The sequence below is a fragment of the Amphibalanus amphitrite genome, unplaced genomic scaffold, assembly GCF_019059575.1.
Source record: "Amphibalanus amphitrite isolate SeventyFive unplaced genomic scaffold, NRLGWU_Aamphi_draft 001293F_arrow, whole genome shotgun sequence".
NCBI classification, from domain to species: Eukaryota; Metazoa; Arthropoda; class Thecostraca; order Balanomorpha; family Balanidae; genus Amphibalanus; species Amphibalanus amphitrite.
The window spans coordinates 1-102,510 of record NW_024882786.1 but is presented as its reverse complement, the minus strand read 5'-3'; the positions used below and the strand labels follow the sequence as shown (position 1 = coordinate 102,510).

At 50.9% G+C, this 102,510-nt stretch overlaps 3 protein-coding genes across 17 annotated transcripts; 2 read left to right on the top strand and 1 right to left on the bottom strand.

Annotated features, from left to right (window-relative positions):
* The first annotated feature begins 12,289 nt into the window (after positions 1–12,289).
* LOC122371923 (protein kinase C-binding protein NELL1-like) lies at positions 12,290–76,267 on the top strand. 4 transcript variants are annotated; one of them, XM_043348707.1, is made up of 19 exons: positions 12,307–12,529; positions 25,636–25,773; positions 29,551–29,701; positions 33,754–33,900; positions 36,317–36,476; positions 51,403–51,558; positions 55,198–55,326; positions 59,790–59,883; positions 64,463–64,654; positions 65,125–65,247; positions 67,488–67,592; positions 68,301–68,456; positions 68,791–69,027; positions 70,129–70,236; positions 71,646–71,802; positions 72,266–72,365; positions 73,358–73,582; positions 74,238–74,287; positions 74,672–76,266. In XM_043348707.1, exons 1-19 carry the CDS (start codon positions 12,442–12,444, stop codon positions 75,237–75,239), a joined length of 3,084 nt encoding a protein of 1,027 aa, XP_043204642.1. In that variant the 5' UTR covers positions 12,307–12,441; the 3' UTR covers positions 75,240–76,266. The 4 variants fall into 4 exon arrangements, with proteins under 4 accessions (XP_043204643.1, XP_043204642.1, XP_043204640.1 ...); XM_043348705.1 differs by lacking the exon at positions 12,307–12,529 and adding an exon at positions 24,525–24,903 and having other exon boundaries at positions 74,672–76,267; XM_043348708.1 differs by lacking the exon at positions 74,238–74,287 and having other exon boundaries at positions 12,290–12,529.
* Positions 76,268–76,380: 113 nt separating this feature from the next.
* Positions 76,381–88,366, bottom strand: LOC122371924 (minichromosome maintenance domain-containing protein 2-like). 5 transcript variants are annotated; one of them, XM_043348709.1, is made up of 14 exons: positions 88,333–88,366; positions 86,744–87,021; positions 82,786–82,907; positions 82,498–82,619; positions 82,107–82,229; positions 81,525–81,649; positions 81,081–81,244; positions 80,816–80,971; positions 79,915–80,179; positions 79,229–79,439; positions 78,778–78,919; positions 78,216–78,352; positions 77,516–77,699; positions 76,381–77,187 (listed from the first exon to the last, which is right to left on the bottom strand). In XM_043348709.1, the coding sequence occupies exons 2-14, from the start codon at positions 86,910–86,912 to the stop codon at positions 77,119–77,121; spliced, it is 1,989 nt and encodes a 662-aa protein (XP_043204644.1). In that variant the 5' UTR covers positions 86,913–87,021; positions 88,333–88,366; the 3' UTR covers positions 76,381–77,118. The 5 variants fall into 5 exon arrangements, with proteins under 5 accessions (XP_043204644.1, XP_043204648.1, XP_043204646.1 ...); XM_043348713.1 differs by having other exon boundaries at positions 86,744–86,886; XM_043348711.1 differs by having other exon boundaries at positions 88,285–88,355.
* A 930-nt stretch (positions 88,367–89,296) lies between these two features.
* On the top strand, positions 89,297–95,879 carry LOC122371922. Of its 8 annotated transcripts, XM_043348702.1 has the most exons (3): positions 90,069–90,097; positions 92,274–92,410; positions 92,553–95,879. In XM_043348702.1, the coding sequence occupies exon 3, from the start codon at positions 92,668–92,670 to the stop codon at positions 95,329–95,331; it is 2,664 nt and encodes an 887-aa protein (XP_043204637.1). In that variant the 5' UTR covers positions 90,069–90,097; positions 92,274–92,410; positions 92,553–92,667; the 3' UTR covers positions 95,332–95,879. The 8 variants fall into 8 exon arrangements, with proteins under 8 accessions (XP_043204632.1, XP_043204636.1, XP_043204639.1 ...); XM_043348697.1 differs by lacking the exons at positions 90,069–90,097; positions 92,274–92,410 and adding an exon at positions 89,297–89,553; XM_043348701.1 differs by lacking the exons at positions 90,069–90,097; positions 92,274–92,410 and adding an exon at positions 89,698–89,741.
* Positions 95,880–102,510: the final 6,631 nt, after the last annotated feature.

The window sequence follows — 102,510 nt, the reverse complement described above, 5'->3', positions numbered from 1 at the left end:
ATTAATTTTTGCCATCGCTCTGATATTTTTACGGCACTAACTAGTAACTGTAGGACTAACAGTAAGATTATAACTGCACTCTTTTGGGAAAGTGCTCAACTCCCTGACTTCTTGTTCTGCGAATATTTAAACCGGCGACACGTAGGTTAGGTATTGTCTGGAATATTTTTTTTATCAGCTGCTGCCTGAATAGTTTTCACATGAGTTCTGATTTCTGAAGCTTTCAGATGCTGACTGTGCTAGTCAGAACATATAATATGCACGGTGACTATATAATATGCTCATTATCGAAATTGTCTCAGAATGAAATTGTTCACTAGTTTGATGCTAGCTGATTATTTGACGAGCTTGCGACAGATATGATATGCCCATTCGATACAAGTCGCCATTCCCATCCAGCGTGCTAAGTGTCATGGCTCCTACATTCACAACCTTCATATCTCTCCGCGTAACTGATGAAACCTTCCCTTGAAATGGAACATGACAATGACATGACAACTCTAGTCAGATCATCTCTGCACTAATCTAGCACACGCGCCAATTTCCAGTTTGCATTGTTTTCTGCAACATTTTGTAGCCACATCCACCTTATCACCCCCGTTTGACACGCCGAACACGAGTAACGTTACGTTACGGGTCAACTCGCGTCACGCCCCGCGTACTCAGGTCGCTACCATTGAATCAGACGCTACTTTCTTACCGTGACGCCGTCACCGTCACGTTGTTCGAACAATCAGAGTTCGGAATGCGGCACGACCGAAGCTATCGAGCCAGCCCTGGGTCGCCGATGACGTAAAGAGGAAACGACTCGCGTTGCATGCATGGATGTATGATGCATAGCGGTATGCTGCCCTCAGATTTCTGATACCGTGGTTATACGCCGTGCTGAGCGCTGAGGCGGTGAGTGGGCGAGGTTTCGATGTGTTTCTTTCCTGATCGGTGACCTGCATCCGGTGTTAGTACATACATGAGGTGGTGTAAAAACATAGAGAACATGTGTCAGTGTAGTAAATGAATGGGTTGATTATTTTTACTTCACGGTGCTGAGGAGGAAACCCTGAGAAATGCGTAACGATCGTTTGTGTAGTTTCCGGTATGCGACGCTATCTTTATACGGTATACACACTTTCCCACGGTACCGTTGTGTCTCAGCATATTCTGCCGACACGTAGCCTGCCATTTTCCTTTACTTGGCAACAATTTTGCCGATATTATAACTGTTTTTGTTTAAGACCTACATTATTACTGTTGACCCCATTGACATTAAGTATTCAAGCGCTGTCAAAAATTTACATGAGCATTCCAAGCGCGGGTGTAGGGGCATTTTCGCCAGCGCGGACTCCGAAATGGGCGGCATTTATGGGACGTACTGCGCTGCCGTGCGATAGAAATCCATGGTTGGTATGTGTGTTCAGCACAAGCACCATAGCCGGCAACGCTCGTGTATAGGACTCTATCGCTGTCTTTGAAGGTCTGTTACGGTACATTTGGGCATCGTAGTGCCTTAGTTCGTCCTGTTTGGGCTTTAGTAACAGCGCTAAACTGGGTATAGGGTGAGAAGGATGGATTTATTCTAAAGATGGTCGGTTCGAGCCGTTTACTGATGCCTCGAAACATACCGCTCTAGGTTTCTCAGAAATTGAAGCTTGTATGCGCCCTCTGCACGTAACTATGGGCTGAATATATGACCCTTTTGCTGTTACAGCGCCATATTTTTAGCCATCACGCTTAGAACTATTCCATGGAGCTGGTACCGTTTCAAAGGGAATGCTTTTTTGATATGTGCCGACGACAACGTGAATCAAAATAATGTTGAATCTGCAAGCATCGAACTCTATCTTCTGCGATGTTTGTGAATTCCTTCGATTGATTCGGAAGCGCATCGCATCGTGCAACAGTCCTGCATGCCAACAAAACGCGAGAATCTAGCAACTCGGCATTTAATTTGGACCCGCAATTTCGTCCGCGGATCGTCGGGCTGAATGACTAATGATATACCTTCCTACTGCGCCTATAAATCTACAAATATAATGTAATCTCCATTCATGAACGTCGTCTTTGATGTAACGTTAAATGTTAAAATATTCCTCCTATTTATGGCTCCCCTTGGAACCATAAACCAGCCCTGTGTGGGTCGCATGCGTGACTCCCGACACCTGGTAACTGGTACAGTCCTCTGTCACTGCAAAGACGGGACGGAAGTCTGCCATACATAACTTATGTACGACTTATGTGCGTGCATTACATTCGTGTACGACACGCGCTCTCGACTCGTGCACGCACTGTGCGTGCGAGCTGAGCCGGTCACCCGTGAAAATCGATCAAGAGGTCGCGCCATTCGAGCTCAGAGGTGCCGGATGTTACTAATTCACAGCCTGAATGCACCGTCAGTGAGCCCTTTTCTTTCGTAATCGGTCGCCGCTCAACACAGCTGTTGCTTTTCGTGAATTAATTATGGAGTTGGCATTCAGCTGCAACCGACTCGATGCACTATGGCTTGCCAGTGGTGATCGTTCGTGCCCTTCTAGCCCCGTGCCTTAGGCCCACCCCAATGATACAGCCCAGCACGACTACCGGCAATAAGGGCACGCGCCAATGTGCTGTGAATTCGCACCTGCCCCCACCCCTGTCTCTCTCACCTGTCCCGCCCCCGCCCCTCTCTCCGGGGGGGGGGGGGGGTAAACGCCGACCCTGTCCAGCTGTGTGTATCCCTTCTGGCACCCTCCCCCGCTCCCTCGTGCACAGTCACGTGGTGTTCAAATACACCGCCGCCGCCGGCGCCGCAAAAACGCGCCAGCACAAACGCCATTGATCATTCGTTGTGCGTCGACTTATTAAACCGCGCACAAATAATCGTTACTGGATTGGAATTGGCGCAAAAAGTCGATACGGGTGCCGTGGCGGAACGCCGAGGGGGCAGAGCAGGGTGGTGTGATCGCGCGACGGAGAGAGGACGCCGACGGAACGGGGCCAGAGGGTCACCGGATGGAGAGAGGAGAGAGAGAGAGAGAGAGAGAGAGAGAGAGAGAGAGAGAGAGAGAGAGAGAGAGAGAGAGAGAGAGAGAGAGAGAGAGAAAACTGGAGAAGGACGAGGAGAGGTTAGAGGGTACGCCGCTCTCCATCCTGAATTTATTTGGAATCTAACACGGTCACACATAAGTGAAATAGGTGTTTTTTCGCATAATGGCTGCACCGGAAACATCAAATTTCTAAAATATGCATACCTACCACTGCCTGTACAACTCGCACGTAGTACGAACTACGCAATCGCCGCAATAAGTAAACACTAGCATTATTCTTGAAGCTATCATGCGAAGAACTAATTCTGTCCCGAAGCAACGTTTTTTCCGTCATTGTGCTGCTCGTCGCTCGTCGTTACATTGTCATACTGTTGGTATGCGTAATGCGTATGAGGTATGTCTACGTATGCCGTGTATGGAGACGGGCAGAGAGGGGGCAGTGATCCGTCTGCGGTCAGCTTTTGGGGTGGGGTGGGGTGGGGAGGCTGTGGGATGATGGGGAGGGGGGGTGGCGGGTCAGAGGAGGGGAGGGTGGCCGGTCAGAGGAGGGGAGGGTGGCCGGTCAGAGGAGGGGAGGGTGGCCGGTCAGAGGAGGGAGGGTGGCCGGTCAGAGGAGGGGAGGGTGGCCGGTCAGAGGAGGGGAGGGTGCAGCAGGTCAGAGGAGGGGAGGAGATCGCGTGCAGCAGAGACCGGACGGGACGCTGATGGTCCATCTGGCTTAGCGGGGCTCCAACCGGCACAGACAGCGTGTGGAGAGACGGTGTGGCTCAGACAATTGACTCACAGACAGGGTCAGAGACATACCGTCTATACCGACAGACAGACGGACAACAAACTCACAGACGGACAGCAGACTCACAGACGGACAACAGACTCACAGAAACCGGGTAGAGGGACAGACAGACGAACACACAGACACACAGATGGCTGTTACAGATGCTGAATACCCAGATTGCACCAGCACATACCACGCTGCTTCAAACCGTATAGCTGTGGCGCTCTCACACCTGATTTGTACAGCTGAGCGACAAAAAAGTATCAGCCATAACGACCACTATACGGTCAGTCAGGTCTATCCATTCAGTAGATCGAAATATTGACCACCCCCGGCTTTTGCGAATGACATTTCGTCCTGCTGTGTTATGGCTATGCTGAACTTCGGCAATTATGCCTTCGTGTTTAGGATTTAGGGTTGGGATTTAGCAGGCATTTCCAGCATCCGCTTACAATATTATTTCAAAAAAGACCTCCACTATCGGATCGATTCAGCGCGATGGCACGTGAGTCGATCCCACACATTGACTCGGCACTTGAGTCGATCCCACACATTGACTTGGTACTTGAGTCGAACTCGATCCTACACATTGAATGAACGTGAGTCGATCCTACACATTGACTCTGTACATACGTGAGGCGCTCCCACACCCTTTGAAGCCGCTGTGGCCAAGGCCGTATATAGGGCTGTGGCTCCGGCGATGCCGCCCATACCGCGGGCCATTGCCACTGTGTGGCACCGGCCCGCGTTGCCATGGTGAGATCGAAAAGCTGCTCGACCGTGTCGACGGTCAGGTGCTCATCAAATAGTGAACACCCACGCCGGTGGTGGTGGCGGCGCCGGTGGGACGGTGACGGTGGGACGGTGACGGTGATGATGGGACTGTGGCGGTGGGACGGTGGAGCTGTGGTGGTGGACGGGGGCGGTGGGACGGTGACGGTGGGACTGTAGGACGGTGGGACGGTGACGGTGGGACGGTGCTGGTGGCACGGTGGCGACGCGGTGGGACGTTAGGACGATGACTGGGGGTGGGACGATGATTATGGGACGAGTGACGATGACAGTGGGGACGATGCATTGACAGTGGGGTGGGGACGATGCAGTGACGGTGGGACGATGACGGTGGGACAGTGCCGACAGTGGTGACGGCGGGACTGTGACGGTGGGAGGTAACGGGACACCAACGTTGTGATGGTGGTGGAGGTGGTAGTGCCCCTTTTCACGAATGACTGCATGTTCCTGTTCAGTCTTAAAAATGAATAAATAAAAACCAGAATTTCTGTGAAACTGTGATAAATGCATAGCTTGACAATGCGAGAGATAATTTAAATGACTTTTTTAAATAGAATGATCGATAGCCTTCACGTTATGGGTCATTTTGACGGAGGATTCTGCCGTTTGATTTGTTTGACCTAAATTGAGTTGTGATTGTGAAGCCGGTATCATATGGCTCCAGCCATCAGTCGCGAATTGATCGTAGGCCACGTGAGGCCATCCATTTAACAGTCAAAGAACGACGACTTGTTAAGGCCGCGAAATGGGCCAACTGCGCCATTTGTGTGGTTTACACGCCCAGGCTCCAAATGGCGCATCGTTCAATGCGCTTCAGTGCACAGACAATAGGCGACAATTAAGTAGGCTGCGCTCTGTAACGTCAAAGACAGCAATATTTCAGTGTGCATGGTTCACGGCTGCATTATGTTCAGTAGTGAGGGGATATTAGCATCCCAGACAGAAAAAAATTCTTGGATGAAGTGAAAGCAAATGAATAGTGCCTATATCTCTTGATGGATCAAGCTTCCCTAGACAACTGTACACTTACCTTTCTCTCACTTTGATGTTCAGTTTGTGCTCGAGTCATGGGTGTCGTTTAGTATAGGCTTGGTAGGGCCCGAGCCCCAATATTACCCCGAGCCCTACCAATGATTGCATAAGTTTAACATTAGCCGTATGGCGCTGCATGGTAAACATTACTCTGGCATCCTAAAATTAACCATTAGAGCCATGGCAATAAGTTTGGGAAAGTGACGCCCGTAGCCCGAGTCAAATGCCCCTTCCTTACATTTGTCTTGGTCTTTCTTGTTAGAAGGAAACAAACGCTGGCCTCAGTCCAAAGATGTCATGGAAAAGGATGTCTGAAATTCACTAATGCGTGGAAGCTTTTTGAAGTTTTTGACAATTCCCATATTTTAGTGGCCAATTGAATGACATCATTCGTTCTGAGCGTTCTCGCTGAGTTGGCATCTAATAAAAATAAAACTCAACTAGCGCCCATTATCAACCGCTATCGGATGACATATCATCGAGCTCGAGTGCTCATTGTGTAGGCTCTTCCTCTACGTAACCGGAGATTCCGACACTCCGCACATGATGCCAATGATATCCACACTTCCGGAATATGGTCGTCTCTCGTATCATCCCACACCCCCACACCCATACCGCCACCCTGAATATCCCGCGGGACACTCAGCCGGATCTTGCGCCTTGGAAGCTCCTTGACAATCCATGACTGGTCGCCTGCGCCGGCTGTCGCTTCCTGTGACGTTTCTGCGTCAGGTGGCTATGTTCAGTGCGCCGCTGACGTGAGCTGCGATAAGGGCTGCCTGTGATGACTCTGCGTGCGTTGACAGCTCACACTTCTCCGTTGTGCGAGAGAACGCGGCGTGGGAACGGCCCCAGCCGCAGACAGGACGGCGCCGGTGGGTCCAGCGGGGCGATGGTGACGCTGAGATCGTGAGGCTCTGAATGCTCCCTGGAGCTCATGAGCTCTTATGGCTCGTCTGAGGGCCTTGCGTCTGAGAGGCATTCTTGGGGCGATAGTTGCAGTTTAGCGTGTTTATACGGTTATACCTTACTTAGCGGCAGAAAACAAGTGTGCCGTCCTTGTTCCAAGTAGCGTGATATACCCTTTGCTTGTCAATAGTGAGCCACGCCACCTCATAACTACAACCAACATTGTAAACTACCTCATGGCTGTAATGACAGGTTTCCTCGGAACTTAAACTATACGAACGGCTAGATAGATGGAATGTGCTTAACAAAACAGTAGTGTTTCATGATGTGCGATCTATGACATCAGTCACTTCCAAAAATGCCGATTAGTGTATCTTATTTATTGTTTCTCACATTTTGCGGGCTGTTGCAGGAGAAAATTCGTTGAATATGCATGGAGCCTGCATTACTGGCATTTGTGTCTCCTGTAAATACCGTTGCGATACAACAACAATGATATTGTTATGATGCAATATTCAGCAACGATCCTTAGGCCTTTTTCGCTCGTGTACTACACTACTTAATGTTGTTGTTTGTTTTATGTTGCCTTGTAACCTTTTTAACTCTGTGCCTGAATATATTTCCCTTACCTGAAGCTTCCAAGATACCAACCTGTCCCCATTCGCATCAATTTTCGTATTCAACTGAGTTCAGTGCACTCCCCCTCAATCGCTGCTCCAAATTGCGCTACCTTGCTCAGTAACTATAGGGTACAGCAGCAGCACCGGAGGTGAACATTGCGCCTTGCACCCCCATACCAAGACCCCAGCAGGAAGTGACGAGCGTCCCAGGACAGCAGACGACAACCGGAAGCACCACAGCCTTGCTACGCTGCAACATGACACATGGGAATGTACTCATCGTCCCGTAAGCGCCCATACGCAGACCTTTAGTGTCTCGGTCGATAATGACGGGGTATTTGTGGACGTTATAGGTGAGCTATCATTCCGACTGTGCACTCTTTGATGTTGGTTACCGTGGTGTAAGCTCTTTAGTAGGCTATTCGGTGTGAAAAAGTGTATAGTTGTGTGCATAGGCGTAGGAACAGGGGGGGCCAGGTGGGCAAGTGCCCACCCACTTTTCGAGGTGGGGGGGCCAACCATGTGTTTTGGCCCACCCACTTTTTACTCGAGGCCCCTCGTCTCGATTTGAGAGGACGTCGTCACCTTTCAGAATAAACAAACTCGGTAAAAATAAGTTCCACGAATCCCCACGCACGGACTCCAAGGGGCCGCGATGGATCCAAGGAGGCCCTCTGTTCATACTTGTCAGTCGAAGCCCCTGAGACTGATGGCCTGAGAGGCCCTAATGGATCTGAGGAGGCCCCAATATCCACACTGGTCTTGGGAGGCCCCTGACACTGGCGGTCTGGGAGGCCCTCTATCCACACTAGTCAGAGGTCTGAGACTGGTGGTCTGGGAGGCCCCTCCATCCTCACTAGTCAGAATAGGCCCCTGACACTGGCGGTGTAGCCGAGGCCCCCTACCCTCACTAGTCAGAGGAGGCCCCTGAGACTGATGGTCTGGGATGCCTATCCATCTACACTGTAGTCAGAGGAGGCCCCTGAGACTGATACCTGAGAGGCCCTTATAATCACACCAGGCAGAAGAGGCCCATGAGATTGATGGACTGAGAGGCCCTTCTATTCATACGGGCCACAGGAGACCCCGAAAACTTTCGGTCTGGGAGGTCCCTCAATCCGGCACCAGTCAGAAGAGTCCCCTGAGACTGATGGCCTGGGAAGCCCTTATATTCACACTAGGCAGAGGAGGCCCCTGAGACTGATGGTATGAGAGGCCCTCATATTCACACCAGTCAGAAGAGGCCCCGAGGCTGATGGCTGTGAGGCCCTTCTGTTCACATAACTGGCCACTGGAGGCCCCTGAAACCGGTGGTCTGGGAGGGCCCTCTATCCACACTAGTCAGAAGAGGCCCCTGAGACCGATGGTCTGAGAGACTCTTATATTCACACTAGCCACAAGAGGCCCCTGAGACTGATAGTCAGAGAGGTCCACTCCTAATGAATCTGAGGGGGCCCTCTATCCACATTTACACTTTTCTAGGGAGGCCCCCGAGACTGACGGTCTGAGAGGCCCTTTTATTTATACTGTCCACAGGAGCCCCCTGAGATTAATGGTCTGAGAGGCTCTTCTATTTATACTAACCAGAGGAGGCCCCTAGGATTGATGGTCTAACAGGCCCTTCTATTTATACTAGCCAGAGGAGGCCCATGAGACTGATTGTCTGAGAGGCCCTTCTATTCAAACTAGGCAGATGAGGCCCCTGAGAATGATAGTCCGAAGAGCCATGCGGTGGCAACTGGCCGTGGCCATATTTCGGCTCGGCAGGGCCCCAAAGAGCTAATGAGAGCACCTCAAGGGCTCCTAAGTAGACACGCTTATCCCCATAAGGGTGCCACACCGGCTTCTGAAGGCTTCTTGTAGATATCTAAAGGCCCTTTCCGGCCTCTAACGGCTCCACACCAGTGTTTATGAGCGCCACACAGCGGCGCCTTTGAGGGTCATACTAGTGTCTCTTAGGGCCCTATATCGGTGGCTCTGGGGGCCCCACACCGGCGCCTCTGTGGGCCACCACACCTGTGCATCTCAAGGCTCTATAGGTACATCTGAAGGACCCACACCGACACCTCTGAGGGCCCCACACCAGTATCTCGGAGCTCTGAAGGCCCCACACCAGTGACTCTGAGGACTCACCGGCTCATGAGAGCACCATGTTAATGTCTAACGGCTCCACAAGGCCACTGAAGGCACCACACAAGCTCTCACTGAGCTCTAATGTCCATGTACCGGCCTCTGAGGGATTTAAGCCAGCGCATTCATAGCTCCACACCAGCAATTGTAAGGGCTTCACACTGAAGTATCTGAGGGTTCCACACCGGTGTCTCTAAGGGCCACATACCGGCATCTCTGAGGGCCCCATACCGGCGTCTCCGAGGGTCCACATCTGGCGGGCACCCATCAGCGACTGAAGGTCCCACACTGTCGACTTCGAGAGCCCCATCTGCGTCTGGGAGCACCATGCCGTCTATAAGAACCACAGCGGCTCCTCCGTACGAAAGATGGGCGTCTGCATGCCAAAGGGTAGCGGTTCTGAGACGGTATAGGGCACCAGGGCACCTACGTGCGATAGAGGGGCGCATATGAAGCCCATAGGGGCGCCTCAATGCGAAAGAGGGGCGCCTCTGAGGCCTACATATATGGGCGTCCACATGCAATAGAGGTCTGCTTGCAATTGATCAATGCCATGGGGGACGGGGGTGCATTCATAAGAAACAGGGGCGCCGGCATGGCAAAGAGAGGCGCCTTCAAGTGTCCATAAAAGAGAGACGCCTATGATAAGCGCACATTGTATGCGACAACGGGGCGACTGTGGGACATACAGGGTTGGGCAGATAAATTGGGACAAATTTCAACTTCCTCTAAGACGACTATTTTTTGAGTGATAAAGATAATTTTTGAACATAAATATAGGCTAATGAATACGTTTCCATGTTATGCAGGTTGCATTGTAATTTTGAGTCGGCTGGTCACAGAACGTGGGCTTAAGCAACTCAAGCCACTATCAACTTAGTCCGCGCGCACATGCATGCCAATACTCTAATTATGCTCCATAAAATGGCTGAAAGTAGTGTGTATCGAACAGACGTAAACGTTGGAGGAAGAGATGACATTGACTCATCCTTACATACCTATTGCATTGACACCGGCCGCTCCCCCGGTTTTCCAGGGGGGCTAAAAGGCAAAATTCAGTTAAATCAGAGGATCCTCGCGAAAACAGTGGCGCGAGCTTACAACGAAGGTAGCCGCGCCATGAAAAAGCGATATACCAGCACCTCAAACATGTACTCTTATGCATTGATGCATATCAACCTGTCAACATAGATGTTGAAGCAGCTGTGACGTTAAAAAGATTGTTTCCTCTTGAAGGGCTTGGAGAAGCGAGCAAGCACGTGCAGGTCTTTTTCGACGATGGTATCCCCATAACCGAACATATGAACAACCGCAAACACCATGTAACATCGCAACCAGCCCAGAAGACGTGATCTTAGTTCCAAAAAGCATGCAGCAGACATCGGTGATGGCATTCCACTCGGTGACTTCTGACGGTCACGTGGGGCCCCCTTATTTTACGGAATCGGGAGGGGGTTCGCCATTACAGGGTACCTAACCACTATTCCGGCAGTTCGAATCAACAAGATGGAAGAAGGCAACATCCTGGATGGAGTGGTGCTCTTCAGCTCCCCGGCATACAGTAAATTAAATACAAAATCTCCTGAAACGGAGGATCCCGCAAACCGTTCCCAAGGGAAAATGCCCCCTTCCTCATTAAACCTCAGCTCACACAAGTTTTGGTTGCTGGGGCGTTTTTGCGGGTGAGTCTAGCGAACGTCCCCATGTGACTGTGGTGAGCCTCAGCAGTGCCAGTTGGCTACAATTACGAGCCATTTCAGACGGGAGATCTCGCCGCGCGTGCGGCCAGTCGAGGCACCGATAAGGACTGATGCAGATGGACCACGGTGACCATATTTGGTGATAAATGTGTAAAATTGGTGTGACAATATGTGATCCAAATTTGAAATGCCTATGTTTACAAATTTCTAAGCTACGGCGTTCTAAATGCAAATATGTATTTTGTCCCAATTTATCTGCCCAACCCTGTATATAGGGATGTCTCTGATGACTATACCATTACCTACATAGGGCGCTTATATGCCAAAGAGGGCGCATATGAAGCTAACGGGGGCATCTGGGAAACGAGGAAGGCATTTGTGTAAGGGTTTTCAGGGGTCATTCGCCGTTTGCGGCAAATAGATTCTAAAAAAAAAATCGGAGGGGGAATAAGTTTTAAAAATGGTGCGGTCTTTCCGCACTGTTCGTTTAAGCGGTTACGCCCCTGGGTACATCTGCCCGATCTCAGAAGCTAGATTTGGAGGTCATACTTGAAAGCAGCCAGCAGGACGAGGCAAAAGTTGGAGGCCCCTGAAAATAGGAGGCCCCCTGGAAAAGGAGGCCCCTTGACAGGGTGGCCCACCCACTTTTCATGACGTTCCTACGCCCGTGGTTGTGTGGGCACGGAACTCTTTCGAGTCAATCTGTTCGTGCAACAGGGATGCAAGAAGTGTTATTTTTCTGTTTGTCTGTGAGTGTGACATTGAAATTTTCTCTGAGGTGTAGTTTGATAATGCATCATTTACAGATTTTCATTTACTGTCTCTTTTTGTGCCAGATTGCTACGAAAGTCCATTTGCTTCGGGCTGTTTTTTTCGACGCTTTAACATTTTTGGCCATTCTAACAGTTGCATGAACACTACGTTTATGCAGAAGTGACCGAGATCATACATTTGTGACTATCAGTAGTGGCATTTAAAAGCTTTTAAGCTTGCTGTTTGACCGATATGTGCTTATCCTTACGGCTTATAACCAAAATATTCTGCCCGTCAGCCGTCATTCCTCAGTGATATAGCTCATTGCTCCACAGCTACTTGGCCCGCCACTGACACACGACTTTTTAACCGGTCACCGTATCGTCCCGGTGTCTTTTCCACCCATCGTCCAGCTCTCAGTGATCGCTCGGTGACCCTCCGGGTGACCTTCCGGTGACCTCAGTCAGGTCAGCGGCGCGACGGCCGTCGGTGACCATCGATCCCCCACCGCCGCCGCGCGGCTGGCCGGCCGGGCGGGCGACGGGCGGCGGCGGCGGCAGTCGCTCTCCGCTCGTCGGCCGGTCGGCGTCGCGCGCCGCTGCTCCGTCGTAGCGCCGTTCCCGCCATGTAACTGACGATCTGCCGTGTGCGTTAGCCAGTGAGACGAGAGTCGAGACAGTGCCATTCTAGTCAGCGCAGTGGAGACCGGGATGCCATGCCGGGCGCCCGAAACCAGTCCTACATTCCTAGTCATGATGCCTATTTATTTCATCGTGTTTATGATCTCACATACTGCAGGTGAGTCCCGAAAGGGAAATTTTCTTCATATGACTTTATTTTATAAAGCTAGAAGTGTCTTCCAGTGGTGGTAATTATTTCTATTAAATGTTAACCAAGCCTACCGCAAATAACAGCATGAATGAATAGCATGAGCCCGTTTCGATCCATCCATTTCATATTATCATCCGTATTCAGACCCATCCGTCGCTGCCCCGCTGACTTGTTCCCCGTCGGCCCGAGTCTGAATTTAAGTGGATTACATCAGGTTGGCCAGGCCACCGCCCGAGCCTGCCAGCCAATTAGGAAACACTTCAGTGTCGGACGATGTTGGCTCCAAGCTGACCATCCAACCTGAGGGTGTGGCCAGCAGCGTGGCGAATGATTCGTTAGGGTACGCTTCCTGCACGTGGAGGAAATTGGAAGTTATTTTGTGTTTGATAAATCGTAGCATGATTCGTGATGTGCTCCTGTTATTATTTAGCCGCATAGATGATTCTTTCTATTTGCATTCAGCCTATTCAATAGCGTAGCGTTGAATGACATTACTGAGCTTGAAAAAGATGTCAGCCGCTGCTCCGTATTCAAAGTTTCATTTTCATTTTCGCTGCAAAAGGCGGTATTGTGGTCAATTTTGATTAAAAATTAACGGAAATGTTTGCAGAGAAATTGTTCTGCAAACTATACTTACTTCGAAGAAGTTGCATAATGCAGTTACTGCAACTAACATTGAGGTTCGAAGTGATTCTGGTGGATATAGCCCGCGGGCTACACGGGAAATTAAACGGCTACAACCTTTAAATTTGCATCCCTGCATGGAACGAATTTTTGCAACCTATTGCTGGCACCAACCCCACATGCCATCCACCACAGATAACACCTTGCTGTGTGGCAAATGTGACAATCCGGTGAGAGCTCGGCCCAGCACGTGTTCCGTGCGGCCCGGGCTGGTAGCGCGGCAGGTGATGGGGTGCCCCGTCAACCCCCGGTACCGGTCTGTCACCCTGGACACGGGCCGCGGTCCCCAGATCCCCAGTCGGCGCGTGCCGTCCCGTACTGCCGGTAGCGCGGCGTCTACCGCACAGCTGGGTGGAGGGACAGCTGGCTCGGCGCCCCACCCACGGTCTGACACTTGTCCAGGGTTCATAGAAGCCGGTTTATCTGTAGGATTATCCACTGTGTACCGCCCTACAGCCAGTAATGCGGCTTGGTGCGGCAGCTAGGGTTGGTGGCTCGCACTGCTCACTGCCGTAAGCGAGACAGCGCCCGCCCGCAGTTCAGAGGCATCGCAGGGATCATAGGTTAGCGGCGAAGGAGCGCAGCGCCACGCAGCGCAGACAGCCCTGTCACAGCACAGACAGCACACACACAATTAATCAAACAAAAGCGGGACGTCACAGACAGCGCGGACAGCCCAGACAACAGCGTCAAGCAGCGCGTTCGTGCCACGTGGCCGAACTGGTGCCAAAGTGGGCGGTGGGCGCATCTGTGGGCTGTCACGTGACAGCGCGCGAGCCACGCGGTCGGCTCCTGGTCAGGCGACTCGGCCGCTATCGATCCGGAAACTTTCCCGGCCGTGTTTCTGGTGAACATAGCCGACCACCGGGCTAAATCCGTTCATCAATAACCATTCCGTGCATCGCAGACGTATCCAGGCGATCGTAATGTCCGCTGCTGCTGGAAGCTTGTCACATAAGCTATATGTGAGAGCGCCGCCAACCGCAAGCAGGGAAAGGGTGAAGTCGCAATGTCTGCCTGTGGTTACCGCACATACCGTGTTATGACGCCAGAGTCTGGGAGGGTAGAGGTTGAGGGGAGGGCAGAGGGGAGGTGCAGTTTCAGCCGGCGGCGTACGTATCGATCTGGCGGTGCTAATTACACGGGGACATAGTGACCCGCCGGCGACTGGCGGCCCCAGGTGTGTGCCGGTGTGCGCGGACTCGGGGACCGCACCGGTTACCGGGACGAGCGTGCCGTGTCGGTACCGTGGTGCTCACACTGGTACCGTCGTATAGCATCGATATATGTAGAGTCGCACAGCCGTACTAGTAGGTACCGATAAAGCCGCATCAGGTACGATAGAGTGGACGTCGATGAGTTTGAAAGCCAACCTTTCCTACTTTACGCTAATTGAATTTTGTGTTGCGGATTGTTTTAAGATTTCGTGCAGTGCTCTATAAAATTGATGCTACAACATTTTTTTTTTTCTGCAAATAGTTTGATGAAATACGATTACTTTTATTTTGCTGGGTTATTGAAAGGGTAATGTCAACCTGGTAATGTCAACATCCGTAGGTCAATTATTCCATACCATCTTGGAGGGGTTGTGTCGTGCTGCGTCGGTTGATCAAAAGAATAACATCGTTTTTATTTCTGCTGACATGTCACGCATAACACGATCGTCACACATTTGATCACGCAACAGCTAAATATTGCGATACGCGAGCCCAAAACCAAGCCTAAAACAAAGGTTTTCCTTATTATGAGCATTGTTCTACGGAACTAGTTATCTAGGCACTGATCGATCATGTCAATTTGTGCAGGCGCCTGAATTGATTGAGTGTAATGTCACCTAGCAATAGTGCTTTTTATAATTTCCATTGTTCTATGCTTCTCGATTAGGTGCCGAATGGCCATCAAGCTGTTCTGCAAAGGAGCTCAGATATCTACTGAAAGCGCTCAAAAATATGTTTTATTTCCCGGATGATAACCGCTAAAATCATATCGGTCTCCAGTTCTATCTTCTCCCTCTGCTAGAGCTTGAAGCTGCTGACGTGCGCTGATGCGTCCAGTCGAACCTTCTGGGCGCTCGGGGTGGCCGGGTGGGGTTTGCTGGAGCTGTAGGTTGAAGGGTGAGGTGGTCTAGGCCGGTGTGCGTGCGGCTCCATTCCAGTGGTCGATGCACTCTGTCCTGAAAGAGGAGCCGCCCACTCGGCAGGGCTATTTGGACGGTGCCCTGTCCAATTAACCCGCCGCTGCCGACCGGTCGTGGGACGACATGTGACGTCACTGAGTCCAGAGCGATTTGGTGACGTCATGAGGCGTTGATTCACCGGCTGGCTGTGCTTAGAACTTCGAAAAAGTGCAGAAACTTCGCTCTTTTTTAAAATATTTTATTAGATGATGTGTATGATATTTTTTGTATATGCCACAACTTTTAATCGACACTGGATGATGACTTAACAATTCTTAACAATTTGCGACAGTACTTAGCCCGAACGGTTTACCGTACCTAATTGCTAATGTTCCAAAAATAAGCACTTGTTCAACACTAGTCTATAACCAGTACGTCGGAGCGCACCAATAACCACCCCACACGAAGAGGTGTTACCTATTGCGGCAATACCATAATGGCCAAACATCACTTGTTGCTCAGTCAACACTCCTGACTAATCGGTGTGCCTTATTTGTCACGTGGGTCGCATGCTACGACCATAGCCGCTGCCTCCGTACCGCAGCGGTTCGTTCATGAACGCCTCGTTGTTTTGAAAAGTCCCCGGCCGCGGGTGCGGCGGGGGAGGGGCTTGACAGACATGACAGCAGACGGGACAGCAGCCACTTTAGCAGACGGGTACAGACGAGCTCCCAATGTCTGTCGGCGCTGCGCTGACCCGTCTCGGCCGGGGTCACCGTGCTGAGGTCAGCACCCAGCAGCGCCCCGACCTGTCCGGCTGCTGAGCTGGGCGTCCGTCGGCCGGTCTTGGCGCCAGAGAGCTCCGGTTACAACCGAGTAAACGCGCCTGGTGGCGAGCTGTGTGCTCTGCGCAGACAGCCGCACTCTCAGATGGAGATGAGAGGTCAAGGCCGGGCGCGAGACGGGTAAAGAGAGGCTCCTGAAGGGCGAGTGGAGAGAACCTGCGGGAGAGGGAAGAGGAATGGGAGATGGTGGTTCCCAGCGGGAAGGAGAAGAGTGATGCTGACAATGCGGAAGTTTTGTCGGCACCAGCTCAGCAATAGTGGCATTGTCTGACCGATAAACAGCTTAGGAGGCAGTTTCGATGCCGATGTTAAAAGGTAACCACTATAGCTGTTTATCAATGCTGCTCACCGCTCCGTTATTTTATTTTCTCGATTGCAATGAAGCATAGCACATTGAAGTTTTGGGAGTAAGCTATTTCATAGCATGGCAGGAATTGCCGGAATGGCAGAAAATATGCAGATTGCAGCCTAAACCCTTTACAGAATTATTTTACGACCACTCACATATTGCAACATCCCATGGGAGAAACCCTCCTAACGTCTCCGTCGGCCCGCTCAATACCTCCCGGCTCAGGCCACCTCTCGCTGCGGCGGCCCATCGCTCTCTCCCGTCTCTCTCCGGTGGTGTTCTCACTCCATTAGCGCGTGTTTCCCGCGGCTCCGACACGCGTCGGCTGGTGAATCACCCACTGACGAGCTCCGCAGACCGCTCTTTAAACCGCAGGTTCCTGGCCAGACGCCTCCGACGCGTGCGGTCCTTTCCTCCGAGGGGAGGGGAGGGGGGGGGGAAGGGCGAGACAGCGCCTAGACCCCGCTCCCCCGTCCCGGGTCCCCCACCTGTCAGTTGCCAACCGTGACGTAGGAGACATTCCAAAGTGTCGCCTGTCGTGGCTAGTCGACTGCGACTGTTGTCCTAGTCGCGTTCGCCTTTTCTGCGCCGCCGCCGCCACGCTGCAGCCGCAGCCGCAGCCGCGTCTGTCACGGAAGCTGTTTGGTGTAAAATGCTCCAATTGAGACGCGGCACAGCACGACGGTCCGTGACATGTTCTGGTCACCGTGTCGATCCGTGACTATCCGCAGAGACTCGGACAACCCGTGACGGTTCACGGCACTCCGTGACGAGCTGCGGGACTCCGTGACCGAACCGTGACTGAATGGCATCGGCAGCGTGACGATACCGTAACGGTCCGTGACTTAACCGAGACGTCTCCGTTAGAGAATCCCACGCGTCGGTAGCAGGTCTATCTCAGCTCCCTGAACCCGCGAAGATCGCTATCCTCACGTTCCAGTGACCGTTCCGTCTCTCTCACGGGCGCTAGGTGGCGCTGCCCTCGCTCGGCCGCTCGGCCGCTCGGCTGCGCGCTCGGTCTCCCACCTGCCCCGCACTGCCGGCGGCGGGCGCGTGCCACAAGCGTCACGCCTGGCTGACCCGCTGCGTGGGGGACGGGTGGGCGCGGGGGAGGGGGTGGGTCGAACGCAGCCGCCGGCCGCAGAAGGAAGTGGCCTCTGGACGCCCACCTGGTGCCGGCAGGTGATCGGGCCTTGCAGCGGCGGAGCCGACTGGCCGCTGCCGCGCCGGCCACCGGACGTCAACACATGGGGCGAATAACCCATTGTTTCCCAGGGACATTCACCTCCCGGTGGGTTGGAAATAGCAGTCTGATCGACTGTGATCACTGAGGCTCGTCGGCCACTTCGCAGTTGGATTCACATGGACAGGAAATGCGGGAATGTGGATTGCTGTGATTGTCGAGCCAACCGGGCTGTTAATTTGGGTTGTTTGCTTCATTTGACCTTAGCCTGTCTCAATATTTCGTCGCATAGGTCTAGGCTGCAATAAAAGCACCAGGTGCTTATCTACGGGTGACTGGAGTTATGCAGTGATGTAGTTTTCCTCCGCTTGACGGCGAAATTTGACGCTAATTGGATTTAATTTTCGTGTTTATTTAACGGCTGCTTTGTTAGACTGATGGGCCTGACGGGCATTGTTTTCGGGCCCAGCTCATTTCATGCTTCATCTGCGTCAAAATGCGGTCACCATGAAAGGCTAGGATGAAAGGAAAATGCTTCAAATAATTTTATCATAGGCAAAGCTCTATAAATAAGCACAAAGATTGCTCCCTATACAAATTCATTGTACGTGAAGTATTTAATAACCCTACCAATAAACGCTCACAAAATGACGCACACAGTTGAAAACAAAGTCGCAGTCTAAACCAAACTGACTTGGCTCATTGATTATACCTTGCAATGACAATTCCGAATCGGTTTCTCTTCTCCACCCTGCAGCATTGACCAAACTGTGCGTTTGTCGTCGCGGTCTCTCCCAGCCTGTGTGGTCGCGTCCCCCAGTTACGAGTATAGTCGGAGGGCCATGCGTGCCGCCGGCGCGTTCTAACGGCCCCCGGTCCCACCAGGCGTGCCTCCAAAACTGCGCCACCTCACGTGCCTGAGCCGTACAATGGAGCCGGGAGGCGTTTTTGTCCCCAGCAGCAGGGGTGGAAAGGGGAGCGCTGTCTAATCGACATCACAGGTTGACCTTACCGAACGTCAGGGTTAAGTTAACCCCAGTATAGTGACCGTGCACAATGCAACATCCATTCTTGATGCTCAGACGGTTGAAACTGAGACGAGATGAGAAATGGTACGACTGTGCAGATTCTTCGAAGCATTGTGTCGAATCTTAACTCCATCGACGTCTTTCGGGCCACCTCTTTGAAAGCTCTTTAGCTGAGTTCGGAGACCAGGAAAGCCATCGGATCCATCACTTGCGTGCCAGAATCTACTGGACTTGGAGAAGAATAGCAGTCGATCAGCCGATGGCCATGACCTAAGAACTGCTACCACATGTAGTCTCTGACGTCATCGAGCGTCTGCCAAAGTTTGTGCTCCGATCGAGTTTACTGATGGCGAGGCCAGCAATGAAGCTGAGAACACTTAAAAGTTCTCAACTTTACAATTTAGCTTGTTTTCGCCAAAGTGTATACGTCATCAACACAATATCAGTAGTCTGAAACGTTGGAATAATGCTGTTGTAGGAAAATCCTGAGACCATGTACAGCCCTCAGCAGACTGCGTGGTAGGTATTCTTTTTTCGACAAAACCGATAATAGCTCAAAGGCTATGTTATCAGTCGGTCGGAACTCACTGCAAATAGATGCGCCATGCTCCACTCCTTCGAATGGGTCCATCACTAAACAAAGTATGGGCCTTGTGTGGCAGCAAAATGCAAAAGTTTGTTTTGGGGGCAAATATAAACTTTTGGGTTTTGCTGCCAAACTTGAAGGAAAATGAACACGATGATAGTGCCAATCTAAGGTGCGGAGTCTCGCGCGTCTTGCTGTTACGATTTTTGAGTGACCGATAGCATAGTATTCGCGTTATTCTCGGATTTGTCGAAAAAAGAATACCTACCACGCAGTTTGCAGAGGGCTGTACATTTGAACCGTATTCTGAAGACGGTGCCGGCAATTTGAGCAGCCCAGCTGCGCCAAATAATCGCTCTCCTGTCTACACAGTAGTTACACGGTCTGTATCCGATCACCTGGCGACTTCTTACCGCATCCGCCGTTCCGAATTTATCGTAATTGCTCTCAGTAGTTCCCTGACAGCTCGGCACACCATTTATCCCATCAGCACGGGTGGTGTCTGCGCGCGTGCCCGCACCGTCTCGCTCTCCCGTCCTCGCACCTGACCGTTTACTGGTCGTGCCGCCGGCTGGCCAGTCGGCAGGCGCCTGTCTTCTATTTTCCATGTCCCCGAGATCATGTTACCCAGCGATTATTAGCGGCGCCAGGAGGGTTTCCAGGGGCAAAGCGGCCGTGAAATTGGGAGTGTGGGGTTTCAGTGATCCTCGCCGGGGCGCCAGCTGAAATTATCCGTCCTGATGGACATGGCTGACGCGGTAACAAGGGGACGAAGGGGGAGAGAGGGTGATGATGTGCTCTGTTGTGACGGACACAAATGGTTGGTCGGTTTATCGGTACGGGGATGCAGTGTGATGTAAAGGTGGATGAACTTGCGCGGATGGCTGTGTGTAATGTTTTGATGAGACAAGTGTCAAGTATTGCTGATGAAGTCCTGTGGCCTTCAATGACGATACATACCAGATGTTCTACAATGCTGGGGTTTTGGATGTATGCTTTTTATATACGAATACGTGAAATATGATTCATTGGTGTGCCACGTAATCGCCTATTTCTAGCTTTAATTGTGAATAGTCGTGGAACTCCATAAAAAAATTGTTATTTTATGCGATAAGTGATCCATGATGACGAATATTCACTAAAGATGGACTAGCCCAAAAATATCTTGCTATCGCTTGAAAACTACAGGGTGTCTCAAAAGTTCGTTTACACATTTCCCATGTCAATAAAGCATATAAGAACCGGCCAAAAATCTAAGTTTTTTGTGTCCGTGTGTACACTAGACAAATATGCATGCTTTGACAACTGATTCGGAAGGTTGGAAACCAAACCCTTTGCTGTATCTCCAAAAATATTTGCCCATACCGATTTTCGTCACTCCGTCAGCTACCGGAGGCTGATAAAATTTTACCAGCTTTCAAGCTCTTGTAGGGGAATCCCCTGCAGTTTCTGCGTCGGATTTAGGTTTGACGAAATCCCCGGCAACATCCGCTTCTCCCTGAAAGCCGACAGCTTGCATCGACACCATCCGTGAGCATTTTGTAGGTCTTCTCTGGCGCTAACTCCTTCATGAATGACTGGCGCCCACTTCCCAAGCACCATTTTCCTTTTCAAAACAACCCCATTCCTGAACAAATGGGAAGTGCCAGGGGCAAATTTTTCGCAGCATATCGTAGCAGAATGTGTCGGCCATCTGTTTCTTAGACACATTTTGCAAATTTTGCAAATCCCGAACGCTCGTCATTCCCAATGCCAAGACCTTCGCTGGGTTCCGGAGTGTTTTCCTCAGGAGAGGTTCTGCTTTGTAAACGGCCAAAACCTGTCCATCGTGCGGTTTTGTCCGGATTTTGTGTGTAAAAGAAAGCTATTTGCTCCAGATCTGCCTCTTGAAACTTCGTTAGATAAAACTTTACATTAATTGACACTTTTGGAGGGTCATTTGTCCTCGGCATTGACGATTTTCGCATTATTTTCCCTCAAAATTTAGCGTTATAGATATTATAAACAATTTTAAATGATATTTTGTCTTTATTTTATGATGACCTGCAATTTTTGAAACTGGGTAACCTCTGTCTGTGAGCTTCTAGTCAGTTTTCAATAGTTAGGACTGCATTTTCAGCTGCTTTCCGGAGCACGAGTCTGCTGCGGTACAAGGGTCGTTCAAAGCGCTGTTAGTCTCGCATGGTTTTGTCCTTCAAAAATTTTAGCCACCGTTTTTATTAGATGACCATCATGTTGTACTCATCCTCGCCGACACTTTGCCATGTGTCATTTCCGACCTAACCATTCCCATCACTCGTGAAGCAGAGAGTTTCTCAGCCGACCCGAGTATGCGACCTCCATTTTCATGCCTGATCCATGGTCAGAGGTGAACCCTTTTTGTGAGCTCATGAAGGGTCGAATGCGCTTGAAAACAATGAAGCTGCTTGAGGAAGGTTGTTACCAATGCCCATGCAAAATTTCGACTGTTAATTTCTTGTTGATTCAGAATTATTGACAAAAAAGCATGGCTGGTACCTGTAAGCGAACTTTTGAGACACCCTGTAGGTACCACACTTTCACCGTGCCCTCGTGCCAATGTTAACGCATACCAAACAGTACGCCCACGTCTCTTAATACTTCCACAAATGGCAAGGCGCACATACTAACTGCCCAGTCGCCGTACCATTTTGTGGTGCATCGATTAGGGAAACAGCGCTCGCTCTAAAACGTCTGGCCACCCACGTCATCCTTATTGACCCTGACCGAGTCAAGGTCATCGCTGACGGGGCAACTGCACTTCAATAACTTACCCCTATGACGTAAAGTGCCTGCCGAACTACCGTCCGGGGTCGATTTTCGCGTAGGAGGTGTCAGTGACCCATGACTACTGACTGTCATTGCCCGTGACCCCATCCATCTAGCTGAATGTTTAAACAGAGTGGGAGGTGTTCGTAGTTCAAGGTCTTGAGACACATTAGAGGTTCGACCGCTCTTTCCCTGAATGAAGCGCCCAGTGGACACTTTGGTAATCACATTGCTTTGCGAATGGCCGAGGACCATTGCAATGACGTTAGTGAGCACGGTATGACGTAACGAATGTGTTTGCTCGATGCTCAATGAAGTGGCCTACGTCACAGACTCTACATATGACGTTATAGGTATAGTCGGGCTCTTGGAGTGGAAGGTGCGACGAACACGGTAAAAGACATCGACCGTTGTCTATACATGCTTATAATGGGGAGGTTCATTCACCATCGACGTCGTCACCCACTCAAAGACAACAGTAGAGGTTAATGTTGACTACGTGGGCGCTGGACATGACGTCATTCTAAACAAGCATCCCAAATATGGGATTAAAAAAGATCATGTCTAACGTGGACCTTTAAATTCGTATTTTAAAGGCACCACTAAAAGCAAAGTATTTGGACGCACGTTTAGATAGTCCACCGCAAAATGATGAGTAAAATATGCAATGAGTCGCTTTACTGCTGAATCAACACTTCTCAACAATTACAGACCAGTTTCTATCCATTCCGCAGACGCATTATATCATATTAAATCATGGCTATTGTTGCGAATATTTGTTTTGCATCATTCCGCAACTGCATCATATACTCAGAGTCGAGTCGTATTCGTATGCATACCTATCCTCATCAATTTGCTATTGGAGCATTTGAATACAGGGAAATTGTCGCAGTTGCCTCCTTGTAAGCACATTGCCATCTTTGTTTGCTGAGTTTGACCGAATGACAGTTGTTCTCCGGGTTTCACCATATCCGCCCAAAGTTTGTATTTCACGAGAACTTACAAGTTACATGTAACTGTATAAGACATGTATATTGTATAACCGTACCTTGTGAATGAGGTTGCTGTCACCAGAAACGTCAATGTAGCTCGAAGGTAATGAAGGAAAATGTCTAGTAAAACACAGCATAGTTTGATATTGCCCCTGATCGATGACTACCTGACTCGAAATGACATGATGATATCATGGATGAGATAAGATATTAAGTACATGATTTACAGGAGTTTATTTGTGTTCCAAATTTATGTGCCCCTCGTTATTTATCTACCTTTAAATTTGTGAACGTCTCCGTTTTACACTTAAATGTCTGCGTGTTCTTTTTATTGTTTTGCTTCGTTGAAGCTCATAACTTACTAGAGGATGCTCTCGGCAAACCATCGATAAACCATCTTCCTCTTCCGCATATCTTTTTAAACGACTTCCCGCCGTTCGACTTTCATCTCGCCGCCAATCCGTTCTGGCACACGACAGGCGTATGAGGGTGTCCGCTTCTCTGTTTGTTTTCCATTAGAGGGGATTCCGGAACGATTTCTGCCGCATTGCTGACTGACGCCGCACCAACGCAGGCTCATAGAAGAGCCATGGGTGCTGTTTGTCTTCCGGATGTCAGTGACACTGAGAAGTGTCACCGCTGTCGCCTGTGTCACTGAGCTGACTCTGAGTCGTGTGTCAATAGCCGTCAATCTGCACCGTTGTCGAGAAGTTGAGTCATAAGCAGTGAGTGTTCGGACTGGGAGAGTGCCAGGTGACAATGAGACCGACCGTGACTACCAGCATGACCAATGTGTCTCGCTAAGTGTCAACAAACATTGATGACATGTCAACGTCGGCATCCGACGGAGGCATGAGTCAAAACAGCCGTCTCAAATCATCAGAGCGCTTATCAATGTCGGCGGCTCGCCTGGCATTATCGGAAGGCAAATACCAGCATTTTGCAACTGTGCAGTGAGCCTGCCATCTCTCCTGCGAACCTCTCATCAAACACTGTGCAGCGAGCACCTCGGAAGTACAGGTGGAGTTCCCGACATCACACGCGCCGCGCTGTTGACACTGAGCACACTGTCCTCTCAGAGAACCCCGGGCTGCCCACACTCGCACATCGGCACACACCTGCTGGTCTAATCTCTCAAGCGCGCGCGCCTTCCCTTCGTCCGTCGATCTCTTCCCCATTAGCAGCTCGTGCCCGGCCACCCCGCCACCCCCGAACAAACAGCGCCGCTAGCAACTGGAGCGGAAACGCGCCACAATCGCCTCCCGCTCGCGCCACAATCGCCGCCGCTCGCGCCGGCCCCGCAATCGGCGCGCTGGCCACCTGATAGTCGACAAAGTAAACCGGCCGCGCCTGATCTGAGTAACTGCGAATCGGCAGCGATAGCGGCGGGCTGTTGAGCGGAGCTGCGCGGCCGTCACCGCGCCAGTCGCTCCGTGACGGTCCGTGACACCGTGACGCCGCGTCGGTGACGCTTCGGTGACGCTTCGTGCGTGAGAAAGGCAACCCGCGAGCGTACTCGGCGCCTTTTCGTGAGCTCGGTGTCCGGCACCGAGCCGCGCGAGTGCGATGCGCGCCGCGGAGGCTGCGCGCCAGCAGCGCTCGCGGCGCTGCGCGGGCCTGCTGGTGCTGGTAGTGGTGCTGGTGACGGTGGCGGTGGTTCTGGCAGTGGTGCTGACCCTCGGGAGCGGAGGGCAGTGTGAGCGGTCGGCGGCGGTCAGCTCTGGAGATACACTGGACGCCGACCTCGCCACCTGTCCTCCGAGACAATCCGGTACAGCGCCGAACACTTCGGAATAAATCGACCTGCCCTTAGTCAAACACAAATATGGTCCACCCATAAGAGCGACATATGCATACATGCATAAATTTTCTACGCCTTGTCATAGTAATTTTGGTCAACGATTTATAGTGTGAACAATTATATCGGCCACATTTACGCCTCATTATCTAAATACATTCATTATGCCAGTATCTGCGTGTCGTATTTTCCGGCTTGTCACAGTCCCTCGCCATTTTCGTACAATCATTTGCGACTGGATCGATCCTCCAACATACCCAATAACGGTACAGTTGGCCTGCGCCGGTTCTCGGAAAGGTCACAATAAATGTGCTTTGGTGCAATGCAAAGATGCTGAACGGTGATGGGCTTAATTTTGGTAAATATTTGCTTCAACTTTTTTACTTTTTATTATCTAAATGTAAACTTATTTGATGACCTATGTGAATCCATGCATTTCAAAGACAATGCGACATTGTCTCGTAAACTGATCGCAACGCTCTGTTTACCTACCTCATCGGCGACGTTTGGCAGAGATTCACGAACTTGATGCGATGCATCAGGACTGTTCCTCGGAGCTTGACCCCGCCCGAGCCGTGGTTATGGTCGCACTGTGCCTCATTGTTGCACCCTCTCTGCTTTACCCATCCACTTGTCGCTCATACAAACTGCTCTGTTGAGAAGCCCGGGTGAACTGAAGTCACGTTTGTTCTCTCTCTGTTGCAGTGGTAGGCGGTGGCATCAGCACCGAGACACGAATCCAGGTGGACCTCATCGAGGGTCTGCAGCTGTTCAACACCACCTACCCGGGGGTGAACATCATCCCCGGGCCGCACAGCTTCACACCGGCGCTCAGCCTGTCAGGTGGGTCAGACTAGTCTGAGACAGACTGGCCAGAGGAGTCTGTGTCGTTAGTCCCGGGCGCTCAGCCTGTCAGGTAGGTTAGACTAGTCGGGGACAGACTGGTCAGAGGAGTCTGTGTCGTTAGTCCCGGGCGTTCAGCCTGTCAGGTGGGTCAGACTAGTCTGGGACAGACTCAGACTGTCTGTCTGTCCCAAGCGCTCAGCCTGTCAGGTGGGTTAGCCAAGTCGCCAGTAGTCGGGACAGACTGGTCAGAGGAGTCTATGTCGTTAGTCCCGGGCACTCAGTCTGTCAGGTGGGTGAGCCAAGTCTGGTTCAAACTGGTCATGAACCTGCACGATCATTACAGGTGGCTCATATCTCCATCGATCCGGATACCAGGAAGCCTCCCCTCCACTGTCCTCTAATCCAATCTCCTGGAGTCATCGGAGATGAATCGTGTTGCCGTCCCGTCGTCGTACCTACTTTCTTTCAGAGACGGTGATGTGATTGACTTCACCATTCCCTGGGGCAGACGTCGCGCGGGTCAACAAGCTAGGGTAGACTCTCCACTCTTGACCTTGCCCTGTCCGTAACTTGCAGAACTTTGCCAATATCGTAAAGTTTGGCCCAAACAGGCTGCCGCTTTCATTGTGGAAATTTGTCTCATCTCGGGGGACATGTTCCCACTTGTTTCACGGCACAACACATACATTTCCTGCGAAGCGGTGACCGCCGCCAATCAACTCCCTCCCCTATGGCACTCTGACGGGATAACAGCCACCCATCTGTCCCACAGACCCAATCTGGCTGTCAGGGCCCGCCGATGACGTCATTGGCCCAAAAATCGATCCAGCAACCACGCTGTTCGTCATTTCCGGCACAGCCGGAAGCAGCCCTTGTTCATGATTCATTGCCGTATCAGACAAATTTGCGAGAGACGCGATATAGCGCAGGGCGTCTATCAGTGCCGAGAGACAAGGAGACACTTGGTGATATCAGGGTCTCCTCTTGACCTCTGGCTGGTCTGAGAGGGACCGGTGATTCATCCCGCGCTGAGCGGGAGGGAGCGTAGTAGGGGCACGGGTAATTTGTTTGGAACTTGCTGTGGTGTCGAGAAGACTGATGGTTGCGATGTGCGATCTCTGCGCGAAGGCAGCCGAACGTTTGACATAATGATGATGAATATGCGTGACTAGGGATGCCTGTAAATTCATTACACTTCCCCGTTTTACCCTAACATACTATGAATCCCATCTAAATTGATCAAAGTATTAGCATAATCATCATTTAGCATTCATTTTGTGCAGATAACTTCTCATGACTAATTAATCTTCTCTGTTTTTGCTATTTCATTACACTGAAACATAACCCTATCTTGAATCAATGATAAGATTTTTTATTAAACTTGTAAATCCTATTTTATGTATTGATATATTGATGAATTATGGCCCAAGTGTAATTCCTAGGCCCTAGCCTGAGCCTCCCCAAAGTTGGATATAGTATTCCACTCCACCAGTCAGATCAGCTGACGTCATTCAGCATGGGACGGCTCCTCCCCCCAGCCACTGCATTGTACTGCTAAGCGTCGCCGTAATAGCCTGGCTACATTGATTTCCGCAGAGGGTCGCCACCGCGATATCCATGGGTAGTGTGGCACGCACAGTCACGTGATATGAGGAACGATATGGACAGGATGACGTCAACGTCTAACTTCCACGTCATCGTGCTGCTTCTGCAGCTGGTCGCTTCATTCCGCATTTTTATCGTGCCCTCTCCTATCCCGACTGCCTTTATTTATGTACCGTTTGTTCAAGGAAAATAATGGTCTCATCTTTCTCTTAGTCCCACAGCCAAGGACTCAGGCAAGACAACGAGTCTAATACGGCCCAGTCCGAACTTCAAAATGGCCAGGAAGACGTGAAGGGATCGAATAAAAAAATCGCACCTCATAAGTGACTGCAAATTTCATTCCCCGTGCGTGGATGCCGAGTGCCGACCTGGGGACATATCTTGGGACATATCCTTGTCCCAGTTAGTACGTTTAGCTGTCGCGGTGAGATCCGGTGTTTTGTGGGCCCCACTTATTGACATTCCTTCACCGATAGTAGCCTCGCCACGGTGCATACCATGTTGGCCCCCTCCCACGGGCTCTGGGTGCCGAGCTGCACCTACTAGCTGTAGCCGTAGGCATCAGGACGATCCGTGCAACCCTGGCTCTTAGTCCAGATATCTTGTACTGTTGGCAATTTAAGTAATTGGCTGAAAAACTTCAATAAAATTGTTTCGCCAAGCAACATATCGCGCGTCGTCACGGCATGCCTTGCCTCATTTCATCGCGTCTCCGCGTATTCAATTCATACTGCGGCTCATCCATAAATGCCACCTACACCACCTGAGACCGCGCTCTCGAAGCTGGGAGGCGACCCTCCCCCCCTCAGCCCCCCCCCCGGCCTGACCCGACCGTGACCTCAGGCGCTGCTCAGGAACCCTTCCCGGGCGCCCGGGCTGGCGACAGAGCAGGTTTTTACCATGCTAATTAATCAGGGGCGGGCGCGGTGCCATTGATCCCGTGATGAGACTGCCTGAGGCAATTAGCTACCGCGAGCGACGGCGGCGGCGCGGCGGGCGGCGGCGGTGGCGGGGGCGGGGCGTGTGGGGAGGGGGAGGGGGTGGACAGTGACGCTGAGGGACTAGACTTGGCCGCCGGCTGACAGCAGCAGGGGCGTGGCGGTCCGAAGCCTACCCGATGACCTGGAAAGCGGTCCAGATATCGGCGGCCAGTGCCAGGCCGGTCACAGCTCACCTCAGCTGGGGAGCACGGAAAGAAAATGATGACCTGGGACGGGAAAACACTGTAAATCGGCAATGATGAGGTGCGAATTATCCACCTCTGGGAGTCTAAAATGAGATGATCGCCAAACGAAAAGCATCGAGTGAAGATGTTGTTCTTTTTTTAAGAGCACTCTTAAAGAATTACAAACATTCAAAACAACTCATCACATTTCTGCAACTCTTGTAGTGGAACTGATTCGTATTTCACGCCACAGTGGCTGTCATTCTGTTAATGTTGCAATCCGGCGAATAGCCATCAGGCTGGCCCGTCCAAACTAATTTCATTTAGCCAGACGTCTGGGTGGCTGTCAGTTCCAACTTTACTGTGATAGCGGGGCGAGGTCACTTGGTTCAGGCGTGTTGTTCCCTGTATCGTTGGGTCCAGCACTTCATCTTCTATAAGGTGGCACATCTACTCACTAGCTCTGTTGACCCTGGGTGTTACCAGTGGCCTCAGTTGACCTCTGTGACCTCTACTAAAGCTCCATGACCCCTGGTGGTCTGTTGGGACCTTACGGTAGGGTATCTCTTCAATCACACGCGGATCACAGGTGACAACCGGTGAAGTTCGTCACTTCCTGACCTTAGCTAATCAAGTCTGGATCAGGTCACCTCCACCTTTACTGTCACAGCAGTGATGCAGTCCTGAGGGACACCATGCGTGGATATTTTAGTAATGTTATTTGTTAGTCGACTTAGACCAAACTGACCGCGGTTCCAGACTGAAGCCTTTCTGTGGGTTCTGAAAATCGTCCGTGGCGTGGCGCTTCTTCTTCGGCTTTCTGTCATGCATTTTATATAATTCACGTCCCTGAGCTTATTCTTGACGCTTCAAATGTATCGTCATGTTCCTTGGGCTACCTTACTGCTGACCTTCGATTGGTGACCCATGACCTCTGGCCTCAGGTGACACGCGGCAAGTGCGGCTGTGTGTTTTGTCTCATGACCTTTGACCTCTGACCCCAGGTGACACGCGGCAAGTGCGGCTGCCTGACGCCGTGTTGGAGAGGGCCGTCTCTCTGCTGACCACGTCAGCCGAGTTTACCATTTTGGCCAGCGTCCGGCAGCAGCCGCAGAACGCCGGCACCATCGTCGCCTTCTCGTTCGACGCCAACAGGTCAGTGGGGGTCGCTCCCGTCTCTTTCGACACCAACTTGCAAGCATGCCAGTCGCATAATGCCTACACAGTATTGACACAACTCATTTAGAGCTCTGCTCACCATCCGCGCCACCCACGCCGTAGTCAGAGGATCAATACGCGGACACGCATACCGCACAATGGACAGCGCATCCAAGGCCGAACCGTTTATGGTTTACCCATGGTCATGTTGGGTGCATAATAGGCATTCCTTTTATAAGGTGTCACGACAAGGGAATTGTAAGAAGCTGTTCGGCCAAAATGGCTTGCGCTTTTGGGGTAAGGTCTTTTTTAGTGATGCCAAGTTGGAGCTGAGTTTTGCGAGCTCCGACAAAGTTGAATATTATGGAAATTGACTGCTTGGTGTGAAAATATTTCCTCAGTTTGGAGAATTGCTTTATTTCGAGTAAAAATATTTGCATACTTCAGATCCTGACTGAATACATTTGAATATTATGGAATCGCTGCTGTATCTAAGAATAAACACCTTTTCTCTTCGAATATATATCGCAGCGTCTTCTACTGTCCTCGAGCCCTCGGTTTGCATAGCAACGGCCATGTTTACACTAGCTTACTACGGCTCTCCCGTGGGGACGGGGGTGTTTACTACGGACTCAGTTTATCATCAGTGCGCTCGAGTGAAGAACCGTCTCCCTGCGCATAAAACGCCGCAACGCAGCCGGTCGACGCGCCGTTAAAAAACGATCGTCGACAATTTACGAGTCTAGCTGTCGGGCGGCGGAGGTTCCCCTTGCTGGGGTGACGAGAACGCCTCACCTCACGCGGCTGGTAATGGGCCATCGGCTCGCGCCGTTACGGGCAGCGATTTGCGTCACTAGGGCTGATAATCAGCACGGTGGATGATTCATGTGATGGTAATGGCACAGTGCATCTGCGAATCGGCAGTTAGCTACTGTGCAATGTTGGTGTTTATCGTTTGTTCAATTTGAACTAACGATTGCACAGTGGGGATTTTTCCGATCTAGCGCCTATTAATTCAAAAAATATTTTTTGGATTTTTGTTTATTTTTTTGTGTCAGTAGGGCTAAGCAATGTCTGAATTTTTCATATATGGCATTGTTTTATCTGTATGTCCACAGCAAAACTAGGAAAAATGCGCCCAAAGTTCACACTCATGCGTGATTACTCAATGGGCTCAGCAAGGCCCGAAAGTATAGCTCAATTTCATTGTCCTGTCCTGTTGGTTTTAATCTTGCGAGGTCTTAAAGTTGCATATCGTCTGAAAGGCACCTTTATTAGGAATGGAATGGCAAGCAGAAAGTATGCCACAACCTTACTAAGGTCACAAAAATGCCCTTTACAAAAAACCCTTACAGACACCATATTGAAGGAATGGTATTCTAAATAAATGTAGGAAATCAACAATGTTCTCCACACTTTTCCACTCCGAAATATATCCTATCGAATTCGCCACTTTCTTCTGCACAAGACAACGCCTAGTTTGGCTGCCGAAACTTGCCTGAACACGGAATATTCACATTAGAGTATCTTAACACCCCACTCGAGGAGCGCTAGGGCAAACAGCACGATATAGGTATATGTTCCGGACATAGGCGAATAATTTTACTTCGTGATTTATATGATGCATATTTTCTGAGACACATTCATTAGGAATAGGATGACAAGCGTAAATTATACATACCGTAACCTTATTAACCATCGCACTTGTGGGGAGGGGGAGGGGGAAGGGGTCGGATAAAACCCCATGGTTTTCCGCAAATTACTCGCGCAAAAAGCGGCCGATCGCGCCGAAACTTTCGGTACCCTCGAGATCATAAATTTTACATTTAACCTAAAAATTTCATGACTCTGACCCAACTGACCTTTGACCTGTGGTATATTTCTCGAGACCATGTTTGGCCGGAATCGCGATTCGGCGTATGCCAGCTCACATTATCCGCGGTTTCCAGTCTTTTTGTGGTTTTAAACGTTCAAATATGTGAAATGATGTTGGTGCCATGCATAATGGTGGGAGTCAAGGTCACGTGAAGGTCAAGTTAAGGTCATTGACCTTTTGATGACCTTGGTTCACTTTTTCGAGTTTTACTTGTTTCTAGGGTAGTTTTTGGTGCTGATTTCGATTTTAGCAGCCATTTGAATATTTACGAAGTAGTTCTAGTGCCTTCGTTCCATGTTACGAAGCTATCAGTAGTAGGTGACACTTCTACGGATGGCCGGCAGGACGCCTACTAATTGATCTAACCTGACCTGACCCGACCTGGCCTAAATGCATAAAGACATCGTCTGTGATCAAAACTAACACGAAATTCGTGATCAGCACCCCAAAATACCCCGTAACACCCTAACTTTACGAAGTTTCAAGTGGTCTCGATTTCCCAACTTTAGTTGGGTCATTAAACTGACTTGGAAAGTCAGCTTATGACCTTGGACTTTGAAATTGGATATATTCGGCCTAATTTCGTCATAGGCAGCACGCTTGACTTTTCCGCGAAGCACTAGCTTGATCAGGGGCCAAACGGCTGAGCGGGGGGTCCAATTGAACCCCCTATACTATGTTGATTATGCACATTTACAGGTAAAATTCTCACTAGGACACACCAGCCAACATCTGTGCACAATCTGGCTACAATGCTACCTATGGTTTGCCCTCTACGAATAAATACGTGCTAGATCGGAAAAATCCCCACTGTGGATTGGTTGAAATTTAAACAACAGTCACAGCTCCGCTCAGATTTTGGAAGGAAATATTTCCTGAACGCTTATGAAATGAATGAATGTTTGAATAAGAAGTTAATTTACGATTTAGTATGTTCTGATGTTGCCTTGTACACAAAATGTGTCCACCAAGCTTATTTATTCGGTCTCTCGCTCATCACGAATAAATTGCGCAAAATGGGTTTGCGAACCGTTTTTGACGGGTCATCATCTCTGCCGGGTCGGTGTCCGCTCTTCACGTGTCCTTTGACTCACCACCAGTCAGCTGACACGGCTGCAAGCTGTTAGACCATCTGTTCGGCCAGCGACGCGCGGCAGGGAAATGTGGCGCGGGGCACACCTGTGCCGGCTGCCGGCTGCGGCGACGAATGGCGCAAGAGGTGTTTATAGGGTTCGGCTGAATTTGTCATATCTGCACGAGATCTAATCGGTTCACGCCTCTAGTTGGTGCGGTCGGGATTTGGTGTGGCAGCTGTTGAAACTAGGGGTCAAAATTGGTCAGTAACCGTCCGGAGAACATGTGTGCCCGACCCGTGGAACCAGAGAATATTAATGGTCAGAACGGTTACTTGGATGACCAGGTGACGTGGTGAGGATTTTCAATATGCCTACACGGAAACCTAAACGAGATAAGTCTTTTTGCCTTTGAAATATGTAATCCACATACAGGAATATCCTCAAAGGCTCTTCCAAATGCCGTCTCGTCTCCCATGACCGCACTGTATATACTGCATCCCATCAGCTGATTGGCTGATAGCAAGCCCTGGTATGCCATGAAGTGAACAGCATGGGCCATGCCAGTCGACCCCGTGCCCTCTGCCCAGTAACAGCCAACTGGGCACCAGACAGGCCGTCCACCGCCCCAGGGCATTACGTGACCCGGCTGGCCATGCCGCGGGCAGCTGGCGCACAAACCGCCTGGGGGCAGTCTGCGGTGGCGACCGGCCGCGGCGGGGGAGGGGAGGGGAGGGGATTATACGCTGACTGAGTCGGAATTCGGCCCCCGAATCGCCCGTATCCGGGGCGCACGGAACAAAGGGTTGGGTGGGAGCAGGGTGGCCCGATACGGCGCACCCTCGGCCACCCAGCTTCTCTCGGCCGTGGGGAGACGGGCCGGACTGGATCACTATTCACAAGAGGAAGGGAGGGCTATTTGAGACTTTGGCCCCAAATACATAACCCAGTAAATGCGTATCACGGAAGGATTTTCCTATTCGCTCAGAATTGTAATTCGTTTGTAATACACATTTACTCTGTTCATGTATCCTCTGCCTTATCTCACACAAATGTTACGCACTGCAGTGATATGATGTTGTTCCGTCCCACCCCGGCAGGTTTCTGGAGGTGCAGTCGTCGGGTCGTACCGATGAGATCCGGTTTCACTACACCAGACGGCGCCAGGATCCGGACAGAGGAGGCGGTCCGCCCGACGTGCACATGGAGTCGTTCCGCTACAGACTGGCCGACGACCACTGGCACAGGTCAGTCAGACATGGGAGAGGGAACTACTGGGCCGAAATACAGCTCTGGTACAGGTCAGTCAGCATGAGGAGAGGGGAGAGACTGGGAAACACAGCTCTGGCACAAGTTAGTGGTCACGGAGCGGTAACAGCTTCGACACATGGTAGTTGAACATAAACATTAACGATACATGAACTGGTCAGGTCAGAGCTGACCGTTTTAACGCATTTTTAATATTAATTCATTAATACTACGGTTGCATTGGCTGCTCTACACATGCTAGCTCATTTCCCCTTTCTTCCCAATTCTCTCCCACCTTTCTGAGCCTCCACGCCAGATATAATGCCGCAGGTCTTCCGTCTTTCCGCCTTTTATTCTGCCGAGGCTCACACACTGACAAATGAGAACGAATCAAGCGGCTCCTCTGTCAGTCAAGTTGTCAGATGGACGAAAATGTTAACGAGTAGCTCTACTGGCGATGATGGCTTTCTGAGTTTGTGAAAAGCGCTTTATGATGGACGTTATGTAAGACGTTATAACGCCTAATTGCAACACCCAGCTCGGCAGTGAAACCGTGCCTATTTTGAATGAGTCTTTTATTTTCACTACTTACTTTCAAGTCATTCTGAATATACCATTGGTCTGAGAATGGTACTCGATTTGCTACCCGACCTGACGCCTCGAGCTGCGACTGTGGGTTGTTGCATGTTTGTTCCAGAAACGGGCCCCGAGTCCTCATTTAATGAAATTGAATCAACACGCCGTTTTAATCGTCATCAAAGTCGGGCAAATAAATGTCATCAGATACGGTTATGCGCTGACGAAATTGAACCCTTTCATGCTCAAATTAAAGCTTCTGAAAACACGGTGCACCGGAAACCGTCTGCCTGGAGCATTTGCCTTTGGGCACGGCTTTTCCAGGCTTAGTATGCACCTGGATGAGATGAATTACAGTAATTATTTGTTTATGAGATGTAAAGTTGCTATATCATTTCTAAAGAGAAAAGTCTGTTGTTGACTATTTTCGTTTTTCCAATCAGCAGCGTCTTTTTCTCAGTAGCCTCGCCAGGCCATCCTTTCCGGTCCGTCTGCTGTTCGACAACTGACAGACTGTGTCGTCTGTTCTGCGACTGTTCCGTCAGCCGGCTGCTGGTGCGTGTCCGCCAATCCGATCCTCAGTGTTTGCGCTTTGTGGAGCTCAGCGGTCGATGGTCGACAGGCACTGTCCCCAGCGCTATTGCGGTAACCAAGCCACGCTAACGGAGCCGCCAACACACACGGCTATCGCGAAAGCCGCCACCGCTGCACTGGGCCGGCTGATTTCGGCGATTTGAAGGCGAATTGCAAACATCAAACCACTGCTATGCTCTATGACAGGCGCTGTTGGTGTTTTGGGCGATGATAAGACACAAGTGCTCGTTTTGATCTATACTGACTGCGCATTTTGAGGCTTATCTTATCGTATTTCGAGTTGTGGATTCAAAACATAAAACACGGCACGCTCAAGACACCATTAACCATAATTCAAAGAGTAAGGTGTACCTACATTTAGCGCCTCGTGGCGCTTTGTCCAAAACAGGAGCTTGTTTCTTTTCACTATTTTTCATGTAGAACACGAAAGCATCAACTGCTTCACGCAATCAGGACATATAGGAACCTAAAGCTGGAGCAGCCTCTACAGTCAAGATCACATAAAACAACCCGTCCTTTCCTGTGAAACACTTTGTTATGAGTGCAAAGAAAGCACGTGCAATCAACGTGTGCCCACATGACGGGAATCCCACAATTCGAAGTGACATGTCATTGCAATTCACCACGACATCAATGCCTGTTGGCTGCCTGTCATGGAAAGGCCGGTTTCGTTTGATGGTAGTTACGTATGTTCCTATGGCGTCACTTGCACAAGCATATCACATACCACCTGCGACGGTTCAATGGTAGTTCAAAGTCACGCAATGTTTGCTCTGAAGTCTGAAATCCTGAGATGTCACAGACACTGTCATCCTTACGGTGCGGTACAACGGTAGACTTTAGGTACTGTGACAATAATGTGACAATAATGATGTGTAGTGCTGTTACAACAGAAGTACAAATACATGCATATCAACAGCTTAGCAACAGCCACCAGCTGCCGCCGGTTGGCAGCTGTTGGCGGCAGCTCAGCTGGCGGTGGCAGCTGTCCAGATCGAGGTGATCGTGCGTGACAAACGCGACCGGAACGCTGACAGTCACGTGACCATACCAGCCTAATTGGCCGTGTTACGGTCGCCGCAGGGACCTCAACAGCGGCAACATATCAGCAATAACGTGCGCTCCCCAGTGTCCTGTGTCCGCCGCCACTTGGTGACGTGACCTTGTCCGTGTCCGCGTGTCCGACCACGCGCCGGACACGTGGCGGGACTGTCCGCGAGTGTCTGACGCGTCCTGTGTCCGCAGGCTGGCAGTGTCCGTATCCGGACACCAGCTGGACCTGTACGTGGACTGCCACCACGTGCACTCTCGCGTCATCCACACCCCGGAGAGGAATGCTACCGCTCTGGAGATGCCGCTGCAACTGTGGCTCGGCCAGAGGAACGAGCGACACTTTCGGTTCCAGGTGAGTTCGTCTCCGGCGCTCGGCGCTCGGACGGTGGTCAACATAACCATCCGGTGAAATGGAAAGCAATCAAGTCGCCACGGTCATTGCCATTGGTCTTTTAACCGCGCACATTTCACTATAGCCGCAGTGAAGTCCGTCTGCAACATTTTCCCATACAGCACAGCTGTCACTGAGTGTCACCGCTGTCACTTCTGACTTCTCACCGTCACAAACGTTCGTGACAGACCGTGATCGTCGTCCTTCGTGCGCTAACGATTCGTGACACCCATCGACACCGTCCCGCCTCCCGTGTCGCCGGGAATAAGGGCTGCATGATGGAGGACCCGTGAGGCCCGTGGGCGTCCGGACCTCGTGTGTCATGCCACTGTCTGTCTCGGTGTCGCTCCATCCTCAGAACTGGCGTACGGAACACATTACAAAAATACACATCTGTCCGTGCTGATCTTAGACTAGAGCCGTCATTATGCGAGATAAGACGATGCAGATCCGTTTATGCATGACACTAGGGCCTGAAATATGTTTCAGACGTTTGGGATTGGCAGTGGGAAATTTGAAGCGTCTTTTGAAGTCTGGATTTAAAATCATGCGACTTCTTCTGTAAAAAAAAGAAGAGTCAAAATTTCCACGGTTAATTTATCTCACTTTCACGACTTATGGTTGATTGAACTACCGCTAGCCTTACGCTAGTAATCATTGCTGTTCCAATATCGATGATGTGCCAACCACTTAAACACTAGGCTTTCATTGGATATTTTCTTGCAATCATTGCTGCTACAACCCATCAACGTGCATGCTACATGCAACGCAAATAGCGAGACCATGACCTTTCCAGTTCATCCATCACACCACCTGCATGGCATTTCCAATATATATGCCAGCCACGCCTCTCCTCTCCTTCTACTCTCTCCACCCATCATCTCTCTCATCTCCGTCTTCCTCCTGCATCCTGGAGGCATGTAAGTCAGGGCGGCGGGTCTCATTTCGGGCTGCAGTCGGTAGTTATGAACGGAACGGCGTTATGAGCCGGCGGCAGCGGCAGCGGCGGCGGCAGCCCGGACTCGGCCATCGATCTCCCGGTCTGGCCTCAGACGGTCGATGGGGACGTCCCGAGTCGGAGTCCCGGGTTTGAGTCGGGCTCAGGGTGGAGTCACGAGTCGGAGTTTTGCTTGGGATTGACTCAGAGTCAAAGTCCAGCTCGCGGTAACGACTCTTGAGACGGAGTCCCGCTCGGGACTGTACGGTTTGGAGTTCAGCACAATGCTGCCATAAATTCGAAATCGTATTTATATGTAGGTGCGAGGCAGGGCTGACAGCAGGCTTGAAAAAGAGGGAAGGGTCACAATAAGATTTTAAGGAGGATTAAAAAGGATGAATTAGATAAACGATGAGAATTCACAATTTACTACAAACTAGCTAAAGAGCCGAAAAACGATCAAAATCTCCTTTGCGGTTTTACAATCTTCAAAGCATTTGATGCACCAATGCATTTAAGCCGTAGGTATATGGCGGTTCTCAGCTCTCGAGTTCCATTTATCGCAGCTCCGGCCCGTCTGTTGGCCTATTTTTCTCGACCGACTACCGTAGATCCCCATCGGACCACGGACGTCCGGTACCGGCCCCGTACGGTCTCCGGTCCGACTCCAGACCGTTCCGGTCCTGTCCGGCTCCTCCACCCCTCTCTCTGCACCTCTCCACCCCTCTACCCCTCCCAGCAGAGATCCTGGTGATAGCACGTATGGTCCAACGGAGGGTGGAAGGGGGCAGCGGGCTCAGCTAATTATCTGTCGATACTGCAGACAAAACAGATCATTAGCGCAGCTTCGCGCTGCGTCACTTTCGGCGGCGGTGCGCCAAGCTCCCCGCGCCGTCTCCTCGAGCAATTACACCTCGTTAGGTGTGCGTCGGAGACGTCAGTTTGACGGATGGTGTGTGTTGACGGTCTGTCACATTTAATGGCGGAGGGATTTGGACTGCCGATAGGGATACGAGGAATGGCAAATTGGTTTCGGTTGAAAGGGTAAGTTGAACGTCGATTTCGAATTTGTTGTCAGATTTCGAAGCAACAGCGGACGCCGGAATTATATTGACAGTTTAAATGCACCAGCCCAAGTTTGGAGTATTTTTCATAAAGCTATCTCAGCTTCTGCGATGAGGCGCGACTATTGGGGATTCAGTTTTGGACAGATGCGATCCATCTTCGCCGGCTATTTCGGGAGCCTGAGACGGCTGCGAGCCCAGACGAGATCGGACCGCCGCGACCGCCGCCGAGGGGCAGACGGGCCTGGCGGGGGCCCAGCACTGGACTGCGGACCCGATCAACTCGGACCACGATGTCACTTCAGCTCGTTCGGCGCTCCAGCTTACCTATCGTTACTTCTCACCAGGCCCAGTAAAACGTTGGGTTTGCTCTTCCAGCTCTCTTTACACAGCCATTTCAACCTAACGAGCCCCATCATTTTCACTCTCATTTTGTCGGCCCTTCTAATACAATTTATCTACCATTGCTGTTCAGAACATTAATCCGTTGTAATTTGAAATTCAAGTAATTTTAATTCGGAACTCGCTACGCTGCTTTCAACGCTACCAGCAACCGATAGCGGCAATTCATTACCATAACTTGGCAGAACTATTGGGGTATAAGTGATAATTACCGGTTCATTGGAGTTCGTAGTTATTAGATAAAATCACAAGATCAGACCCCAATTTTCTGTGCCTGGAGACCTATCTATCTTATACGTGTCCCGTACAATACGGAATTGGAGTTATGTGTTATGCGTTCTCTCGCGCTTCCGCCCCCGCACATATGTGATAGGTGCTTATCAAAGACGGAGGGGAGTGGCGCGGAGACGCATTTCTCCATTATGGATGTCGTTAGAAACAATTTGCGGAATTCCGGAATCAGTGGTCCATGCGACCCCCACCAAACACGATTTGGCAGCACTGTAAGGACGCCTGCTGGGCGTGAAGTTTTCCCTTCACCATAGGGTTTACACACAAACTGGTCAAAGTTTGAGCCAGGATATACTAGTCTAAAAATGCAAAAAACGAACAAATTTTGGCATCAATAGATTCAGCATTTCATCGTGTGCCTCAAACCGTCCATCATTTGGCCTCAAAGGAGGTAAAAATTGTTCAAAATCGAAGTTGAAAAGATGCTTTCTGAGCACATAATCTGGTAGCAATCACGTGACCTGCTATAAGCAGCTTATCGATAATTTACAAACATAATTATTAATATGCTGCTTTAAACAACATTAATCATACATTTTGAGCTTTTAGTACTTTAAATAAGGTCAAAACATCGCAAAACACAAAAGTTAATACAATAGTCACGTGGGTGTCAGGAAATGTCACAGGTGCGTCAAATTTGTGACTGGGGCTTTACTTTCAAACATCGGATCTACCTGTTTCTTATAGGTATCTTGGGTCCATGCGTATGAAATGATGCTACTGTGGTGTGATATGTGTGTCTTGTTTATTCGTCTCAAATTGAGTCATGTTCATGGCATACTGTTGTCTTGTATTATTCGACTGATTTCTGGTATATTTTAGACATAGTGCCCACCAAAAAGATAAGACAGGGGTCCGTGGCTCGATCCAAACTAACTAAGTTATCCGGTGAGGCACATTTCACTAAGAAATAAACGCTGTGATAGCAAGGTCTCAGTGCAATAGGCCTTTGTTGAAAAATGCGTGCATCTTCCGACTTCCGTGTACCTTTAAAATAACAGGGCAATAGTAACTCACCCCGAGTAAATATTTATTAGCATCTCCTCCCGTTCCAATCAGAATGCGCGCTGGTGACCACAGTAATACAGCCGGCATACTCCAGTGACATATCACGTAGCGCAAATGCACTTGCAGCTGTCTTTTTTACCGCCGTCAGTAAGTGCCGGCCATGAGTGCCTGGCCACCGGATCTGTCTATCATTTGATGGGTGACGGCAGTCGCGGCCCCACCCGAGCTGACCGGCTGTCTGTCTCTCTGCCCCGGCCCCCCTAGCCGGAGATTGTTGTGACCAAAACTGTATGGGGAGGGAAAATGTGTCCGGAGGGAAACAGGCGAGTATCAACTGTATTGAAGCAATATATTTGCTTAGGTGACAATGGCAGGTGAGATTGATGACTTGACAGTTTTTCTTTATAGTGTCAGCAAACAAATATGTCAAAAACAGGTAAAAACTCAATTGTTCGGACATCTATTTTCATCTATTGCTATCATTACACATTCATTAGACAGCATATACGAGTGCCAGAAACGCTAACCATAATTCACCTTACCAGTAGCGTTACCATCCCAATTTCCTCCCATCAGCGTGTCTGCAAAACGATCAACACAGCACCGTTTTTCCGTCGCTTTTTCGCTGGTCGAATTGATTACTCGGCTCTGGGATGACACGATGAGGGCTTTTCTCGCTGATCTCACCGGCAAAAACCATGCTACATATGGCCGTGCGAGGCACGCGTCTGCCTCGCCAAGGACGGAAAAACAGTGCACCGCTCTTATTTTCCAGCGGTACGGAAAGTGATGGCGATGACGATAGCAATGACGATAGCAATGGATCATGGCAAATAGCCTCCGATAGACCTCCTGTTGCCGCTGGATGTTTGATATTCGGAAAGGAGGTCGCTCCGTGATCTGAGTTCGGCGAAGAGCTCTGAGACATCGCTCCAGTTCGCCGAACTAAATGTCATAGTGTCATGTAGAGCCAATGGAGCGAGATGAGTGGCGAGAGAAGCACCCATCGGCTGTCAGAAGATTAGTTTAGGCTGGGGCTTTTGGGAGGGAGATCCCCCAAAGCCGCCATAAGCAGTCGCGCCATCGACACCAGAGCCTAGCATTAGCGTGATGACCCTGAGCGCGATCCCTTCATGGCGATAGAATTCCGACGGAAATTCGAGATTATATGGGGCCAGAAAAAAATGTAACAAAATTTGACTAGAAAACAGCATGAATGACGAAAACTTTGGCTCGGCATCAGGAGTGCAAAATGTACAAAGCTACATAAAGAGAGCTGGCATACTTATATGTTGCACAAATAACGACCTGTTCTAGTGCCCGTCTCCGTCTCCGTCTCTGTCCCCCTCTCCGTCTCCGTCTCCGTCTCCGTCTCCGTCTCCGTCTCTGTCTCCGTCCGTTTCCGTCTGCCGATTACGAGCCACCTATAAACCGCCCGCGGTCCAGCTCGGGTCGGGTATTTCGGCCAACCTCCGACGTCTGAGTGGCCCTAACTCCCCAGCAGTCGGCGGCAGACGGCCTCAGAGCCGATTTCAGACGTTACCACAGCACCGAGGTAGTCCCCGCTGCGCCGCGGGCGCCTCCAGCGCGCCATGACCGTCCCTGCTGCGCCAACATGGCTGCCGAGACGACGGTGCCAGGCGGACATCCATCAGAAACGTCTGGGGCATTCCACGTCAAATCAAACACCGAAATCCGTCATCCCCTTCGATTTTTCTGAAAATTTGTAGGCAGACTGGGCATGGTTCAAAACTGAGTTACGTATAATATTTTCGAAATTTGATAACGTATCGCTGAGATATAGGTCATCGAATATAGCGAAAAATGCCACACATTAATTTTTTAAATGGCTATAACTCTGGTTCCTTTTCTGGTATCAAAATGATATTAACAGGGTCTTATAGGCAATTGATAAGGCTTTGATTTTTAATTATAAAATTAAATTGAAGTGACCTTGAAATGCATTCGACCTTGAATTAAAACAGAAAAATTTAAATAGCAAAAAACACGTCACCTTCGATTTGGGTAATTTTTACATATTATGTCCGTCACAATGTTCCTAACCATCTGTGAAAAAATTGGAGTGGGCCATTCATAGCTTTCGCGGCAAACGCCGTTTTCATGCATCAACATCGCGCAACCGCGCGTGACCTTGAAAGACAGAGTCAAGACATGCTTGCTTGTGTACACTTTCTGAAATGAATGATTGCTGATTAGTGATATCCCAAACTCTGCGAGAATGGAAATGCATAGTCATCGTAGTCAAGCATTCACGTTCCATAGTAAAAGTGTCTCAGGCAAACGGTATTTTGCGGTGAATTTTGAGCCATGTGGAAATATCATGAAGTAAATTCAACGAAAACATTATCACGCAACGATATCTTCACGTCTTTTGATCTTCACTATACGAAAGAACATACATTTTTTAGTATGTATGGGGAATTTCTAGTAAATCCAATAATAAATATGGCAGTTAGAGGCCTGCTAAGAGTAACATGTCGCCGGCTGAGGCGGGCTCGGCAGATGCGGGAAACGCAGCAATCACAATTTTGTGTTTACACGTTCATATTTCAATTGTTTACCAACTGATTTTCAAAATTCTTTCACCATAAGATTGCCTGTACATTTTTTAGTCTTCTCACAAAATTTAACGCGAATCGAACGTAATCAGCGGTAGAGAGCGCGATGTAAAGACGGAACAGTTCCGTTCCGTCCCGGCACAGTCTACAATTCAGGCGGCGCGTAGCGGTCGGCGCCGGCTGCCGAGTCGCCGCGTTGCTGCGGCGACAGGATGTTCACTTAACACCGCTATTACTAGAACAGTTGTGAACCGATTTTCTTATTGCTTGCACGATGAGATGTCCAATTCAATTCTTGACAGGTAGCCATAATTAATTTCGCATTAGTCTTATGAGATATTGGCGAAAAACAGGAGGGGTGGGCGAAATTCGTTCTTCCCCCTCCACTGCGCGTGCTAACATACGTTTGCATATGTGCAATTTTCTTCAAAACTTATGAATGGCCCACTCTAATTTTTTCACAGGTTGTTAAGAATATGGTAGGCAATAAAATATATGAAAATGAGCCAAATCGAAGGTGACGTGTTTTTTGCTATTTCAATATTTGTGCTTAAGAACAGAGTTAAGCAAATTTCAAGGTCATATATTTAAGTAGGTGCAATTCTAAACAAATGCTTAAGATATTACCTAAACAGTAAGGTTTATTTCATTCAAATCAAACAAGTACAACCAAAGTTATGGTCGTTCAAAAATATAGAGATGCAACATTTTGTAAAAATTTGATGCCCTATATTTAGAAGACCTGTGGTCAGAATGTGCAAAAAACATCAATGTAATGTCCGGGGCCACACAGGAACTCGCTCACAAATTTATAATGAAATCGCTGATGGTAAGGTGCAAAACAGCCGATTTTTGTTCGATTTGACGTGGAATGCCCCGTCTGGTACAGGAGCGGTCAAAATTGGCTGGAACTGGGGATTTCTTTAACGGCCGTTTTGCAGAGCGGCTGCTATACAGACGGAAGCCCAGATAAATTGACAGCCAGTGGCTGGTCATGACTGCCAGGCCAGACCAATTATGGTCTCTTCTTGTGGACCTGGCCTGACTTCATTTCCTTTTTTCAGTTCCTTTTTTCCTCCGCCTCGCAGTGTTTACCTACTGTTTAGTCATTCATAATGCAGTAATTCGTAACCAGTTCATCTCTTCAGTAACACGCCAAAGCCAGACTTTAAAAAGCCAACACTCTATCAATCAGTGGCGGTGGTTGTTTCGCCACCGTCTGGGCAGGCGGTCCGTTCCCTCTCCTCCGTCCCTATTTCGGGCGCCACTGGCGCCGTTATCTCTCACGGAGCCATTAAGTCATGTGGTTTTGGCACATGCTACAGACACCGTAAAAACACGCCACTCCAACTGTCGGACACGGCTCCACCGAGGCGAGAAGACAGATGGACCGAGGAGGGGAAGGGAGGCGCCGTGGGAGGTCCTGTCGACCATGGAGAGCTGTCAACGCCGCTGTCGCCGCCGTCGCCGCCACCGACACCGCTCCTGTCGCTACTGTCGTCTTCGAGACCGGTCAGCGAGGGCCTAACAGCGCGGGGCCGCCATAGCGGCGACGGCGGCGAAGAAGAACATCGACGACGCGGCGCGGCAAATGTAGCGCGGCGAGGCGAGTGTGGCGCGGCGTCGGCCAGTTGGCAGCAGCCCCGGCGTCGGCGGTGGTCCCGTCGGTACCGACAGACCGCCGGCGGCGCTCGAACTGTTACCAGGCCGGTGTCGGCCCCGGCGCTGCTCGGCCGGGCTCGTCAGGGTCATGGGAAATTTCCGGGACCGGGCCCGGCCAGAGGTGACCCGGCTGATGAGGCTGCCGGGCAGATCGTCTGGAACGACTGCCAGATACGACGCCAATGGCGAGAGACGGCTTAAATGGAGAGCGCTGCTTCCGCGTCAGCAGGGCGGCGGGATTTCAGGAGATTACATGCTTCCACCGTGATAGCACGATTAATTGCCGCGAATGAGATACGGTTTCGCAAATTCATCAACAAAATAGCTACCATTATCATTCCCCAGATTCCGCAAAGGTCAGCATCGATTTCAACATGCGTGGATATTATATAAAAAGAGAGATGTGTTGCGCATGAATTCTTCCAGCCTAATATAATTCTTCCAAACCGCGTTGCAAGAATTTGGCTGGAGCCCTGAGGCACGTGCGTGGCGGATTTCGTCAGCACTGTTTCGGCGGAGGAGAATCAATACGTGCCGCCGGCGTGGCTGGCCGGACCCAGACGTCCCATTGGCCGCCGCTCTGTCCGTGAACACTGGCCACGAACAGACACGGCTTCTGCGAACACTGTCCGCGCGTCAGGCACGGAGAAGGCAGTCTGGTTGGGTTCTGGTCTGACTGGGCTTCCTGGATAAGGTGACAACGTGGGCCTGGATAATGAAAGGGTAGTTGCAGGAATTATTTTTATCATGGATGATGGAACTAAAAAGTTGAGGCTTAAGCTAACAAGGCACAACAACCCTCACCTCAAATGTAAGGCTTCATTAAACTAGGAACTGAAGGATGAGCAGACCCGTTCGTGTAAAAAAGACCGCCAAAATAAAGTCATCAGCCTCAAATTTCCAGCGTTGACCGCATCTGCTGCTTCATTTTGCCGCACTCGTGGCGGAACTCGGGCAGCCAGAATCCAAATTGATCGGGCGAGCTTGTCCCAAGTGAGTCAGTTTGGATTAAACGACGTAATCCGATATCGGAACGACGTTATTACGATAGCTTCCTGGACGAAAATTGACCCACTTACCCAACGTGAGCGCTGCAGTTTTTACAGTATAAAGTCGACCCTGAGATGCGATATTATTAGTAGATCTGCGAGAGTCTGAGACCGGTGGCAGGCCGGAAAGTTGCTGAAGTAAAGATCAGCTGAAGTATCCTGGATTCCGGTATTCTGTTTCGCTAATTTCATCTCATTTGTAGAACCAAATAAACAATTGCTACTATTTTAAGCTATCTCACCTCTCCTGGGTCACACCTAAAGCCAGAGACAGCTCAGGACTGTTCCGCAGAGTGTCGAGCCCGGGTCGCGGCCGAGCTGTTGCCGTCCCATTATCGACCTGCAGAGTGCGACTGGGCTCCGGTGTCGGCCGACCGGTGGCGGCTTTTATCGCCCCAGTCGCCGCATCCAGGCCCCAAAACGACCCGGAGCCCGTCGTCGCCAACTCTGGGCCAATGTAATTACGGAAGAGAGTGGCGCCTGCCGGTCGCCGGCTGATGGGTCGCCCCGATCTCCGTCCGGGGGTGGTGCTAACTCGTCCGCGTTGCCCTGGAGAGGGTTCGGCTGGGCTGTTAAGGGCTCGGCCGGGCCGCTGAGCCGCTGCACTGCGACAGTGCCAGACAATGCGACAGTGGACTGTTTGTGGTCCGGCCGCGGGCTTGTAATGCCGCGGAAGTGCGCCGTCGCTGGCCAGTGGCCACTGCCGCCCGAGCCGCCACAATCCCGTCATTCAGCGTCCGCTTCATCAATAATATCTATTTTCGTTTTCCCATTGTGTGGGGCCTCACTCCCTCAAAGCAATTAACGCTGCGCTTCCGATGGCGGCACAACTGGGCGAGCGCCGGCTTTGGGAACGCGCCCAGCCGTGTTCAAAGCCGAAGCCGGACAGGTGAGAGTGCACCCACCTGACGTCACGCTCAGGGGCGCAGAAGGGGTCCGGCGGCGGCGGCGGCGAGGGTCAGTCGAGGGGTAAACAAGGGTGGTAATGAGCCCTCCAGGTGGGCGGCTCGACGGGCCGGTCAAGTGGAACTGCTCCGGACTGTCGTCACCGACGGGGGTCTGCCGGAATGACGGACGGCCGTCGGCACGGCACGCGCCGGCCGTGAAAGGAAGTAATCGAGCGACCGGCCGGCCGGGCCGCCGCCCTGCATTCTGCAATGGCCCGGCCCAGTTGCATGGGCAGGCACCGTTTGTTGCCAAATCGGCCGTGTATCGGGCAGTGTTTACAGAAATCGCGACGCCGTTACCGGGCGGCTTTTCGTGGAAGAATAAATGCGATGATAGGGGCAATGCAGGGTAATGTCAAGTCACTAGTTATGGGTGCTGTCTGGGTGTCGGTCTCTACATTTTATGCAATTTCGAACTGCAACCTTCAGCGTGGAACGTAAAATGATGCTGCAGTCTTATATCACGCGGACATCAGCATGCACTAAATTTGCTAGTTAATAGCCATAATCACAACCGCTAACGATGGGGCAGCTGGGACCGTTTTAGGTGGTAAATCGCGCGTGTATCCCACTTTACCAACCACACGAGTTTTGAGTTTTAATCGATCTAGGGGTCTATACTTTGACTCGAACTCCATAAAACCAACTGGAATATGACACTGTCGTGGGGTGACGACGCACCATTACACCTTTCCGTTACAGCGGCGCGGTATGCGCAAAGCTCCAACAACCGTCTTACCGGGCCTTCGACAATGCCTTGGCATGCAACTATAACTCCCTGTCTGTGCTAGAATGCGGTTGATGTTGGGGCAAGGGGGACGGTGGGCGGTGGCATGTCGGGATTCTCACACGGGCCCGGGGTGAATGGCCGGCCCTCCCTGCCGCCACCACTCACCACCGTGGTACCTACCAACTCGTGGCTCACGTAGCCGCCGCGGACGACACGCCGCGGGGTGAGTCCCGGCCGAGTATCGATACATCGCCCCGGTGTCTGCCGAAGCGCCGGCGATGGGGAGCGCCGGCGATGACAGCGATATCGATGGACGCGCTGGCTGGTGTGGAGCCGAGCAGGTGTGCAGGGGCTCGCCAGCGGCCGCCGCACCGAGTGGAGGTGATCGTAGAGATGGATGGCGCACATAATAGAGGTGTCGGATGTCCGAAACCTGATTCAATTAGATAATTTATGGATTATTGATTATTAATTCCAGCCAATCTGTCACGTAACACTAACATGCAGTCATGCAGATTAGGCTATTTGTTACGTGCATGACTTATTACGCACATATTCAATTATTTGGTATATGTTTTATGGTCAGCATGAGCGAGTGCTGCAATTAACATAAGTGGAAAAATGAAGTAGTCATTGAGGTCGTGACCCAGAAGCTGAGAAGTTGACCAGAAGTCATTTGCATTTCATTTCCAAACAAGTAATTGCTCGACGGCAACTACTGAATGCGCGCAATTTTATTACAATACCAACAAAAAACGCTCATCAAATCGCCAGCCAGTCATCGACCGATTGCATCATTATAACAGCGTATCTTCTTCACTCTGATCCTTGCTTTTGCCACTTGATGCTGGGCTGTTCCTATGCATGAGCGTCATCAACAAATGTAGACTGCGCACGTCAGAGACTGGTTAGGTGTCCCAGCGGCGATTCAGAACCCCGTCACGAAGAGCGGCTGCTGATGTGACACGAGAACTGAATCCAGTGAGCTGGATGGTCCTGAGACGTGGTCGGAATTCGGGCAGTCGCGGACTACCCAGTACCCACTTCGTGCGGTCACTCGCAATTCCAGTGACGACTCGAGGTTATGCCGTCTTTTCGAGAAGACCTGTCCATCAAGCTGTTATACATAGATTACGTAGCTCTGCATCCAATTTTCTCGTATGTTATAGGCCGAACTAAAACATGAAATGGTTGTTTACTATTTTGTTCTATTCACTTGTTTTTATTTTTGTTATTTTTATGAGCATTTGAATCAGAGCATGTCTGACATTCATGACATTATCTCTTCCATAAGTCTTGAATCCTTATTTCCTATGCATTTGCTTATTTCTCCGCCATCGTTCCGTCCATATTCTATGAGATACGGCGCGACCAAGTTTCTCGAAGGTCAGCTCTGATGAAATTCTCCCTTCAGACAGATATTGGTAAGTCATAACCAATAACTTCTCTGCAGTCGAAGGTCAGGCCAAGGGCCGTCAGACCACGCCTTTTCTCGACGATTTCTGGGTCCAGACGTGTCTGAGGGCATTGGGGAGAACGGGGATGGGTGCGAAGGGTGGATAAGAACTAGGCTACTAGAACGACGTTTGGCTTCCTCGGCCGAAACGGCGCAGCATGGAACGTTCCGCATTTATTGTGTGAAAAGGAGAGGCTTATGTTTTTACACCAAACAAAAAGTATCTCACTGATTGCACTAAATTATAAAACAGCCAAAAGTAAGTGTTAATATTACTCCGCTCATGATATTGCTCTATTTAATGAACTGAGCGATTAATTACGTTGCAGGCATCAATGCTGGTAAAGGTGCATGCGTGTGCCAAATCACCGAAACTACACAAAAGCCAGTAACTGTACTGGCGAACTTGGTAACTCAGCGAACTACTCAATGACAATATGCAAACGCCGGGTGACCCGCCGCATACAGCAAAGTCCACGCCCACGGCCGCCGCCCTGTTTGCCTGGCCAAAAACCAGCACCATAGCTTCGAGTTGGCCAGGCAGCTAGATTTATGGTCATCGCTCGGTGAAATGTGGCCATTTCAGGCGTGCTGAGCCAGGGTGACATTTTCCAGCCCGTCTGTATGTCTGTCTGCCTGTCGTTATCGTATCGCAGGCCAGTCGCTCCACCATCACCTAATCACACCATTATGAAATTAAAACCTGTCTTTAGCCTAACTTGACACAACCATAACGGTGCATTAAAATCGCGCCATGGGCGGGCGACGAGCAGTGTGTTATCGGTCGGACAATTCACCGGCGTTGGCCCGGGTCGGGTCGGCTCGAAGCACCATCCGCTCCGGACCGATTCAGACGATCAATGAATCGATGACCGGCCTATTGGAGGCCGACGGGCCGACCGGCCAGCCGTCGACTGTGACTCATCTCGCAGAAAACGACGCCTTCTCGGAAACTGCTGTCCAGACAGGAGGTCTGGGTGCCTGTGTGTCATGGCGCACCGAGCCGGACCCAGACAAAGTGTCTGGGATAGTTCCGTTCAGACAGCGCTCTGAAGGGGCTCCATGTGGGTCCAGTAACTGTGCTGTGGCTATAACTGCACTGGGAATGAATTAATACAGTTAGTCTCAACGTATCTTCAAAGACCCTGATTGCGATGGTTAGATAAGATGCTAGCTGTTTGCTGTTTGAAAAGTTGATTTGAAATGTAATTGACACCACTGTGAAATTACGTAAGCGGCGCTTTTATGCCCTTATCGAAAGCATTAAATTTAATTTGAAGCAAAAATGCATCCCAGTCCTTTCCGACTACGAAAGTGAATGGATGCGAATGTCACTGTGAAGTTTTCCAGCATTCTTCTAACTGCAGCGTCTCCCATGAACCTCAGTTAAATTCTTAATTCGTACTTCGTAGTGGAAAGGTCAGCTGCTTCTTTGGCTACCGGGTTATTCATGCTATCGCTGCTACCGAAGGAAATATTGCGTCATAGTGACATTCCTTCTTTTGCCATAGATCGTTTCATTAACATCGACAGTCGACACTGTAGCGCCTGCTTCATTGTGGCTTATTTGACATTTCTATGGATTGCTGATAACGATATTTTGATAAGTGAATTATTTTCACTGTGCTTGCAATAAGCGAGACACTTTGACGATTCTTTAGCATTCGACGGATGCCGTCGTAGGGTTTCAAGAACTAGGACATATTTACTGAATGATATCGCCGGGTAGCACCAATTACCAAACACCAGGCCAAACAACAACAGTTGTGGATAGAACAGCACGCCTCTGCAAAGAACCTCATCATCGATCCCCCGAACCCAATTAACGTTTCGGGGTGGTAGAAGACCATGAGGCAATGTTTATCCGCCGGGCGGTGTGAGGCGCGTGATGATGATAGTGGGGCTGAGGATAGAAAAACTGTCCAAAAAAGGCGTGACGAGGGCTCCCTCCGGGGGAGGCGTCCGTGGTCGCGCCGCGCAGTCTCGACCCACTACCGGCAGGACGGGAGTGTCTCAGATAGGCCGCCGGTAATGGAGCGTGGAGAATGGCCCCGTAATCATCTCCTCCCCTGCCAACTGCCACCGGCCCGCTCCGCTGCCACTGCCGCCTCCACCATTCACGGCTCTATCCACCACCTCATCCTCCATCTACCACCCTCTCTCCCTCCCTCCTCCCCTCTCCTCCGCCTCCTCCCCGCCTCCCCTTCCGCCGCCATCACCGCACTCAGCCGTCCGGTGCCGTGTCGCCTCTCTCTGCGTCAGACCTCATTATCCTGCTCCCCGGCGGTGGTGACGGCAGTGTCCCCAAAACCTTATCTGCCGAACCGCTGCCAACTTCCCGCCACACGAGACCCAGGAGTGACGTATTCTTGGAAACGTGAAACTGGACCGAACTTGAGCTATATCAAACTTGGGTCTCTAATGCGTGAGCAATTAACAACTCGTTATTTTTGTGATCTATGTTGAAGCTCTGAAAGCCATCGATGAACTTGAGGGTTTCTTTAAAACACCAAAGTTTATTGTCCAAGCCCCCATGTCGTTATGATTTAAAAGACACGAACATGCCCACTGAACGAAGTTAGATCTGACTGTTATGTCATCCATGATTTGATTTAAGATAAAGCTGTATCCAATTCACCCCGTAATTGTACTTACAGCTGTTTTATTCTCAGCATCCAACAAACTATCAAACAAGCTATGTAAGTATTAACACCTCCCACCCAACGTCCCCCATTAACCCTGCGTATGCCTTCCGCCCCCAGGGAGCGGTACAGGACGTGAAGTTGGTGTTTGGACCTCACGGCTACCTGGCGCAGTGTCCCGACCTGGACGCCACGTGTCCGTCCTGTGGCCAGTTTCGCAGCCTTCAGGCGGCCGTGGTGCACCTGGAGAAAACTGTGGAAGAGCTGACGCAAAGGGTGAGTTGTGGCCGCTCTTGAGTGGCGGTTTTCCTTGTGATGGACGCAGGGGAAGTTTAGAGCGACCCAGAGTTGAGACATGAGGAAAACTTTGTACGAGTGCTATGACCGAGAGAGAAGAGTTATGGTTTATGGCTTGTGATTAAATGCATCTCAAGAGGTAATCTCAATGGTAATGGTTGTGATATTTACTGCCACATTTAAATTCAAATAGCGCGAACTTTTCACATGTCGCAAGACAATAACTTTCTGGGTCTTCGAAATGAGACAGTAAGTGGGATAGCTCTGCAATAAACGGAACACATTAACTTCAGTTTTGCCCTTTGAATTCCGACACGGTTTCTCATAAAGATCGTCTTTTCCTTCGCGACACATTGTTTCAACAATATTTGTTATAAAACGCTTAAACAAATGTATTTTATAAAATATGTGTTGAAAGTAGGTCGAAAATATGACAGCGTTTCATATTTTTTTACGCAATGGCACGCAATGTAAAGCGTTTTGTTATCTGCAATTAAATGCCGATGCTAGGAGCGGCGTTCTTTATATGTCCCATTTTGCATAATTGCAGGTGTGAGTGAGCCTGTCTGTTCAGTGTTCATTGTCGGCAGTTGACCCATTTGGCTGCACCAGTGATAGCTGCCATTGCGAGTCATTGCTGCAGGTTTTCCTAACGCTGATGGGCCGCATAGACGACTGCAATTTGTACGTGAATGTGGTGCGACGTGAACAAATGTAATGCAATAGCGGACGCCCAGTGCCGCAATTGTGGCGTGCATTTGGCGGGGTCGCGGCGATTGTGGCACGCTTTTGGTCAGAAACAGCGTGTAGTTGTTGCAGAATGTTTGCCTCGGTGCACTTTCACTCGTGGGACTGTTGATCGAACAAAATCGGGACTGCACCTGGTGGGACTGGAGTGTCGAGTAATCGTAGCCATGTGTCGATTCATTGGTAGTGGTACAACCTTTATCATGTATCGGAATAATTAGCGGCTGGTGCTTATCAAGCAAATTTCCATGGCGTGGTGGTTGAATTCATTCTACTACTCACTCGATGCTAGATTTTATTTCGCCATGAGTTTGCTTATCTTACATCACGTTACGAGCACAATACTTTCATTACCAGCTCCGTGAAGATATATGCACAGCATAACCAGCCGTTTCCAAGACCAAGCTTGAGATTCATTCAGTTCCGTCAGCCACGTAGGCCGGTCTCCGCCGCCGAGTCGCTGGCGCCTGGAGACGTAGGCTGTACCGCCGAACCCGGTGTGTTGCGGCACAGCCTACCCGGAGCGGCGGCGGCTGGCCGCCAGGCGCCGAGCCCCACAGTTCCACGTCGCGGTGAATCGCGCTTCCGCTTGTCTGTGCTTATCACGTTCTTTCCTTTTTATGATCTTAAGGCGTGAAGGATACACTCATTTCATTTTGAAACATGACATTCTAAATGCATTTATTTTTCGTAACAAACGCTCGTGTGTAAATAAGACTATGAGCGGCTTCATCAGCCTCATATCTCCGTCATTTCAGTTCAGACGCAAATATCATTCAACCGTCCATCCAGAATCTGTTAGCCGAGTTCATTAAAGCCATTACTTTGATATAAGCGTCCGGGTAGATGCTGCTTACGGGTCATTCCCATTCAATGTCGGTCACATTTCAAAGAACAGCGCCTTCAAATGATGGCGCGAAATGGTATGCTGAATGAATAGTTCAGTCTTTGTTTTAGCCTCATCTCTTCTCCAAATGCATTTGGGTCAAATATTGAATAAAATACCCATCTCTTTCATTGAATGAAGCTTTTTTTGCTCGAACTCCTCGTCATTAGAGCCACAAATACAACATAAGTGCTCCGTCGCTACCCGCCTGCGGCAGGCTGAGACGCCGATCCGATCCCGGCGGTCGGCGTAACCTGCTCTCCGGGGTGTAATCAACGTGGCCTTATTCCTGAGTGGCGGTCGGAACGCTTATTTGCTAACCAGATGCGACCGAGCGGCCCAGAATAATGGGCTGGGAGAGACGACATTATCGGAAAAAGGAGACCGTATCCCGGAGCGCACGGGTTACATTACAGGCATGGTCGCCTTTTCCAGAAATAAATGACGACAGATTTTCATCGATTTTTAGCGCTGCGCCGGAGGAGGACATGGATCCACCGTTGCTTTTCTATCAGTTTGTGAAGATACCGATTCGGCTATTGTGATCCTTCAAATACTTAAAATGCAAATAGTATTATGCATGTAGATGGGCTGCACCTTTTCATACGTCACTACCGCTAGCTTAAATTATCGTCATCGGTTATGCAATATGCATGTTCGGTGGGTCCTCTTTTTCACAGCAGTGTCACGTCTGCATGGAACGTCGCTCTTCGGTTTTTTAATCCCACCCTTTCACCCATCGATTGAATTCGGAAACTCAGCGCACGACGCTATTCGCCGGCGTTTTGCACCCCATCCCGATGCGCGTGCCTTTCGATACCGAATTCGGCACGCGGCACCGAAATCGATCCAACTAGCACTCAGTCGTCCCGTGACGACTGCAGTGCGACACAAAGGACGCGCGTCGAAACGGACGGACGGTGGTTGAAAGGCGTGACTCTCGCGCCCCTACCACGCGCAACAAATTTAATGGTGCTCGTCGTGTGAAGAGTGGGAGAGGATGCCCGTGGACCCGTTGCGGGGTGATTAGAGAAAGGGTTGTGCCTTCGACGGCCTTTCCAGCGACGTGTTGGAAACGGGGGCCGGTATTGATGGCTGGGCTCAGGTGGAGGGTGAGCCGAAACACTGTAGCGCTGGTGACGCACTAAAAGCCTTCCGGGCATAAATTGTACCATTTACCAATAAATGTGCCCGTTAAGTGACAGGGTGGGTAATTTATGACTTCCCTGCCATATTCATAAAAGCTAAAGATTATGCCGGGGTCCAGGTGCTGCTCAAGACAAAGCTTATGCCGAGATGTTAAAGCTTGGTTGACACATAAAGGGAACATTTCATTTTAAGTGGCACTGCTTGAATATTCATACTGAATGTATGGGGGAAAATATCAAAATGGGCTAGAAAATGCGGTCGTATATGAGCCAGCGCTTTAGTTTAAGTGTCATGGGGCTGCGTAATTGCTAATCTAATATCTTCCTATCGTTTGATATAGTTGCGTTTATATAATTACGTACGAGGTGTGTATTTTCTCCCCAAGCCAGTCGCAATGCCACTACCTGTCCCACATTTGACCACTGACACTACATTGTGTGCTAAAAGTCTACGAATTGCACCGACTATGGTGGGGCTCACGACATTTGGTGATCAACGATCGCGGGTGAAGTCGGCCAGTCAGTCTTCCAGACGTGCGTGACTGGCAAACATCACCTACCAAATTTCAGGGCGAGTAGCCAGGGGCTTACGTTCAGATTCAATACAATGATCGTGATCGCAAATCACATTGACTAGTTAGGATGTAATAAAACATGCATTCAAAGGGAATAAAATGATGAATGTCGGACACATACACACTACTGAAACGGGAGATGTTAGGTAATCGTGAAACCGCGATGCGTCTTCGATGTGTGCGTCAGACAAAACAGCACACCCTATTTAGCTTGACTCAAGTTTTGCCGAGTCCCGATGCTGAAGCTGGTCTTTCCTTTCAGCTCCGTATGGCGGAGGAGTCGCTGAAGCAGCTAGAGACGTGTGAGTGCCAGCGATCGTGTCACTTCAACAACACCTTCCGAGCAGACGGCACCAGCTGGATGGACGGATGCCGCATCTGCGCCTGCATGGTAAGTCATTACAGGGGTGGAGAGAGAGACTCATGTCCGGAGGGAGGACGGGGCAGGAGGGAGGGCGGCGAACCATGCATTGAAGAGGATGAGAGCGTTGGTCGCTTGTGCTTTTTATAAACACCCGTCTATTCAAGTTATTGAATCGCTAATTTGGAACATACTCATTAATCAATACACATCTATAAGTACGTTATGCATTTGTAAACATTTTTGTCGGTAGTAAATCCAAGTCTTGTTTCGCGCTAGCTGTAGCTAGTGGCTACCATGGTCAAAAATAAATGCTAGAACCAGGTATTCGCTCGTCAACCACAAACGCCAATGCCTGCTGCGTGGCGGCGCGGCTGTTTGTTGACCGCTGTCCTTGGCACCCGACATTAGGCACACCCTGGCAGCCCGTTTCCACCCGGGCTCAAACACGGTCATTGTCTGAACAACGGCGCCGGCAGGGCAGCCCGGCTGATAGCGCGTGTTGACCCGACGGCGAAAGTGGCGCGCACCGCGCCGCCGCCGCCGCCGCCGCCGTCTGCGACCAGTTTACCGTCTGCGCCGAGTTTGTCGTCAGTCGGAACGCTTCCGGTGGTCGACAAGACTGAGCGTACAGCAGATGGGGAGGGAGGGAAGCTGACTTATAGGCAATGACAGAGACGACCGAGCCTGACCCGAGTTTTATTCACAAGCCCTCTGCTACCAAGTATCCTAAAAATGAAACTGATCGGATTGGAGTTTTAACAGAGATAAGACGTAACTCTTTTTGGAGTTTTTGCTGCTGGCGGAAACGCCCTAAAATGGAGAGCGCCTGAGCAGTTCGGGTGCTGCTCCCGACTCGGTTGATTTCCGGCCTCTGCGCGATCCAGCTTCCTGAGACCTTCGGTCGACAAAAGCCGGCTCCAGCGATGGCGAATTGGCCGGATATGTTTCTGAAGATAGTTTTCAGGCAAAACAGTCTGCCTCGACCTCCCGCTCTGCTGCTGAAGGTCAGATCTGATGGGTGTTTTATTTCGATCTAGCAGATGGTGGCTGGGCCGTTTTCGATTTGTTCGTGGAAACTGAATTGTGTGCGACGAAGTGAGAAGTTATTGGCAGCATTTCTTGCTACTTGGCTGGTCGCTGGCAATTTTAAAGTAAAATAGACTTTCAAATTACTTAATGGTATTTCAGTTGAGACAAGTATAATAACACGGAACAAAAATGGTAGACGAACGATTGAACTGTGATATTTGCTCGATGTGTGCCTCTTGCTCTCCTTTTAGACGCTGATGACGGTGATTTAGCCGAAACGCGTTCGTCTACCATTTTTGTTCCGTGTTACTTAAAGGGAGATAATGAGCTTTCTTTTTTCTTAAATAAAAATTACTCGACATCTATACTATTTCTACTGTAGTTTCTATAAAATATGAAAATTTTCTAGCACATTTTCGTATGTGAAAAAGGTTTTTATTTTTGCAAAAAAGAAGCAGTACTTGCAGTACTTGTAACACCCACCGAAATGCGTTGTCCTTCTCTATAAAAAAGTCGCAGTATATGGCGCTTTTGTTTCAAACAGCGACGCTTGGGTTTTTGTTTATGTTATCGCCTTGTCGTTGCTTGGTTGTAAGGATTCTAATTTGAATTAGAGTTAATTCGGTTTAGAATTAATTAGATTCTAATTCGGGGGTACATAGTGCCTACTCTTCTTTGTTTCCAAGTATTATTTTGCGCCACAAATGAATGGCATGCGCCAGAAACGCAGCCAAATCTTGCGATTGCGACTACGGAATTCATTATTTTGGCCTCAGAGCCTGAAGCGAAAAATACAAGCATATTTATTTCAAAAAGACCAGGTTTGTCGAACGGTGTTATGAGAATTTTGATAACAGTACTGCATAAGTTTTTCAGTGATGCCGCAAAAGTGTTGTATCTATCTTCTTTTATTGTGCAGTCGGCGGGACCGATTCAAAATTGAGTCGTTGCTACTAAAATAGCAGCATATGGCGACAGATGATGAACAGGAAAAATAGTTGCGTAAATTTAGACATAAACCACCCCCCAACCATGAATATCTTTTGAAGGCACTATAGACGACCATTAACTAACTAGATGTGATGAAGATCAAATGTAATGAATACGCTCATTTTACAAAATTACATGCAAGTACCAAAAAGTGATGTAAGTACTTATTCAACGGTCATTTTCAGCGCTCCCCGCTAACGTGACTTCAAGTTGAGATATTTGCGGCAAGGTACCGAATTGAGCAAAATGGTTTTAATTTACATTATAACTTGTTGTGTTTTGTCAGAGAATGGTCATAACTCAGATTTTGTGGAAAAAGGTCATAATCTCCCTTTAATGGTGTCGCTTCTTTCCGTAGCTGGGCGCTATTTATTGCTCTGGTGTTCTGGGGGTCAAAATGGCTATCACCCTAAATCTATGATAAAATTAGTCGAAAGTTAGTAGGCTGGACCATCGCAACACATTGTAACTAGTTCCACGTATAGCAGCAGAGCTCGTTTTGGAGACTGTGTCTCACAGAGCGGATTAACGCGCATATGCAGAGCCGTACACCAGGACTGTGTCGAGAATCGCATCCAGCGGCTAATGTATCCACCTGGGCTGGATCACATGCTGCCAGTCGAGAGCCGCTTGGATCACGTATCACGGCGAGTGAGTCACACGGCGTCACTAATGCTGCTCTGAATCATGTCGGGCTGGCGGCAGATTTACAGCAAACGATACCCCAGCTCACAGGTAAATAGTATCACGCCCAAACCACTTCCTCGACAAACTCCTGAGTCACGGCCAGCTCATTGATCATTGAAACTAGATCGGCGACACGTTCCAGTCGTATTTCACGATAGATGACGTAAATACTCATTTGCATTTTGCACAGGTATCCATCTGTTACAATTACAACAATTTTCATCTGCTCTGGTGACCAGTGAAGCTACAATTTAGCTTAATTGCCTTTGTCTCTCACCCTATGTGTGCATCATTGACCATTAGTCCATTTAAATACGGTTGCGTTTCACCAAAAGTGCCGACTGTTTCACGCAAATCGTTTCTGGCACGTCACGCGCGAAAGGCATCTATATTTGGAGAACAATGACGCGATGGACGAGGTGGCATATCAATGTCTTGCAAACTGCTGAAATATTTCGTTTCCTGTCTTTTTTTAAAGCAAGCTGTTATTAAGTAATTTTTTATCCTTAATGTTTCACCCGAGTAATAGCCTGGCTTGTGTTAAGTACCATGCTAATTCTGACAACAAATGGCTCTCATATACCGCACGGACGCGTTACGCGCTATGTTTTGTTTACACGCCATAACAGCTGTTTGCTATCAATACTGACACGATGGTCTCATCCCATCAACACGCTCATTCTGCCTGTCGGGATAAATGCACTTCTCACGACATTATGTCACTGAGGATGGCCACCCTTCTCGTCCACACAAGTGTAATGGTATCGTTCATCATCATTCTGACACAGGGTGCTCACCACCGCTCGCTGGGAGGGGGTCGATGGCATATCACTCGGGAGTGAGATATAGCGGTAAGAATCACCGTGTGCGCCACGCCGCCCAAATGTAGAAGGATGGAGACAAGGCCCTAAAGACGTGGAGAGTTCCATAGCGATGAACTGTGTCCGACAATTAATAACTTTACGTTATTGTCACAATGCACTTTTGGTGTACATCACAAACATTTTGCATCTTTTTCTATGTTTTGTTTGTTGTAAATAATGTACATTGTCAGGCTCTGCATTTTGCACATGCCCTTCTCGAAGCCATCACAGAAATTAGTATCACCCGATGAATGCAGACACCTCCCCTCCACGCGCATTTGTTCCGCTACGGCGCCAGCCTCACAGTGACTGGATAGGAATCGACCGGGCCTTTACCACCAGCGGAACCCCGTGGAGGGTGCCGTGGCCGCCCGTCGCTACCGCACGAGCCAGCAACATTTCGGGGCGGTGTGGGGGCAGGAAACGGAACGGTGGTTGGCCGGGTGGGGCAGTACAGTAGTAGGGAGGTGGGGGGGGGGCTGTCATGGAGGGGGGGAGTGATGTGGTGGTGGGTGGTGGGCGACAGTGGCACTAGGTCTGACTACACTACTTAGGTCCATGCAGCAGCTATGCGGCCATGGGCGACATTCCAGCCACTGCGTGAGTGCGTCGAGTCAGTCTTTGGCCTTGCGTGACCGGCGCTCAGCTAACCCCACTGAGTGGGTGGGTTTGTGCCACTTACTGGCCTCTTTGGAGTGATGTGAGTTTAACTCAGAATGATGTATGCTGTGGCAACGCGATCTGGTAGTGACGGCGTGGAGGTGATTTACCGTTCGGGTTCTGCGAAAACTGATTTGAGTTTTAATTAATGGGTCTGTATTTGATGTCGATAGCTGGGCTGTATGAGCACCGGAACTCTCGTTAAAGGGGTTTGTAACAAAATACGTTATAATCGCTGACAGTGTTTCCTTCTGTTCGCAGAAAGGAGAAGTTAAATGTCGGCCAATGAAATGCCCGACATTGAACTGCTCAAACCCAATTATTGAAAATGGAGAGTGCTGCCCGAAATGTAAAGGTAAGTCCACCATCGTTCCAATGAAACTCTCCGACTAATTTTTGTGTTATTTTGCGAATGGTTTAACTACCAACCACTTCATTCTGTCGGTCCCGATCATTCTGTTTAAATCAACTCACAAAGGTGTAAATGCCATTTTATTGAAACTCCCTTCTACAACGGACAGCCATCATTAACTTATTGGCATCTTTATTGAAAGTTTGTCAAGGCATTTCGTTCTTCTATCAGAGGGTGTTCAGCGTCCTGATTCTTGTTGTATACTCTCATACCACAAAGATGGCATCACACCGAAGTGAATTCTTACGGCCCAATTCCCACGTCTGGCTGTCGGTCTGCAGAGTGGCATTGTGGCCTGTGGGCATGGCTGTATTTTTACTGGGCCATCGCCATTGTCCTTTTCGTTCTTTCCACACTGTCTCAGTCTCTGTCTCCCAATACCATCCCTCTCCCACTCTCTGTCTGTGTGCCGGACGGCTTACTTCACACCCTGCAAACACCCTCTGAGAGCGCCGAATGGTGCCGCGCTCAGACGACAGCGCTGCGGCGCCAGTATGCCGGCTATGTGCCGATGTCACCGAGTCCGGCCGGCGGTGGTGTGATCTGGGATGATGTGTGGCATCACTGCAGCTGCCCATTGCTGGCAGGCGTGCAGTGGAGGCGCGTGACCGAGGGCGCTGCCATTTGGAGAGCGGGGCTTGGCTGGGCGTGCGCAGGGGCGCGGCGGGGGCGCGGTAGTGCGTTGCAGAGGCGCGGTAGTGCGTTGTAGGGGCGCGATAGGACGTCAGAGAGGTATGATAAGGCGTCAGAGAGGCGCCACTCCACGCGCCAGAGAGGAGAGGAGCGGTATAAAGGGCCTTGGGCGCCACGACGGCGCGTCAGTGGCACGTGGAGCAGGTAGCCCAGGACACGGCGGCGCGGTTAGCTGTATGTAACCGCCGCCCGCCGTCGACTGGACGTAACGTCCCCTCCGCACGCACGGTGCTTCACGATTTGATCGATGGGAGATGGTTGAAAGGCAAATTCACGACCGAGTTAAATAATGGAGGACGATCTGATTTGAAATATGCACCGAGCCAGAAAGGTACCGTTTGTTTGATTCTTATGGATCTTACATATGCAGATCCACGATAAATATGGCGATTCAGCTATTGTATGAACCAAGAGCTACATAAATTAGTTGGATCCAATCCGTCATCATGCCAGCTGACAGCTTGGTGATAAGAAATGCTCACAGCACAACATTCATCACTGACCTGCGCACATTTTACCTTCCACCTCTACCTCCACTCTCCCTCAGCCCAGGTCGCCCTCTGCTCAGAGTCGTCCCCCGGGGGCACGGCTCTGTGACCCCACTTGTCCGGCTCAGTCTCAAAGCGGCGCCGCTGCTGACACGGCCGAGGGTCGCGCCGTCCGAGTGCAGATTCCGGTCAGTCCAGACGCGCGCCACGCCGCGCTGACATTCACGCTGACCTTTGGACGGCGGCGCGAGACAGGCTCGTTGCCACGGACGGAGCCGGGCCGCGCAGATTGGGGCTGCAGTCGACTGGTGACCCCGCCCAGATCCGCACAGCACCGGCCGACCAGAGAGACCAGTTAGCTGATTAGGTGGCGGCCGTCCGCTCTCTTTGAACGTTTTTTTTTCCAGAAAATCTCTGTTTTTGATAATGCCTTGAGTGAAACTGCTATGGTACTTTGCTTTTAAGCGTTAACAGAAACTTCTTTTGATTAACTCGGGAGATGGCATGGCACCTGTATTGAACCCCGTTAGTGGAATCTTATCGTTGATTTGCTTCCTCGAATATACCCGGCTTATCAAGTGGGATTTTTTTTTTTTTGTTTAAAGCATAAGCAATGTAAATCAAACCATATATCGTCGACTTACGGACGAATTCATGACTTTTGCCACTCACGTGACCAAGTGCCGCTTCAAGTTTCAATCGTCGATATCCATTGCGATGTGGGCGTCGTGTAAGAGTCTATTCCTTATCACACCCACCATCTATACATACGATTATAGTCGCTATAGTTGCGATCGTGCGTGAGGCGTATGTATCGTCCGCTGGCATGTGTTGTTCCGCGCGGCGTATCTGCGTGGTGACACCGTCCCCGCACCGATTCACGCGCTGTTCCACCGTCACGCCACGGCGTCGGCACCGACTACCATCGTCGGCCCCGACGCACCGCCACCAGACGGACGCGGCGCCAAAATAACCGCCGCCGGCTTTTGCGGTGGCCGAGTGGCGCGTGTCAGGCCGTATTTAACCTCGGCCTGGTCTATTGTTCCCACCTGTCCAGGCTGTTTGTTTAGTGATTTGTCGGGACGGACGTCGGTGAAGCCACTTTTCCACATGACGTAGATTTAACGTACTACACACGTACGACACAGGTTTTCTTGTGTGGGCTAATGCGCCAGGTCTTTATGCAAAGCTTATATTGATTTAATTCCAAATCCATGGAGCCTTCGCTGCAACGGATTTATGCAATCGTGGCCCATGCAGTTACTAGTTACGGAGCGAGCGAAGCGAGCGGAGTCTTACGTAGAATAACGGAAATTTCTGAGTATGAGCGGCCGGCCGGCCGGCCGGCCGGCCGTGCGGACGCTTTTGCGAGGCTTATATCTCAGCAACCACTTGACCGATTTACATGCGGTAATTTTTGTAGGGTAGCTTCATTCCTTCTACCAAGTATTGGACTATTCCCGATGCATGTGGGTGACCCCTTATGCACGTGCCACGTGCAAAACGAAGAGGTGTCACTTTTGTAATTGTTGCAATATCTCGGTAACTACTTGGCCGATTGCGCTGAAAGTTGGCATGTAGGTAGGCACCCACTAGGCACTGCATATCCATGTGCCAGAGTTGGGGTGCTGCTGCACGTGCGCACGTGCAGGGGTCGTTTCCAGATCTCGAGAACGGCTGGACCGATGGCGCTCAAATTTGGTACACGGTTAGGGACCAGTTAGTAGGGTGCCGTGCACAAGTCAGTTGGGACCCATTTTGCACGTGCGCACGTGCAGAGTGCCGCTTCCAGATCTCGAGAACGGCTGGGCCGATTGTGCTCAAATTTGGCACATCGCTAGAGACCAGTTAGTAGGGTGCCGCGCACAAGTCAGTTGGAGGTACTCCCTCGAAATTTCGCACGTGCAAGGCTCACCCTCTCGCTCGCTCCGTTACTCGCCCCAAAAGGCGTTATACTGGTGTTAAGATTAGTGGTAGGACCAGTTACTATGCGCATCTTTGAGAAATCCAGACCAAACAGACGGTTGCTATATTTTGTAACCCTTTGGGCAGAAGGCGAGATTCCCCAGAGAATCCAGGAGCTCTCAGTGCCTATATGACGAGTGGATACGTCTCGGCAGTCAGTGCGCGCTGCTGGCACCCCATCGGCAGGGGCCCGCTCCCCCGCTCCTGGCGTCATTGGAGAGGTCAGGGATACCGCCACCGCCAAACAAACTCGGTGACGCCTGCAAATCAACTCAAACAATATTGCTCTTGGCCGAAACACTGTCTAGACGGCAGATCAAAGGAGAGCTTGCTGTTGAATTTGTACAGTCCAACAAAGTTGTCACTCATTAAGTCGATGCTTGAATGCATAAACGGGTAAACAACACCTTTGCGGTAGAAAACTTTTGCATTGCCTTCACAGTTTATAAGGACGTTATATTTGACCTAGACTCCGTTGATGCTTCTTTCACCAAGGCTCGACCGACCGTTAAATAACGAGTCATCATTTATTCAGGTAATGGAGCTTGAAATTCATAACAAGTCTCACGCCAACAAGTACAATTAAAGTGGCAATTACATACCTTCGTCAAATGCCGTCACGTCTCCCAAGGGAGGCCATTGATTGTTTCTGCACTGCAGACGGTGCAAGTGGAAAGCAAGGTTCATACCTTCTTTCCTTATTCACGTAACGTGGCGTGAAAGAATGACGGCGTGGGTGGACGGCGTATCCGCTGACCCGAGGGGCTGAAAGCCGTGTCGTCCTTACACAGTCTGTATGCACGTTGTCATGGAAACCGGCAGTCAACCGGCAACAATGCCAAGCCAGCAATGCGATTCATTCTTCAGAACTAAGGAGGCCGAAACTGTGCATTTTTGTATGGAGAATGCGATTACGAAACTTAGCTCCCCACCAGATTGATTTTACTTACATGAATGAGAAGATGATAAAGCAAACCCGTATAGAACACCTCCATGCCTACCTATTTCGTCTAAAACCTGAAAACCTTCATCGTCAAATCAATGGTGGCTCCTGTATTGTCTCCACTTTTCACGATACATTTAACTTTATCATGACACACACAACGCATTTCATATTTGATCCAGTCTAAGCGCCACTCATAGGTTACGACTTTCCATTGCTCCTTCGAGCAAATTTCATCAAATAAGCTCACTCCGGCCATTCCCACCACTACCTGCCTCGACCATTTTCTTTCTGATCCCGCACTTCGCCTCTGTGACCTCTTCTTCTGAACTGCCGCTAGCCACTGAGACTGCGACCCTGGCGCCCGTCCTGCCTGATCCCGTGACCTCTCTGCCGCCGACGCTGACCCCTCTGACGACCTGTGTGCCCCCAGGCGAGTGTTTTCTGAACCAGCGCTCGTACGAGCACGGTGAGAAGGTGGCCATCGACCGGTGTATGACCTGCGAGTGTCACGACTCAGTGATGCAGTGCAGCACCATCATTCCCGAGCAGCACTGTCCACCTCTGCAGTGTCCGCCCGAGCAGCGACTCAACATGTCTGGAGAATGCTGCCAGTTCTGCAGAGGTCAGTGATAGTTCTGCACAGGTCAGTGACAGTCCTGGGCTGCAGAAGTCAGTTTCAGTTCTGCAGAGGTCAGTGTCCTGCAGAGGTCAGTGACAGTCCCGGGCTGCAGAGGTCAGTGTCCTGCAGAGGTCAGTGACAGTCCCGGGCTGCAGAGGTCAGTGACAGTTCCGCAGAGGTCAGTGATAGGGCAGGAATGTCAGCTCTGCAGAGGTCAGTATATAATGACCTCTGATGTATCTGGTCGGAAAACTACATTATCAATTACTGCTATCTAATCGTGCTTGTAAACGTTAGTTACGTGACTTGTGAATGCCATTTCAATTTTATGTACAATTGCCAAAGGAAATGAACACATTTTGAATAAATCATGTGGGGCCTTTGCCGACTTGTTGACGACCTCGTTGCGAATATCATAATCAGGTGGTGTAGAAAACATCAAGCCCACATTGTGACCCGTTTTCTTTTTGCAGATACGGACTACTGTGCACAGGCGCGACCCGAGTGCGACCCTCACGCGACCTGCGTCAACCTCCAGGCCAGTTTCATGTGCCAGTGCAACGACGGCTACAAGGGTGATGGAAAAACCTGCGAAGGTGAGCGACCGACGGGTAACATGTCAGAGATACATGTGGGACCCTCTTCCGTATTGTGTAATGACACGCAACATTTATCCTTCGGCATCATCGCATATCAAAGTCAATTCATCTTGGCCCCTTCTGACTGAGATTTCACGTTTGTCTCTACTCTCAAGTCAACCACGAAGAAAACCTATCAGCATACCAAAATCAACAGTTATCTCGAGAAACCCCGCCCACAATGCGTGCTCCGAGCACGCCCCTCCCCGCAATCAATCTGAGCGAATATGCGGTATACTGTGATCGTATTAATCTGTGCGGTCTTGTGCTACCACCGGAGATCTCTCCCCTCCCAGTGGTGAGGTATCAGCGGTCGGGCGGATAGGCAGAGCGGACGGGCAGCGGCGGAGGCAGCCTCCCCGTCCCAGAGCGGCGCGTTATGATGCGTGCTGCGGTGGGGGAGGGATCAGATACGCGTCTGCCAAGACATCGGCACGCGCTGACAAGGCGGATGGGGAGGGGAGGGAACAGTGGTGCAACGCGGTGTGGTGGTGACCCGTCTTGGCCGTTAAATCGGTGCTGATTTATAGGAAAGAAAGAGTGTCGCTTTTTATAATGTTGGGCATGGCGCTTCAAAATGCTGAGAACTCTTTCCGCGTCGGAACCGCCCAATTAGGGCAGTTCCTCCCGCACTTCAGACCATCGCCGGAGGAAAACGCGCTCTTCCGGCTGCAAAGTGCCGACCATCTCGGCATTTTCCGCCGCCGGAGCTGTTTTGGAGTCCGCCGGCAGATGCGTCACGCCGCTTCGTTATAAACGAGCAATCAGGCCCAGACCTTGGCCGGCGCCGGTCCCGGCCGCCAGATCGGGGTATTGGCAGTCTCCCTGGCCATCTGTGACGACCCGAGTTCGGAGAATTTGCATAATCGGACGCCACTATCGACGACGATGTGCCGTCGGCGACGACAGCGTCGCCACGCGGGCCGGTTTACGACATCGGGGCCTGGCCGGACCGACAATCGATTGCAGGAGGTCCAGAGAGGGCGGTGGGATTTCAGACGGACTGTCGGAGCACGTCTGAGACGGGCAGGTCAGAACAGGGTCCTGGGGCCCAGAGAGCCCGGCTCAGATCTTGAGAGAGCCGCTGATCTGATCTCATTTACTCATAACGATGCCTAAAAGTTGCAATAGCGGATGGGATCAATTTACTTAAGCGTCGTCTGGCCTTCAAACATATGTAGGGTGTCGCTAAGCAGATAACTTCATGAATGGACTGCCCTTTTGTGAACAAGCCCACCCTTCAAAATGTTCAAACTTCCCACAAAATTACCGACACTTCCCCGGCAATCCATCCATCTTTGACCCCATCGTTTATTTTACAAGTCACAGACGCGGCTCGGCCGTCTGAAGTAATTTACCAACATCCCCGGTTTCGGCCATATACGCCCGACTTTTTGATCAGCAGTATTCAGAACAGCATTTTCCTCTCAGCCTCAGCCCTTAGCCTGTCGGAATGTCAGCAGGCCCTCGGGTGTCAGGCCATCGTGAGCCGACATGTTCCACGAAGCAGCGCCGCCCGCCAGGGGATTCTCTGTCATGAACCGGGCACCGGACGGCGGCTATTCTGGGCAGGTTTCGTGATGGGTCTGTCTGTACAGTCACACCTCTGTCTGGGTCGTGCGGCGTCGACTGTATATGTATGCCACCCGCCTCCCGTGACTGGCCTTTTCGAGCGGAGGCAGCCAGACGGGGGCGTATTTGAGGCCGGCGCGCGAGGCGTGCGTCTGCTAAGGCGCGTCCCCTGATCACACGTCAGCTTCTGATGGCTTAATCAAGCCGAGAAACGCGAACCAGTCACGACTGCAGGGTCTGCGACGTCGCTGCGTTGCGTCGACGACGGAAAGACGGCGGCAGACCGGGCGCGAATTTATGGGTGGATTAATTCAGAGTGAGAAATACGGCGCGTCGTTTTCGGTCCTTGGAGGGGAATTCCCACAGCGATAACGCTCGATGTTTCTCATCCATCTTCGTTGGAGGAAAGGCAGAGTGGTGCTATCTTCCAGAGCTCTGTGGCGCGTATGGTCGTCACGATAGATCCTGATCGATGTAGATGTGCGTGCTTTTGATCCCAAATGTGATGGATTGTGATGGGAGACGATCTACCATAATACGCGTATTGATTGTGGGAGAGCCTTGGTATGGCGAGGAGTGTGTGTAAGTGATTGTTGACTGAGGGGCGTGTTTGTGTGTGGTTTCAGATTTGGACGAGTGCAAGAGCCGCGGAGGTTTTCACGGCCATCAGTGCGGTCCCAACACTGTGTGTCGGAACACGGTGGGCTCCTACGAGTGCGACTGCTTGCCAGGTGAGTCAGTTGGATAGACAAGAAGAGGAGATGAAAGGCAAGGGATTATTGTAACAGGGAGTTGAGCGTGGCAAGGAGATTGAGGAAGAAACGGGAGGGACAACATGCCAGATGGTGGACAAAATGTGTGATGATTACAAATCAGGAATGATGAAGAGTAATCTTCTAACATAGGGTCAGGGAGGACATTGCATCTCATTATTAAGGGGTAATAGATCATCAATGCTGAACAGAACCTTCAAAGCCCAGAAAATATAAAAATCTCAGGCTTAAGGGTCTAAAAGTTCTCGGTAACCATGCAATCGTGGAGCGAAGTGATGTCCGTTTTAGCCAACCTATATCTCGCGGCCGTCTTCAAAGGGGCGCCGGCCGCTGATGCTTACGTCTTAAATATCCGCTCTCATGCACGCTGAGGGTCCTGGGCGCGCTGTCAGATCTTTGAGCCGGCAATGCAAATGTAGACGATCCAACACTCGCGATCTAAGAGTGCTCTCAGCGACCTCAACAAAAACATGTGACCTCAAGTGACCTACGCGACCCATCGATGCCTGTGACCTCAAGAACACATCCCGGAGATCACTGGCGGCCTTGTGTCACGTAAGATGTAACTCATGTAACACTTCATGCAACCCATGACCACACTCTCGTACTGCATCCATTTGACCTCCTGTGACCCGTGACCTCCTGACCCCGGACCCCGCTCCGCAGGCTACCAGCGGCACGACGCTTACATGTGTGTGGAGAGGAACGAATGCCTGGACGGCTCGCACAACTGTCATCCGACCGCCACATGCGTCAACACTCCGGGCAGTTTTCAGTGCCACTGCCCAGAGGGCTACAGCGGGAATGGCACCGACTGCTCGCGTGAGTATTATCTGGGATGCTCTATGTGGTGTGGGTGAATTTTGAGGAATTACTAGTCACTTTTTTATCAAATCGGCCGCAGATAGCTGCTTAGTTTAAAAGTAGGTATAAGGGGGAAAATTTCGCAGCCATAAATGAGATTGGCCGAAAATGCTGCTACCTTGGTCAAAATCGGAAGTTGAGTCATAGTCAAAGCCAGAGTTTGCTCATGTTAATGTCAGTTTTTATTATTTTACACGTCACCCAGCCGTATCCACACTGCCCTGTCCTAACCAGTGACCAGTGTCCAGTGACCAGTGACCAGTGATCCTGACGATCCCTCCGGCCCCGACAGCCATCTGCAGCCAGCCGTGTGAGAACGGCGGCCGGTGCGTGGCGCCCGACAACTGTTCGTGTCGGCGCGGCTTCGGCGGTCCCAGCTGCGAGGCTGATATCGACGAGTGCAGCGTGGGTCTGCACCAGTGCCACCCGCACTCGGAGTGTGTGAACATGCCCGGCTGGTACCACTGCCAGTGCCGGGACGGGTACCGGGCCGACCCCGACTACAGCACCCTGGGCACCACCTGCATAGGTGAGACTCCGCACAGCGAGACGGCATCACCGGTGTAGATACTTTGGTCGAGTTTGTTTCAACAGACAAGACAGTTCAATGTTTAATTTCTTTAACAAATGCATAGAAATAAATGTAAATGAGACTGAAGAGTCATGTCTTAATAGTTAATACCCAGGTAAATGCTTATTTGAAATTGTTTTAACGGACTTTCACTGGGTAGTGGGTAAAAGTTATTATTGGTCCCGGTACTCCGACTTGTATTGAAAAGTCTTCGATGGGGCACACATAGGTTTAAAACAGACAAAAAAACTACCCAGTGAAACCCAGTGAACCCAGTTTTACTACCAGTTTTAAAACCCAGTTTCACTACCCAGTGAAAGTCCGTTAAAACAATTTCAAATAAATAAATGTAACTCGAAATTCAAGCCGAATTATTGAGGCACAATGCACTGTAAATCTCACGTACGACTCGTAACTATACATTATCTGTCCATGCAATATGCTCTACCACAAATCATCTGATATAGGACGATGTCACAATAAATCAGCCTCCGTACGAAGTTGCCTTAGCAACCGTCTCGACGGACTCTAGGTGTTCTCGGAAATAGCAAATCATTTGCAACAACCGCTTGGCGTCATTGTTGGCGAGCTGAGCTTAACAACGGTTTCTGTGAAGTTTACATGACTACGTCATCACGACAATAGTCAAACATGTTAGCTCTGTAACCGAGCGAGAACACAGCTGATGTAATGGTAGCGATTTATCCGCCTTCAGTTTGTTACGGTCTAGTCAGTTTATTCAGCACAGTCTCGCTTTTTATCTATTCCGCAACATCTATATTTCCAACCTCAACTATAAATGTACCTTGTTTTTACTATGAGATAACTTTTCGTCAAATTTCAGGAAGTCGTTTTCTCCTATCGTCGAGAACTTTGACATCGGGCGTATCAATATTCAAAACTTGTGAATTTGTCGCTAGATGGCAGGAGTAACGGCCGCCTGAAGTTATGCTGTGCCGCACGGCCTCACGGCTCGGTCGGCGGCCGCCCGGGTAAAAACAAGCTTCCTGACTACGGCCCTGTGATCTCACTCGCATTGACCCAAACTCCATCCCACAGATGTCGACGAATGTAGCGAGAATCTGCACACGTGCGACCCGCAGGCCACGTGCGTGAACACTAACGGCAGCTACACGTGCGAGTGTGTCGGCCTACAGTGCACCAACAGTGAGTTACGCTCTACTGACCATTGGGAACTTTTGACTTTGGGTGCTACAGACACGTGTGGGTTAGTATGTAAATGAGCTTTTAATCCGTCTCTGATATTTAGGAAATGTATTCTGTTACCACTTGCGAGACCTTTCAGGTAATTGACTTCTGGGGCCAGTGCTAATTTATGTGGTTGTTGAAAATCATTGAGAAGGCAATGGGCAATTTCAACTGAATTATTATTCTTATTTTGCATATCCAGCACCTGCCGTGCCTTTTACGCACCTTGAATTGTATTCCAATAAATCCCTACCGCTCCCTTGGCGACAATCTTGCATGCGTTGGTTTTGTCTTTCGGCAGCGAAAACAAAGTCTCTCAGTCTTCTGCCGTCGCGCGGCTGTGAGACCGTGATAAAGACCTCACACCATCCGGTTCTCCCCTGCAGGCTCCCTCTGTTCAAACATCTCCCTCTGCGCCCGGCTCTCTATCTATAATCCTGAAATACACCTCGCGCTGTCGGCGGCTCCATTCTATCAGTCCCCTTGCGGCCGGCCCACGGCCCGCTAACGCTCCCCTATCGTCCACGCAGCCAATAAAACGGCGACCCTTCAAGTGCCCATCGAGACGGCAAAAAAGGACGGCTCAGTGGGGAGCCACCGATCGGCTCTTTACGGAAACCCCGCGCAATGTTGTTACCGATAGGGGACGGAGAGGGGGACGGGGAGGTGACAGAGGGGTCTCTGGGGAGAAGTGCCCTGTCGCGTGACGGCGCCACCAGGTGGGCGGGAACAGTGTGAAATTCAGGTTATCGCCCTGGCGGTCTAATGTCGCGCGGCGCGGCGCGGCGGCCGTGTACACGGTCTATCGGCTCTGATATTCTGGAGGCACGAGGCGGTGTCCTTGTGTTTCTTTGCAGCGCGATAACATTCTCGTTAGGAGGTCGGTGTTGTTGTGTCGGCACACCGAGCCGAGATAACAGGCAGACAACTGTCGCCTGAAAGGTTACCGTGTCGACTACAGAGTCTGACGAAAGAAACATGATTGGTTCTCCGTACCTACATTCTGAAACTGTAATTACATAAGTTGTCCTCGTCTTGCATGCATACCGACTCCACACAATTCTCATTGTGAACGAGAAAGAGAATCTAAGAAAAGAACCCCATTCATCGTTGTTAGAACCTCAAACTGTTTTACAACTGCACGCCCTAAAATCAAGATAAGTCAGATCCAAGCAAAGACGATAAAATATTAAATCGTCCTTGAACACTGCTGCTAATGGCCTTTTTCGCCAGCAATCCATCCCGCTTGACCTTACGTTCATGGTACACCCCAGCCCACCCCGCACGACCTGCTCCTCCCCTGTGACCCCAGGGTGTACCATCGGGGACGAGGTCCTGTCTGACCATCTGACCTCCTGTGACCTCAGATTGTACCGTCGGGGACGAGGTGCACCCGCACGGCTCCAGCTGGCCCGACTCGGAACGCGCGTGCCACACGTGCCTCTGCCTGGACGGCGTGACCACGTGCCAGCCACGACCGTGCGACTGCTCCGACCCCGACGTGGACGTCACTTGCTGCCCAAAGTGAGTGACGACGAAAGGTCATAGAGTAGAATTCTATGGCAGCTACTGTAGCTATATAAGTACCGCTTTACATGGACGATAGTATTTATTCTTACTGTGCTGAATTAATGGTACATTTACAGTTAAATGTAATTATTTATTCATCAGGGCTATTTTAATATTTATCACATCTTGCATAACAAGCATTATATAACGGTCATTTAAGTAACAACTTACTTCATGTTTTCAGCATGAGCCAGAATTTTTATACTGAGAATCCATCCGCGCGATGCTTTGAACCGTCTCCTATTCATTCATATGCCTATTATTTAAGACTGTATCTATAGAAGCCCCACCCACTATCCAGCCTTACGGCCCAAGCTGCTAAGACTATGTGACTCGGGTGGTTCTATCCAGATTACTTATCGAAGTGCATATGCTGGTATTCGTATCCCCTGTTCTAACGCAGCGCTGTATCTGACAGGTGCGACTCCAGTTCGGGTTGTTTCCACCAGACGAGACCCAATGTTCGGTTTAGAAACGGAGACCGCTGGCTGCACCAGTGCCAGCTCTGCGAGTGTCTGGTGAGTGACCACCAATTAAATGAGTGAGGAGAATTTGTGAGCACTTTTTTTGTGTTTCGTGAAACAACCAGCAGCCGCTGCGCACACATTTTTCAAGAATTTCTCGTGTTTCGACTCAACTCCTACAATGCCGAGGACTCCCAACACGCAGGGCCCAACCAAAGCTGTCGTAAATTTCATAACACAAGCAGTAGGCTTCTTAGCCAGTAGCCACATGTCAATGTCTTGACAGCAGTCATTCTTCACCCACATGTTTTACGGCACATTAATCATCGCAGCCATCGCAATCCTGTCCATTTCTGACTCCTCATCAACACATGGGCGATGCACTACCGAAAACAAACGCCCTGTTTACTACCATGGGTGTGTGGATCCGTCGCCCCACACACCGCGTCCTTCCCAGTAACCCTGAATCGATAGAAAGTCGCCGCGCGAGCCCCCGCCCGCCGGAAGGCTGACCCGGGACCAGCGTTACTGAATACTGACGCCCCAGAGTGAAAGGAGGGGTGGGGATGGGATATGGGGTGGAGCGGCCAGAGATGGTTACGGGCGATTGGGAAGAGTTCATTGGGGACACTTTGGCAGCGAAGGATTTACGGATTGGAAAGATAGCGACCATCGTTAGGTCGGTTCGGAGATTGGTGAAAAATGAAGGCGGTCTAGATCCGATCACACTGATGTTTCTTCTGCTAATCCGAGTGTCTGAGGCTGGTATTGGTGGCGCCTGGGTGGTTATCGCCCATTCAGCTTTTTCATTGTAAAATGATGACATTGGGACAGCGTCCAAAAACAACACCGTCATAAATCAGTACGGTTCTGCACTGCCACTGGTAAAACTATGATCCATTTCTAGCGTCCTCCCCATACCAACATCTTTCAGGATAGCGAAAATAGAAATGTTTTCTCTAGACCGTTGACCTCAATGTCTGACCTGCAGATTTCAACCTGCAGCTCCCCCACTGACGCCCCTTCCCCCCCCCCCCGTCCCCCAGGCCGGTGAGATCGACTGCTGGCAGCAGCAGTGTCCCCCTGTGGCCTGCTCCAACCCCGTGTGGCCGGAGGGCGACTGCTGTCCGCGCTGCGAGGACGACCCGTGCGCAGCACCCGCCAACCGCTCCACGGCGGCGCCCTGCAACATCGCGGCGCCGCCGCAGGCGCTGGCCAGTGCCGCTCACTGGCGCACGCTGCAGGCCCACTGCCCCGACTGCCGGTGCAAGGTGAGAGCCAGAGCGGGCCGCTCACAGGTGAGACGCAGAGCGGGAAAGGTGAGAATGGTGAGAGGCGCCGCCACACGGGTGTACAGTCTGTCTTAAAAGTACCGCGCAAAGTGACGGTGGATCCATCAAGCCTGACCGAGGAAGGGCCTGCTATAATTTGAAAGTCACCGAACCAATGGAGCTGGGGAATGGACGAGGATGTCCATTGCTTCGGTGACTCAAATTTGGCAGTCCTTCATCGGTCAGGCTTGATGGATCCACCGTCACTTTGCGCGGTACTTTTAAGACAGACTGTACGAGGGAGGCAGTGAGGACGAGAGTGGTGTGATTTGTCCAATGCTTCGCCCCAGGGTTCCGTGCGACGTTTGCGCTTTGTAGTGTTTTGGCGAGACAGTTTTGCTATGAAGGATAGCGATGTGTGCTACTAGCGTGATTTTACACCCAATGTTTAATAATATTTTAAGTGTCCCAATAGTACCATGGCCAACCCACCTAGTAACCGGTGGCGTATTCGAATCTAACGACCCTTATTAACAACTAACGCCACGGCAATAATCTTACATCGTTTTGCCGGCTCGTGTTTGTATGTGTGAGAGCGGCGGCAAGCTCGGGAGCTAACTCCTTAGCGGATTTACTAACGCTTTTCTGATTGCAGGTGCCGTTTTGTGAGAAGTTGGTGAGCAAAAATTCCGCGTGTGTGCCTCGGTAATTTCTCACCTACTCACTTCTCTGCTGCCTGATTTCACGCTTGTCACTACCTCGTGCCAAATGTCTGCACGTGTATTCGCACTAAGCAGGGGTTCAACGAATTTCCGGGATATAAATCGCATCGGTAACTGATTCTTCGCCCGATATATATATGTTATGGTCTAAATAATCTTTCTCGCGTATTTTCTAGCCATATCTCAGCATCTTGAATTTGTACATAACGTTTAATGTACCCTTTTTGTAGAATGATAGAACGGCCCACTGTATTTTTTTGATAATTGTTTTGTACTCAGTAGTTCCTGAATGACGAAATCCTAGTTTGTAGATTACAACTGCTACCGATGTTTGCTGTCATCTTACGACCTTTTGTGTTCGCGACAGGACGGCCAGCTTTGGTGCGGCTACCCTGGCCACCGTGTCTGTGCTTCTGGCCCAGCGACTGCTCGTCTCCACGTGTTTGGAGGAGAGTGGCGAGTCGCCGGCGGAACGCACATCACGGAGCCGCCCGCCGGCCTCCAGCGGCCGCGGCAGCGCGCCCCGGCGACAGTCACCGCAGAGGGCAGCACCATCAGAGCACCGCCAGAGAGCGGCACCACGCCGCCCGAGAGCGACACCACGCCGTCAGAGAGTGGCGCTGTGCCGCCAGAGAGCGGCACCGTGCCGCCAGACGGCACCACGCCGCCAGAGAGCGGCACCGTGCCGTCAGAGAGCGGCGCCGTGCCGCCAGAGAGTGGCACCGTGCCCCCAGACGGCACCACGCCGCCAGGCACCACGCCAGGCAGCACCACTATCGAGCCACCGGCCACCGCCGGCCAGCTCAGTGACTCTGCGCCCGCGAGGGACGCCAGTGCGCGAGGGGAGGGCGCGGCGACGCCCAGTGCGGTGGACGTGGCACACGACGCCCCCTCTAGGACGTAGGCGGCGGCCGCGGTCCCCCAGCCGGCAGTGACGCGCCACAGTTCGTGCTAGTCAATGCGATCCGGGAATAGATCAAGTGGTACCCGCCGCGCCGACCGGCGCCGGGACTCCCAACATAATCTGCGATGTTCACTAGTCGTTTCGCCGCGCGGCCAATCGGTGTTCTGTTTAGCGGCGCGCGACGGGCGGTGCCGCCGCCCGGTCATATCACCGACCCGGCACGCCTGTCTACTGCCGTTCAAAGTGTTCTAGTCGCTGTGCCCCGCCCCCGGCGCGCAGCTCTCTGTTGTGTGATTGGTCGCTGATTGCGTGACGTCAGTGAGACGTACAAAGGGTGCGCGGCGAGGTGTGAGCCCGGGCCAGAGGCTATTGTTGTTGCGAGTGGTTTTAGCTCAGGGTCGCCACCTATGCTGCGCCGGAGGGCATTTACGGTGAGAGCGGAGCTGAGAGCTCCGTCAGAGAGCGGAGCACAGCTCCGTCAGAGAGCGGAGCTGAGGTCTCCGTCAGAGGGCGCGGCGGGCAGCGGCGTGTTATTTAACCTGTGTTCAGTCACAGGACGGTGGCGGCTGTGGCAGGGATGTAAGGCGATACCTGTACATGAAATACCGCGTGAGACTGGGCGTATACAAGAAACTACCACTCCGCTGTTCCCTAATTCATCCGATCGCTTTGATCATGGATCCGAAACTATTCAGTCGCACGCAGCTATGTTGTGATTCGATTCCAGTGATTCACCGTGGCGGCTAGTCTGGCGCGATCCGGGCCCTATCAATGTTACCCGCCTGCCTCGGTCTCCACTAGACCCCGCCACCAATACCGTTACCGGCGCTCGAGCCGGTCCCGGTGCCGACGCCCCGGCGTCACCTGTGATTCGCGGCCCGTCTGTGTCCCGGCCCCATAGAGGCGGCCCGCAGTGGCTACCTGTTCCTTTCGCTGCTTGTCGCCGGGAGTCGCCTGTTGACAGTGAGCATCCCGGCCGGCCCTTCGAGACGAGCTATGACGTGTTTGTATAAACATGAATATACGACGTACTGTCGACTGCATAACCCGGGTTGGCAGATGGGTGGTGTGGTTCTCGGGGTTGTGCAGAGTTCTTTTTAGAAGCGTCATTTTATGTGATGTCGACACGCATTTTATGAGAGCGCGACACGCCAGTATGAAAAAGTCTGAAACTCTTAAAAACGAAGAAGCTATTTAAACTTCAAACATTCACCGACGAACACTTGTCTCAGATTCAGGATGTGTAAAAAAGTAATTATCTCACATGAGTAGGTCAAATTCAAACCAAGAGACAATACCACAGTAAATAAGACAACTGGAAATGATTCAACAAACAATTGGAGACAACAGACAACGATATCGTTTGTCAGCACAGCCGACAAAGTCGTAAAAATTCAAGCAAGATGATAATTGGGAACTTGTTCGCATTTGTAGCGTCATATCATGATTCAACAACAATTCACTGGTAAAATGTTTAACAGACTAGAGCAGAAATTGTACATAACATGATTAATGACTGAGTGCTAACATAACTCTTCCACATAACAGCGAGGAACAGACTAACACGCCATAATAAATATCTTCAAACGTAACAGCGAAATCGACGTCCAGACCACATGGAACACAGACCGACATAATCAAGTCACAAGTGATACACTATACTTATCAATCGCCGCTTCTCGTACAGGGCCCTGCCATAATTGAGATGCCGTACACAGTCGGTCCGGCAGCTAGCCTGTCTCAGCCAGGACCCTGAGCCGGTAACATCCAGAGCAGGGCCGAGGCTCACCCCTCTGCACGACCCCTCGCCTCTCACCCAGGCCGCTCGCCTCACCAGGCGCCCCTCAGATCATGGCCGCCCCCAGCTCTCGCCCGGGTCGCCCGGCCGCTCACCTCTCACCGTGCGTCCCTCAGAGCAGCGCCCACTCGCTGATAAACTCTTCCAGTCGACGCTGGAAGTCGCGCATCCTCTCGTCATTCTGAAACGAGGAAAACGTCTTCAAAAATGTTGAAACAGAAAAAGTAGCATAAGGGGAGTACACTCTTAAGTAGCACTTCCCGCGCTCAAATACAGACAGATGATACAATCAACCTGCTGCTGTTTTAATGTCAATATATATGTAACAAAAATGTAAAACCAATAAACGACCGCATAATACAATTGCAATGCGCTCGAGTGATTCATCATAATCTACGCAATTCGATAGCTCCTGAAAAAAAAAAACATAAGATACCATTACATATGAGACATTCCGGAAACAATCACAGCCATAATTAATCAGCAGCCACGTCCAATCGGCCCCTCACCTGTCTGCCCAGGTTGGCGTCCAGGTCGGCCTCCCTGATGTGCGGCGTATGAGAGACATCTAGCGGCGAGTAGCCGAAACACGCCGCCAGCGACTCCTCATACAGCAGAATGGCCATGGTGACGTCATCCACGGTGACACAGTCGCGCAGAGACAGCTGGGCGAACGCGTGGGCCAGCCCGGAGCTGCGGAGGAGGGGAGGTCAGGGATCAGTCGCGGTCTGACTCTATCGACCAGGCTCGCAGCGGGGAGAGGTCGTTGGTTAGAGATAGCCAAACTGGGAGGTCTCTTTGGTCTGGTTTTTATCGCACTGAGGAGGGTGAAGAAACAGAAGAAGTGGGGCTAGAGTTGAGGTCCAGACACCAAGTATCGAATCAGGATGAGTAGGGAACGGGATGAATGCACAGGATAGGCAGCGGTCCCTATCATATGCTCGCATTCTCCAATGTTTTAACTGCTTACTAAACACAATAAAGTCGATACCAGCAGAGTGACGATCAACGGCAGACAGTGACAACCAACTCGACCTGCGCCCACCCCCTACGGAGTCCCGTCACTCACATGGTGCTGACGGCGGCCACGGGCACGTCTGGCACGTTGGAGGTGCGCACCCTTCTCCCCAGTAACTCACATGGTGCTGACGGCGGCCACAGGCACGTCTGGCACGTTGGAGGTGCACACCCTCCACCCCAGTAACTCACATGGTGCTGACGGCGGCCACGGGCACGTCTGGCACGTTGGAGGTGCGCACCCGCCGACTGGCCACGAAGTAGCGGCGCACTAACCGCTCGGCGTCCGGCTCCAGGTCCAGAGAGAGCTCGCACGCCGCCGCCAGAAACTGACAGAGTGCACAGCAGGAGAGAGAGGTCAGGGGAGGATGGACAAAGGCTGCGCTACAAATGCTGGATGACTCATCTGCGGTCTGGTTCCAGCTCTGACAACACAGTCCGCTTTCATTGCACGCTCCTAGTCTACCTCTCAATACCAGACATCCTGCTCCCCTACCCACATGACTGACATCGGGTCTTGGTCTATCCCTTCCACTCACACAAAATAACCTGCTTCTCAACTGCCATCACTCGATCCTCAGCTCATCCATTCACTTAGAAAAGACACCTGCCTTTAACCTCCACCCAATCACGATGTCTCGATCTACCCTATCCGCTCACGACCGTCATCAGGTCTTTGTCCGGTACGAGTTGCTGGTCGACCCGCCCGCCGCCGGCGGCCATACAGACCCTACCCCATCCGCCTCTCACCCACCGCCGTCAGGTCTTTGTCCGGCACCAGCTGCTGGTCGACCCGCCCGCCGCCGGCCGCCATCAGCAGCTGGCAGGTGGCCAGGTCACAGGCCAGGTCATCACAGTCGTCGGCTGACTCGGTGTAGTAGACCACGCCGAACGCCCTGCGGGGAAGGAAGATGGATGTAATCAAATAGGACGTCACAGCACCATACCAGAGAGTTGAGAACGGGAGGTGCATTAGATCAAACTCCACACATCACAACAAAACACCCTGTAAGGACTCACTCATAGACGGGTCACCCACGGCGCCATATTTAACCTTTTTTGCTAACGATAACAAAATATCTCCCAGGCGCGATATGCCACTGGTACTCACTCTGTGAGGGTGCGCGGCAGTGCGTCCGTTTGTGACCCAGCAAGTACTAAGTACAGTGTGAGCCGTGAGGGTGTGGGGATTCATAGGTACTCACTCTGTGAGTGTGCGCGGCAGGGCGTTGGTCTGCGTGCCCACCAGACTGGCCGAGTCGCTAACCAGGCTGGAGTTCAGGTCCGTGCCGCCGGTCGGCTTACAGTCGTACACGGCCCAGGGCTGGCAGAGCAGCGGCATCGACACAGACTCGGGCCGCCCGGTACCCGACAGGGAGGCCGGGCAGACCACGCTGACCGAACCCACCTCCAGACCTGGGGACAGGGACAGACCACGCTGACAGACCCACCTCCAGACCTGGGGACAGACCACGCTGACTGAGCCCACCTCCAGACCTGGGGACAGGGACAGACCACGCTGACTGAGTCCGGTCCTCCAGACCTGGGGACAGACCACGCTGACTGAGCCCACCTCCAGACCTGGAACATGGACATGAATTCAACTCCGAGACCAACCAATGCAATGTCTGACGATCGGCGAAGACCTGCATCAAAAGAAGCAAGGCAGAGTTACAGAAGATGTTGTAAACGTGGAGCACATATCATAAATGCCCTGACTTTCCATTACAGGCAGCTTCAAGAGGTTAACTGCCTCATCACTCTCCCACAACTCAAACACGATAGCTGTGAACCTGTTCAGTGACAGGGCTCCCATTCTATCTACCCAGCTCCTCCTCGCCCATCACTAACGACCCCACCCCTAGTCTCAGTTTTCGACCACCCCTCTCACCTTTCTGGAGTGTGTGCAGCGCCTCCCTGCGGTACTTGCTCAGATCCCCCAGCAGGCAGACTCCTCCCCTCGCCAGCAGCAGTGAGCCAGCCTCCAGTTCAGCTCGGGCCGCCCCGCCGACTGCCGGCCGCGCGGCCCGGCCCGCCAGCGGTCCGGGGCAGGTGTGTCGAACGCAGCGGCGAGCCAGACCGGCGCCGTGGCTCAGGAGTCGCACCAGGGAGCCCACGTCCGGCCCGACCGCCAGCAGCGGCTGCAGGCGACTGTGCTGCGGTGCGGGAGGGAGAGAGGAGGGGTGAGGAGGGAGGGAGAGGGACAGAGAGAGGGAGTGGGCAGTTTGGTGGCGGGACATGGTGTATTTTTCCGTGCGTTACTGCTTTCCTGGGCAGAAGAGCGATTGATGCACTGGGGCGACGAAGGTAAAATTGAATGTGTCGGAGGCTGGAATCGATGAATGTAGATCAAGTTCACTGACACACTGGCGAACCCTGTCAAAAGGAAGAAATCCACCATCAGTCAGTCTCCGTAATTCATTAAAATAAAAATAAATACAACCGAGAAAGTAGCGCTATGCCGATTTAGTCATAACGTGAGGTCACGAGCCAACTATCATTACTCCAAGCCCAAGCTGTGCTCTCAAGTCGCTCCACCCTATCGTTTATTCCCCCGCTGCCCATCTACCCGTCTAATCACCCGCCTACCCGTATAGGCTCCTCCCGCCTACCCGCATAGGCTCCTCCCGCCTACCCGTATAGGCTCCTCCCGCCTACCCGTATAGGTAAACCCGCCTACCCGTATAGGCTCCTCCCACCTACCCGTATAGGTAAGCCCGCCTACCCGTATAGGCTCCTCCCGCCTACCCGTATAGGTCAACCCACCTACCCGTATAGGTCAGCCCACCTACCCGTATGGCGCCACAGGCCACCAGACTCAGCAGCATGCCCAGTTTGAGTCGGAAGTAGGTGCCGGCCGGCGACAGACCGCTCGCGAACACGTACGCGAGGCTCAGCGCAAAACTCCACGGCGAGAAGCGACGGTCGTGGTACAGCGTCTCGATCACCTGGGGAGCGAGAGGGGGCGGTTTATGGGCTGCACGGTTAATAGGTTGTTTATCGGCTGAACACGGGAGACATCAGTGACAACAGTGAAGCAGCGGGTACATCACTCACGGGCGATATGGCGCAGACCAGCGGCTGCGCGTAGATGGAGAGCGGGATGGGCCGCACGCTGGCAGCTTCCAGGGTGAGGCGGCAGCTGGAGCCCTCCGAGACCTTCACCAGCTGACCGACGACACGGTACCGGCCGCCCAGGTGCAGGTCACGGCACAGCTCACCTGGGGTCGGAGCAGGGACCTGAGGTCAGAGTAGTACAGGTCACCGGTTACCTGAGGTCAGAGACAGTGACCTAGGGTCAGAGGCAGTGACCTTTGGTTAGAGTAATGACCGAGGTCACAGCACAGGTCACCTGGGGTCAGAGTAGTGACCTGAGGTCAGAAAAGAGGCAATCTGAAAGTCTGAACACTAGGATCTTCGATTAGTGGGGTAAAGGCCAACATTACGGGGGCGACGATTTATTACGGGACGACGGTTAGACCTCCAGCAACAGCGACTCGCCTCGGAAGACGACGCGGACCGACTGAAAGCGCCCTTTGCACGGCTTCAGGGGGGCCTCCAGCGCCTCCAGCGGCACCAGAAATCCCTCAGTCGCCTCCGAGAGCCGACGGCAGCCCACGTCCTCTCTGCGAGCACCAACATAAACACGTCATCGCACGGTGTAATAGTTTATATAACATAACAGCTAGTAATCCGGATAGCTCATTGATTTTTATTATGCTGTTTAACTGCCCCCTGCGATGGATGGAAAGAGGTTGCTCGTCATTGCATGGAGTTAACGAATTTAATGTCGATGTCGGCTAAATCCGAAAATGGTCGGAAAATGCTGTCATAGCCTCCACTGACAATTGATTCCTTGCCGCAATCAATCACTAAGATCCACAAACGGGCATGTTTCAGTCCTACACCTAGTCATTACCAGTGAGCTTCGTCGTCGCTTAGAGCAGTACCTCCGTATCCTGGACGTAAAATTCCTGTTAGTTTATCGTGGGTGCACCTCAACTTTGAGGTTTCCATCAACTACTAGGTCGTTTGCGACAAGATGCTCCTTCTCACCGAGTTCGCCGTTCGGGCACAACTGACCTCAGATTAGCGCCACAGTTGGTGCAGTCAGTGAAGGTGCCCGGCGGGGGTCGGCCCGGCACGAACACGCTGATGAGCTCCTCCGCGCAGTACGAGTTCTCACACACGTGCCGCATACATTCCCTGCCGACAAACGGGGGACGACGGTGATCAACGAATGTCCGCCCGGTCTAAGTAAGTACTTAGGTTTATCGGAGTTCTACGACGAGTTAACAAATGACAAATCTGACGATTGATGGTAGGTAATCTGATTCTGATCTGATCTGATCTGATCGATCTGATAAAATCTAATCATTCTACTTTAATCACATAAGGCCAGAGCAACGTAGCTCTGAGCAGAAAATGAATGGGAAAAATGGTCGGATGTAAGATCTGAAGTGGACCTACTCACACAAACTTCTCTGGCAGGGTGCGTGATAGAAGGATGCCGCTGACGGCGATCATGTGACCAGTGACCTCTGTCACTGAGGTGGCGGAGCAGACCAGATTATATGGACGAAGGGTCACCAGCACCTAATGAGGGTGAAAGTATGGATCAGGTCGCTGGGCTTCATGTCACAATGGCCATATATGTCTCATAGAGTAACAGAAGAGCATAAACAAGAATATACGACACCTGGTCGAACATCGGAGGATATGGTACAAGGTCAGCATGGCCACAGCCGCCCAAATCACTAACCTGTTCTGGTTTCAGCGTGACCCCGGGCAGGAGCTCCAGAGCAGCCACTGACTGACAGGTCAGCCGCTGGAAAATGCTCACTGCCTGGCGAGGCTGCCTCACAATCAGTTCAGCCAGATCATCTGTCAAACCAACTGATGTTAACAATTATGCCAGGTAACTACCCTTCAAGTTAAAACATGGCATTTGCTGATTGAGATTAAGACACCTATGGCAAAGAAGTAGGTCAACTAGTCAAACAAATTATGGCCAAAACAAAACCAGTGTTTTCAATCTTAAAGTTTGATCATCTTAAACTTGCAGATCTCTCATCATCTCTTCATCACTTGGCTTCAATCATATCACCTGACCTTAGGTTTTTGTAACTTTGTATATCAACATCTTACTCTGCTGTTGAAATGGATCAAGATTCCTTTTTACGAGCGAGCGAGCGCAGCGAGCGAGCGAGTTCATACTGAATTAAGGGAAAATCCTGAGTATGAGCGGCCGGCCGGCCGGCCGTGGGGACGCTCTTCAAAAGCTAATATCTTAGGAACGGGACATCCGATTGACAAGCGGTCTTCTTTACTGAATGTCACTTGGACGTAAAAGTTCTGTGGTGTGATGGCAACCATGCGTTCTTGCCAACCACCACACGTGGCGCGTGGTAAAGTTGGACATTTTTTAACAACCCCCAAAAGTGCAACCTCAATAACGGGCACGGCACAACGGTTGGGCCGATTGAATTGAAACTCGGTACACAGTCAGGTCTCCATCAGATAATTCATCTGCATGTGTTAAGGTTGGGGTGCTACTGCACGTGCAGGGGCCGTTTCCAGATCTCGAGTACGGCTGGGCCGATTGCGCTCAAATTTGGTACACGGTTGGGGACCAGTTAGTAGGGTATGTATGTATATTGTACCAGTATAACGCCTTTCGGGGCGACTAACGGAGCGAGCGAGAGGGTGGGCCTTGCACGTGCGAAATTGCGAGGGGGTATGTACCTCCAACTGACTTGTGCACGGCACCCTACTAACCGGTCTCTAGCGATGTGCCAAATTTCGGCACAATCGGCCCAGCCGTTCTCGAGATCTGGAAGCGGCACCCTGCACGTGCGCACGTGCAAAATGGGTCCCAACTGACTTGTGCACGGCACTCTACTTACCGGTCCCTAACTGTGTACCAAATTTGAGCGCAATCGGTCGAGCCGTTCTCGAGATCTAGAAACGACCCCTGCACGTGCGCACGTGCAGCAGCACCCCAACTCTGGCACATGGATATGCAGTGCCTAGTGGGTGCCTACCTACATGCCAACTTTCAGCGCAATCGGCCAAGTAGTTAGTAGTTACCGAGATATTGCAACAATTACAAAACTGACACCTCTTCGTTTTGCACGTGGCACGTGCATAAGCGGTCACCCACATGCATCAGGAATAGTCCAATAGTTGGTAGAAGGAATGAAGCTACCCTACAAAATTTACCGCATGTAAATCGGTCAAGTGGTTGCTGAGATATAAGCCTCGCAAAAGCGTCCGCACGGCCGGCCGGCCGCTCATACTCAGAAATTTCCGTTAATCTAAGGAAAGACTTCGCTCGCTTCGCTCGCTCCGTAATTAGCGAAGCATTCCAATGATGGATTAGTGTCAGCTTCTAGTCAATGACAATAGTAAAAACATAAAATACAAGCACACACACGCATACACATTGTACTAAAATACCAAAACGCTAGTCACATGTCGAGTTTAAAAGTCGTAGAAACTCCGCTCTAGTTCGAGAGCCGGTGGTGGCAGGCGGCAGGCGATTCCAGGACGAGGCCGCTCGGTACGACAAGGCCCGGCGCGACATAGACAGCCGGTAAGCCGGCAGCTCCAGTACACCGGCACACGTTGCCCGCGTTGAGCGCTGCGACACAGCGGCTCGCCGAGTGAATAGGGAGCGGATCGCCTCCGGAGCGCAATGAACACAGTGGAGCAGTCATGGTGGACGACAAGATCAGCAATGTCATGCCAGCCGAGGGCTCTCAACACCGGTGAAATATGTTCAGAAACCCGCGCCCCGGAGACGACCCTAGCACCAAAATTCAGGATCTTCTGCACCTTATGTAAATGACAGCGAGCGGCCCCGCCCCAGACGGAGAGGCAATAAAGGATGTGGGGGAAAACATGGCACTGGATAAGGAGCTTACGGGTCTCGGGGGTAAGATGATGACGAATTTTATACAAACATAGAAGGATGGAATTGCACTTTTTGACAACATTTGAAATGTGCTTTTCCCAGGATAGGGTTGAGTCGACCGTCACTCCCAGCATCTTCACAAAAGGGGATGGTTGTAGTGTGTGACCGCGTCCGCGACCGGATATGGTAAGGGAAAAGGATGAGGTTTTCTTGAGGTTCTGGCCAGTACCCACAAGAAGCAGGGTGGTCTTACTAGGATTCATTTTCAAGGAATTGGATTTGTAATAGGACTGGACAGCGAGCAAGGTGTCTTCCTGTTGTTTTTTAAGGACAGGTAAGTCAGTGGGAAGAGCGGAATCGAGGAGTTGGGTATCGTCTGCATAGGAAATGAGCCGTCCATGAGGAAAGTAGGTCATTTGTGAAGATGCTAAAGAGGATTGGGCCGACCAGGGAGCCCTGCGGAACGCCATGGGACATAGGAAGGGATAGGGAGCTGCCTCTCACCACCTGCCGCCGGCCACCGAGGTAACTCGCGAACCACCCGGGGTCAACACCGTACCAGCTCAACTTGGACAATAAAATACCAGTAAAACGCCTTTTGAGCGAAGAACGAGCGAGCGAGATAGTGAGCCCTGCACGTGCGTAAGGGCGAGAAGGTATTTCCAACGGGCTTGTGCAAAGCACCCTTCTAACCGGTCGCTAGCGGTGTGCCAAATTTGAACGCAATCGGCCCAGCCGGTCCTGAGATCTGGAAGCGGCATTCTGCACGTGCGCACGTGCAAGCGGGGTCCAAACTGACTTTTGCACGGCACCCTACTAACTGGTCCCCAGCCGTGTACCAAATTTGAGCGCAATCGGCCCAGCCGTTCTCGAGATCTGGGAGCGCCCCCTGCACGTGCGCACGTGCTGTAGCACCCCAACCTTAACACATGCAGATGAATTATCTGATGGAGACCTAACTGTGTACCGAGTTCCAATTCAATCGGCCCAACCGTTGTGCCGCTATTGAGGTTGCAATTTTGAGGGTTCTTAAAAAATGTCCAACTTAACCACGCGCCACGTGCGGTGGTTGGCAAGAACGCATGGTGGCCATCACACCACAGAACTTTTACGTCCAAGTGACATTCAGTAAAGAAGACCGCTTGTCAATCGGATATCCCGTTCCTAAGATATTAGCTTTTGAACAGCGTCCCCACGGCCGGCCGGCCGCTCATACTCAGGATTTTCCCTTAATTCAGTATGAACTCGCTCGCCCGCTGCGCTCGCTCACTCGTAACCATGGTCAACACTATCAAAGGCGCGACTGAGGTCCACTGACGTGATGGCAACAATGTGACCCCTGTCGACGCGGCGCGTCACCCACTCGACAGCGTCGGTGAGAGATACACTGTGGGTGAGAGCATCCTCCGTTGAGTGATATCGGCGGTGCGCATACTGAGATGGTGATAAAATAGAGGTCGTATCAAGATAAGAAGCGAGCTGATTGCAAACCACCTTTTCACATACTTTCGATAACACTGGTAAAATTGATATATGTCTAAAATTAACAGCGCTGTCACGGGAACCAGCCTTATGAAGCGGCACAACAGGGTGCCGTGCAAAAGTCAGTTTGGACCTCGCTTGCACGTGCGCACGTGCAGAATGCCTTTTCCAGATCTCAGGAACGGCTGGGCCGATTGCGTTCAAATTTGGCACACCGCTAGCGACCGGTTAGAAGGGTGCTTTTGCGCACGTGCAGGGCTCACTATCTCATTCTCGCTCGCTCGTTCTTCGCCCAAAAGGCGTTTTACTGGTTTTTACTTACAGCAGTAGTCGAGGATGTGCGTGATGTCTGCACAAACTGTGACAGGAAGAATGAGTCCACTTTGTGGCAGATCAGCACCCTCCCAGGCTAGTTCGGAGACTGTGTCTCGCAGCTGGTCAAACCAGTCCTGGCTGTCAAGGAGCCTGATAGCACCCTCTGTCAGTTCCATCACGGTTTCAGCTTGAACTTGAATTAATTATCAATATCAGACAGTGATGCATATGCAGGTACCTAGCTTGCATTGATATTGACAAATAGTTAGGCAACTGGCCAGCACCCTGTAGAAAAAGGAAGATATAACAGATTTGTCCTGGAATCCAGAATCATGGAATGTTTTATTGTTGGTTGGCTGGTTGGTTGGTTGGTTGGTTGGTTGGTTAATTGGTTGGTTGGTTGGTTGGTGTGGGTTTGTTTGGACTTAGCACCATACCCTGTACCCAGTCGACAAAGTGCTAGCTGGATCTCTCATGCTGTTCCAAGCGGCAATGCCATGTGCATTGCCCGGGGCAGGAATTAAACCAGGATGGCTGAATCTAAAGGTAAGGAATATACCCCTAGACCAGAGCGCTCCTCTTGTTTAATAGGTAGTGAAACAACCAAAAATACAAATATTGCTCACGTTAACCCGCGCCGGGCCGGGGGAGGGGTGATCTGCGGTTTTCACAGATATCTCAAAAACGGCGGCGCTCCGCGGCGCCGTTTTTGGCACACCTGTTCATGCATCTTTTCCGCACATGTTGTGAAAAATTTCAGACCCAGGGCTCTCAAGATCAGGTCACCAGGTCACGTCAAGTGACCTCACCTCAGAAAAAATTAAATCCTCATCATAGCGACACCGACTGAACAATCGCCTTGAAACTTTCAGCGAATGATAAGAGTAGAAGCATGTACAAAATGTATATCTTGGTATTTTGATATCGGTGCCAATATTGTCAGTTTTGTTTTGATTTTGGAGAGGCGCTTTAATTTAGGTTTATCTTTTGTGCCGATCCACCATTGAACTTTGTTTTGTTTTTATCACTCAATAAAATCAACTTAACTGAACTGAACTGAACCTCTGGCCGTCTGGCGACCTGACCTTTGACCTGACCCAAAAAATTACTGAAGTGTTTCTGTCAATTTTTTAACCTATTTTGAATGCTGCTTACCGCGGGTCGCTACATGGCCCAGGAGCTGAATTAAACAGACTACGAAGGAGTGGGTCAGGGTCGCCCAGCCCGGCACAGAAGTCACGGAGCACTGGCCTGGTGCGGGTTGATGTCAAGAGACAACAGAAAAGACTTTCTCGCGTTGAGTGCCTGCATTCTGATTCCACTTTTTATTGCGCAAAAACCGATAATGTAAAGTGAAATATTCAGCAGGACATCCACAACTCATTTACAATGAATAATTGCCGCTTACCACCCTGACCCCTTCGATTTCCTGTCTGATTTCCCGTCAGACTCAAAGATATTGATATTTTAACCCTATTTCAATATAACCTATTGTTTTGGGTTAGGGCGCGTAGCAGCTTAGCTCTTGCGTCCAACCAATCAATATACCCTGCAAATATACAATCCACTCAAGGCCGTATACATCCAGTGACTCACGGTATATAGAGAACTCAGTGACTGAACTCTATAACAGTGCTGCCAGATGGGGAAGGCTGTAATCCTCCAGATCAGTTACAAAAATCCTCCAGATTCCTCCAAATCCTATTGGTAGATATAGAAAGGCGGTCTTGGACGCTGCGGGGGGCTATACCCCCAAAAAAAGTTTCCCCAAATTCTAAAAACTCATCGGATTTCGAATCCTTTCGCACTGCTGTGCAGTTTAAAAGATACTTTTTCTAATAAAAGTTGTTTAGTTTTCGTTTTATCCTCCAAAAAAAAAAACGAAAATTTTCGTCGACTTCAGGCGCTGCAGAGGGCCGGGGGCATTTGCCCCATTCCCCAAATGTCCCCCTTAGATCCGCCAGTAGTTTGGTACCCTCGTAGATATAGCTAAAGACTGAGACATTTTGCAGTCTCACGGTGATAAAGGACGTAATATATCATAACGGGTAGGGTGACGCTGGGCAGGAAAATGCCTTTTTAGTCTTGAATGTGTTATATTTTTCCATGAAATTGAATATACTAATCGTACGACAAATCCTCCAGATTTTCCTCCAGAATCAAAAATCCTCCAAAAGCAAAATTTGTCCGCAAATAGAGTTCAAAATCCTCCAGATTTGCGGAAATCCTCCAAATCTGGCAGCACTGCTCTATAATGCAATTATCTCTACCGATTGGCGCTTTTGCTTCAAAATTTCGCGGCAATAAATAAGCGATCGTGTTCGAAAAGCTCAGCTCGGAATATAGCATCTGCTGTCGGAAACGGAAATCAACGCAGTTCGTTCTTGCTGTAAATGACATCATATTAGAATAATAGGTATTTAAATGCTCTTTTTGAATCTATTATTCTTTTTATTTTATACATCGAAGTAGAAAAAGGCAATAAAAATTTTAGGCACAAAAACAAAGGTGCATATCAGCAATTTATATCAATAAAATTCGATGACATAATAAAATTTTCGTAATTCGAGAGGTCACCGATATTTATCACCTTGAGCTCATCAGCTCACTAATAGGCCTGCGGCAGATTATAAACACGGGTGTATTTGTGCATTTTTATTTGCATGCCTATAGAAACACGTGTCTTGCACGTGCACGTGTCATTTGTCGGTTGTCACCTTGGTTGCCGTTGCCGGCCACCACGCGCGGATCGCATAGTTTGGGATTCATTCGTGCATATTTACCTAAAGAACTTAAGCCCTGAAGCCCCTGTAAAAGGTAAGCATCAATGCGTTTTAATGAATATTTATGCGAGCGTAGGTAATTAAGAGTATTTGGTATACCTGGCCCTGTTCAAGTGCTCTGCGGCCGCCGCGGCTCCCGCGGCCGGGAGGCGGAGCCTAATTTCGGTTAGGTTGAACACCCTTGCGGCTGCGGCCGCTGCCGCCGGCGACGAGAATGGCACGGTTGTTTTGAAAGGAGATGCTGATCAAAATTTCGTGGGTTATTGCTTTACAATGGCTTTGTTACTTCAACTAGTACCTTTTTGAAGCAATTATACCTTAACAACATAATAAAATCTACCGAAACAAAGAGCGAAATCCGCAGTGTTTTGTCTCACGCGCGCAGTTTATGTCGAAGTTTCCTTGCGGTCGCTCCCGAGCGACCGCGGGAGCCGCAGGAAGAGCTACGCATTACCCAGAATGCTGCTCTCGCCTGATTGGCCGCCAGCTAAGCTCCGCCTTTTTGGCCGCGGGAGCCGCGGCGGCCGCGGACACTTGAACAGGGCCCCTATCAAAAAGCTGGGAAATGTCAAGATAAGGTCCTAAGAAGATTTCAAGGATATTTTTGTCATATTCTTACATTATTTTACATCGTGAATCCAAGAATGATAGGGGAGACCTGGCAGGTATGGCCGTATCAGGTTGGGCAAACTTAACTTCTGGAATCAAAATACGGAGGCAACAATAATTTGATTCTGATGGGAGGAGCCATGACAAAATATGGGCATGGAATCAATTTTTTTATTCATTTGGGAGCACTTTTGACTTCAAATGTATCGTCATGCCAGACTGGAAAAAATAGCCGTTATGCCGAATATGTCCTGCGTGTACTGGCGGGATTGTGCCGAAAATTTCAGCGCACGTCCGGCGTAACTTCACATGCGGCGAATTCAGCGCATGGCGGCGGACGAATTTTTCGGCGCAGGGTGGTCGCATAATTTTTTGGCGAAAGACGGTCACCGAATTTATGCGGTACGCTGGTCAATAGCAGCAGATTCCAATTCGCCCCACGGGCGGCTCTGGAGAGGTTGCGGGACAAGACGTCCCCGCCCCGGTCGTCACGTGCTCGAACCGGCGAGTTGTTGTTGTGGGTTAGGGCGCGTAGCAACTTGGCTCTTGCGTCCAACTCGAACCGGCGAGCCGCCCTGAGTACTCAGCGGAGTCCGGAGGAACCTCAATATACCCTGGGAGGAACGGCCGCCCAGGTGAGGCCTCAACTTTCGGCGTAGAGATACGTATGGAAAACCTTGTTGAACGTCGCCAAACGTCGTTAACCCGGCAGGCGGTGGGCCGACCCGACCACCTTCCGCGCAGTGGGGGGGGGGGGGGGGCATTTTTTGCACCCCCCGTATCTCCGAAACTACTGGACGGATCCGGGAAATTCAAACGGCGTTCGATAGCCCTGTCAAATTTGTTCAGGGAGCCCAGCTTTCATTGACCTCGGGGTCACCGAAATCCTGTATCCGCCAGTGCTGGCCACCCACCCCCGCCCAGGTGATCCTAAATCAATAAAATGATGCTTTCATTCAATGTCCTCTTCATTAAGTTTTCTTTTTTTCGCGATTGGTCGAAAATTTAACTACCAATTGCATTCGAACAGAAAAAAGTATTATTTGTCTTATTTCATGGAACGTGATTGAGTTTACCCAAATAAATATGTGGCCAAGCGACCTCCATGGAGTGGGTTGTTGGCCGCTTATGCGGTACTTACTCTTAGGCTCCTAGAGAGCTCAAGGTAGATCCCAGCTATGAGTATTTTGCTCAATGTCGAGAATAGAATATGATAGCACCGGCCCATACCTCCCGGGCCATGGCCCATACCTCCCTGGGTATTTTGATGGATCTAAAAGGCGCATGATTTATGAAAAGTTATCTCGAGACAAAATAGTTGATAATCCCAGATGCCTAATATCAGACACACTTTACAGGCGAAAGGCAATTTCACGTACACAGAGTGAAAAACCAGGTCAAGCCACTGCCCACTGGAAGAAAATTGCAATTTCATAAAAACCGGCCCATACCTCCCGGGTCTCCCCTACTTACATGTCTCGCAAAAAAAGGGAAAAACAATCACTAACCTAACCTAACACCATGGATTGGGTGTTCCTGGATAGCTGGACACTCCGCCGATTTTCTGACCACCCAATTTAACGACAGATAGGGCACCGGCGCCATTTTAGCATTGCGTCCTACGGGTGGAGCGTGTCTTCTTGGATACTTTTGTCAACAATTAATCAACAAGGACTTATGGGATTGCTGAGGAACGATGCTATTTGACAACAATTTGCATTGACCAGTCAAGAATGTCGGTCCAGTTTATGGGCTCCTGATAATGGTTCCGTGTGTGCTAGTGACTAAACGGAACGTTACAAACTGAGAAAGGACTAGAAATATGTTGAAAGTGTTTAAAATCGTGTCATCAGAATTCCGAGCTAAAACATTTTGCCCTGTGATACCGCGTCTACAGCATGGCCCCATATGGCGGCGGCCACCGCCGGTGCACTATCTGCCAATGTTTCTGCGCTCCGCCACCAGGGCAGCTGCTTGGTCGCCGGCGCTAGTGTTGGGGAATAGGGAGTGTCCTATCCAGGAATACTTTATTCACGCTAAAACATATTTTTTTTTTTTGCTGTTACACATTCGTATCAACAGCGTCACAATTGTAGTTCGGACCTTATCTTGACAAATAATCAGCAGCCTGCCTGCGTTTCTCAGCCTCTCATTGGTCAACAGCACGGCCATATCCCTTCAACACAGTAAGCCACCTAGTGGCTTACTAGGAGCGAGAGGTTGGGGAAGCTGTTGGCAGCAGTGAACGAACAGGGCCCGGAATGTGGTAGGGCAACCTTAAGGTGTCGGCTACTCCATTATTTATTTTATTATGTTTAGCTGAACATCTTACTGTCACTCATGTATATCAATATACCCCCACCTAGGTGCTGCCCATCCTAGGCTAGGTGAAGGCCCTAAAGCCATTCTTCCTTTTTATTTCAGGGTCAGAAATGAGCAATCATCTTTCAGCATCAGGTTCTGCCTTGGTGTAGTCACTGGAACAACTTTGCACAACACTCAGAATATCACCTAGAAGTCTCAGCCGTGAGTCGCAGCTATGACTGTGTGTGATGTGTGTGGCGGGGACCAGTTCTCTGCTCATGATGGCTTCTACTTCTGTGATGAATGCCACACACAGTCACAGGATATCAGAGACCTGGCCACAGATGATGACTTCGTGCAAACAGGCATGTCCTCTCGAAACTTTGTCATCAGTGATGCGACGCGGGCCAAGCGGCAGCGCCAGAAGGAGAGGAAGGCCAAGCAACGGGTAGCGCGGATCAAGATCACTCCAAAAGAGGTGCTCAACCTCCTGCTGCACCGTTGGTCGGCGGCGCTGGTGGCACGCGGTGCGCCGGCTCAGCTCACGGAGGCCACTGCGCAGCTTTGGGAGGTAGTGCTGCGCTCTGGCCGTGCCAACACTAGGATGTTCCGCGGCGTCACCGCGGCGGTGATGCTGCTGTGGCTGGCGCTGGTCGACTGCGAGCCGCTCTGTCGCCTCTCGGACGTGTTTCGTTGGTCACGCCAGGGCGTGCTGCCGGTACTCACCGCCAGGAACGAGATGCCGGAGGATGTGAGCACTGATAGGTGCAATACATTCGTAGTTGGCAAGTTGATGAATATGGCAAAAATACGCGAGCAGTTATCATCGATGGTGAATAAGCTGGGCCTGCCTCCGCCGCCGCAGCCATCGTTGCACCGACTGCTGCGGCGACTTCTGGACGAGCTGGTGCTACCGACACAGCTGGCCGATGTTGTGACGAACGTGGCGCGCCTGGGTTCGCCGCCCGACACCTACATGCCCGAAGCGTCTGCGCTGGCCATGCTGCTCATTACGCTGAAAATGCTGCTGGGCTTGGATGACGCGACCGAGGTGCGCAACTCAGAGGTAGCGAAGGCGCGCAACGACGCCATCGTGGACGGACCGCGCTGGTTCGTCTTCACAGAGTGGCTGGCGTTCATGCGCGAGCTGCGCGCAGAGGCAAGCGAACAGGACTATGTGGAGCTGGACACGGCGGACCGCGAGCTGGAGACAATGCCTGGGCTGGACTACTGCCGGCACCATCACCGGCAACTGCTCTTCGACTATGTTCGGCGCGAGGGCACCTTCCGCGCACTGGAGAAGGTCTCCACTTTCCAGAATTACAACAGTGCCGAGTACCGGCTGCAGCTCATGAAGCTGTTTGGCAGGGTGTTGACCCCGCAAATGCCCCCGCCGCCGTCCGAGAGCGATGATCTGCTGCGGCCGGTCGCCTCGCGGCTCGAGCATCATGGAGGTGAACTGCTGCGCCGCGCCAACGAATTTCGCCAGTCACGGGTGGATTATCTTCTCGACGATTCGCACGTGCGTGCTCTCAAGGCCGAAGGCGTTGCCGTGGCGGTGACGCTCACAGCCGCCCGACAACGCATTCCGTCCGAGGTTTCTATCTTACGCCCCAGTCAAACAGAAGGCGTCAGGGCCTGGTCGCGTGACATAGTGCTGGTGGATGACCCCGATGAAGCAGGTGACATGCAACGGCGGATCCGTGAACGCCATCCAGCACCGTGGCGCCGGCCGCCGCTCGACGACCTGCGCCTGTTCCGGCCGTTCGACGAGATCTGGCGACTGCCGCAGGCGTGGATGGGAGTACCTCCTTATCGGCCCGACTACATGACGGAGGCGGGCGCGCTGCCGATCAACTACCGCTGCCTGCTGGAGCTGCTGGCCGCCAGCATCGACGTAGTGCCCTTCCACTTCCTACGGGACGTAGTTCGCGCCGAGGCAGCCGTGGTTGGCATGGAATTCCTCGTGTTCAATGCGCGCGCGCGTCGTGAGGGTATGGATCCCAAGGTTCTGAGGTTTCGAGCGAAGCGTAACAAGGGCTACTACAAACACTGGAAGAGGAAGGTGGCTAAGAAGCGCACTTCTGAGGGAGCGGAGCCAGACTCCAAAGAAGCTGAGCCTGACTCAGAGGGGATAGCGCCGACATCAGAGTCGAGACCAGGTGACCCCAAACGCCCCAGAAAGAGGAAGAAAGGAACGAAGAAAAGCACCTCCAAGAGAGCAAAGCCAAACTCAGAGGGAGCTGGTCCGAGTTGCGAAGAACAAAGGCAGGGGTCCGAGGCAGTCGAGCTGGGCTCTGACACTGGTCAGGATAGCGCCAGATGCCCTTCAAAGAAAAAGAAGAAGAAGGAGGTGACCAAGAAAACCGCTTCCGACAGAGGAGGATCGAGCTGTGAGAAAGGGGGGCCAAGCTCAGAAGAGGCGGTGCTAAGCTCTGAGGCAAGGCTTGGTAACGCCAGATATCCCAGTAGAAAAAGGGGGAAAAGCAGCTCTGATGCAAGTGGCCTGATTCATGAGAGTGTAGGTTTGAGCTCTGATAAAGCAAAGCCAATCTTTGAGGGAGCGGGGCAAGGCTCTGAACCAAGATCACCTGGCGCTAGACGCTCTAGGGAGAGTAAAAGGGTGGTTGGAAAAATGGCCTCTGAAGAGCTAGAAGGAAGCTCGGAAGAAGCAGTACCGTATTGGAAAGAACTAGTCCGGAGCTGCGAAGTAGTACTGAACCGCGAGGAAGCAGGTCTGTACTTAACGGAAGTGCGGCCGAGTCATGGGGCCGTGGCAGAGGACGTCGGCTATCCCAAAAAGAAGAAGAAAGCCACCTTGAAGAAGGCGAGGTCAAGACGTGATGACGACAGCGTACAGCACACTGCGACGGCCAGTCCGGAGTCGTTCGATGATTGAAAACATGTCGGGGTAACTGGTTGACATTTTCCAGAAGCATCCTGTCAGACGGTCGGGGCAGGTCAGGACGGCCTCTTCATTGAAATGTGAGGTCTGGCGGGTTGCCTGTGACCCGACAGGCGGATTCAGGGCTGTGTTTTGTTAGTATTGCTATTTGTGACTGTTTGTTTGAATCGATAGTCTTGTCTCGGGAGTCTTTGTGGAATTGGCGTTTTCGATATAAAAAGGCAGTACATGTTTCGTCAAAATTGTATTAGATGATTTGACAAAGCAATGTGAAAGCAAAGAGCTGCCAGGGTATGCACATACAAAATGCAGCTGACGTAGCACGTGTGAAAAGCTTCAAGCGTTTGCGTCAGTAAGCCACATAATTTTCATATCAGTGCACATCTCAGTTGGGCGATAATTTGATCAGTTGTACATTATCGACCCTTTTCTGTTCCAGTGCCCTCACCTTAGTCAGATCTGATGTCGTTCAGCTCAGTGTCTAGAGCTTGTCTGTATTTTGTTCTACCGGGCCTACGAAACAATACATTTGCTCATCCTCATCGATTTTTTCCCGCCAGTCATGCCGCTAGGTAAACATCTCGGGTTAGCATTGTTTGGTCCATATAACACAATATCGAGCATATGTATTAGGTCGGCAGTTAGATAATACTTGAAGTGTAACGATAGATGATGGAGATAACACTGTCAGATGAATCACAGGGGCCAGCATGCGCTGTGCACGCGCCTTGAGAGACGGATGTAGATTACCCACCGCCTGCGTACCTACTGAACGCGTGGTTACTCCAGGACTACCTTGAATTTTAGAAATGCTGTCTTTGTGTCTTTGCAACATAACCTACCACTTAACGTACCACGCGGCTGCTTTTTAAACATTTAACTAGGAGATTAGGTACGTACAGTAAATACATAACTATACGATTAAAAACCAGGCAGAGAGGCAGCCGTTGTCAATACCACAAGACAACTCCAGCGTTGCTGATGCTTTGCTGAGGGTACAGCCAGGGTATATCGGTTACAGCAGCCGGGAACGCTTGCTTAATGGCGAACTGGCAGTGTTACAAAAGCAACGCTCTGCGTTCACCAACTGAACACCATCCTGCACCGCTTTTTTCGGACATCTGGCGGCGACATTAGCAAAACTCAGCTTTCGCCAATGCTCGCTAGCCCTCCGACGGCGCTACTGTAGCGCAGGCACTTAGAGGCATGTGCTTAGGTACTGGCACGTCTCTCACACGAACCATTACCAGCGTAAGAGTTTGATATTGGTTTGACGGCAAACTCATTGGTCAGCTTGTAGACACAACGAGCTCCACCAATATCGGGTAGCTGCCGAGGGCCATCTTCATCTTGCAACAACGGCAACATCGCTACTGGGTGAATCGTCATTTCACAGTTAACACTGCACATTCAATATGCACGATACTATCAGCATCCTCACTCTCGACCCAACGCCAAAGTACACCATCGCTACGGGTGAGGTTTTTGGTCACTTTGAACTGGCGTCACTAGTCACCCAATGACTTCACTAGGCATCGGCCGACATCACTCACTCACTGATGTTCCTGATCCCTGAACACCGCCCTGGCGAAGGGTAAAGGCGGTCCCACTTGATCTCTTTTCGTGGCTGTGCTTGCCCTTCGATACCGTTCGGCTGCCTATTCCGCCTCAGGAGGGCGGTGTGGCCCGCCTAGCCAGGAACTGAACCGCCTTCTGGCCCCAGCGCGTGTGGGGTCCGAGCTTGGGCCGGCCGTTCCGCTTGAAGCCCAGGTACCAGCCCAGGTGAGCGTTCTTCTTGCTGAGGTAGACCAGGTATCCTCCGTCCAGCTGCTCGATGAAGATGCAGCCCATTTCGTCCGCATCACGCTGCAAAAGACAGGGACGTCACATGTCAGTAAAGCCCGGATTCAGCCCTGATGCCTGTCCCGCAAGTCGCAACTCAGTTGATAGAGGATCGGACTCCCGGTAGTGAGAGCCCGGGTTCGAGACGCTCCGGTGCTCGATATTTGAGACTCCTGGCGGAGATGGTCTGCGGTTGGTGGGAGCAGCCGCAGCCAGTTGAAGTCAGAAGTCAGCCAGACTTTGGCATCTAGATCAGTAGCGGCGGAACACTTTCAATTAGGGGGGGGGGGGGGCATTGACGACTTTTGGTCCCATTCTTTCCATGCAACGCCCATAGGGCTAATGTTAAAATGCCCAAATCAAAGGGGGCACGGTGCCCCGGTGCCCTCCCCGTTCCGCCGCCTATGATCTAAATTCTCCCAAGATTCGGAACACGTCAGATCAAGCTGAAACTTGCGCACAACAGAGGCCGAGACATACACAATACGCAGCCCGAGCGAGCTATTCGGTGTTTCCCACGGTCACACAGCCGTTTGACCTGAGGTCAGCAAAGGTCACGTGGCCCAAATCTGCACAGCGGATTGTGGCCTACCCAGTAGAGCTAAAGCGATAAAAACGACACCAAACGACTCGCCAGTTCCTAATCTTATTTCCCACTAGCAATTTAACATCTCAAGGTCATGCGATGACCCAAGAACATTTGTGGAGTATGTCGAAAATACACTGCACAGCGGCCCTCGAGTATAACTTATCAGGATCGGCCGAATTCCAAATCAGAGCACATCATCGGGCGGCTCATAAGCCGATAGTAACTTCTCCTGAAACTGCTGACGATATGTGACACCATAGGTATGACCTCCGCGGAACACAATGTACGATTGGACGACGCCCCCGCCCCCCCCCCCCATACGTCGCAGCCCAGATTCAGTCCAGATTCGGGACACCTCAGATCAAGCTGAAGGACAGCTCAGATCAACATCGCGGCAGATCAAGATCAGCCACGTCATGCGTTTCTATCCCATCGGCGTCAAAATTGTCATCGGCACTGCCTCGAAGTCGATTACTGCCATCGTTCCGAATCTGATGCCTCAATAGTCACCCCGCCCCCAGTCCCGTCCGTCCCCCTCCCACAGACCGTCTTCCGTGCCCCCCCCCCCCCCTCCTACTCCCCGTCCCACGCACGGTCGCGTCGTCTGCGCGCCAATCCGCCTCGGGCTATGGTCACGTGATCAGCAATCACCAATGATGATGAGACAGACGTCCGGCCGCGAGACGGGTTCGGCTGCATGCGTCTGCGCAGTAAGCGTTATTTCTGATGTGCAGTGCGGGCGCGTGACCGGATGGTGTTGATTTTGATCGTGTTTGTATTGCAGGCGTGTCGGTGTTGGTGCTCTTGTGGTGTGTTGGTGATCAGTGTGACAGAAAATGATAAAACTGGTCTTTATTAGTTGGAGAAGTGTGGGACCGCGTGGACAATTCCTAGCCAGTGTTGACTGCCATGGTGATGGAGGCTGTTGATATCAAATGTCGGAGCCCGGAACGGGACGGTGCACTGGGACCGGTTTCAAATGGATTTCCGAGGCCGCTGAAGCGTGTCGATGGCAATATAGCCCAATCGTGATCGGTGTCACATTTTCCACATCGTTACGATCCTTATGATTTGGACATGAGGCGCAAAGTTCACTGCTTGACGTGAATCGGCTTGAGATTGTCAGGAGCATCACTCAAAGACGTCGACAAATGACTGCAACAGCAGGTAAGTCCGGCCGCTGGGCAAGTCAGCGGCTGGTTTTGCACGATTTATTAATTTCTTTAATTTCCGCTTTTTCTCCTCTCGCTATCTTCACCTCTCAGTTCTGGGCTCTGTGGGTTTCAGTAGGTGCCTACCTACAGGCCACGTTTCAGTTCCGGCTACGGCCTAGCAGTGCAGTGTCGTGTGCGCCGTGCATGTGACACGATTTCAGTGGCGCAGCCAGGGGGGGGGGGGGGGGGTCAGAGGGTCAGTTGACCCCCCCGAAATTTCTGTCGGGGGCCCGCTCGAGAGAGCGGGCCCCCGCTCTCTCGAGCGGGGGCCCGCTCTCTCGGGCCCCCGCTCGAGGGCCCGAGAGGGAGGGAGAGAGAGAGGGAGAGAGAGAGAGAGAGAGAGAGAGAGAGAGAGAGAGAGAGAGAGAGAGAGAGAGAGAGAGAGAGAGAGAGAGAGAGAGAGAGAGAGAGAGAGAGAGAGAGAGAGAGAGAGAGAGAGAGAGAGAGAGAGAGAGAGAGAGAGAGAGAGAGAGAGAGAGAGAGAGAGAGAGAGAGAGAGAGAGAGAGAGAGAGAGAGAGAGAGAGAGAGAGAGAGAGAGAGAGAGAGAGAGAGAGAGAGAGAGAGAGAGAGAGAGAGAGAGAGAGAGAGAGAGAGAGAGAGAGAGAGAGAGAGAGAGAGAGAGAGAGAGAGAGAGAGAGAGAGAGAGAGAGAGAGAGAGAGAGAGAGAGAGGAGAGAGAGAGAGAGAGAGAGAGAGAGAGAGAGAGAGAGAGAGAGAGAGAGAGAGAGAGAGAGAGAGAGAGAGAGAGAGAGAGAGAGAGAGAGAGAGAGAGAGAGAGAGAGAGAGAGAGAGAGAGAGAGAGAGAGAGAGAGAGAGAGAGAGAGAGAGAGAGAGAGAGAGAGAGAGAGAGAGAGAGAGAGAGAGTCTCTCTGCATGGGTGCATGGGTTACTGCTGATCGCCCTCCCTTCAAGAAGATCAAATAGTAAATCGACCGAATAAGGAAAAAAGCTAGAGGGAATGTGGCACCCTGAGGCCTGAACCACCAATGACACTAGTTGCCAGTAGCAGTCATGGCTGTAGGCCGTGGTGCCGAGATGGAAGTGGCCCGTTCACTCACATTTTTGGTAAACATCAGAGCAAAAAAGTGATTTTTACATGGCATGCTAGAAACACGAACTGTTTAAAAAAGTAATTGACCGAATAACATAAAAATCACACCATTTACTGAAGATGTGTGCCGCATTGACTATTCGAAGTTTCAATGTTGTATCTTTATCACTTTCTGAGAAATATTGATTTAAAGTTGGGAACGTTTTTTTCTGGGCCACCCGGTATATATATATATGTATGTATATATATATATATATATATATATATATATATATATATATATATATATATATATATATATATATATATATATATATATATATATATATATATATATATATATATATATATATATATAATCGTTATTTGAATATAGTATATAGTATTCTCATAAGACAGTATATTGCAACCAGTATAACGCCTTTTGGGGCGACTAACGGAGCGAGCGAGAGGGTGAGCCTTGCACGTGCGAAATTTCGAGGGGGTACCTCTAGCTGACTTGTGCACGGCACTCTACTAACCGGTCTCTAGCGATATGCCAAATTTGAGCACAATCGGCCCAGCCGTTCTTGAGATCTGGAAGCGGCACCCTGCACGTGCGCACGTGCAAAATGGGTCCCAACTGACTTGTGCACGGCACCCTACTAACCGGTCCCAAACCATGTACCAAATTTGAGCGCCATCGGTCCAGCCGTTCTCGAGATCTGGAATCGACCCCTGCACGTGCGCACGTGCAGCAGCACCCCAACTCTGGCACATGGATATGCATTGCCTAGTGGGTGCCTACCTACATGCCAACTTTCAGCGCAATCGACCAAGTACTTACCGAGATATTGCAACAATTACAAAAGTGACACCTCTTCGTTTTGCACGTGGCACGTGCATAAGGGGTCACCCGCATGCATCGGGAATAGTCCAATACTTGGTAGAAGGAATGAAGCTACCCTACAAAAATTACCGCGTGTAAATCGGTCGAGTGGTTGCTGAGATATAAGCGTCGCAAAAGCGTGACCACGGCCGCTCATACTCAGAAATTTCCGTTAATCTAAGGAAAGACTCCGCTCGCTTCGCTCGCTCCGTAATAATAGCTCTTCGTCTAACTCCTTTTGCCATTTTTTCAAGTGGCTCCCTGCATGGAAAAATTTGTCAAACATAATATTCATCTATTATTGTTAAATAATAAGAAGATAAAGATAAGAAGATAAAGATAGAAGGTAAAAGAAGATGATTCTGTTAACAATTATCGGGGAGAAAGTCATCCGAAACCAGACTATTTACTTGAGAATATTCCTGGCAAGAGCACTCCGTATAATTTCGTCATCCAATCATTCATGTTTTAAATCGATTCATTTCACACTACATTCTGATTGATCTAAAAATGCTGACTATACGTATGGTGTCTGGTGATTGGTGTTTTGCAAGCCGCGAACGTATAAGGGGGTCCAGCGACCCCCCCCCCCACCACCCATTGCATTATGGCAGAGCATCTCTGGATTGACATTCGGACATCGGCCAGAACTGAGAGCAGTCTCGCCAACATCCCGCGGTGACCGTTCAATCTGTTCTGGCGCCCCGCTTTGGACAGTTTCACCAGCGGCATTAGTCATTCTGCAGAGAGCGCGATGAGTCATCGGGACAGGGTGACTCGCCTCTCGTCACATCGACCGTACAGTGACTGACACGTACACTGGCTACACATAAAAGAGAAGCATTGCGTAAGAATAACCGCGCAAGCTTGCACTTAATTGAATATAATTGACACATTCCTATCCTCTTTTTCACTTTCACTAACATGAAACACCAGTCGCTACCAAATCCTCCAACGCATCGTGCTTATCTCTTAGTTTGTGAAAACACGTTATCGCAATTCAAGACCGACCCTGAGGGTGTTTCCTGGGTGTTTCGATGCCTTTTCGCGGGCACGGTTCCAGACATCGACGCCTTGGTGCGACACCGTCGATGGCGACGAGGCATGCAAAGCAGCGACGATTCAGCGCCATTACACTAACGAAGAGACGACGTAGAGGGCGGAGTCGGCGACGCATAGACGGCGGAGACGGGTGTCGGATGAGGGAGGATCCTGTATGATAACAGGGGACGTGATGGTATGGCTCTGCGCAACCAGAATATTCAGAATTCAGAGTAAGGCCAACGATATTACAGTGCTACGAAGTGCTGTATGTATGGGTCTGAGACAGAGTAGCACAGAAAAGACCAAACCGCTAAAATACTGGAGCCGGGGCATTTATAAAAATATCAGCATTTCAGCCATTCCCGATTGTTAGGATTCTGGAGCCCGTAGGTTTCCCTAAACTCCAGGGTGGTGCCAACATTGGTGCCCCATTTCCATATAGGATGCAAAGGCGGCGATGTACCCTCCATGGGCCGATACGGTCTGTGGACACGGCCGACGAAGCGGTGAACAATGATGGACGACCGGCGCAGGCCAACGGACAGGGGCTGGGAGGGGAGGGGGA

Bases quoted from the DNA above. Each gene is read 5' to 3' on its own strand.
- LOC122371923 (XM_043348705.1), top strand. From the start codon at position 24,699: ATGCGCGCCGCGGAGGCTGCGCGCCAGCAGCGCTCGCGGCGCTGCGCG. The intron at 24,904-25,635 runs GTACAGCGCCGA...TCTCTGTTGCAG, and splicing joins CTGTCCTCCGAGACAATCCG to TGGTAGGCGGTGGCATCAGC. The intron at 74,288-74,671 runs GTAATTTCTCAC...TGTTCGCGACAG, and splicing joins AATTCCGCGTGTGTGCCTCG to GACGGCCAGCTTTGGTGCGG.
- LOC122371924 (XM_043348709.1), bottom strand. From the start codon at position 86,912: ATGGAACTGACAGAGGGTGCTATCAGGCTCCTTGACAGCCAGGACTGG. The intron at 81,650-82,106 runs GTCAGTTGTGCC...TGGTGCTCGCAG, and splicing joins AACTGTGGCGCTAATCTGAG to AGAGGACGTGGGCTGCCGTC. The intron at 78,353-78,777 runs GTGGGTGAGAGG...GCACTCTGTCAG, and splicing joins CGGACAAAGACCTGACGGCG to TTTCTGGCGGCGGCGTGCGA.
- LOC122371922 (XM_043348697.1), top strand. From the start codon at position 92,668: ATGACTGTGTGTGATGTGTGTGGCGGGGACCAGTTCTCTGCTCATGAT.